At 43.0% G+C, this 144,179-nt stretch overlaps 5 protein-coding genes and 1 long non-coding RNA gene across 6 annotated transcripts; 2 read left to right on the top strand and 4 right to left on the bottom strand.

Annotated features, from left to right (window-relative positions):
- Positions 1-27,379: 27,379 nt before the first annotated feature.
- Positions 27,380-31,808, bottom strand: LOC306920771 (protein Wnt-8-like; the record flags this gene model as incomplete). The annotated part of the gene is made up of 4 exons (XM_079497647.1): positions 27,380-28,000; positions 28,510-28,652; positions 28,766-28,891; positions 31,616-31,808. The coding sequence occupies 4 exons, from the start codon at positions 31,806-31,808 to the stop codon at positions 27,380-27,382; spliced, it is 1,083 nt and encodes a 360-aa protein (XP_079353773.1).
- On the bottom strand, positions 30,270-31,365 carry LOC306927148 (protein Wnt-8a-like; the record flags this gene model as incomplete). Its single annotated transcript, XM_079506824.1, has 3 exons — positions 31,277-31,365; positions 31,014-31,156; positions 30,270-30,887 (listed from the first exon to the last, which is right to left on the bottom strand). Exons 1-3 carry the CDS (start codon positions 31,353-31,355, stop codon positions 30,270-30,272), a joined length of 840 nt encoding a protein of 279 aa, XP_079362950.1. The 5' UTR covers positions 31,356-31,365.
- Positions 31,809-48,268: 16,460 nt separating the features above from the next.
- Positions 48,269-49,381, top strand: LOC306920766 (kelch domain-containing protein 3-like; the record flags this gene model as incomplete). The annotated part of the gene is made up of 1 exon (XM_079497639.1): positions 48,269-49,381. The coding sequence occupies one exon, from the start codon at positions 48,269-48,271 to the stop codon at positions 49,379-49,381; it is 1,113 nt and encodes a 370-aa protein (XP_079353765.1).
- Positions 49,382-61,899: 12,518 nt separating this feature from the next.
- On the top strand, positions 61,900-62,514 carry LOC306928532. The gene is made up of 3 exons (XR_013790704.1): positions 61,900-62,006; positions 62,305-62,399; positions 62,439-62,514. It is a non-coding gene; the product is annotated as an uncharacterized lncRNA (long non-coding RNA).
- A 914-nt stretch (positions 62,515-63,428) lies between these two features.
- LOC306927138 (protein NLRC3-like) lies at positions 63,429-115,459 on the bottom strand (the record flags this gene model as incomplete). Its single annotated transcript, XM_079506810.1, has 9 exons — positions 115,409-115,459; positions 111,102-111,210; positions 83,383-83,455; positions 81,269-83,123; positions 78,399-78,575; positions 77,291-77,419; positions 74,385-74,446; positions 63,752-64,131; positions 63,429-63,515 (listed from the first exon to the last, which is right to left on the bottom strand). The coding sequence occupies exons 2-9, from the start codon at positions 111,162-111,164 to the stop codon at positions 63,429-63,431; spliced, it is 2,826 nt and encodes a 941-aa protein (XP_079362936.1). The 5' UTR covers positions 111,165-111,210; positions 115,409-115,459.
- A 7,125-nt stretch (positions 115,460-122,584) lies between these two features.
- Positions 122,585-134,893, bottom strand: LOC306927130 (uncharacterized protein; the record flags this gene model as incomplete). The annotated part of the gene is made up of 5 exons (XM_079506800.1): positions 134,820-134,893; positions 129,293-129,444; positions 125,229-125,342; positions 124,445-124,549; positions 122,585-122,600 (listed from the first exon to the last, which is right to left on the bottom strand). The coding sequence occupies exons 2-5, from the start codon at positions 129,424-129,426 to the stop codon at positions 122,585-122,587; spliced, it is 369 nt and encodes a 122-aa protein (XP_079362926.1). The 5' UTR covers positions 129,427-129,444; positions 134,820-134,893.
- Between the last annotated feature and the right edge of the window lie 9,286 nt (positions 134,894-144,179).

Raw genomic sequence — 144,179 nt, 5'->3', positions numbered from 1 at the left:
CATATCTATGGGTCTCTCAGGCTTTACGCTACAGAAATTGGAAAAAGGGGCATTCGTGTATTAAGCAACCTGTGATGAAACACATTGCAGGACTTATACTCAGTGAATAATTTTGTTAAATTAATTTAAGTCCAAAATTAGAATTAGTTTCGTATTAAAGGGATAGTTCCGATGTTTTTGAACTCATTTGTATTGTTGACCTATTTCTAAAATATTATTGCAACTTTGACCCCTCTATCACATGGAACTATTTTGCATAGTGATATGGACACAAAAAACATAGTTCCGTGTGATAGAGGGGTAAAAAATGAACGAAAGTTGCACTAATATTTTAGAAATAGGTCAGTAGGAGTGCTTGGCCAACACGGAAGTGCCTCTCATGCTGACTTATTTTTGGCTGATAAAATTATGCGTGGCTTGCGAAGTTAGTTCAGTCAGACATACTCGAGGGGGTTCATGCCGTGCTCAAAGGCGCATACTATACTCAAGGGGTTAACATGCTGCATTACTATGTGGGTGTATTCAGTGTGTGCAAGTCCCACACATCATTTGCTGATGTGGCTGTCAGCTGATCAATTGGGCGGGCTACTTAAGCTCACTAGACTGCATGCTCTTCCTGCCTTCCTCCAAGGACTGTCTAAAGAGGACGAGACGCGAAGACTGTACGGGCGACGCCATGTTGCTCCATGGTGCTCCATGGAAGGAAAGAAACATGCGCAGTTGAGACCAGGAAGTTGTACATGCCCAAATGTGTGCATGTACAACTTCCTGGTATTTCCTCCCATGGAGCACCATGGAGCAAACATGGCGTCGCCCGTACAGTCTTCGCGTCTCGTCCTCTTTAGACAGTCCTTGCCTTCCTCTGCATATGGTTCCTGGTTGTTATCTATAGGACAAATAAAGAGGATAAGGCACGGAGGTGCGGCCCGGTCTCCTGCGGGAGGTTTGCACATGCTCAGTGTAAACAGGAACTGCAATGATGGAGTGTTCCAGCAGAGGTGCTAGATAGAAAGCTCATAACTTGTGATGTAAATAATGAGATCCAGAACAGTTGAGAATTAAACAGCCCTTCACCCTTCCCTTTTCAAATGTTTTATATCATCCACAGCACTTGAATGAACAGTATCCATGTTCCTTTGTCATTTCACAAAAATAAAAGTTTGACACATGTACTAAAGAACATGGAAAATCCACAAAAGAAAATATACAAAAACATTAACATTTAATAAATGTACTTGTCCATCTTTCAGTCTGTTATACACAACATTTTTTCCACAGTTATGAAATTGATATACTTTTTAAAATAAAAACAAAATCAACTTTGTACTATTCTCTTCTTTTGATATCCTTTTTATTATTTCAGTTCAGGGTCAGCAACTCTCATGCACCTCTAGCACCTCTGCTGGAACACTCCATCATCGCAGTTCCTGTTTACACTGAGCATGTGCAAACCTCCCGCAGGAGCCCTGGCCGCACCTCCGTGCACCATCCTCTTTATTTGTCCTAGGTTGTTATGTGATGTTTGCTCCCACCACCACCCCGGCTCTGTTATTTATGTCCCCCATTGTATATCTATCTCCCTGCTCTTAATGTTTTATGATGGTGTTTAATCGTGCCGAGCAGGGAGACACATGACACATGATCTCCCTCTCCCTCACCCGCGGCGCAGTGTGTTTAATCGCCTGGTAGAGACACTCTATAGATATGATCAATTAAACTTAAAGGGATAGTTCAGATTTTTTTAACTTAAGTTGTATGAAATACTTGCCATTAATATAGTGGTTGCAACTGTATTAATTGATTGCCCGAGTCCCATGGTGGGAGTTCTGCTCTGGTTTTGGTGAAATATCAAGTAGTTCCGGTCATTTTGTGGGGGGCACTGGGGGCCACGCAGTAAAAGTAAATGAATCCACAAAACTAACGTCATTTGTATTGTTGACATATTTCTAAAATATTAGTGCAACTTCCGTTCTTTTTTTACCCCTCTATCACACAGAACTATGTTTTTTGTGTCCATATCACTACGCCCAAAAAATAGTTCCATGTGATAGAGGGGTCAAAGTTGAACGAAAGTCACGCTAATATTTTAGAAATAGGTCAACAATACAAATTACGTTCGTTTTGTGGATTAATTTACTTTTACTGCGTGGCCCCAGCGCCCCCCACAAAATGACCGGAACTACTTAATATTGACCAAAACCAGAGCAGAACTCCCACCATGGGACTCGGGCAATCAATTAATACAGTTGCAACCACTATATTAATGGCAAGTATTTCATACAACTTAAGTTCAAAAAATCTGAACTATCCCTTTAACCTAATATCAAAAACCAACAGCCATAAAGTCATCAATAATGTTTATAGAACACATGCATTCTAAGTTTAGAGACAGTTGGAACTTGGCACGGAGCCATTATCGTTTGGCAAAGTGCGGTCGTTCACTGTTTAATATCATGCGGAATTTACACACTGCTTTAGCTCAAATTCATTGCCAAGCCATGCTTTAGTTTAAACTGTATTTTCTGTACTTTTGAAACCGCTATGGTTTCGTTTGGCTTCGTTTGGCTTGTGTATAAACGCATGCATAATAATACCCCACTTCCAAACGAATGGTGTCGGTAGCCTACTTGGAATTCACTATGTTCTATAAACATCATTGATGAATTATTAATGGCTTTTTAAAATATATATTATGATAAGTTTCAGTGATCATATCTATACAAAAGTGTCTCTTACCAGGCGAATATATCAGTCCATTGTGTTGTGTTGGATCATGTCCAGCAGTCAAGGAAAACATTCCAATCGGACTCTAGCTTGTTTCATTTTTTAAAGTAGCATTCCTTAAGTGGCAACAAGGATCTGGGCCTGTGATCTGGCAAGCCATGACGCCTACTATTAAATTAGTAGTATTTTAAAGCATCTTCGTTTGAAAACCCAACACCCCATTGTTTATTCCGGTTGGGAGAACTCTGAACTTTACCCCAGCTCCACCCCCAGCTATATTGACGCCCCTGACGACACAACGCCGTGTGTATGTATAGAAAGGAACTTTGCCTTGCGGGACTTTACAAAATTAACTTTAAACTTAAAAAAAGGGATTGAACATTTTCATATGATTGATGATTGGTGATTAATCAATTCAAGTGAATTATTTTGTTTGATCGAGTTTAAATCATATAAAAATATTGCAATTTAATATCAAAAGCAACAATTTTGTGTTTTCCTTTTGGTCTGCAATACAGTTTGGTTACAGTATAAAGAATTACTTGGCCCAGGCGGTGGCGTAACCGTCTGGGCACCCGACTGGTAATCCAGTCGCAGTGTGCCGCGGGTTCGACTCCCGAGCCCGACACGGCCTTTACTGCATGTCTTCCCCCATCTCTCTCCCGTTTCCTGTCAGCCTACTGTCTGTCCCTTCAAAAACCAATAAAAGGCGTAAGCCGCAAAACAATATCTTAAAAAAAAAAAAAAAGAATTACTGACTCAGTTAGAGGACCTTTATTTCTTTGAGTTATTGTATATAACTCAGACATACAATTGTATGGGTCTGAATTACCCCGTTGCAGGCTGGCTGATGCTGCAGGATTGATGGAGTCTCATGAGATTTGACTTGTCAACTCGCAGGCAACAAAGAAAGCATTGATAGAATATCTGTTCTCACGTGTGCATGGTCACGGCCTGTACGGATGCCCTTCCAAAATCAAAGAAATTAAATCAGATGTTTCAAACGTATTGTTTTTGTTCCATTTACGACAGCTTGTTGCCTTTGTTGTGGACTGTCCAGTTTGATAACGTTGCAATTGCAAACCACAGTTTAGGGAATTGTGTTGCAAGTGATTGCAAGTTTTAACTTGCAGCCTGCCGCAAATCTTTGATCTTATAACAAGACTTTAAATACCACTTAAGCTTTTCTTCCTCTGAGATTCTGTGTCTTCAAACTTGTTAAATCGCCTCCATCTGTAGACAGCTGAGTTGAAATCATCCCCCTCCAAATTGAAAGAGAAGGAAGAAAGAAGCCTTCCAGCTCTTTAAACATTCTGCTTTAGTCATTTTCTGGAAGGAATAAGACTTTTGAGTCTGGAAATGTGTTGAGAGTGAAAGCTGCTAATCCAGAGGATTAATACAATTGAGTTTGCTGGAGTTGGGTAATATTTTGCCCAATAGGCAGCTGTTATCGTCACACGCTGATGACTTCACAGGAAATTGGCTGTTTTGGGAGTGAGAGAATATGGGCACTGAAACATAGAATATCAGTGTGCTTTTGTGTCTGTCTGTCTCTGTGTGTGTGTGTGTGTGTGTGTGTGTGTGTGTGTGTGTGTGTGTGTGTGTGTGTGTGTGTGTGTGTGTGTGTGTGTGTGTGTGTGTGTGTGTGTGTGTGTGTGTGTGTGTGTGTGTGAGACATGTGCGTGCGTGCGTGCGTGCGTGCGTGCGTGCGTGCGTGCGTGCGTGCGTGTCTCCAGGCAGGCCCATCCACGCAGGTTGTGCCACTAAACAGCCGTCCTCTGTCTCAGAGCAGAGCAGATGATTGGCTAACAGCCGTCCTCTGTCTCAGAGCAGAGCAGATGATTGGCTAACAGCCGTCCTCTGTCTCAGAGCAGAGCAGATGATTGGCCGACAGCTCCTCCAGGAAGATCTCAAGGGTTGCTGTGATTCAGAAGAGACAGATGAGAGTGGCCCATCAGCCTGGGATTAGAATACTCGCCTCCACGACACAGAGGGAAACCACAGCCATGGGAGCTCTGAGTGTTGAATTTCTGTCTTGAGAGGAGGGAAAGAATGTATGTTGTATAAATGAATGTTGTACAAATCAAACTTAGAATGTTCAAGGATGTATAGGTTCTGTTCTTTGACTATATAGAAGTGCCTATTTGTACGTCTCTAAATGTTTTGATGAATTGAACAAGGTGGACCCTCTTGTAAACAAGTGTAATGCTTAATTGGGTCTTCCACTCACATGCAGTTAACAGTCTTTGTATTGAGTTTATGCTTGAAATGTACTGTAATTCTGCAAACTGTTATATATACTGTTAAATAAATATTCCAATCAATCAAAAAGGAATAAGTATAGGCTTATAAGTCAAACTAGAGATGCATCATACACGATATAATCAGTAGCGCATATAGGAATCGGCCTTATCGGTCATACAAATACCATATCCGTATCGGATCGGTCTCAAAATAGTTACGATTATTTTCACCAATATTTTAATTTGTGTACTCGTCTCATTCAGTAGTGAACAGACACACATGGAAAAATAACTCAAGTAAGTGCAACTCTGTGGTTAAACAAAGTGATGTTGATCAATTCCAAATTTTATCAAAGTAGCCAATTTGAGGCATGCCTGTCACGGCACTCACTATTTTTTTATCCCACAATTTTTGCAACCCATTTTTTTTCAGTGTCAATTATCTAATGTAATCCTGGGCGATACACTTCCTCTGCCAACCTGGGGGGGGCAGCGGCTCTGCATGAGGAGTCCAAGGCTAAGCTGCTTCTTTTCACCTGACAGGGGAGAGTTTCCCTGGCCGGACGTAGCGCGTGGAAGGAACACGTTATTCCGACCAGTTCCTTTCCCCTCCATCAGGCGCCCTTGGCTGGCCAGGGGGAGGTAGTTTAGAGACCAGGATTACTGCATGTTTGTTGTGAGGGTATATACCTACCATAGTGGGCACGGGGAGAACATGCAAACTCCACACAGAAAGGCCCTTTCGCCAACCCCGCCTCGGGTATGGGGCACTGATGACGCGGAGGAGAGAACACGCCCCCAGCGGCCACAGCGTCCCCAGCGGGAATCGAACCCAGGACCTTCTAGCTGTGAGGCCACAGCACTACCCACGGCACCCACTTTGAGAAACCCTGCTGTATAGTGACTGTAGACACATTTAAACAATGAACCCATGCACACACATGCAGACGTGTGTTGGGTGTAAAGTGAACAGGGTTTAACACTTAAACCCGATTATACTTTGGCGACTGTGGCTCAGGAGGTAGAGCAGGTCGTCCAATGATCCATGGGTCGGCGGTTCGAATCCCGGCTCCTCCTGTCTACATGTCGAAGTGTCCTTGGGCAAGACACTGAACCCCAAATTGCTCCCGATGTGCTGATTGGTACCTTGCATGGCTTCCGCCGCAATCGGTGTATGAATGTGTGTGTGAATGGGTGAATGTAATGCACAATCTATGTAAAGCGCCTTGGATAAAGGCGCTATATAAATGCACCATTTATACTATGTGTGACTGTGTCTCCCACGGCTCCATCCTTCGCCCCTTTCTTTTTTGTTGAATGTTCGCTCCAGAACAGGAATTCTATTCTTCAAGTGGTCCTTTTAGTTTTTTGTCTGATTTGTTTCCCCCGTTATTGTATATGCCTCTCTTGGAGATGCTTCCACTGACCCCATTCTCATTTCCTGCACCCTCTCCCTCTCTCCCTCCATCTCCCTCCGTGCACCCTGAGCCCCCGGAGGACAAAAAGTATTAATTAGTATATGCTTATACATTAGCCAGTACTGTTGCCATGTCTGGTTAAACAACTTTTTCCATGTGCGTGCGTGCGTGCGTGCGTGCGTGCGTGCGTGCGTGCGTGCGTGCGTGCGTGCGTGCGTGCGTGCGTGCGTGTGTGCGTCATACGTAGCGCCACGTGGCATGTATGTAGGGTCACTGACGGAAGATTCTCTTCTGAGGTCTGACTCTCTCTCTTGTCAGCTCTCTGAGCTCTCTCTATCTCTATCTCTCTCTCTCGTGTGCATGTGTGCATGTGTGCGTGTGTGCGTGTGTGTGTGTGTGTGTGTGTGTGTGTGTGTGTGTGTGTGTGTGTGTGCGCGCGCGTGCGTGCGTGTGCGTGCGTGAGCATGCGTGCGCCAAATTGCATGGTTGAAAGAGCTGTATTGGACTGAGCACAGTTGTCTTTCACAGCTGTAGATCAAATAACAGTTTTTATATAGATTGGCATGTTTATGGTCATGCTTGAATCCACCTATAACTCAGTCTCAAGCTCTCAGCCACTGATAATAATATTCAACATAATTCAACCCATCGAGTCAATTTGTTGGTCTACTCTACACCATAGCCGCACACCCCTGACTGTGTTTCATTCCAATGCACTTGTTTCACTGAAGTAGTAATAGTGGGGGAGCTTAGGGATATTTTGTGCTATTTTGTCTAAAAGCGCCAACCTTTGGGGTCACCACAGCGGCCAAATCCATATGGCCACCATTAACAACATATATAAAAGGCAAAATGTTCTAAATTCCATTATGCTTTAAGTAGCATGTGACGTGTCAAACTAGGGGTTTTCATGATTCTGAATCCATTCCATTAGTTTTGCACGAAAAACACTCCTTGGATAAGCACCTTGGATAAAGGCGCTATATAAATGCACCATTTAGTGACTACACTCTGTGCTCAGTGATATTTCCAGCTAGTGCACACACTGGTGCAGCTAGTAGGTCAGTTCTGCAGCTCTATACGTTTAGTTTAAGACCAAGTTCCTTCTTGACCATTAGTAACTCTGTCTCTTCCACCGTCAGCCTGACAGCCTCCCACGCAGCTCCAACCTGGACAGAAGAAAACAGAAGATCTACAAGCTCGTATGCCAACGCTCCTTGCTACCTTGCTAATTGGGATCCATGCTTAAAGGTATATTCAGTGATTTGACTTAATTCAAATATCACTTGTTTTTTCTTTTTTTCTGGATAATCCGCCCTACTATAGAGTGTGCTGACCATATAAGGAGTTCCTCCCTGTCCCCAGTGAGCCCCTGGGGTAAAAAAACCCTAGTTTCAGTTTTGGTGGCGGGTGGCAAAGCCTTCATCCAATCAGGATGAGAGGGGCCTTCCTCCAATCATGATCGAGTGGGGGCGGGCCTTGGTGCACATGCTGTTGGCCTGTTGCACTTCCCCCCACTGTAGAGCGTGCATGTGCACATTTTGTTACCGGGGCGGACTGGGTGGTTTTCCAAATCACCCAAATCACTGAATGCTCCTTTAAGCTCTTGAAATTCAGTTATTATTCAGCTTGGAGCTTGTACCTTAGTTTGAATGAATAAATACACTTTTGTTTGTCAGGAACACCTCAGTATTTGGACCCGTATGCAGAATAACCCAGGCAACAATGACTTGCACTCAAGCACTTTTATTTGAACTCAGAAACCCCTCCCAGGGCATATATAACATAAAGTCCCACTCTTGGGAAACACAGTGTTATAATCGAGCAACCTAACCAATAACACAGAGTCACTATACCTCCATGCTCATTAACCAAAGTCTCTTCAGCTTAGAAGCGCAGGTGGACACAGTCTCGAACCGGGCGGCGGTGAGTCCTCGACGACTGGAAGCAGGCTGCCGAGTGCGGACCCCCCTCAGTCATGACACGGGGGACGAGGCGAGGGCCGCCACTCCCGAACGAAGACCCCAGCAGCCTGTCAGCATCTCGTCATCGCCGACCCCGGGGGGAGGGGGGGAACTAAACAGCAAGCAGCACACAAACCGCCAGCAACACACACTCGGGAACCCATCCAAAATCACACACACTAGGTGAGGTTTTGAACAGCGGCGACAAGCTGAGCGAGGCGATCATTCATCTCACCCAGAATGTTCTCATGTTGTCCCAAAAGCTGTCCTTGTAACGCCACTGCGCCTTGTAACTGAGTGAATTCCGCTGGGTCCATCTTATGGCTCGATTATACTGTCAGGAACACCTCAGTATTTGGACCCGTATGCAGAATAACCCAGGCAACAATGACTTGCACTCAAACACTTTTATTTGAACTCAGAAAACCCTCCCAGGGCATATATAACATAAAGTCCCACTCTTGGGAAACACAGTGTTATAATCGAGCAACCTAACCAATAACACAGAGTCACTAATATACCTCCATGCTCATTAACCAAAGTCTCTTCAGCTTAGAAGCGCAGGTGGACACAGTCTCACAATCAGCCAGGGGAAGGGAGGCAAAGGTAGGGACGGCGGTCCAGGCGTGGTACGTCCTAGGACAGGACGTGACATTGTTCACTTTATAAACGTCTCGTTTGTCCGTGTTCTGCATTTGGCACTGTCTGTCACGTCTGCCTTGACAAAAAAAATTGGATAAAGCTAAACATAAAGAAAAAAATATTATTAAAATAACATTTAAATGTGCCTTTGGAAAATAATTATTTTGTTCTAATTCATGGGGAAAAAATGCTTTTTTTGGGAACTTGAAATGGTATTATTAATTAAAAATTGCACCCTGAGGGGCGCTCTATAATGCTATTTGATATAAAACAAGCAATGTCAAAACTCAAAACAAACTTTAAATTATCTTTATTGTTAATGGGATTTAATGTTTGTGTTAGGGACAAGATGACGTCAATTTTCCCTTCATTGTCGATGGCGTTTTTAAAACAAACATTGAACTAAAAACAAACATTAAACCTGAGGCTAGCGCCCCTCAAAGACTAAGGGCTCTATTTTTGTCCCTAAACTACTTATATAAACTATATATTTTTTTTGAGTGGTGTAAACCACTCCTACAACTGGCTTTGTTAGTTGTCTCCACCAGGCCGAAGGCATGGGGAGAGAGTATGTTTTGCACCGTGTGTGTGTCCGTCCGTCCGTGTGTGTGTGTGTCCGTCCGTCCTTCCTTCCGTCCGTCTGTGTACAGCTAATCTCCGGCACCGTTAACCCGGTCGATGCCAAACTTTGCACACACACTCCCTGGATGCCAACGATGAACCTCTGCCCCACATTTTCCAGAACGGCCTGTTATAGCGCCACCAGGAGGCCGCTTTGTGCAAAACAAGTTTTTGGACAGTACACCTACAGATTTTGTCCAAACATCACACAAATTGGTACACAGTCTCTCTAGAGCCATTCAACGAAACAGGTCTTTCACATTTCTCAGACTCCATCCTGATTGGCTAAGATTGGCTTCCAAAGTTCGCAGGAGTGCTCAGTTTCAAACAAAATGCTGCAAATCATGAACACATCGTGTGATTTCCGTGAAATTGTGCAGGCACATTCCCACTAGGCCGAGGAAGAAATGCCACATGAACATTTTCAACTCAGCCTCATGGTGGCGCTATAACTGGCCGAAAAGTGTTTTTACCTCTAACTGCATGGATCTGTGGATAACTTTGTATGCCAACTCCCTGGAGGCCAAGGAAAAACCTTTGCCTGGAATTTTTCACATCTGCTCTTTATAGCGCCACCAGGAGGCCGACATATGTAAAACACATTTTCTAATATTACTCCTTCAGATTTTATCCAAATTTCACGCAAATCAGTACACATGTTCTCCATAGTCATGTGATCAAGACGGGTTTTGTTTGATTTCTCATAATCCACCCTCATTGGCTACGATTGGCTTCTAAACTTTTCAGGAGTAGCCCGCTTTGTACCCGTTTTGTACAAATCGCCACAACTACTCAACGCAGCGTCCGATTGCGGTGAAACTGTGCATGCATATTCCCACTAGGCTGAGGAAGAAATGCCACTTGACAGTTTTCGAATCAGCCTCATGGTGGCGCTACAACAGGCCAAGCCGCGTCACACACACACACACACACACACACACACACACACACACACACACACACACACACACACACACACACACACACACACACACACACACGTTTATATATTACTCCTACACATTTTGCCAAACATCACACACACTGGTGGAGACCTGTGCCCGGAAGGGCACTTTTTCTAGTTTACGTGTCTGTCCGTACCAAAAAAAATGAGCATGGTTGCTATGGTCACCCAGTTCACACGGGTGTGATTTCATTACGTCAGACATTACGTCAGACCACAGCTGATCAGTCTATATAAGACCTTACACCACTCAGTTCACACGGGTGGGATTTTTTAATCTACAAGCTCACATCATGTCGATGTAGATTGGCTATTGTTTTTCAAATTAGTAGTAGAGCCCTATACATGTTTGGGACACAGTGGTGTAAAAGTGTGTAGACTCTACACACTTTTACAGATTTAAAGTAAAATAGCATTACACTGCCCTCTTCTGTCTACATGTAGACATTGCTTTTTAAATGTATTACATGAGTTGGCCACAACCACCTTTCAAAACAAAGATCACACACAAACACACACACACACACACACGCACACGCACACACACGCACACACACGCACACACATGCACACGCACACACACGCACACACACGCACACACACACACACACACACACACACACACACACACACACACACACACACACACACACACACACACACACACACACACACACGGTTACTAATTAACATTTGTCATCTCCTTTTTCAGTCAGACATAGGCCTGACTCACACCTTTCGATCTAGCATACAACATTGATGCATGCTAGATGTAAAGAAAGGGTTTGTTTACATCTTGCCCCAATGCATTTCCAATGGAAGTCACATGGTTTGACACAACATTTGTGTTGTACAGCTTTCGGCTGTGTTTCGATTGCCGGTTGCCCCCCACCCCCTCATACAACACAAATGTTGTGTCAAACCATGTGACTCCCATTGGAAATGCATTGTGAGCTTGCATCAGTCAATAGGTCTCATGCATCAGCTATACATCAATCTGTTGTGAAGGTGTGAGTCAGGCCATAGGCTTCACTCAGACCTTCACAACAGATTGTTGTATAGCTCTCGTCTTTAGCGTAAATGAACGTTTTTGCTACTCACTAATACAAAGGCGGGTTGTGTCATTAGCAAGCCTCCTTAGTGGGAGCACTCTGAGCCCCCCACCACATGTATAAAAGGTACTTTTTGGCCAAAAAGGGATTTGTTTTCCACCGGAAAAAAATACTTTTAGTTACTCCACTGCACCCTCTACCGATATTGCCAAGAGAAAACCTTCATGGAGAATATTTGGTAACCCTTAATTTTACGGTACGGTAATTACCAGGTAATAATAGGTAAGTACCTGGTATTACCTGGTAACAACCAGGTAGTAGTTATAAGTATTTACCCATTAATTACCTGGTAATTACATAGTAACTTCCAGATACATTACTCAGTAATTGCAATGCAATTACCAAGTATTACCCAGTATGTATAACTATTTACTGTATAATCTCCTGGTAATTATATGGAACTTACCATGGTAAATGACACACTGGTTGCCAGGTAATTACCAAGTATGTTCCTGACAATTACCAGGTATTTATACGTTTTTACTATGTAATTACCAGCTAACTACCTGGTATTTATAAGTATTTACTCTGCAACCAGGCACGATACCCTGGTTGCGGGTACTATAGGTATGTAGGTACTATAGGTATACGAAGTATTTTCAACAACTACCAGGTATTTACTCTGCTACCAGGCAAGTTACCCAGTAGGTACTAGGTCATTACCAAGTATTTTCCTGACAACTACCAGGTAATAACATGGTAACTGTATTCACTGTGTTTACATGGGTACTACCCATGAAACACGTAAGTAGTAGCCTACCAGGAAATTACCAGTTGTTACTAGGTCATTTCCTGACAACTACCATGTAATTACCTGATAGGTACCCAGTAAGGAAGGAGGAACTGTACTGTAAAGGGAAGCGTGCTCTATTTCCATGATATTACCATGTACCTAAATTGTAATTATAATTGTGGCTCACATAAGGCATAACGCTCACATAGGGCAAGATATTTCCTGTGGTTCTGTTTCAGACAAAGATACAGGCGAGAGTGCAGGTAATATAGTTGATGTCTTTGACAGTTATCCTGTTTTTGCGTATTTGTCACCGGGTGGTGGTGTAATAATAATGCATTCTATCCTTAGGTAGTTGATGGCTGGTAATGGTGGGGATGCTGGTGTTTTGGGTCCTGGGAACTCTGTGGTTGTTTCCTCTTATCTCCTCACAGCTAATATACAGATGCAGTGTGTACAGTGTGCTGTCCAGGGGGAGAAGCAGACTTATGGACATGTGTTGGAGCAGAGAGGATGCCCACCAACGACACTGATCATTTTGTGTTAGTCGTTATCATTATCACTCCCTGATATAATTGTACACACCCATGGGTAAACACCAGATTATTGGGTAAATACCTGGTAATTTTACTTATTATGGGGAAAGAACATGGTAATGCCATGGAAACAAACCACGCTTCCTTTCACAGTACAGTTCCACCTTTCTTACACGGTAACTTGCAAGGTTTTACCTAATTTACACAGTAAATACCTGGTAATTAACAGTTATTGCCAGTTCAAAATTCAAAATTCAAAGTTAATACACCCTGATGGGTAATGGGGAGGATTATAATCTACAATTACCAGGTAGGTACATGGTAATATCATGGAAATAGAGCACACTTCCTTTCACAGTACAGTTCCTCCTTTCTTACTGGATACCTATCAGGTAATTACATGGTAGTTGTCAGGAAATTACCTAGTAACAACTGGTAATTTTCCTGACAACTACCAGGTAATTACATGGTAACTGTAATCACTGTGTTTACATGGGTACTACCCATGTAAACGCATGGGTAGCCTACCAGGAAATTACCAGTTGTTACTATAGGTAATTTCCTGACAACTACCATGTAATTACCTGATAGGTATCCAGTAAGAAAGGAGGAACTGTACTGTGAAAGGAAGTGAGCTCTATTTCCATGATATTACCATGTACGTACTTGGTAATTGTAGATTATAATCCTCCCCATTACCCATCAGGGTGTATTTTGAACTTTGAATTTTGAACTGTTAATTACCAGGTATTTACTGTGTAAATTAACAGGTAAAACCTTGCAAGTTACCGTGTAAGAAAGGTGGAACTGTACTGTGAAAGGAAGCATGGTTTGTTTCCATAATATTACCCTGTACTTTCACTGTAATTGTAGATTCTAAACATCCACAATATTGACCATCAGGATGTTTTGAACATGTTACCTGGCAATTACCAGGTATTTACACAGTAATTAGACATTTTCACCACATACATTTCCAAAACCTTAACAGGTAAAACCTTGCAAGTTACCGTGTAAGAAAGGTGGAACTGTACTGGTTTGTTTCCATGGCATTACCATGTTCTTTCCCCATAATTGTAAAATTACCAGGTATTTACACAGTATTTAGTAGATTATTACCCAATAATCTTGTGTTTACCCATGGGTGTGAAATTATATCAGGGAGTGATAACGACTAACACAAAATGATCAGTGTCGTTGGTGGGCATCCTCTCCACTCCAACACGTGTCCATAAGTCTGCTTCTCCCCCTGGATAGCACGTTATTATTACACCACCACCCGGTGACAAATAGCAAAAGAAAGCCTTATGTGATTATAATCTACAATTGCCAGGTAGGTACATGGTAATATTGTAGTGAACCTGAACTTGGAGTGACGTCAGAAATGACAACTGTCAATCACAGACTGATGGCCACCACCTGAGTGTGAGGCGTGCGTCGCGCTGATCACTCACGGCTGGACATGATAGGTTTGAGGAAGGTGAAACTATAAAACTGTCTTGCTCAGTATGATACGGGGTGTCTGGAGAGCGGAGCTCTGTTCATGTTGCTGGCGTTGAGCCAACGATTTGTTTGTGCACTCACTACGGGGGGGGTGGGTGCCGTTCGCACGCTGTTTAGGGCTGCCGGCGGCGAAGATAGTCAGGGGCTTAGGGCCAGGTTCCTGCGTTAGGCAGGGAGAGAGAAATATAGCGGGGATATAGGAGTGCTCTCGTTCCGTTCTCCAGTTTGGGGCGAGCGGTCTCATACAGCCCACGGAGATCACTCACGGCGTTGGACCGGCGGTGTTTCCCACACACCAACACAGACAAACGAACAGCCGAGCCAACGACACAGCTCCGACCCTGTGGGGGGTCGTTTCCTTGTGGAAAGTTAAGTACATAGCGCGTTAAAGACATTCAGTCAGTCAGTACATGGATATTATATATTGTGATCATCATAGACTAATTGTATTGTGTAGAGTATATTGTGTAGGTTTTAATTAGGATGAATTATTAAACTGCTTATGAAATGTATAGATTGAATATTTAATGCTTGGAAAGTCCATCGGCTGATGGCATTCTGTCCATGATTTGTACTGTGCTTTAAAGGGGTTGTAGTGGGTGGGGGAAGGAATCTATATGACTGCATATTTATTATTGTCTATTGGCTAAGAGTGAATTAATAAATGATCCGTGCTGTGAAATAGTACCTGGGTTGTTCTCTTCCATTATTAAATGCTCACAGTTGAAATATTCTGTAGGGCGGGCTCTTTACACTTCTCATACCTGAGACGAGGTTTATTACAATATCATGGAAATACAAGCTATTTGTTAAAGCCCATAGCTCTTGAAGCTTGATATGTTTATAAGTTTGAGATCTGTTGTAACTTGAACATGTTTTGTCATTTGATTTAATGAAATGCAATTAGTATACAGTGACTACAGCATGCTCATTTTGTAATCTTGTGATGCATACAAGAGAGAATGTTTTTGGTGTATATGACACAAATGTTTGTTTTCTGTATTTCAGTTTTACAAGTTAAGTGACCACCAGTAAAGAACTAAACGAAGTCAGTGTCTTAACCCATTTTGGGCGGGAACCCCTTTTGGTGTTAGCATTACGTTATGCTTTAGCTATTGAAAAATAGCAGATCTACAAGCTCGTAGCGCGCCACCGAGTGGCGCACCACGAGCTTGTAGGTCTGCTATTTTTGAAAAATCGAAGAACGACTGACATAGAAACATAGCTTTGTCAGAAAACTGTCAGGATGTAGAAGACATTTTTTAGGGTTAAGTTAAGTAGCTTTATTGGGAGCACTTTTGTTAGCTGTCTGCCAAGCCATACTGTACATACAGTCTACTCTACCTATTTTTTTTTTTGATTGAAATATTTATTAACAGTTTGCAGAATTACAGTACATTTCAAGCGCAAACTCAATACAAAGACTGTTAACTGTGAGTGGACGACCCAATTAAGCATTACACTTGTTTACAAGAGGGTCCACCTTATTCAATTAATCAAAACATTTAGAGACGTACATATTGTAAGGGCAGAACAAGGGCCATGACTATAGATATCATGTGTACCGATTTGCATGAGATTTGGATGAAGGAGAGTAATATAAAAATATGTGTTTTACATAAGTCGGCCTCCTGGTGGCGCAATATAGAGCAGATGTGAAAAATGCAGGACAAAGGGTTTTCCTTGGCCTCACAGATCGGTGCAGTTATAGCCTATAGGTTAAAACACGAATGGGACAGTTATAGCGACACCATTCTGATGTCAATATTTTCTATTGCAATTTCTTCCTCGGCCTATAGTGGGAATGTGCATGCAACATTTCCCTCAAATTGCACTCTGCGTTCATAATTTGTGGCATTTTGTTCAAAACGGAACAAACCTTTGGGAGGCAATCTTAGCTATAGTAAAGGGATCGATATTGGGAAGCGGACGGACAGGTCCGTGTTGAACACATGACTATATGGAGATGGCGTATACCGATTTGCGTGATGTATGTATGAAATGTGTACGACTAAAATAAAGAAATGTGTTTTGCAAAAATCAGCCTGATGGTGGTGGCGCTATAACAGGCCTTTGTGGAAAAATTGGGGCAGAGAGCCAATGGTGCCGGAAATTTGCTATACGCGGACGGACGGACGGACAGACGCAAAACATACTCTCCCCATGCCTTCGGCCTGGTGGAGACAACAATATCATCTAAATGGATAAATGCTTTTTAGGATGTGGTGATGCATCCTTTTTACAGACCAGGGGTTCCCACACTGTGGTGCGACGTGCGTGCGCCCCTTGTGGTGCACGCACGCCCACTAGGGCAGGGGTTCTCAACCTGGGGGTTGCGACCACCTGAGGGGTCGCCAAATTATTTTCAATTATTTTCAAAATGAAAAAAAATGCAACTGAATGGCTGGACAAAGGAAATTCTAAGGGGATTCACACTGAGACGGACTGAGTACGTTTTGATTTGAACCGTTCCCGAATACGGTTGCCTGGTCCCCCGCTGGCCATGATTCACATTGGGCTTAGATTCTAGCGCACCAGAATATACTTGGAGAACACACTTTGATCCTCCAGGTGTTTTTGATGGATGGTGCGCACGGACACTGACGATCAACTATGCGATATTGTCTCCAAATAAATCCAGACACACTGCATTGCAATGCCTCTTTGCCGTTACTTCATGTCAGCCTGCTATTCACTGTGTCAGTGTCAGTTCTGTGCTCCAGGGTCGTGTTTGATTAGTTTGCTATTCTACTTTAGCATTATTATTATTAGTTTTATTTTGGAGACTATGCCAAGCCCAAGAGCCACATGTAGTCTGCAGAATAATATTAGCATGTACGGCGCGTATACGCAGATAGACAGGCGGCGTTGAGAAATGCACTAGTGTCTGTGTGGTTTTTTGAGGGGCAGGTTTAATGTTTGTCGTTTGTTTTGTAAACGCATTGACAATGAAGGGAAAATTTACATCATAATGTGTCATTTACCTCATATTGTCTCTTTATTGTTAATGGCGTTTACTGTCTGTGTTTGCACCGTTTGTTTTATATCGACATTACATCACCTAATCAACATGAGTTAGACTTTAATATATTAGCGCCCCTCACTTCACACGGGTGTGATTATTTTGTTGACGCTTTGTTCGTCGACTAGTGATTATATCACGTTCTAAAAAAAACAGTCCACTTCCTTCCTTTAGGTACGCATGCATTCACATTGGACCGATCTGTATCTTCTGAATACACTTCAATGGTCCAGAGACCCGCCCCCCATGCGGTCCTGGCAGGGACGGTACGCATCATTCACAGTACTACCTACCACAACATCTGCCAAGTGGTCCCGAGTGCATGCGCACCCGGGACCATAGTGTGAATCCCCTATAAGAGTTGACATAGTAGGCTAAACTAGAAAGGTCGCAATTTTAAAAAATTGCAAAGTGTGGTTGCCGCAGTCTCTTACATATGCCCCTCCCACTAACATTGCTAGCCAATTACAATTTCAAGTCACACCTGTGATCATGTGTAAGTAATTGAGGGGATTTATGCCCCCAAAAATCATGTTTTTGCGAGAAATGGTTAAAGTTTTAGCATTTGCGGCGCCCCCTATGGATGAAAATGGAATTGCTTTTGGAACTTGGTTGATTGAACCACATGTGATTAAAATTTGGGAGGATCGGACATTCTGTTCGTGATTTATGGCCTTTTTTGTAAAATAGGCCACTCCTACTATCTTCGGATGACGATTACGACCGAACGATACGCAGTACCAAAATTCTGCAGTTGGTGTTTTAATCGGATGGGTCCGGAGATCATGTGTGCCGATTTCTGTGAGATTTGGACAAAATCTGTAGGAGGAGCCAAAAGTGTGTTTTGGAGAAAATTCAAATTTTGCAGGATTTCTTTCTAGGTTGAAAATGGGCGTGGCCCAAGGAATTCATGGAAAAGGAAATTTTGATTTTACGACTTACGGTTCAAGAGTTATAGGGAAAAACGCAAAATCATGTTTCTGCAAGAAACGGTTACATTTTTCGCATTTGCGGCGCCCCCTATGGATGAAAATGGAATCGCTTTTGGCTTTTGGTTGATTAAACCACCCGCGACATCTGGACATTCCGTTACTTGATTTTAGGCATTTTTTGTAAAATAGGCCCCTCCCACTAACTTCAGACGACGATTAAGGCCGAACGATACGGACAAAAAAAATTCAAAAAATCTGAAAAAAATTGAAACGCAGTCCGATAGGTCCAGAGATCATGTGTACCGATTTCTGTGAGATTCGGACAAAATCTGTAGAATCAGAAAATAAAAGTGTGTTTTGAAGAAAATTCAAAATGGCGGAAAATGTATCCTAACACAAATGGGCGTGGCCTATATGGGGAGATGCGTCATGACCCAAGGAATCCAGGGCAACAATAATTTTGATTGTACAACCTATGGTTCAAGAGTTATACGCCAAAACATAAAGTGGGCTTCCCCATTATAAGTCTATGGAGAACTAATTAATTAATCATCAATTAAACTATACAACGGATCTCTTAGCAAAATACAAGCACACGATTCCCGATGAAGCCGGTCGATTTGACATATGGCTTGAGTGTGTGCGGCAAAAACTGTGGGAGGAGTAGTGCGTCAAAGTATCCAAATGATCAATTACAATAGTCTGGTTGCCCTGTTAGGGCAACCACACTAATAAACTTTCCTTAATGATTATATCTGGTTTCATTATTGTGTTGTGTTTATTTATGATGTATTTTTTTATTGTAGTAGTCACTTTGTATTGGGGGGGGGGGGACTCGCGACTCTCGCGAGACATGGCCAAAGCATTTCCGGGGGTCCCCAGCCAAAAAGGTTGAGAACCCCTGCTCTAGGGGGCGCGTGACATGAAAAGGGTAATGGTGGTTATTTAGCACGAACGGCAAAATCTGATAAAACACTGTTGTAAAGAGATGTATAGAGCAGCTGCGGGAGTATACAGCAGCTGTATGTTTCTCACATTCTGTGATTATTTGCCATAATCATATTAATAAATCACACCCGTGTGAAGTGAAGGGCACTAATATATTGTTAAAGTCTAACTCATGTTGATTAGGTGATGTAATGGATGTGGGGGTGAAATTATGACAGGCAGTTTCTGCTGTCAACATAGCAGTCGGGCCCTGGTCATAAAAAACACTTTGTGTTTTAAATTGATACTCATGCTTTCTAAGGTGTGATCTGGGCCCTAAGGTTGAATAAAAAATGAATATATGGACAATAATTAGAGGAATAAGGCTAGTAAGAGTGCTTTCTAGGCCCGCCTAGACTATACCTTGCGCCTTAGCGCCTCACTGTGGCACAAACATAATATTGCACATCAACAATAAACAGTATAGCACAATATATTACACTTCAACTATCACTGAGGACATAATATACAAGTAAGACGCGTTTTAAACACGGGAAGCGAACGAAGCTGTTGTGGGAGTCTGACACACACACACACACACACACACACACACACACACACACACACACACACACACACACACACACACAAAGAGAGACCTCTGTATCGTTCCAATTTCAGTTGCCCTCTGGTGGCGGGCGGGTGGTGTTACAGCGTGACACACAGACTGACACACAGACAGACAGACAGACAGTTTTGGCAAGTTTCTATAGTTAGTGCTCACTTTGTTTGCAATCACAGTGACTCAACAGGAAACATTAAATGTGGGGGCGGTAAGGGACCTGGATATATGGATAGGGAGCACTGGCCCAAAAAGGGTGAGAAACACTGGTGGTATTTGGTATTCTTCATCGATCAGGTTTTAACCTGAGCAAGCCCTATACAGGTACTTCCTCATACAGAATAGGGATGGCAGGGTTCATGTTGCTAAGTTGATGGAGTACCTGTACATGGAGATAATTTAACGATTATTTAACACAAACCTCAGTCAAAGTTGCAAGGTTACTGCTACAAGATCGTCCTTTATGTGTATGTATCAGTAAAAGCAAAGCAAAGCAAAGTTCTTTGTTTACCCAGGGTGAATGGACTAAGCTCGAGATGCTTGTTTACAGCCAGACCCTGCTCATAGAATATTTCATGGTAGGGGTTCAATGCCTTGCTCAAGGGCACTTCAGCGGTGGTAATTTTAACGTGTCGGTCCAGGGATTCGAACTGGCGACCTTCCGATAACAAGACCGCTCCGCAAACCGTTCGGCCACCGCTGCCGCTAAACAGTACCCTGTTCATGTAGTCAGCCAGAGTACAGGCATTCCATCCCGTCTTGGAAGGAATACTGTCAAAACTCATGATTATCTCTCTTCAGTATCTCACCCGTAACGAGACACAGTTATTACTTTTGATTTTGATCGCCAAATAAAGAAGATGTTGTGCTCGAACCTTACAGTAGGCGAGCTCAGAACTGTCTTCTGTGATCTGGATAATGATAGTTTGACAGGCAATGTGCAATATTCTCAACATCTCACTCGCTGCCCTTCCTGTGTAACATTCCTGTGTACACTCAGGATTTTACACTGCAGGTGGATGCCTATAGCAGATAATTGTCTTGGCATTTGCATGATGTATTAATGACCTATTCATACCTCTATATGCACATAAAACTGCTACTTATTTGACCATATTTCTGCCACCTCGCTGTGAGGCCCTGTTTCAACGTCCTCGTCTTTACAGTTGAAATAATGATGTAATCCTCAGTCAGGACCATGTGTCATTCAAGTAAGTTGAATGATACCATTCTTTATCATATTGTTTGAGTTAACACAGGACTTTGAAAAGTATAAACTGTGTGTGTGTGTGTGTGTGTGTGTGTGTGTGTGTGTGTGTGTGTGTGTGTGTGTGTGTGTGTGTGTGTGTGTGTGTGTGTGTGTGTGTGTGTGTGTGTGTGTGTGTGTGTGTGTGTGTGTGTGTGTGTGTGTGTGTGTGTGTGTGACTGTGTGTCCTATAGCTCAGCCTCGTATCTCACACCCAAGTGACAGAGAAGGGTGCCGGGGGACTCGAGGAGAAGGGGCTGGTCAGGCTGGTCAGGGTGAATACAACACTAACAACAGACACCCTGGGGGGCCCACGTGGGCTCACCCCTCCCCCGTTCTGCCCTCCTAATAAAATGGGAAGCAACGAACTAACCACACGTAAAAGATGTGTTGCTGCTATACTGTGAATTCATATGTTTGTCTTGTCATGTCCTGTATTTGTTGTTGTGTAACATTTATTTGCCTCTTCTCTTGGCCAGTGCGCACTTGTAAAAGAGACTATATGGTCTCAATGTGATTTTACTGGTTAAATTAAGGTTAAATAAATTAGATCACGACATTGCAAAGGAATACGCGTCGAATTTGACTTATTATCGGTATAATGGTGAAACTGGACGTCAAATGTTGTATGAAGGAGAGTGAAACTCTCGAAACATATATTGTTCCAACTAAGTAAATTATATACTGTAGATTTGAGAATGTAGTCATTTAACCACTTAGATCATGTCGTCCAATGTAAGTAAAACCAAATATATACACGCTATGTTGTCCAATATAAAAACATGCTCGTCCAACGTAAAAGAATAAATAAAAAGAATGCCATGCCACACTATATCATCCAATGTAAATACAAATTAAAAAAATACCATGCTACACTGTACTGTACAATTTGCTTTATTGACCAAGTTGCATCATGGGGTCTATCCTTGGCCCCCTCATTTTTCCTCTCTACTCAAATCTACAAGCTCACCATGCATCGCATTGTGATGCGTTGCAAGCTTGCAGATGCATTTTGTTCAGCGAATGCCTTTCTTGACCAGATATAGGGTTACCGGTATTTGGGGATCCTTGGAATGGAAATAAGGTTTGGGAACCCCTGGCATTGTATATGCAATTGTATTGTGTTGAGGAAGTTTAATTTATCTTCATCTGTCATAATAATACTGACTTTTTCCTTCTGGCACAGATAAGCTACATTTAGAATGCCTTCAGGGTGCAAGTGAACAACGTTCATTCAGTTTGGTCAGGCCTCATGGCTTCATAAGTAGTGATTCTCAAAGGAAAGAAATCTTACATTTTATCCATTTATACGTTGGCTATTCAAAAATAGCAGATCTACAAGCTCACAACGTGTCACTTTGTGCACATTGTTTTTTTAATATATATATATCGAAAATGTTTGGGAAACCTTTGAATCATCTTGAATTTGTTTAACATAAATGTTCTCTTCTGGGGTCCCTCATGGCACAAAACAATTCCAGATGGTGGTCCGCGGCCAAATACTATATCAATTTGGGAGAGCTTGCCACAAAACACTATACTGTCGTATGGGACCAGTATGGCACCAGGCAGCAGTGGACCTGGAGACAAGCAGAGTTTAGGGGCGGTCCAGTGAGGCCCAGCCTTCATTAGCACACAGCAGGGTCCTGTGGGAAACACAAGCCCCCCCCCATGGGCAGGCAGGCAGGCAAATGGACAGCAAGGGGAGGGTTGGCGATCTGTCCTTTTACAATGCCACTCTGCCAGCATATAATTGTCTCCACCAGGCCGAAGGCATGGGGAGAGAGTATGTTTTGCACTCCGTCCGTGTGTGTGTGCAGTGTCCGTCCGTCCGTCCGTCCTTCCTTCCGTCCGTCTGTGTACAGCTAATCTCCGGCACCGCTAACCCGGCCGATGCCAAACTTTGCACACACACTCCCTGGATGCTGACGATGAACCTCTGCCCCACATTTTCCAGAACGGCCTGTTATAGCGCCACCATGAGGCAGCTTTTCACAATTTTTACCTAAAACTGCACCGATCTGCGTGAAACGTTGCATGCACACTCCCTAGAGGCCAAGGACAAACCTTTGACCTGCATTTTCCGCATCTGCCTTTTATAGCGCCACCAGGAGGCCGACTTTTGTAAAACACATTTTTTGATATTACTCCTCCAGATTCTGTCCAAAAATCTCACAAATCGTTACACAGTATCTCTATGGTCATGTGCTCAAGTCGGATCTGTCTGATATTTCATATTCCATCCTAATTGGCTATAATTGGCTTTCACAGTTTGCAAGATTGCCCCGTTTTGAACAATAGCCTCAAATCATGAACGCAGCATGCAATTTACGTGAAATCTTTCACACATTTTCTTACTAGGCTGAGGAATATATCCCACCCTTTTCACATTGGCCTGTTATAGCGCCACCAACAGGTTGATTTTTGCAAAACACATTTTTGGAACAAAATGCCTCAAATCATCCAATTTCCATCAAAGGCGTATGAAGAAATGGCAGTCGGTACACATGATCTCTGTAGTCATGTGATCAAGACGAGTCTGTTGGATTTCTCAGATTGTACACTGATTGGCTAAGATTGCCTTCAAAAGTTTTCAGGAGTGGCACGTTTTCTACAAAATGCTGCACATGTCCTGCTCATCCAGAATTCTATCCTCAGAGATGCTATGAGTGATCTGGCTCTGCATTTCCTCAACAAAATGAAACAAATAAAAAAAACATCCTCCTAAACATTTTGCCAAACATCACACACACTCCTATCCTCCTGGTGGAGACCTGTGCCCGGAAGGGCACTTTTTCTAGTTGGTTCTGTTTTAAACCCCACGCATACTTTGTGTTTGGTGTCTCACGCTGAAAATAGGAGACCTATACAAGCTCACAACGCATAGCATCCAACACGTAGGGGAGGTTGTAGATCTGCTATTTTCGGAGGAGTAGGCCTATATATAGTATGACAAAACATAAAAGAGGCATTATTTATTCTGACGTTGAATGAGGTCTGTGGTGGTAATTCCCTCTGTGTGTCATTATTGGTCATATGATTGAAAGATAAACTAGAAAAAGTGCTCCTCGGAGCACATACAGGTTGTGGCCATGTATATTGTTTGGTATTGAGTGATCACAGACGTAGCATTTAAAAGACTTGCAGTAGCTGGAACTTGTAGTGTGTTGCAGAGTGTAGACCTCCTCCGCCTCCTGCATGGTGGCGTTCTAAAGGGCAGATTTGAAAAATGCAGGAAACAGGAATCCGCCAATTATAGCGCCACCATAATGGTGATTTGAACATTTCTGTTGTATTTCTCCTCCGCGTGCCTATAGTGGGCATGTGCATGCAAAATTGTATGGAAATCACGCGCTGTGTTCGTGATTTGAGAAATGTTCAAAGCGGAGCACTCCTGCAAAATTTGGAAGCGAATCTCAGGATGGAGTATGAAAAATCTGAAAGACCTGTTTCCCGGCCATATATAGACTGACCGATTTGTGTGATGTTTGGACAAAATCTGTAGGTGTATTGTAAAAAAAGAAAAGAAAAAAAAAGGGTTTAGCAAAAATCGGCCTCCTAGTGGCGCTATAACAGGCCCATGTGAAAGATTTGGAACAGAGGTTCGGAATTGTCATCCAGGGAGTGTGTTTGCACAGTTTAGGTACTTTCAGACATTGTCGCCTGGATCCAGGACAGGTCTGCTCCAAGTCTGCTCTTGAGGGGCGTTAAAAAAAAAGCTAAACAGAATCCAGGTCCGGTCAGTCGCGGGTGTGTGTGCACGAAACGAGCACGAGCGAAAACAATTTCACGGGACCGCGCCCGCGTAAATACGCTTCGTTGTCGCCCCTCGACTTCTCTGAGCGTACAGAAAGAATGCATTGGGCACGTTAATCGCTGCCCGTTTAAAAGGACCTTTTGGCTGAGATCAAGCCAACGGTGCCAGAGATTAGCTCCTCACAGACGTCAGACGGACACATGGACAGACGGACAGAGTGCAAAACATACTCTCCCCATGCCTTCCGGCCAGTGTTGATTTCGTCGACTAATACTAAGACGAAAAATGTTCGTCAACTACCTTTTTCCACTGAGGAAAACTAAATGAAAAATAAGCTATGATGACTAAAACTAAGACTAAATATATTGACAATTTCGTCAACAAATAAAAACTAGACTAAAATGTTAGGAAGGGACTAGCAGGGACGGATTAACCCCACAAGGGCCCCTGGGCCGGTACATTTGTTGGGGGCCCCCTAGCGCGCGTGCGCGCTGAACTTTCAAGGTTTTTTGTGTTTTTATAAAGATTTTTACCTAAATTTAACAAAATCAATGGCCAATGAAGGTCCCCAGGGCCCCTGGGCCACGGCCCCATTGGCCCAATGGCTAATTTGGCCCTGGGGACTAGTGGACAAGAGATCCAGTATAAGTCATTTTACACTTGCATTCTGAAAGTAGCAGATATACAAGTGCACGTGTTGTAGATCAGCTTTTTTCAGCAAGTGTAAAATCAGTCATTACGACGCCATCAAGGCCCGCCAAAATACATTTTAGTCGACTAAAACAACTGTAGATTTAGTCGACTAAAATTAGACTAAAACAGGTATTTCAGTGGTGCCAGAAAACCACAGTGGCTTTTCAACCAGTGGTCCGTGGACCGTCAGTGGTCCTTGAGGGGGTTCCAGGTGGTCCCATGCAGCTAAATGATGGAGAGTTGGTATAACCAAATGGACCCTTATTAGATAATTTAACGCCCTATCTTTAACCAATTGAGAGTGTAAAATGAAACCAAATGGACCATAGCCTATTTGGTTTCTATTTTACACCCTCAAAAGTTAAATTATTGTTAAACATCTGCATTACTTAATTTACAAGAAGTCTAGTTTAGAGCATTAGAAGAAATAAGCGCAACATCCCTCCAGGCCACGCGGGAGATGCGGGATTCCTCCTCCTCGCTCCTATAGTCAGGGTAAACCCGGCCCACGCTCCTCTCCCTCGGGCACCATGAAATGCATGATGGACCCCCTGCGTAACGTAAAGGTCCACGCATCATCACTCATTCGGCCGAGACACATGTGGCAGATTTATGACATGTCCAGCAGAGAGGGATATTTTTTGGGGAGAATGCGGCCCAGGGGGGGGGCGGGGGGGGTGGACAGAGAGGAGGTGGCCTACATGAGTGATGGGTGTCATCCATGATCCTATAGGCCTTTACTCCCACTTGTTGATGAGCAACACACAATATAATGGAACATTATAGCCATATGTTCAACATGGCGCTGACAGTCATGTTTCAGGGCTAATGTCAAATAAATGAAATAATATATACATAAAAAAGGAAAAGGAACATATTTGCTATGCAAGTCCTGTACGCCAGTGATTCGCAAGGTCCTGCAGCAAAATGAAATATGAATAGTCAATGTAGTATATATAGGCCTAATCAGATATTCGACTGGACTGATATTATTATGACTGTGTCGTTTTGCGTTTTATCTTGAAATACAGCTCGGCAAGCGGCATATATTTATGTGTGTCGCCGCCTCAACACGAAACACTGGTTTGACAGACAGTCATCTTGGTTTCCCCTGCCGCATGTGCTTTGATTTTATTGTAATGCGTGTTTGCGTTGATCTCATGGGCCTGAGCTATGGGGGTGTGGACGATGATGCCCCGGATTAACATGCCAAATGCCTCATTTGCGGACGAAACACACACCCAGTTTATATCCTTCAAAGGCTCGCTTGTCGTGGAACCGACCAACGCATGTCATCTTCAAAGTGCCGCAGATCCACTGCGTGGATCAGCAACTTGTTGAGGTGTGAATTGCGCCATGTTACCCTGCATGTAATCCCTCATTTAAGTGTATTCAGCACCTCATTCGTTATTGTGATGCAACTATAGCTAAGCCACAGCATATACAATAAATTGTGAATTTAGGAAATAATCATTTTGTGTATCCACTCATTCTTGTGATGGACTCTAAACCACAGCATAAAAATAAATTGTGATTTTTGGAAATAATCGTATATCCAGACAAACGACGTTATATTGCATTTTATTGAAAAAAAAGAAATAAAGTGTACAAGAGTACATAAATATAGATTATGGTCATACCTTTTTCTTAAACATCAAGAACCATATAAAAAGTGCAAGTACAGGCCCACATTGGATTGGAATATGCGTGATTTTTCAAATCAGCTTTCATTAATGGAAGAAGCTTTAGCGCGTCTGTGTCCGCGGTGGTGTCTCGGTCTCCTATAGACGTGTCCGGCGTCTCTCTTGGCGCAGAAGTGCTTGACTCGGACCTGGGCGCAGTCCTCGCACTTCACCGTGCAGCACCAGTGGAACTTGCAGTTGCAGCTGCTGACCACCTTCGCGAGCCTCTGCTCCACGCGCAGGCCGCAGTCGTGGCACAGCCGGCGGCAGCTGCGCTTCTCCCGGTGCGTCGCCGCGTCGCCGTCCTCTCCGTCCTCTCCTCCAGTACTCTGGAGACACTCGCGGCCCTCGGTCCCGTGGAGGCCCAGGCTGGCGTTCCGGCTGCAGTAGTCGGGAGAGTCCTCCAGGTAGAGCAGCTCCGCGCTGGCGACGCCGCCGAAGGCGTCCGCGATGGCGCCGCGGCTCATGCTGTCGGCGCTGTTGCCGGAGCGCGTCTGCTTCTTCATGTCCATCTTCAGCCGGCGCGCCTGCTCGTGCTTGAGCTTCAGGTAGTCGCCGATGTCCCTGAAGTCGGACACCTGCATCCAGCAGGTCTTGACGCTGCAGCTCTCCGACATGCCGTGGCAGCGGCAGACGCGCTTCATCGTGGCCTTCACAGCCTATAGGTTGGGAAATCAAGCACAATGTTCATTAGTCACTGGTGGAAGAACAAGTATGGCCTATATGCTATAGGCTAAATGTAGAAAAAACACAAATATTCTGTACGGCTTGTTCCATATTTTGCTGGACTAAATCAACATGGGCGCATATACCATAAATGTGAAGTTGATTTGCCTATATTAATGCAATATATGCCTATTGCATTAATATTCCTCACTTATGTTGCAGCTGATAAAGGTGGGCTGATATTGCATATAAGGTTATACTAAGGCATAACCAACAATATACACAAGGCTAATAATTGATCACTTCAAGTTTTGTATGGGCACAATAAATCAATACAAAGTATAAAGTAGCCTAATATTTAATTTACCTCTGAAATAGTGAGGTAGACTATACTGTAGAAGCATAAAATATTTTAAAAAATATGGTTTATGGCTATATTAATATAGGTGACCATGCACTGTAATTGGACGTGCTGCGTAAAAACGTTCGGTGTAGGACTCACCAGCCGTCCGGCCCCGTTATTGTGCAGGTTGATCGCTGCTCGGGAGTCCTGGCCGGTTTCCAAAGCATCCACGTATTGCTTGGATATCGTCTCCCCGAATTCAGCGTTGTCACTGCAGCCGCCCCACAGCCAACCAGTCCCCCCTGCAGGCAAAGAATCATCTCACTTAACCTCGGAAACGTATACATACCTAAAGAGGCTATACCATAATAAACACGTTCAATAAATATAGGCATATATATATATGTGCGCTCACCGATTTTGCCGTTCTTGGAGACATCACAGCCGCAATTGTCCAGGTCCCCCATGCTGCAGTTCCTGGTCAGTGTGTACATGACACCTGCTGCGCTGATGGCGTGCACGAAAGATGTCTCTCTCGTGGCTGAGGGAAAAGAAGCAAGAATCGTTGTTATTTTGCTGTCTCTATACCGTTTTGATTGTTCAAGCACTTTGTTTAAAAGAAGTGCAATGAAAATATAATTGTATTCTTAGCAATTATCTAGCAATTTTACGCGTGCGTAAAAGGAAAAAACAAAAATAAAACTAAAGGTTGATTTGTCTGTATAGTCATACGTGTATTATAACACTGTGAACAGAAATAATAACTCCCATATTGGTATAAATTACACCAAATAATGTGTCTTGTTATTTTTTGGAAACGTACCACTTCTCAGTCCTTTCAGTTGGATCGCGCTCTCCGGACAGTTCCACCGTTCCCAAGCGAACTGGTGTTTGCACTCTTCCATGCCGGCCTGCGCGCCCACCTGCACGCTGCTCGTATAAGTCAAATAGGCCTTGGGTCCTGTCATAAGAAAGTTGTTTGCAGCCCTGAAATGGTGAAAAGACACACAACAGGCAATTTAAAATTGAGAGAAACAAATTATAAGGACACATGTATATAGGCCACATAACTGCGAATCCAGTGTCCACAGACGAACTATACAATAAATAAATAAAGACTTACCAAGCGTTTGCCAGACAGCCGTTGTGGTGAAAAAGTGCTACGAGCAAAAATATAGAAATAGACATTTTTGAGTCTGCGTTGTTGGCCGCACAGAGGAGCTCTGGTTGATGGTATAGGCCTATGTGGTGTGGTGTGGTTGTATCACAAACCTGCTCCTTTATTTGAACGAGGAACCACGCTTTGTTTCCGTGATCCCATAGCTGATTGGGCGATGGATTTAGGAAACGCCTATTGCGCACTTCAAAGGGTGACACGTTTAAAGACAGTTTATTTTCCACCCGCTGGCTCACATGTGACACCACCACCACACCACGGCCCACGATGAATCACTTCACCCCGGGATTCCCGCAGAGCCTGTGGAACCACAACCACAACCAATATACAAAATGACAGCGTCACATGCAATTTCAAAGAGCTGACGAATCCACATGGCACGTTCACGTTTACAAATGAGACAGGGCGAGCTGCTACTATTAAAATATTTATTAAGGTTTGTTTTATCATGCAAAAATACATCCGACACAAAACGTCGCACACAACATCGAACGAGACGACAACAAACAAGTGACACACAATACAAGGGAGGGTCAATCCGTGGGAAATGAATATACAGGTTGTCATGCAGTTTGGAGATATATATATATATAGTCTATCTCTCCAAGTTATATAAAGTGCATTAAAAGTCTTAATTAATGAAAGGCTGTCAGTTGCTGCGAGTCCAGGATGAGGCAGACTCGTATAATGTATTGATTGCGGAGACATTCACATAATAGTCTTTACAGAGCGCGAGCGTCACTCACTGCTTGCGCTCGGTGCGCGCACGGTGCCTCCGTTTGGTTTTATTGTGCGGCCTTCGTCCGCTCGGCTTCATTTTGCGCGCAGCTCCGCTTTCCCGGCGCGCGCAATAATATTTGGTGACGACCTGCGTGCACCTCTCGCACTTGACCGTACAGCACCAGTGGAATTTACACTTGCAGCTGCTGACCACCTCGACGCGCTTCTCCTCCACCTTGAGGCCGCAGTCGTGGCACAGCCGGCGGCAGCTCTGTCGCTCCCACTGGGAGCCGTTGTTCTTGCCTCCTCCTGCTCCCCCGCGGAGACACTCGCGGCCCTCCGTGCCGTGGTAGCCCAGGCTCTGGTTCTTGGCGCAGTAGTCGGGAGAGTCCTCCAGGTAGATGAGCTCCGTCTTGGGGACGCTGCTGAACGCGTTGGCGATGGCGCCGCGGTTGTCGGCGCTGTTCCCGTCCCTCATTCGCCTCTTGTCCATGTCCAGCGTCCTCGCCTGGTCGTACTTCACCTTGAGGAAGTTCCCCACGTCCCTGAAGTCCCCCAGCTGCATCCAGCAGGTCTGGAGGCTGCAGCTCCCGGATACTCCGTGGCACTTGCAGGCTTTCCTCATGGTAGATTTGATGGCCTGTCGGGAGACAAACGGGAGATATGTGTCAGGCAACTTACACTATCTAGTGCACTGTACATAATACTTGACATGATGAAGTAAACACATGTTTGATTATTCAAAAGATAATGAAGCACCACATACCAATCTGCCAGCTTCGTTGTTGTGCCGGTTGATGGCTGCACGCGAATCATGTCCATTTTCCAGCGCGTCCACAAACTGTTTGGAGATCTTCTCGCCGAACGCAGCATTGTCACTGCATCCGCCCCATATCCACCCTTTGCCACCTGCAGAATCAAAAGGTCTGAGTTATAATATACATAGGCCTGCTTCTCATGTCATGTTAAGATACAGAATTGTCGCCCCCAGACAGTTTTTCTTTCCTTTTGATCTATACGCCAACGTACCATTTTGTCCAATTTTGGAGTCATCGCAGCCACAGTTGTCGAAGTCTCCCATGCTGCAGTTCTTGGTCAGCGTGTACATCACTCCCGCAGCGCTGATAGCGTGGACAAAAGACGTCTCTCTTGTGGCTAAATTGAATTGGAAAGAAAATATGTTATTCATGTGTAATAATATTATTTTGCTATCAAATGTTGTACCATCATTACGCCTTTGTAAAGTCCAATCTATGTGCGTAACCATGCGTAATTGCATATAGGCGCCGCGTTACATATATACAGCATTGGCACAACTAAAAGTATAGGCTATAATGAATGAAACAAGCGAAATGTGCGTTTCCTCACCACTGCGGAGACCGTTGTGTGTTGATAACTGGAGCGCACTTTCCGGACAGTTCCACCTGTCCCATGAGAACTGATGTTTACACTCCTGCATTCCGTTCTGCGCGCCCACCTGCACACTGCTGGCATACGTTAGGAAGGCCTTGGGTCCGGTCATGAGGAAGTTATTTACCGACCTGTAGAAAGGAAGAGACATGGTAAGTAAAGTATAGGCTATAGCTTATCACCAGACATCACATTATTTCTTTTTTTTAAATCACGCAAAAAAAAGAAAGAAAACGGAATACTTTAAAAGTGAGAAGAAGTGTGTCTTACCAAGATGCTGCAACGTGAACTTGACAGAACATGGACATGATCATGATGAAGTGAAGATTTAGTTCCATGGTATAGCTGGCTGTCCTATATAGTCCAAATATCCCCCCAAAAAAGCGATGTCTCTTTGTTAATAATATCCAAGGTGTGTGTCTGTGTGTGTGTGTGTTCCGTGAGATGGAGAGGCTACTGAATGTCTGACTGTGAAGACGGAGGATATTTATACGGTTGTGTTCTCTTTGAGTGACAGGTTGTCTCGTCGCTAACATTTCACTGTGAAAATGCCCCAACGAGGACATTAATGGTCGTCTCCTATTGACGAATAGGAGACGTTGTTGCATAGCTGCACTTCAAAGAGACTGTTAAACAGAGCGACTCATTCACCTGCCGTTCCCATGGCCTGCGTATAGACTTTTCCCACGAATTGGGACATTTACAAGTTTATGTAATAATAATATTGGCTATTATTGTTGTTGTTACAATGCTTATTATTTTATTATAATTTATTATTATTATTATTATTATAATTATAACTATTATTATTCCTATTTTCCCCCTTCAGACTAACGGCTGAAACACATGGATAGTCAGTGCACATGCACCCACAGGACCCACAAAACAATGCAAATAATATATGTTTTTCCTTTCTATATTTTTGTGCCTCTCCTTTACAGATAAAAAAAAAGACCAAATAAAGCACCAGTAAAAAATACAAATCCTAGAGTAACACGTGTCGCAACGCAATACTTTATCAGAAAAATAAAAAATATGTGTTTTATGGTAAATAAAAATGTCAGGCATGAATGTTAATGTGAAGCTTTGGGGCTGCATGGAATGGAAGTGGTTGGAAATTTGTTCTTCAGCAAATTACATCAGTGTTATATGAGATAAGGATCGCTACGAGGTGACTGCGAAGCCATAAAGTGGAGATAATAGTCATGTAAATACCACCTCACACAGCGGCGACATTGACATGGCCGTGATAATAGGTTAATAGATGTTTCCGAAGGGAACAACTTGGTGCGAAAACGGTCTGGAATTTACAAGAAAATGCAAGAATGCTGCCGAGCAAACACGAAACGCATGTGTTGACGCGGTTCGTCTCGGCTATACTGCCTGCTTGAACATCATTCAGTAGGCTATACATTTGTTTTGTTAATTGTTTAATTGTTAAACGTGCAGGACGCTCCCGCATATACAATCAAATCAATAAGTTAACCAACAACACCAGGTCCACATTGTGTTATTCTTTTATGATAATGTGATTACGAACGATGTTCGACGTCTTGTCACTGTCATAATCAACGGCCATTAAACTGCTGGTTTCTATCATTTAATATGTCAATGGATTAAGTGGCTTAAGCCCTCGCCTAATTATTGATTAACACTATGGGATCACCAAATCCCCTGTAATCCACTCAAAATCCTTTAAAACCACTTGTCACCCGTCAATGGGCCATCGGGATGTGACAATAGAGGCGATTAATCCCCAATAATTCAACTTGAGGGTTGAAACCCCAAATCTCTTGACATTGGGGGACTTTTGATTGGGGGGGGGGGGGGGGTTGATTCTATGATATTTCATAACATAGGCCTGGCAATTTATTTCATTTTTTTTTTATGTTTTGCATTGGTTTAAAACCTCCATGTCCCATTTGGGGTATAGCTCTGACAGTTAACAAGAACAGTTAGGACTGGAGTGTATACCACACACATTGACAAGATTGGTTTATTAGTTTTATTGGTTATAAACGTGTTTTCACATTTCGTGAAAATGGGCCATGTGATTTCACACGCACGCATTCACGCATTGCTATAGGATCATCAAATCACCCTGTAGCTAATCCACTCAAAATCCCTTAAAACCACTTAGCCTATTGTCACTCGTCAATGAGCCAAATGGACCTTATTGCTAATCTATCGTCGAAACTGCCGATTATTATGGATATGATGATGATGATGATGATCCGCATGTGATCGATCGTTGTGATTAATAATGTCACCATCATGATCATGCAAGCTCACCTCGAGACTATAGGGGGGGGCGGGGGCGTAGGCTATAACCAATTCTATCTTGTTATCACTGATGGCGCATACAAAGATAGACGATATTAGGCATATAATTATACAGCACTTTATTATGATTCCTTGGTATATTTCCGTATGTTATTAGGCATACCATACGAGTAGGCCTATAAGTACACACGATGACCGATGTGTATTCGTTTCAAATATTCGTCTATTTCCCGAGGTCAGTAGTATTGGTCAAGAGACATTCAGAGCAACAATAGCCTATAGCTTAAAAAACAACACCAAGTCAATTCCGCTATAATTAAAATGTCCTAACGGGCATTTCAGCCACATTAAAGCGCTACACGGTGTATTGATGGGTGATTTACAGCAGTGTAGGGTGAGACAAATCGAGCAATAAAGTCTGTGGAGGTGACGAGGTTGACAGGTCCGAGCCCGGGTGGCAGGATCAGCGTCGCCAGGAAGGGTGGGAGGGAGGGAGGGACGGACGGACGTATAGAACTGTCAGGCTGGCTGGGCCACTGAAAGTATCAGTAGGCCTATATTAGCAAGTGTCGAAGTTGGCTATAATCAAAAAGTGTATATTATTATTATTATTATTATTATTATTATTATTATTATTATTATTACATTTATTATAATTATTATAATAATAACTATTAGTAGTATAGTAGTAGTAGTAGTAGTAGTAGTATTATTAGTATTAGTATTATTATTTAGTTTTTCACTGGACCATTAACATGTGATGTCCCAGGAATGGGTGGGCCAAAGGAGAAGTGCCTTTAAGGAATATTTAAAAAATAATATACCCACGTTTTCACAGATTTGTACCCCCTATGATGGAATATGAATAGGCCCTTAACATATGAATACATTATTGCAGGGGTGTCCAAACTTTTTTCAAAATATTAAAACACGCAAGGGCCAACTACATAATTTACCTTCGGATTTAAACGATTCTATTTGACACCTTAAGAGCCCGGGCCTATTTAATCCATTAATGAAATGTGCCCATCGTTTATAGCGCCCGGACCACTTTTACCGACGGACCGGATGTTGTTGTGAATGTGTGTGTAGCAGCTAACATTAGCCACGCCACTATAGAGTCGATCAACAACAACGGGAGGTATATAAGAATAAATCTATCGGGAATAACGACTGGACCGCGGGGGGCCGTCTAACACAGGATCTTTTTTTATAATTAGGCGGGATGATTTAGATCGCGAGTTATTAACGTTTTAAGATTTTCGTTGTCGTCGGCTAAACAGGCAGGGAACATTTTCGATGACGTGTCACTGTTGTGCAACACCGAGGATTGCACAACAAGCGCATCTAGGCTGTGGAGCGATGTGTTTTCATATCACTAATTTGACGGAGATTAATCAATCTCCGTCTCGGGCACATGACCGTGCACTTGAACTTGACGGTGATTTACGTCATGGGCCTTTAAACTGTGTTAACTATTATCAGCAATATTTCATATCAATGGTCTTTTGTCAGGTGTGTGCTGTGAACAAAAGTGTATCTCAGCCTTTTTTCAGCCTTATGTCACATTACCAAATGTAACCAAGCTAGCAAGGTAAAAAAAACGAAATACAAGGTAAATGGTGCATTTATATAGCGCCTTTATCCAAGGCGCTTTACATAGATTGTGCATTACATTCACCCATTCACACACCAATTGCGGCGGACCAGCACATCGGGAGCAATTTGGGGTTCAGTGTCTTGCCCAAGGACACTTCGACATGTAGACAGGAGGAGCCGGGATTCGAACCGCCGACCCATGGATCATTGGACGACCTGCTCTATACCTCTTGAGCCACAGTCGCAAGGAACAAGGAACACTGACAAACTAGAAAAAGTGCCCTTCTGGGCACAGGTCTCCACCAGGAGGATAGGAGTGTGTGTGATGTTTGGCAAAATGTTTAGGAGTAATATAATTGTGTGTGTGTGTGTGTGTGTGTGTGTGTGTGTGTGTGTGTGTGTGTGTGTGTGTGTGTGTGTGTGTGTGTGTGTGTGTGTGTGTGTGTGTGTGTGTGTGTGCGTTAGAGACACGGCTTGGCCTGTTGTAGCGCCACCAGGCTGATTTGAAAACTGTCAAGTGGCATTTCTTCCTCAGCCTAGTGGGAATATGCATGCACAGTTTCACCGCAATCGGACGCTGCGTTGAGTAGTTGTGGCGATTTGTACAAAACGGGTACAAAGTGGGCTACTCCTGAAAAGTTTAGAAGCCAATCGTAGGCAATGAAGGTGGATTATGAGAAATCAAACAAACCCGTCTTGATCACATGACTATGGAGAGCATGTGTACCGATTTGCGTGAAATTTGGATAACATCTGAAGGAGTAATATTAGAAAATGTGTTTTACATATGTCGGCCTCTTGGTGGCGCTATAAAGAGCAGATGTGAAAAATTCCAGGCAAAGGTTTTTCCCTGGCCTCTAGGGAGTTGGCATACAAAGTTATCCACAAATCCGTGCAGTTGGAGGTAAAAACACTTTTCGGCCAGTTATAGCGCCACCATGAGGCTGAGTTGAAAATGTTCACGTGGCATTTCTTCCTCGGCCTAGTGGGAATGTGCGTGCGCAATTTCACGGAAATCACACGATGTGTTCATGATTTGCAGCATTTTGTTTGAAACGGAGCACTCCTGCGAACTTTGGAAGCCCAAAGCCCCCCCCCCCCCCCCCCCCCCCCCCCCCCCCTACAGAGCCGAACCGACTTTTATTCGGCTCTAAAATAGGAGTATGAATCGGCCCTTACTCTTCCTGCGTTATGTTCTGCTTTAACCTACATTATTTGTTATGTTAATGTATGTTTAGCATAACAAATATAAAACTGCCTATATAACTAACTATAAGTAACTGCAGTTACTGCCAACTAACTGCAGTATACATCTGAAAATGTTCTGTGCCGCCATGCAGGGACCTCCCAGAAGAGAAGGAAAATGTGTCATTTTTTGCGATGCAAAAGAAAATAGATATATAGATTAATCTTGCAGCATGGCACAAAGTGACTTGCTGTGAGCTTGTATATCTGAAAATAGATATAGATTATGCTTGCAGCATGGCACAAAGTGACTTGCTGTGAGCTTGTATATCTGAAAATAGATATATATTATGCTTGCAGCATGGCACAAAGTGACTTGCTGTGAGCTTGTATATCTGAAAATAGATATATATTATGCTTGCAGCATGGCACAAAGTGACTTGCTGTGAGCTTGTATATCTGAAAATAGATATAGATTATGCTTGCAGCATGGCACAAAGTGACTTGCTGTGTGAGCTTGTATATCTGAAAATAGATATATAGATTAAGCTTGCAGCATGGCACAAAGTGACTTGCTATGTGAGCTTGTATATCTGAAAATAGATATATAGATTAAGCTTGCATGGCACAAAGTGACTTGCTGTGAGCTTGTATATCTGAAAATAGATATATAGATTAAGCTTGCAGCATGGCACAAAGTGACTTGCTGTGAGCTTGTATATCTGAAAATAGATATATAGATTAAGCTTGCAGCATGGCACAAAGTGAATTGCTGTGAGCTTGTATATCTGAAAATAGATATAGACTAGGAAAAAGTGCCCTTCTGGGCACAGGTCTCCACCAGGAGGATAGGAGAGTGTGTGATGTTTGGTAAAATGTTTAGGAGTAATATAAACATGTTTGTTTGGGGGCTTTGTGTGTGTGTGTGTGTGTGTGTGTGTGTGTGTGTGTGTGTGTGTGTGTGTGTGTGTGTGTGTGTGTGTGTGTGTGTGTGTGTGTGTGTGTGTGTGTGTGTGTGTGTGTGATGCGACTTGGCCTGTTGTAGCGCCACCATGAGGCTGATTTGAAAACTGTCAAGTGGCATTTCTTCCTTAGCCTAGTGGCATCACCGTAATCGGACGCTGCGTTGAGGAGTTGTGGCGATTTGTACAAAACGGGTACACAACGGGCTATGAGAAATCAATCACATGATCACATGACCATGGAGAGCATGTGTACCGATTTGCGTGAAATTTGGATAAAATAATACATATGTCGGCCTCCTGGTGGCGCTATAAAGAGCAGATGTGAAAAATTCCAGGCAAAGGTTTTTCCTTGGCCTCTAGGGAGTGTGCATACAAGGTTTTACACAGATCGGTGCAGTTATAGGTAAAAACACAAATCGGCCAGTTATAGGGCCACCATGAGGCTGAGTTGAAAATATTTAAGTGGCATTTCTTCCTCTGCCTAGTGGTATTGTGCGTGCAAAATTTCACGGAAATCACAAGATGTGTTCATGATTTGCAGCATTTTGTTTGAAACAGAGCACTCCTGCGAACTTTGGAAGCCAATCTTAGCAGGATGGAGTCTGAAAAATCTGAAAGACATGTTTTGTTGAATGGCTCTAGATAGAGAGACTTTACCAATTTGCGTGATGTTTGGACAAAATCTGTAGGTGTACTGTCAAAACATTTGTTTTGCACAAAGCGGCCTCCTGGTGGCGCTATAACAGGCCAATGTGAAAACTTTGGGGCAGAGGTTCAGCTCTGGCATTCAGGGAGTGTGTGTGCGGAGTATGGCTGCGATCAAGCCAACGGTGCCAGAGATTAGGTGTTCACAGACGGACGGACGGACGGACGGACGGACGGACGGACGGACGGACGGACACACGGACGGACGGACAGAATGCAAAACATACTCTCTCCCCATGCCTTCGGCCTGGTGGAGACAATTAAGCTTGCAGCATGGCACAAAGTGACTTGCTGTGAGCTTGTATATCTGCTATTATTGAATATCCAACATAAAATGATTGTGACACTATATTAACTATACTTTTTCTGCATGCACTTTGAGAACAAATGTTGTTTTCAACCCTTTTTGTATCAAGGCCCATTATTTATTGGGCTTTTGAGCCAAGGACCACCATTTGGTGACATTTAGCCCAGTGGCCAGTGGTTCCCAAACCTTTTCGTGTCAAGGACCCCCAAATCAACATTTATTAGGCCACGGACCGCCCCATTTGCAAACACATGCCAGTGACCTCAATAAGGGAGGATCTTTACGGCTCTAGCAGTGATTCCGAAACATATTAATTTCATGGACCCCCAGTTTCACATGCATTATGCTACGGATCCCCGATTTAATGGCATTTCTATCTCTGGGACCCCCATTTATATTGTAAAACCACTGTGAATTTAACTCTGAGAGTGTACAAATGAAACCAAACCTAATGGGTCCATAGTTAGGAACCAAAGGACCCTAACGGGTCCATTTGGTTCCATTTGTACACTCTCTGAGTTACAGACCCATAAGGGTCCATTTGGTTCCTTACTATCTCTAATTGAACCTGGAACTCCCTCAAGTACCCCTAGGGGTCCCCGGACCCCACTTTGGGAACCACTGATTTTATTTAGCCTCTCAGACCCAAAACAAAATAATGACATTCTTTTTTTGTTCTGTATGTTGGTACCATAGGACAGGGGTACTCAACGTTTTTGGCTGGGGAGAGAACAGGGAAACCAGAGACGTATAGCTGACCATTTCGTTGCCCTACTCGGATATATTTGTGCTCCCTATACGAGAGTGCTGTGTTTCCTCATGCAGATTGGCTACTTTTGCTGTTTGTGGGGATGCACACAAGGCCGCTCGTTATTACGCGGCGGAGCAGCGGAGACAATTGTTATTATGAGGGTCGGCTTTGCACTTTTTGGCACATTTTGTTGCCCACCCTCGGCGTGTTGCCCTACTCGCAATGCGTATTGCGCGTATAGGTATAGCGACGGCACTGAGGCAGACGTTGATCAAAATAACATATTCTACATTCTCTAATTGTGTAGACTTCTTGTACATTAAGAAATGGAGACATTAAACAATAATTTAACTTTTGAGAGCGTAAAATGAAAAGTATTGGCATCAAACTGTAGTACTTAAAGTACCAAAAGAAAAGTATACTCATTGTGCAGAATGTCTCATTACAAGTTTTCAAATGTATAACAATCTTTTGAAAATAGCAGATCTACAAGCTCCTTGTAGATCTGCTGAAATTGGCTGAAATGGCTGAAATGTTTGTCTGTATGTCTTGTAAGTTGTAATAATAGAGCACCGAAGTCTGACGTCACTTTCAGTAGATACACAGGTTCATGTATTTTTTTATTTGCAGTGAAATCTCCATAGGGCGATTTTAGGTCGCTTCATATAAGAACTGTGTTCAACTGACGTCGTTAATGATGTCCATTCATATTTGATACAGCCAGTTTCTGGAGAAAATGGAATTAATGTGGCCGCAAAAGCCTTGAAACTACATATGAAGGCAATGTCGCTGCTAATATAAGTCACGCCCAGCTGTAAACACATTGCGTTCCTGAGATTCCTCGTTGACGTAAGCTCAGCTGGTGGTGACTCGACTCGTACTAACCACGAAACATTAAATATCAAAAAAATAAAAATAAAAATAAACGTAATTAACTGAATTAACATTCAGTTTCTGTTGTGCGACGGGCAGATGCAGCCACCCACCTACCCGGAAATGTAGTCTCTGGGTTGTTTGGCTCGTTTCTAACACTTTTTTGGTTACTCTTTGGGTATATTTGTACATTTCTACCTTCAGTCGATGCTTCATATCCATATGAGTGAAAAGGCCGGGGTGATCGGTTTATTTTTCAAACACAGTTCTTATATGAGGCGATCTAAAATCACCCTATATGGAGATTACAATGCAAATAAAAAGTAGACAAACCTGTGGATTTATGCCCTCTACTGACAGTGACATCAGGACTTCGGTGCTCTATAATGAAAATCTATAGGCCGCCTAACTTTCAAATAATGCAGTGGAGTAAAAGTATAGCCTATACAATATTTGCTTCCGAGGAGTAGAAGTAAAAGTATTGGAAATACTCAAGTACAAATACCTCAAAATTGTATACAGTTTATATACCCATTCAGGACGAGAACCCCTTTTGGAGTTTCATGGAAAATCATTGCTGTGGTTTGGGCCTTAGCGAGTGAGTATGAGCCTTGAGCTCTGGTTTGTGAACGTGCAGGTTGGTTGTATGCCTAGACTAGAGTCCAGGGGAGGATTATCCAACGGGCCTGTTGGGCCCAGGGGCCCCTGAGCTAGGGGAGCCCCTGAGCTTGAGCGTCCGCTTGACCGTGAAGAGGCTCAAGCTCAAGGGTTATAATAGTGAATAACAGTGACACGCACGGTCCTTGTCACTGTTATTATAACAATGGGCTTATTCATTTGTGTCAATAAAATAACCCCAAAAGTCCTAAACCATCATGATACGGTAAGTGTTTAAACGCTCAGTTTGCATTTATTTGGCTTAGTTTTTGTTTGTTTATTATTTTTAAGCAATCCCTTGCTGTAAATTCTGAATATCGCAGGCCTATATCTCATAATTGTTATGCGTACACGTGTGCAGACAGTATATGCGCCACGTCGGGAAGAAGAAAAAAAAGCTCCGGGGTGGTGCCCAGGGACCCATCATTTCTAGATCCGCCTATGGACTAGAGTACAGCTTTGTAGCTAGCCTCCGTTATAGCTCTTGCTCAGTGCTGATCACAGCAGAACCTATAGAGATATACCGTTGACAAGAAACCACTGAGAGCACCAGTGATTTAGATACTTTGAGACATGGAGCGGGACAACCAAACATAGACGAGAAAACACACAATGTTGATTGGTTCCATTATCTTTTCATTTATTTCATAAAGAAAAGTAAAAAGTTGGTTATGAAAGCGTCCCGCGTGATTAATATCTGATTGCCCCCTTTGCTTCTTCGTAGGCCATCCCCAGCTTCTCCGATAGTTTGGATGCCTGCCTGTAATTGTACACCAGATCGTTTCACGACTGCAGTTTGGCAATATAAAAGCCTCAAAAAGGCTATAGCAGTATAGCAGACAGGCAGCCAGGCTAAATGTGTTTACCACCCCAATGACAAAGAGCCACCATGAGGATGCTGTAGTGTAGTGTATAACCTTACAGCACCCCAGGGAGCCCTATAGCACCCTTATCAGAAGACAAAATGAGGGATTTGAATACTGTGAGAATGAAAACAAAGTGCTTTTTGGTCGCGGCATCATGGCCTGCTCTTCTTCTCTCCTTGTGCTCTTGAAGTCAAGGCGTGGCATCACCTTTCCTCTCCTGTTCGATGGCTGCAAAAGAGACCAGAGGGAACAGTATGGTCAGCAGGTGTGTGTGTGTGTGTGTGTGTGTGTGTGTGAGTGTGTGTTTGTGTGTGTGTGTGTGTGCGTGTGCGTGTGCGTGTGTGTGTGTGTGTGTGTGTGTGTGTGTGTGTGCTTGCTTAAGATAAGAGAAAACCTAGAGGCTCTTTCGTTAGCCCTGTATTTAAAATACATAAACATAACAGCAATAAAAGAAAAAAGAGAATAAAACAGAAAACTTGAGAATAAAACAAATGTAAAAGAAAAAATAAAATAAAATCCGTAAACTTATTTGCCTTTTTTTTAATATATATTTTTTTAATATTTTCAAAAACATTTTTGAGGGGCGCTATAGCCCCTCTTATGTTCAGCTTTGAGGGTCTGTGTAAACACAAACATTGAAGACAAAAGTGTGTAAACACAAACATTGAAGACAAGTGAGTATGCAAATTGTGATTGGCCAGAATGAGATGATGTATGATGACGTATGATGTTAGTGAGTCTAGAGGTCAAGTTCTACTTCACACAGGTGTGATTTTTGAATAGTTAAAATAGCCAATCTAAAAGCTCACAATGTGTCGATGTAGATCGGCTACTTGAACAATTTTACAATATTTTTTAAAATAGTAAAAAAGGCAAACAAGTTTAGGGGCAAGGCACTGACAAAAATGGGTGTCAGTGCACAAAAGTCAAGAAATATTTCTCAGTGGAAGAGTAGGGAGACCCGGAGAGTATAGCAGATCCTATACAGTTAAAATTGTATTAACACTCTCTACGGGTCTACTGCTTAAATAATGGCTGTAAAATCTCCAGTAAACAGTGTACTGTTTGCAGTAGACTGTATTGTGAACATAACAAAGTAGCATACATAAATGTATAGTTTGTATGTCATAAATGTATAGTAACTACTCATACGCAGTGTTTTTTGGAGTGGATGTGGAAATGCGGTTTCCATGCAGCTCTGCTGATGATGCAGCGGTGCAGAGGTTGGTTTGAACAAGCTGACAGGAAGAGGAGGATGAATTGGCAGCCCCGCATGTGACACCTGACGGCTGATGATGGGAAAAAAACTGTTGCAGGGAAGACACAATAGGCCTGGGCCGTGGCTCAGCGGTCCAGGCACCTTGGCTGGTAATCCAGTCTGGCAGTGTGCCGCGGGTTCGACTTCCGATCCCGACGGCCTTTACTGCATGTCTTCCCCCCATCTCTCTCCCCATTTCCTGTCAGCCTACTGTCTGTCGCTCCATAAAAAATATAAAATAAAGGCGAAAGCCACAAAAAAAACATTTAGGAAGGGAAGACACAATATAGAAAACATAGAAAGGCTTGGCCTTGCTCTGCTGCAGTAAAAAAAAATATTATTCAAAATCCACTCACTCTCTTTGGTGGGCAGAGGGTTCTTCTCCTTCGTCTCGGTTTTCTTCAGCTTTGCCTTATCAAAGCGGGCGATCTCAGTCAGGTCAGGTTTGTCGGACATGTTGGCTGAGGGATAAGAGAGAGAGAGAAGAAGTAGTAGAGTCATAAACGCAAGGAGCCCAAATGAGTCGACGCCCCCTCACAGCTGTCATGTTCCACACAGTATACGCTGTACTGTACAAGTGTTAAATCCCAGAGTGAATTTGACTCTGAGGGTGTAAGAACCTTTCATAATATATATATATATATGTATGTATATGTATATATATATATATATAATATAACCCACTGATGAAAGGAGTGGCAGTGAGAATGAATTCAGCAGAAACAACCAACCCCTCCCACTCCCCCACTCCCCCCCCCCCCCCCCCCCCCCCCCCTCCACACACACACACACACACACACACACGTTATAACGTGTACACATGTATGTATGTACTCTCATATTCCTTTGCCAGACCGTTGGCTATATAGCTGCATGCAGGGCTCTCTCTTTATCTCTCCTTGTCTTTGTTCCTTCTCTCTGCAGTCTCTTTCGGACGGTCTCTCTCTTGTCTGTCTGTGTCTCCGTCTCTCTCTCTCTCTTTGCAACCATCCATCCCCTCCCTGCAGCCACAGCTCCCCATGCAGGCAGGCTGCAGTCACTGCAGTTTTAAGTATACCAACCCGAGCCTCAGGTCTGCTGCACCTCATACAGACTCAGTGGCGTGCACAGATAGACACTAGGGGGTGCTAGAGCACCCCCTGCCCTTTTGGCAATGTGCCCTTTTGAAAAATAAATAAATAGCAGACCTACAAGCTCGTAGCGCGCCACTCGGTGGCGCGCTATGAGCTTGTAGATCTGCTATTTTTCAATAGCTAAAGCATAACATAATGCTAACACCAAAAGGGGTTCCCGCCCAAAATAGATTAAGGCAACCGGCCGGTTCCACGCGCTGCACAAGGTGCCCTTTTTTAACTTGAGCACCTGCCCCTCTAAATGTCTGTGCACGCCACTGTACAGACTAGCTCACGAGGCTGTCCGTTTCTCATAGCCAGTGCTTCTGTCAGAGACTTCATGGTGTTGCAATTAGAACATCCCATGGACCCGCTAGTCTACAGCAAGTCATTTTCACAGCAAGCTAGCGGAAAATGTATCATGTTCACAAAAAATAAAACGTGAATAGGGTTCAATTGAAACGGTTTGATGTTCACCGGGCATCTATAAGATGTGTTGGGCACGTGCCCAGAATCCTTAATGAAGTTCCAACGCTGGCGCCGGAAGCCATTTTCAGAGCTCATATAGTGATACTGTGACCATCCCATCTCTGCTGTTGTAGACATGTCATTGTCTATAGCATGTCTCGGATGATCCAGACATTAACCCCATTGTCCTTCTAGACATCGGTATCTTCATTGTCATCCTCCCTCCCTCCATCCCATTATCATCATCATAATCATCATCCATGCCTCCGTTGCCAGGAGCAGCACAGCCACACCCCGATCCCTTTGTCTGCAGGATGCCAGAGGAAGGAGACGATGCAGCAGGAAGGCAGGCGAAGAGACACACATACATACATACATACATACATACATACATACATACATACATACATACATACATACATACATACATACATACATACATACATACATACATACATACTGTACATACATACATACACACACACACACACACACACACACACACACACACACGCACACGCACACACACACACACACACACACACGCGCGCACGCACACGCACACGCACACGCACACACACACAAAAGGAGGGAAAAAACATTTTTGTCTTACCGGGGGGGTTCCACACAGCAGTGGGCTGACAAATCCACCAGTGGAGAGATTATAGTGTGCGAGAGAGAGAGGGAGGGGGGAGAGAGAGAGAGACTGGGGAAGGACTGAGAGAGATGGAGAGATGGCAGAAGGGAGAGAGCTGCACAGGAACTGCGTGAATCTGCCGGTGTGAATACGCCTGCTCCTGCATCAGGGTATGAGAGAGAGGGAGAGAGAGGGAGAGAGAGAGAGAGAGAGAGAGAGAGAGAGGTGGGTGGGTGGGCAGCGCAAGAGAAGCTTGTTCAGCCTTCTTTCCTGGTGCCAATGCTCTTTAGGGAATAGATAGAGAAATAGACTGCCCATAGCAAACAGCTGTGCAGCTTAGCTCATCAGAGATGCATTATGATGAATTATTATTGAGTCGGTAATGTACAGTATTTTTGCTGAGTGAGTGTGTCAAGGACACATTGTGTTAATAACACACACCCTATAGTGTCCATATTCTAAGCGTGTCATAATAATAGGTGAACATTTAGCAAAAATATAGGTGAACATGCAGTAAGCTGATCTTTAAGCTTTTTGATCTTGTAGATGAGGGAGAAAAGGAGGGAGCCCCAAGACAAGTATAGAACCCTGGGGGACACCGGGCCAACAGATTATATATAGGGTTTAAGTTAGTTAAAGTCAAATGAAACAGGGTTTTGTGTGCTTCTCCGAGGATTATGTGTTTTATGAAGTTCCACTTCCCTGCACAACGTGCACGGTGCACGTGTTCTTCATTAGGTTGGGGACACAATCAAATATCATAGTTTGTTTGTCAAATAGGCCTATATACCTCAAAGAGTGCCTGGGTAAAGTCAAATAAGACAAACAGAAAACTTAGAATAGAGGGTATGCGTGTGACATCATCATCAAAACCGGAAGTTATGCAGGAATGCCTACTGAGTGGCAAAAAACTATTTTCTGGCCTTGACAGCCCATACATCCAATACATCTGATTGCATTAAACAACGTTAAACAATTTTAAACTCACTTTGCATGTTGCTTTGCCACTCGATTTGCCACTCGATGTGCCATTCACTTTAAGCATGTGCATACCCTCTATAGTCAGCTAAATTCCAAAAAATAAAATAAAACTATAATACAGCCTTTAAAACAAGGATAACATTTCACAATATCTAAAGACGATGGAAAAATCCTAAATCAGACGATATCTAATCACAATATCAACTCAGCTCACTTATCTTTCCAACCATATACAACAGTTCAGAAATTCGTCTTGTGTTTCCATTTAAAACCACAGCACAGATTAACTGGCTCATGTGTCTACATTTATCATAATATTTCACATGGAATCAATGGCCTTATTTGAATAATCACCTTTCATCACACAGTTTTTCGTTTACTTTTGTTTTTGAGGGGTGCTAGCCCCTCCTATATATACAGCTTTTCGTCCCAACATGTGTCACATTTGCCATTGACAATGAAAGGATAATTTCCGTCATATGTGGACGAGCAAATCGACTTTTCTAAACAAAGTGCAACTGTTTTAATTCAGCTCGGGGCTTATATAGGCCTATATATCACATAAATTCAGTTGTCATCTTACGTTTCATATGATTGATAAGAGCGCCCCGATCACTTCACACAGGTGGTGATTTTTAAATATCAAGCCTTAGTAAAGTCACAATAATATGAACCAGATCAGTCATTGTCCCATGCTGACACATCATCACTGGTCTGGTCTAAGCCCCCTCCCAGGGGTCTTGTTACAGACCGCCAATGCCAGCTAGGGCTCTGGGGACATTTGCACACACTCATGCCTATTTTAGAATAGACATGCTCATCTTAAAGCAGCATGCTACACAAGTCTAAAAGACATCAGTGCCAGATATGGTGATAAGGCAAGCTAATGGTTGTAGCAGAGGTTTACTACTCCATCTTTGGTTTACTGACAGAAAGGGAGGTGTCATGATTAGGTCACCTCCTAAATCCTGGGGAGTCTGCTACAGCACCACCTTCTGGTCAGATGGCAACACTATCCTATATGCTCTGGACCTGGTTAAAGTTGGAAAGTTTCAAAGCAGGCGGGTCTTAAGGCCAGTTTTGGAGGTAAAAATCCATTATAATGCTTATAGAGAAGAGACAAAATGCCACAATTGAGGTAATTAGGTCTATGCCTTTTTGGGGGTAAACGGCTTCCTTGACCTTTCATAATTTTTTGCAATTCCTCAAATTAACCTTTCAGTTTAAAATGTTACACAGCTGAAGGTCACTGATGAATGAGGCCTCCACAAAGGTGACGCCATGATTTTTATTGAATAATGCAGAAGATACGGGTGATAGCTCCCACCCGAGGAGAATTGTAACCCCCATGAACCCATGGGGCAAGCACTTTAGATTTGAAATCTGAACATTGATGTAGACGTTGAAGTTCCGCCATGACAGACGGGCGCCATGCGAACCATGGCTAAATCGGCTCGTATTTCTTAATAATGAGTCAACTTTCCGAGAGTGAGTGCACGGCCGCACTCCAGATGTCCTTCTGATGGATTTTTCTTGGCTGTCAATGTTTCCATCGTTCAAACAAATAAAATATATATATCCATTCTGTGCCCATATATGGAGTGATTTGTCTGTGCCAACCAACACACTCCATATTTGGTCGTAGCTGCACTGGGAACTCCTTATGGTTATGGCTGAGTCATGGTGACATGAGAGTCACGGAGATCCACCCACCGGCCCGCCGGCAATTCTACATAGGATATTGTGACATCACAATATACGATATAAGGGGAGGTGTGCTAAATAACACTATCATTCCTTAAAGTGATCCATTGTCAACAAAAGGAGGGAAAATGTGCTACACGCGCCAATTTGAAGAAGGATCATTTGAACGGTCGGGGGAGGAATCTGGACACACATCACTACGATCACGCTCTCCAGAGCAGCACTCAACGGATCCGCTTTGATCCGCAGCGGCGCATGAAATGTCCCACTGGGTGGAGCATCTGGTGGGAGGAGGTCCGCACAGGTCCTTCCACGCGGCCGTGGCGTCGGGCGACAGGGTGTTCTCCTTCGGAGGATGGGAGTTCTCCTGTGGAGAGAAGGTGCTCTCCGGAGGAGCTCTGACCCTGGGTCAGATGGACGTGCACGTCTTAAACACAGTGTCCTTGCGCTGGAGGAAACTGCCCCCGGCCGAGAGAGGAGAGTGTCCCGGCGGCGAGGTTCCGTCCAGGCGCTGCTACCACACGGCCGTGCTCGTGGGGGACGTAGTCGTTTACGTATGGGGCGGGTACACGAACACGTGGAGCTACTCCGACGAGCTTTACGCGTTTAACGTCGAAACCCACCGGTGGCGCAAGCCTACGGTGTCCGGGGCCGTCCCGCGGGCGATGAAGGGTCATTCGGCCTGCGCCGTGGGGAACGTCATGTATGTCTACGGAACGTGGAACCAGTGGAACGCGGCGTACGGAGATTTCGTCGCGCGCGCCGACGTGTACAAGTTGGACACTGTCGCGATGATCTGGTCTTTGGTCGATGCCGGAGGCGGCGGTGCGCCGCCCGTTTCGGAGTTTCACTCCGCCACCGTCATCGGGACGAAGATGTTTGTGTTCGGCGGCTGCCGGAACGAAGAGAGCTATAGCAAGGAAGAAGGCTGCCACGGCGACGTCCGGGTGTTCGACACGGAGACCGACCTCTGGCTGAGCACGCCTCCCGCACGTCTTTGTCCGGAAGGACGCACCGACCACGCCGCCTTCGCCCACAATGGAGAGCTGTACATATTTGGCGGTCGCACCCGGGAGCACGTGGTCTTCGACGACCTGTGGAGGTTCAGCCCGCAGAGCTTCTCCTGGAAGAGGGTCGAGCCCAGGGGGAAACGACGGCCGGCCGGGAGATACGGGATGGGCTGCTGCGTGGCGGGAGACCGTGCTGTCCTCTTTGGAGGCGACTGCGACGCCGCGGCATTCGACGACCTGTACGTCTTAGACCCGAGTCCCAGTCTGAAGACGTTATGCAAGCTGGCGGTTATCAGGTGCGGTCTGGAGCACTCGGCACTCCCGCATGACATCAGGTGGGAGTTTAGATGTGCTCAGAGATGATATAATAGAGGTGGAAGAAACGCTTTCCTACACTATACACGAAACATCTGATACGCCAGACACAATGTGCCTGGATTCTTTTTTTGAGGGGTGCTACTGCTAGCCCCTACTATGCACAGCTTTGTTGTCTCCACCAGGCCGAAGGCATGGGGAGAGAGTATGTTTTGCACTCACTCCGTCCGTGTGTCCGTGTGTGTCCGTCCGTCCGTCCGTCCTTCCGTCTGTGAACAGCTAATCTCCGGCACCGTTAACCCGGTCGATGCCAAATTTTGCACACATACTCCCTGGATGACAACGATGAACCTCTGCCCCAAAATGTCCAGAACGGCCTGTTATAGCGCCACCAGGAGGCTGCTTTGCGCAAAACAAGTTTTTGGACAGTACACCTACAGATTTTTTCCAAACATGTCGCAAATTGGTACACAGTCTCTCTAGAGCTATTCAACGAAACCCGTCTTTCAGATTTCTCAGACTCCATCCTGATTGGCTAAGATTGGCTTCCAAAGTTCGCAGGAGTGCTCAGTTTCAAACAAAATGCTGCAAATCATGAACACATGGTGTGATTTCCGTGAAATTGTGCACGCACATTCCCACTAGGCCGAGGAAGAAATGCCACATGAACATTTTCAACTCAGCCTCATGGTGGCGCTATAACTGGACGAAAAGTGTGTTACCTCTAACTGCACGGATATGTGGATAACTTTGTATGCCAACTCCCTAGAGGCCAAGGAAAAACCTTTGCCTGGAATCTTTCACATCTGCTCTTTATAGCGCCACCAGGAGGCCGACATATGTAAAACACATTTTCTAATACTCCAGATTTTATCCAAATTTCACGCACATCGGTACACATGCTCTTCATAGTCATGTGATCAAGACGGGTTTGTTTGATTTCTCATAATCCACCCTCATTGGCTACGATTGGCTTCTAAACTTTTCAGGCGTAGCCCGCTTTGTACCCGTTTTGTACAAATCGCCACAACTCCTCAACGCAGCGTCCGATTGTGGTGAAACTGTGCATGCATATTCCCACTAGGCTTTGGAAGAAATGCCACTTGACAGTTTTCAAATCAGCCTCATGGTGGCGCTACAACAGGCCAAGCCGCGACACACACACACACACACACACACACACACACACACACACACACACACACACACACACACACACACACACACACACACACACACACACACACACACACACACACAGACACACGTTTATATTGCTCCTAAACATTTTGCCAAACATCACACACACACTCCTATCCTCTTGGTGGAGACCTGTGCCCAGAAGGGCACTTTTTCTAGTTGTTTGTGTTTGTAGCACGGAATGTGATGATTTGATTGGCTGATGTATGATGATGTATGATGATAAGTGCACCCCTCTCTTCACAAAAGTGTGATTTTAAAATTTAAAACAGACAATTTCTTACCCCTTTTTTCATCCATTTTGACCCATCAACCTTGCATGTCATTACAAGTGTTTATAGGTGCTATAAAGCAGTGTTTCCCAACCTGTGTGCCGCGGCACTTTACTGTGCCGTTTGATGTGTCCAGGTGTTCCGCCTGATTTGACCGAAAATAACACTAACCCTCCCCCGAAAGCACTAGCTACTGAGCTGCAGGATTCCTATTGTTGCGTCAACGACGGAACAATAGACTCTAACGACCATCGGCCATAGGAATGTTAATCACTAGTGGTGTCAAATCTGTCAAGTCTGGATCGGTCAAAATAGCGTCTGCATCGGACGTGGGTTCGATCCTAAAGTTGTGAATCGATATAATTCAACTAACTGCGGGAAAAACACAGATGTACAAGCCCAAAGCGCTGTGCATTGCGACGGGTAGATAACGTGTAGATCGGCTACTTCCAGCGCAGTAAGGGCGCATGCTTATGACGCTCATTAACTATGCATCAGCAGCCAGGGACAGTCACACGAGCAGCAGACGGGATGCACAGGCAGATCCGACACAACTTTATTGCACACATCTGTGCTTTCATCCACGCTGTATGGCATGCCAATTTTTGTTTTACATCTCTGTTGCTTAGCGGACGGTGTTCTGTTGTAGAGGAGGTCTCCCCGGACATGTGCATATGTCACACTAGTCGATACATAGCAGGGATTTTTGTCCAGCGTCCACTTTAGTTCACTTTAGTCAGCTAAGCAGCAGAGGTGTAAAACAAAAATTGGCACACCATACAGCGAGGTGAAAGGTAAAAAAATATCCCATTTCCAGACTAAAGTGAACTAAAGTGGACGCTGGACAAAAATCCCTGCTATGTATCGACTAGTGTGACATACGCACATGTCCGTGGAGACCTCCTCTACAACACCACACTGTCCGCTAAGCAACAGAGGTGTAAAACACCTCATGTGCATATGTCACACTAGTCGATACATAGCAGGGATTTTTGTCCAGTGTCCACTTTAGTTCACTTTAGTCTGGAAATGGGATGGTTTTTGACCTTTCACCTCGCTGTATGGTGTGCCAATTTCATTTTTACACCTCTGCTGCTTAGCGGACAGTGTGGTGTTGTAGAGGAGGTCTCCCCGGACATGTGCGTATGTCACACTAGTCGATACATAGCAGGGATTTTTGTCCAGTGTCCACTTTAGTTCACTTTAGTCTGGAAATGGGATGATTTTTTTTATCTTTCACCTCGCTGTATGGTGTGCCAATTTAATTTTTACACCTCTGCTGCTTAGTGGACAGTGTGGTGTTGTAGAGGAGGTCTCCCCGGACATGTGCGTATGTCACACTAGTCGATACATAGCAGGGATTTTTGTCCAGTGTCCACTTTAGTTCACTTTAGTCTGGTTTTTGACCTTTCACCTCGCTGTATGGTGTGCCAATTTCCTATAGCATCGTTTAAATGCTTAATTTATAGTTTTAATGCTTAATTTATAGTTTTAATGTGCAAATTAATCTTTTTTTCAATACTCTAGAGGGTACTCTTATTTTGAAGAGATCGTCCACCAGAAGTCTTATATTTGCAACGGCTCCGTCTTTTTGGCAAATCTAGAACTTCCTGTTTGAGAGCTAGCAAATGTAAGACATCCGGTTGCTTTCAGAATAAAAGCGTAATTAATTAAATAATTATTACATTACATTATTAGTATTATTATTACATTACAGTTATTGTGAAGACACACATTATGTTTCTGTGTAAAAATAAGTAATGAAATAACGTAAAAAAGTTATCTAAATGGATAAATGCCCAAGTCTATGCACTGGAGTGCCCAAGTCCATTCACTGGAGTGCATGGACTTTATAAAGTGGATGCTGGATAAAAATCCCTTCTATGTATCGACTAGTGTGACATATGCACATGTCCGGGGAGACCTCCTCTACAACACCACACCGTCCGCTAAGCAGCAGAGGTGTAAAAAAAAAAATGCACGCCATACAGCGAGGTGAAAGGACACTGTTTTTTTGGCAAATCTAAGCTAGCAAATATAAGACTAAAGTGGAAGCTGGACAAAAATCCCTGCTATGTATCGACTAGTGTGACATACGCACATGTCCGGGGAGACCTCCTCTACAACACCACACTGTCCGCTAAGCAGCAGAGGTGTAAAACAAAAATTGGCACACCATACAGCGAGGTGAAAGGTAAAAAATATCCCATTTCCAGACTAAAGTGAACTAAAGTGGACGCTGGACAAAAATCCCTGCTATGTATCGACTAGTGTGACATATGCACATGTCCGGGGAGACCTCCTCTACAACACCACACCGTCCGCTAAGCAACAGAGATGTAAAACAAAAATTGGCAAAAAACAGTATTTTCCGGCAGAAAATCTGCTACTTTCAGAGCGCAACACCCGAGCCCAACCAAACTTACTTATGTTTTAGTTCTACTGGATCTCTTCTCCACTAGTTCCTCCCTAACATTTTAGTCTAGTCTTTATTTATTGACGAAATTGTCAAAATACTTAAGTCTTAGTTTTTATTGCCTTTTTCTAAAACGGTTAGTCCCAAATGTGGGTATAGGTTATGCTGAGGCTTGGCACATGGTACGCTGATGAACTCTGCTTTCTACCATTAGCCATCCCACTGTCCTGTGACTCCTCTGGGTGAAGAGGGGGATGAGGAAATCCCCGGCCCTTCAACGAAAAAGGTAACTTGGTTGTTCTTGTAATATTACAATAACTTCAAAATGATGAAAATGAAGTTAGTTTTAACACTTTATTTTTCCTTTTAATGAAATCCCGTCTGTCTGTCTGTCTGTCTGTCTGTCCGTCTATCTATCTGAGAAGAATCAGAAAAGGTCAGCTGATCTGGACATGGAGTCAGGTGAAGGGCTTTCAAAGAAAAAGGTATTATGTGTGTTGGATAGCCTTCTACACTACTATAAGTTCAAGATGAACTTTTTGATGTTATATTTACTTAACCCATTCAGAACGGGAACCCCTTGGTGTTTTAAGCATTATGTTATACTTTAGCTATTGAAAAATGGCAGATCTACAAACTCATAGCGCGGCATCGAGTGCCGCGCTACGAGCTTGTAGATCTGCTATTTTTTTTAAATCGTGAACATGTGGCGCAAATCTTTGAATATATATTTTTTCAGAGTGAAAGTTTTTAACTCAATTCTTTGCTTCTGGTGGGGTCTGCGGCAAATACAGAAAATTCTGATGGGTCCTTGACATGGAAACGTTGAGAACCACTGACATAAAAACTGTTTTTTCAGAAAACTGTTAGGATTTAGAAGATATTTTTTTAGAATCGACCACAGGTCTAAATGGGTTAACTGCATTAAGTCAGAGAGAAAATAGTCCAACATGAACAGAAATAATAAATATAGAGGCCTATACCACGGCTACTACACATCCACACTGGACCTCACATGTGCGGATGTTTGAATGTACATCGGAAATTATCCCCTTGAAACTTCTCAAAGAAAACTCTCGAGGCAAATTTTAGTCTGGACTGCAGGTCGTTCCATGACCAAGGGGCAAAGAAAGAGAGACATTTCTTTCAGATTTGAATGCTGGTACTACACACCGTATAGGTTGAAAAATTACAACAAAATATAATTTGGAGGAAATGTAAGGAGGTAGATCACCAAGAATGGCTTTATAGATGAAAATGATGCAGTCTCTCTCTCTCTCTCTCTCTCTATCTGCTCTCTCACTGCCTCTCTCTGTCTCATGTGTGTGTGTGTGTGCGTGCGTGCGTGCGTGCGTGCGTGCCACTGCCTGCCTGCCTGCCTGCCTGCCTGCCTCTCTCTCTCTCTCTCTCTCTCTGTTGTGTGTGCTGCAAGACAAGACACAGTGCTGACAGTGAGTCTAGGACATGTATCATTAAGCCCAACCAGGTGAGTGTGTTCCCCCTAACTCAGCTATACCTGCCTGTACAGGTTCAAAGAAAACAAAGAGCAAACCATGCAATATAAACAGACAGTAGAAAACATAAATATAAGCACGCATTAGAAAACAATCGGTGCAATATAAATGGACATATAGGCCTACAAATATGCATGTTCAAATTAATAATTTATAGACAGTAAAATGATTAAAACATTTAAATAAATAATTTCACTTAAAAGACAATATATGGGTAATGTTATGTTATCCATATCTGGGCTTTTGAACCCCCAGATGTTCAGTTGCTCCATTCAGTATTTAGATGTTTGACTCGTTTTATCAGACATACACACGCACACGCACACACACACACACAAACACACACACCCCTTCCAATACAAATCCATTGTAACTCCAAACGTTTTTATTTAATTTTTGTAAAGTGAGGGGCATCATCATCATCGTCTCATTCCGGCCAATCACAATTTGCGTCCTCACTTTTCCCTCCCCGCTTTTCTGCCCTCACTTTTAGCTTCAAATTTCAATATATATGAATTCAGCCAATCAATTCATCGCTGTGGGGTGATCAGCCAATCAAAACAAGCCAATATTTGTGTTCACACAAACCCTATATGAGCTCCTATATTCAGCTATTAGTGTAGACTTTCGTCTTACACAAACATTAAATTCCCATTGACAATGAATGGAGAATTTACGTCATTATGTGTCTGAGCAAATGGTTACGTCATGATGATGTACAATGAGAAGACGTCCCTCACATTTTGGACTGAGGTCGATAAAAAAATCCTAACATTTTTCTGAAAAACCCATGTTTCTATGTCAGTGGTGCTCAACCTTTTTCATGTCAAGGACCACCAGAATTATCTCTATTGTGCCACGGACCCCCATCTCAAAATATGTAGTTCCAGGGACCCCCCAGAAGCCAATATTGTAATTAAATGTTTTCGCTCTGAAATATATATTCAAAGATTTGTGCCACATTGTCACTATTTAAAAAAAATAGCAGACATACAAGCTCGTAGCGCGCCACTCGGTGGCACGCTATGAGCTTGTAGATAAGTATAACAGAATGCTTAAAACACCAAATGGGGTTCCCGCCCAAAATGGGTTAACACGGGTATGTTTTTTTCTTTTTACATCTCACGTCGTCATTAGTGCCCTAAACAAACTGCCTTATGACGTCATTTCAAAAGCCATACATAGTCTATAGTAGCCAGAATGTGAACCCGGACATGTTGAGTACACCAACGTTTATGTTAGAAATGTTTACTATGGGCCCCAGCATGTAGAAACTGCTGGATGCTAAGTTTAGTAAATCGGCATAATTAGCTTTAATGACTATCATCACATAGGCTATATGGACACTATTTCAGATGATATAGTCCGAGACTTTAGTCATATTTTTGCGGTAATCAGTCTTAGAAGCACCAAATTTGGCACAGATGTAGCCCAGGGCATGCTCTAATGATTTAGCTAGGGTGCCCGAGCCGGCAACCTCCGGGTTTGCCATAGCGGCCAAATCCAGACACCATCAAACCATCCAAACACTGTCGTCACATGTCTAAATTAGACATGTGAGGCTTCCACACGACAGTGGAAGCTCACAACAAGCTCACAACTCGACGCAACGTGACAGAAGTTTTGAGCTTGTAGATCTGTGTTTTTTCCACACACCTGACACTGACTGTACGATGAAGTATTATAATATTATAATTATACAATCAATATATTTGAAAAGTCTTTTTTTCGTAAAGCGTACATCTTTAAACATGCACGGTTGGTCGGCCTACAACATCATTATCTGACCTAAATGAACCCTTCTTGTTTATGTCAAAATGACTGGCTATGAGGCTTTTGTTTTGTAGCAATTTGTTATAGTATAATATTGCCACTCGGACCAGCCTTTCAGACCCAAAACTTATATTCTGTTGCCGTCGGATAAGATTTTGTCCACAATTCCATGTTGAATTGATAATTGGTACCATAGGAGAGATAACAGGCAAACGTTGATCAAAATAACAATTCTACATTCTATTATTGTGCACTTCTCGTAAATTAAGTAATGCAGATGTTTAACACTAATTTGATGTCATCAAATTAAACCAAATGGAGCCATAAGGGTCCATTTGGTTTCATTGTACACTCTCAAGAGTTAAAGATCTACAAGGGTCCATTTGTTTACCAACTCTCCATCATTGGGGGCCAGTGTGTCAGTGTAAAATCCAGATAAATGGATGTCCACTGACTGCATTGAGTCTTCTGTTGTGTCAGTGTAAAATCCAGATAAATGGATGTCCACTGACTGCATTGAGTCTTCTGCTCACTTTGAATGAACTGTTCTTCTTGTCTAGTCTCTCAAGACAGACTGTTGACTAACGTCACATTCACAGGAAATAATAAATTTTTCCTTTATTTTTTAGCGATGGGTTCTCAGATTGCTCCTTGTCTGAATGGGGTCGAGGAATATGTGACACCAAATGTGTGAGTCTGTCGCCCTCTGCTGGACAAACATCGGACATGACATTAAAATAATAAACATCCACGGTTGAGAGAGGCAGACACAACATTTGTCACACCATAAACACAACGTTTGCAACTACCTCTAATCCCAGGTATATCATTTTAGGTATATAATTTTACCCAATATAATACATATAATACATAAAGGCCCTATATTAAAGTACAGCAATGGCAATTTGAGGTACCGGTACTCTTCTTTTTATTAACTGTGGTCATTCTGTGTGCACAGTCTGTGTTTTGCTGGTGAATAATTAGATGGCTTTTATTTTATTTAAGGCAGTGATTACTGTTATCGGTGTGATTGGCAATTCATGAATTGTGTGTATTTAAATGTTCTAAACACAGATTTAAAACATGTCATCCGCTCTTCAAACAGTTCCACATGGATTCAGATTACAGACACTCAGTGAAGCTATTGAAATAACTTTGAGGACTTTAAGGACCAATAGAATCCATTGATTATTTGTAATGGTTTAATTCCAGAAGGTCATAGTTCAGTTACAGTTTTGTGTAAGGGTCCATTTGGTTCCATGTGTATTGTGTTACACTCAGAGTTACAGACCTGTAAGGTTATATTATAATAAGGTTTTTTTCTTTTTTTAAAGCGAGAAAATAATTAGCCTACATGTATTCCAAGTTCCAACATATTCCAAAAACATAATTTCATGCATTACAATACATAAATACATAAATGTAGGAAGTTTAAGAAGCTTAGGCTAAACGAACGCAAGAGAACGTTTGAGAAGAAAGAAGGAAATGAAAATAGCAGATCTACAAGCCACTCAGTAGGTGACGTTCCCGCATAACTTCTGGGTATGATGATGATGTAATTCGCATACCCTCTATTCTGGGGGGAACCTTCAGCCAAAAATAGCAGATCTACAAGCTGTAGGACGACTATGTTTGGCAACATTTGGTGTAGACAGAAAAGAAAAGAAGTACAGAGACAACTCAGGTCCAGTTTAGTAAGTCTAGAGGGTTTAAGAGGATAAATAACAATCTGTATTATAGTGTGTATATGAATTAATTTTAACAAACTGTATTCTACTATATGTTTGTATATGAATGTATTTTAACAAGCTGTATTCTATGTTTATATATATGATATTGATATATTGAACTGATTTTGAAGGATGTGTCATTGATTGATTCCATCAATTGGTTCAATAATGGACATGTCTTTTAGTTTACAAATAAGGAAGTGGAACAAAGTGTGTCTCCTATCAGTTAAATAACGGACATGTCTTTTAGTTTACAAATAAGGAACAAAGTGTGTCTCCTATCAGTTCAATAACGGACATGTCTTTTAGTTTACAAATAACAAAGTGTGTCTTATTGTTGTTTCCAAACAAGGGACGATTCCTTATTCCTTATTCAGTTGGCGACCCAATATATGGCTATTTACGTACACAATAAATTACCAGATTGATCCAAAAGTACAAATGAAACAAAGTATTTCATTGCTTACGGTAATGAAAGTAGTCCATTAGGCCATTGGTTCCCAACCTTTTTATACTGAAGTACCACCTCAGAAAATATTTGTCTCTCCAAGTCCCACCATAATAACTGATGTTAGATGTTATTAATGGGAATTGACCCATGAGTAAAAACTAAATGAAGGTGGATTTCATTGCATACAGGAATTAAAGAATTCCATTAGTTTATACCAGGTGAGTCCAGTGCAACGCGCCTCAGAAATCAACGGGAAGTGTTGGAGAAATAGAATCAATATCCGGTCAGTGCGTTCAGTGTCTGTTTCTCGCTTCAAATGTATTCAGAAACATTCTTGAGAGAAATGTTTAGCTGTAAATGACATTGTTTGTTTATACATGAAATAATAACGTGTGTTCCGATTGGATCCAACGTAGTTCTTATTGTGGACATGTTGTCACACTATGAATATTAATACACAGGAACAACGACAGACTGTCAACAAATAGCGGTGCACGATTATGAAATTATGACCGATATCCGATTATTTGCAGAGTCATATCTGCCGATACCGATTGTGACCGATTCCGATATCATACAGAGAACCACAATGGAAACAAGCCTATAGGCCCTATAGGTGCTTGGCCCAAAGCCTGTTAATAAAGTATTAAAGCAATCAATAAATAGCCTAGATACTCTTTTCCAAGTGTCTGTTTTCACAACTGAATGACTGAATGAGATGAGTACACAAATTAAATGTAGAAAAATGTAAAGTTTATTTTTTACTTAAGATTTTACATCATATTTGATGTGGCTTTTGTTCTAGACTAGAGGTACTAGACACTTTGGATTTATATTGAACTCATGATTTTTTAAATTTTTCATTTAAAACCGATTAAATAATCTGTATTATTTTGAGACTGTTCCGATACCAATATGGCATTTTTATGGCCGATATGGCCGATTCCGATTTATGCTACCGATTAATCGTGCATCCCTATCAACAATCAATTTATTAAACAATTATGACTTCTACACATGATCATACAATAACATGTGAAGAATGAGAATATCAAATGAATGAATGAATGAATGAATGAATGCAATATTTATTTTCGTGTCATGCCACTTTGGCCCATCCCATATGGGATTATATGCGACATTTCACAAAGTACATTGAATACAACTGACAGTCCTTCCTGTTCATACATATTTGTACATTATTCGAACAAAAAAAGAAAACAAAACGAAAATAAACATAACGAGGCCATTTTACATGTAAATGGCCCTCCTCCTCATTGACCAGGCCTTTAGTCAACCATTTCTCATGATTCTGAAATCATTGCAAACATTTGTTGTACACGTTTGTTTGTTACTAGACACCTTTACAAACACATTGAAATCATTGCAAGCATTTGTTTTAGTCAACTTTCTTGTACCGCACTCTGACTTATGGTGCGTCACCGGCTTAAATCAACATCATAAAAAGTAGAGAGGTTGCACACACCAAGAAACAAATTCAAGCAGGTTTATTTCTCTATTTCATCGGGACAAACGTTTGGGCTAACAGCCTTCTTCAGTGTGAGGAGTTGTGGGAGTCAAGTCTCTTTTGAAGGAGTGGTGATGTTGTGCAGGTGCACACCATCACTAATCATCACCTCACAGTCACACCCAAGGTGTGATTACAGACTGGATAGATAAAAGCTATCAGTATCTATTAACAATGTCAATACATTTGCCCAATATATAGAAATATCAAATATACAAATATACAAATATTATAAAAAGATTGAACACTAATGAAAGTGGCTGAGGACATCGGGCATTACTGCCGTTCATAAATCAGTTACAGTCATTAGAGGAAAACGATTACTGTTTGTTTGGGACCTCCTTGGACTCCCATTCCTTTGTCCAAGCTGATTGGACGGTGAAGTCAGCTGGTGGAGGGTTGGTCTAGATGGAAGTGGAGCAGTGGGGGGGTGTAGATGTCTGCATGGTAGATGAATGAAGACAGGGACTGTGTTCCTCCACCTCACAGCTGCCTTTGATACCGTCTGGCACAAACACCTCACAGTGAAACTCACAAAGACCTCACAGGGAAACTCACAAAGACCTCACAGGGAAACTCACAAAGACCTCACAGTGAAACTCACAAAGACCTCACAGTGAAACTCACAAACACCTCACAGTGAAACTCACAAAGACCTCACAGTGAAACTCACAAAGGACACTCCCTGCTTGGACAACGGCAATAATTCAAACTCTGCTGACCAACCAGAGGTTCAGAGTTCACCTAGGTCAGAACACAGGCACACGGAGAACACAGATAAATGGAGTCCCGCAGGGCTCAGTTCTAGTGGTCCAACCCTGTTCAACCTCTACACAAAACAACCCACCATCCACCAAATCCTGAAAATTCATCTGTGCAGACGACATCTGTCTGGCATTCCAAACCACCAGAATTTGACCCACTGGAACAGGTGCTGAGTGAAGACCTTTCCAAACTGGACCAGTTCTGAAAAAAGCCCAGCTTCCAGCGTATTCCATCTCCACAATGCTAAAGCTGCCAGAGAACTGAACATCCATCTGAGTGGACTCAAGCTAAAGCTGCCTCTAATCCAACCCACCTCGGTGTGACCCTCGACAGAACCCTGTCCTTCAAGGAACACGTAAGAGGGAACGACAGCGAAGGTGAAGTCCAGAAACAACCTGCTCTGCTGCAGCCTCCACACTGAGCTCTGCTGCAGCCTCCACACTGAGCTCTGCTGCAGCCTCCACACTGAGCTCTGCTGCAGCCTCCATACTGAGCTCTGCTGCAGCCTCCACACTGAGCTCTGCTGCAGCCTCCATACTGAGCTCTGCTGCAGCCTCCACACTGAGCTCTGCTGCAGCCTCCATACTGAGCTCAGCCTCCACACTGAGCTCTGCTGCAGCCTCCATACTGAGCTCTGCTGCAGCCTCCATACTGAGCTCTGCTGCAGCCTCCACACTGAGCTCTGCTGCAGCCTCCATACTGAGCTCTGCTGCAGCCTCCATACTGAGCTCTGCTGCAGCCTCCACACTGAGCTCTGCTGCAGCCTCCATACTGAGCTCTGCTGCAGCCTCCACACTGAGCTCTGCTGCAGCCTCCATACTGAGCTCTGCTGCAGCCTCCACACTGAGCTCTGCTGCAGCCTCCATACTGAGCTCTGCTGCAGCCTCCATACAGAGCTCTGCTGCAGCCTCCATACAGAGCTCTGCTGCAGCCTCCATACTGAGCTCTGCTGCAGCCTCCATACTGAGCTCTGCTGCAGCCTCCATACTGAGCACCAGCAGTTACTCAAAGGATGCCTCAGAAGGTCACTCCTCAGTCTCTCCCCGTCTACCAGGTCAAAGGTCAAAGACTCTCCCGTCTACCAGGTCAAAGGTCAAAGACTCTCCTGTCTACCAGGTCAAAGACTCTCCCGTCTACCAGGTCAAAGGTCAAAGACTCTCCCGTCTACCAGGTCAAAGGTCAAAGACTCTCCCGTCTACCAGGTCAAAGACTCTCCCCGTCTACCAGGTCAAAGATTATTCCGTCTACCAGGTCAAAGGTCAAAGACTCTCCCCGTCTACCAGGTCAAAGGTCAAAGACTATCCCCGTCTACCAGGTCAAAGGTCAAATACTCTCCCCGTATACCAGGTCAAAGGTCAAATACTCTCCCCGTATACCAGGTCAAAGGTCAAAGACTCTCCCATATACCAGGTCAAAGGTCAAAGACTCTCCCCGTATACCAGGTCAAAGGTCAAAGACTCTCCCCGTCTACCAACCCATGCAGACATCTAGTCTAATGTAAGATCTAAAGCTCCCTGTGGTGATGACTCATTTATACCATAGAGTTTGACATTAATATGGATTTGACCACGGACCCCCATTTGAACATATTTGTACCAGGGACCCCCATTTGAACATATCTGTGTGTGTGTGTGTGTGTGTGTGTGTGTGTGTGTGTGTGTGTGTGTGTGTGTGTGTGTCATATTTCATATTTTAGTCATCTGAAAAGTTTTAGTGTTAGTCTAGTTTTAGTCGACTAAATATAAGATGTTAGTTGACAAAATCTACAGTTAATTTAGTTGACTAAAATGTATTTTGGTGGGCCTTGGTGGCGTCGTAATGGCTGAGTTTACATGCTGAAAATAGCAGATCTACAAGCTCACAACGTGTCGCAATGTGACACGTTGTGGGCTCTGAAAATAGCAGATCTACAAGCTCACAACGTGTCGCAATGCGACGCGTTGTGGGCTTGTAGATCTGCTATTTTCAGCAACCAAGCATAACATGACTTGTCTTTTAGTTCTACTGGATCTCTTCTCCACCTTAACATTTTAGTCTAGTTTGTATTTGTTGATGAAATTGTCAGTATATTTAGTCTTAGTTTTAGTCATCACAGCTTAGTTTTTATTTTGTTATTTAGTCTTCCTCAGTGAAAAAAGGTAGTCGGCGAACATTTTCCGTCAGTTTTAGTCGACGAAATCAACACTAAATGGTTCTCAAAGTGTGGTCCAGGGTCCCCCGGGGGTCCTTGAGGGGGTTCCAGGGGGTCCTAGAAGCTAAATGACCAAATATTAACCATATATTACTTTGCTATTTGAAAATAGCAGATCTATAAACTCACAATGCATTGGGTCAAAGGTCAAATACATGGGGGGAGTTGACAGGACAACGTCCAGGAGCTGTAATGTGTGATGTCACTAGTGATGCTTATTACATCATCACGATGATGTCACCGTGATGTCATGAGTCACTCATGCCCAAATATGGAGTCCATGATGTCAGACTCGGCTATAGTGTCAAAGTACCCCGTGGCGACGGTGGTAACCATGACAACCTGCAATCACTCAAACATGTTGAGTAACCATGGCGACCTGATGATGTCACCCTCACATAGAGCCTCTATCTCTGCTCACACAGACACACTGAGGGGGAGGAGTAGGACCATAACATGAACCCGGCATAGAGAGATTGAGTGGGCGTGGTCTGGAAGGTGTACAGGTGTCTCAGTGAGTCAGAGCACACTGTGTAGAAGGACAGAGTCCCAGCGGGACGGTCCACATACACTGATACTCTGTTGGAGCCTTTAGAGGCTCTGACAGGGAGGACAGTCTGCTGTCCGTTGTGTCTGACAGAGTAACTGATACCATTAAGACCATCACAGTCCAGACTCCAGGACTTGTCATTCCCTCCAAGCCTACAGTCCCAACCATCTCCTTTCCTGCCGATTGTTCCGTCAGCCACTCCTATCTCAACCACTCCACTGCTCTCTACCTCCCAGGAACAGCGTCCAGTCACACTCTGTGTACTCAGAACCTGAGACCAGTCACTAAACCTGTCGGGGTGATCAGGAGGACGCTGACCCCTTGACCTCACTGTGACCTTCCTGTTGTCCTCAGACAGAGAGAGGTCTCTGTATGCTGTGTTTGTGTCCAGTGTGAGACGCTGGAAATCTGATGAGAAAACAACACAAGGAACATTAAATACATCATCCACTGACTGACACACACGCACAAATGCACATGCACGGTCGCACCCATGCGCACACACACACACATGCACGGTCGCACACATACACACACATGCACGGTCGCACACACACATGCACGGTCGCACACACACGCGCGCGGTCACACACACACGCGCGCGCGGTCACACACACGCGCGCGCGGTCACACACACATGCGCGGTCACACACACGCGGTCACACACACACATACACACGGTCACACACACACGCGCGCGGTCACACACACACACACACGCGCGGTCACACACACACGCTCGCGGTCACACACACACGCACAGTCGCGGTCACACACACATGCGCGGTCACACACACACGCGGTCACACACACGCGCGGTCACACACACGCGCGCGGTGACACACACACGCGCGCGGTCACACACACACATGCACGGTCACACACACACATGCACACACACACGTGCGCGGACACACACACGCGCCGACACACACACACACACACACACACACACACACACACACACACACACACACACACACACACACACACACACACACACACACACACACACACACACACACACACACACACACACACACACACACACACACACACACACACACACCCACAGTTGGGTGAAGGGTTAGAGTCCAACCACCAGGGGGCAGAATGTTTAAAAGTCTCCACACAGTGTGATTTTATTTGAACTGGAGACCCCCCAAAATAATCATTTGAACTGCATGGGGACCAGTGTTGTTTTCGTCGACTAAAACTATGACGAAAAATGTTTGTCGACTGCCTTTTTCCACTGATGAAAACTAAATGGAAACAAAATGAAAACTAAGCTATGATGACTAAAACTAAGATTAAATATACTGACAATTTGATCAACAAATAAAAACTAGACTAAAATGTTAGGAAGGGACTAGTGGACAAGAGATCCAGTAGAAGTGATTTTACACTTGGTTGCATGCTGAAAATAGTAGATCTACAAGCTCACAAGCTTGTAAGCTTGTAGATCTGCTAGTTTTAGCAAGTGTAAAAACAGTCATTACGACGGCATCAAGGCCCGCCAAAATACATTTTAGTCGACTAAATCAACTGTAGATTTAATATCCTATGATATTAGTCGACTAAAACTAGACTAACACTAAGACATTCCAGGTGACTAAAATGTGACTAAAACTAAATGGAAACTATTCAAGAGACAATGACTAAAACTAAAATCAAAATTTGCTGCCAAAAACAACACTGCTGGGGACCCCCACAAAATAATCATATTTTAACTGAGGACCCCCCAAAATTATAATAAATGAAGTGGGGACCCCCCAAAATTATAATAAATGAAGTGGGGACCCCCACATTTATAATAAATGAAGTGGGGACCCCCAAATGTATAATAAATGAAGTGGGGACCCCCCAACATTATAATAAATGAAGTGGGGACCCCCAAATGTATAATAAATGAAGTGGGGACCCCCCAACATTATAATAAATGAAGTGGGGACCCCCAAAATTATAATAAATGGAGTGGGGACCCCCAAATTCATAATAAATTAAGTGGGGACCCCCCAAAATTATAATAAATGAAGTGGGGACCCCCAAAATTATAATAAATGAAGTGGGGACCCCCAACATTATAATAAATTAAGTGGGGACACCCCAGAATTATAATAAATGAAGTGGGGACCCCCCAGAATTATAATAAATGAAGTGGGGACCCCCCAAAATTAGAATAAATGAAGTGGGGACCCCCCAAAATTAGAATAAATGAAGTGGGGACCCCCCAAAATTATAATAAATGAAGTGGGGACCCCCCAAAAGTATAATAAATTAAGTGGGGACCCCCAAAAATTATAATAAATGAAGTGGGGACCCCCCACACTGACAAGCACATGGAATTGTAGGCGTTACATTTAGTTTGATGCATTGTGAGCTTGTAGATCTGCTATTTTCACAAATTATGTTCCACTTTACACCTTATTTGACATTTTTGGCCATCATCTGGGGATCCCCACAACCATCTGGGGACCCCCACAATCATCTGGGGACCCCCCACAATCATATGGGGACTCCCCACAACCATCTGGGGACCTCCACACACACGCGGTCACACACACGCGCGCGGTGACACACACACGCGCGCGGTCACACACACACATGCACGGTCACACACACACATGCACACACACACGTGCGCGGACACACACCCGCGCCGACACACACACACACACGCGTGGACACACACACACACACACACACACACACACACACACACACACACACACACACACACACACACACACACACACACACACACACACACACACACACACACACACACACACACACACACACACACACACACACACAGTTGGGTGAAGGGTTAGAGTCCAACCACCAGGGGGCAGAATGTTTAAAAGTCTCCACACAGTGTGATTTTATTTGAACTGGAGACCCCCCAAAATAATCATTTGAACTGCATGGGGACCAGTGTTGTTTTCGTCGACTAAAACTATGACGAAAAATGTTTGTCGACTGCCTTTTTCCACTGATGAAAACTAAATGGAAACAAAATGAAAACTAAGCTATGATGACTAAAACTAAGACTAAATATACTGACAATTTGATCAACAAATAAAAACTAGACTAAAATGTTAGGAAGGGACTAGTGGACAACAGATCCAGTAGAAGTAATTTTACACTTGGTTGCATGCTGAAAATAGCAGATCTACAAGCTCACAAGCTTGTGAGCTTGTAGATCTGCTAGTTTTAGCAAGTGTAAAAACAGTCATTACGACGGCATCAAGGCCCGCCAAAATACATTTTAGTCGACTAAATCAACTGTAGATTTAATATCCTATGATATTAGTCGACTAAAACTAGACTAACACTAAGACATTCCAGGTGACTAAAATGTGACTAAAACTAAATGGAAACTATTCAAGAGACAATGACTAAAACTAAAATCAAAATTTGCTGCCAAAAACAACACTGCTGGGGACCCCCCCAAAATAATCATATTTTAACTGGGGACCCCCCAAAATTATAATAAATGAAGTGGGGACCCCCCAAATTTATAATAAATGAAGTGGGGACCCCACAAAATTATAATAAATGAAGTGGGGACCCCCACATTTATAATAAATGAAGTGGGGACCCCCAAATGTATAATAAATGAAGTGGGGACCCCCCAACATTATAATAAATGAAGTGGGGACCCCCAAAATTATAATAAATGAAGTGGGGACCCCCAAATTCATAATAAATTAAGTGGGGACCCCCCCAAAATTATAATAAATGAAGTGGGGACCCCCAAAATTATAATAAATTAAGTGGGGACCCCCAAAATTATAATAAATTAAGTGGGGACCCCCCAGAATTATAATAAATGAAGTGGGGACCGCCCAAAATTAGAATAAATGAAGTGGGGACCCCCCAAAATTAGAATAAATGAAGTGGGGACCCCCCAAAATTATAATAAATGAAGTAGGGACCCCCCAAAAGTATAATAAATTAAGTGGGGACCCCCAAAAATTATAATAAATGAAGTGGGGACCCCCCACACTGACAAGCACATGGAATTGTAGGCGTTACATTTAGTTTGATGCATTGTGAGCTTGTAGATCTGCTATTTTCACAAATTATGTTCCACTTTACACCTTATTTGACATTTTTGGCCATCATCTGGGGATCCCCACAACCATCTGGGGACCCCCACAATCATCTGGGGACCCCCCACAATCATATGGGGACTCCCCACAACCATCTGGGGACCTCCACAATCATCTGGGGACCCCCCACAATCATCTGGGGACCCCCCACAACCATCTGGGGACCCCCAGGGGGTTCATGGGGGGAGGAGTTGCCTAGTTCAGGTATGCAGTGATAGGTCAGGCTAGAGGGGATTAAAGCAATGGGCGAAGGTGGTTGGTGAAGAGGAGAGCCTGAAGAAAAAGGAAGTGACACACTGACAGTGGGCAGAGAGAGACTAGCCTAGACAGAGACAGACAGAGAGACTCTTTGTTATTTTATAATTATAAAGGAAGTGACACACTGACAGTGGGCAGAGACAGACTAGCCTAGACAGAGACAGACAGAGAGACTCTTTAGCCATATTCCAATACCCAAAATCTCGGCCACTCGATCACTCCCACTCGGTCACTCGGGGTCATTCCAGCTTGACCCGGAAATGGTTAACGTTCCAATTGTTAATGTGCTCCATCGAGGAGGCGAGTGGAGTCGAGTGGAGGAGCCGAGTGGGCTCTCCGAGAGCGCATAGAGCGAGTGTACATCAGGTGCAGGCTCGGTGGGGTATGTTGTCTCCTCGCGCCGGATTTCCGCATCACATGTACATGTTTTTTTCTTTCTCCAGTGACATAAATCCGCCTCCTCCACATGTGGCACACTGCTTGAAACCCGATACTACGCACCCCCCCCCCACCCCCATCCACCAGCGCTGAATTAATAGAGCTACTGAATGATAAAGTAGCCTATCTATAGCCTACATATGTGAAAGTGAAAGGACCACAACAAGCCACTGGCTTTATTGCGTTGTGTGATATAAGCATAATGAAAGTAGGTATATAAATATAGGCTATATTGTGCGCGACTCAAAAGCTATAGTTAATTTCTCTCTGTGCATGCCTGAATGCGCAGACTGCTATGAATGACGGTGACAAAAATGTATTTAGCCTATTTATGTGGACTGAACTGAATATGTAAGTCAGAAAGACTACCTAATTCCTGTTATAGTGTCCGTTATTTGCAAAGAGCGTCGGAGGAGGGACTGTCGGAGGAGGGGGGGGGGGGGTGATTTATAAGCAAAAAGGAACGTGGGCTGTGGGCAGGTCAGGAATTCCCTTCACAATCATATAATATAAAAGTGTGCGCACTGCGCATCCTGGCGCTTATTCACTATTTCAGGAATAAATAGCCTTGCACATGTTACCATGCACATTGGCCTCGGGCTCGGTTACATGCACAAAATGATGAATTGTCTATTCTGTAGACTGTACGGCTCTGGGTTCGGAGTTCCAGTGATCCAGCTGTGTGACACTGTATTGTTCCACCACTTTTGCTTTGGCAATGTAAACGTATGTTTCCCCATGCCAATAAAGCCATTTGAATTGAATTGAATTGATACACGTCATAAGTGATCGCGGAATGTACCGTCGCTTTGAAATGACAGCGTAGTACATTCCGATTCTAGAGGCAAATCCACTCCACCACTCTGTCCTCGCATCGAAACACACTGACAGACACAGTGGGCAGAGAGAGACTAGCCTAGACAGAGACAGACAGAGGCCCAATCCCAATCGCCTCCCTCAAGCCCTGAGCCCTGAACCCTCATTGACTTTAGTGACGTCAGCTGTAAGTGCTTGAGGGTGAGAGGCTGCAAGGGCTCCAAATTGTTGTGAAGGAAATGGGACAGCACTTTGAAGATGTGCCATTCATGACAATTTGCATCACTTTATAAAAAAAACTGTCCTTATTCACAGCAAGTGCTTTAACCCACTCAGGGCGGGAATCCCTTTTGGTGTTTTAAGCATTATGTTATACTTTAGCTATTGAAAAATAGCAGATCTACAAGCTCGGCACTCAGTGCCGCGCTACGAGCTTGTAGATCTGCTATTTTAGAAAAAACAATAATAACGATAATGTGGCGCAAATCTTTGAATATATATATATTCTTTCAGAGCGAATGTTTTTAACTCATATCTTTGCTTCTGAGGGGTCCCTGGGACCAGTGACGGATCAACCCCTCTCAAGGCCCTGGCACTTCACCAAATCAAAAGGCCCTACAGATTCAGCCAATTAATTAATTAATTAACATGCATGCATGCGTTTCGCCGTTTAGCGCATATCCACTACTGCCTGCTGCCCGCTGACACACAAGACACAGCCGCACTGGGCACAGCCTTTCCAACTTCAGTGAGCTGCTAAACTATTATGTAAGGACTAGGAGATTACTTTATGGTTATTAATACAGTCATTAACAAGAAACATGCAGCAGCATGTTTTGTCTAAATTGGCCAACAAATGCAGCTACATTTGCAAACAGTGCTGTTGACCATGTTGTTACATGGTCCATATAACATGTGTGCACCAACAGACAATGCCAATATGCTATATTAATATTAGAACGTTTTAAAGAGATTAATTATTGACGACAATGCAACCAAGTTGTGGGTGCAACGTCACTGAAAACTTTCATAATAGCAAATTAGCAATTACATTAATTTACTCACGAGTGCTGAAATCGTGAAATGGAGGATGTAAGAACACACTTTTGTTGCATTAGAGCAGGGTAAATATGAAGTTTTGCGCCATGGTCTTGTGTTTATATTCCTCTTACATAGGCTGTAGGCTATGTTATTGTCGCACGTTGGTCGGTCTGACTGGGACAACATATTTTCAGATGGGGGTCGACGGCCAATTACATACATTTTTGGGTGTCCTTGATGTAAAAATGTTTGAGAACAACTGACATTAAAATATGGGGTTTTCAGAAAACTGTATAAATTTAGAAGGCATTTGTAGAATCATCCTCAGGTCTAATCCTACTATAAATGTGCCACATCTGTGTACGTGCGTGTGTGCGTGCGAGGTTGTAATGCACGTAACTCGATAACCGTTTGCCCCACCGGTTATCGACACACACGTCCCACGCCCCCGCAGGGAGTGCAGTGCCCGGTATCGAGACGGTCGGACCCACGGTTCTCCAAAACCACCACAAAAAGCTCTGGTCAGGCTCTGCCAGTGGGCCTAACGAGGCCAAGTACCCTCACCTGTGCAATTTCCAGCCTCTGCCTCAGCCAATTGATTGTCATGTCTATCATGTCTATTTTAGTATTTAGGCTGATATATTAGTTTTATAAAAACACTTTCCTGTGTGATAGGGGTTGTAATATCCATAGATAATAATATTCATAATATGCATTATAAATTGCATTTCCACATTATTTTACTTTGCTCAATAGTCATTTCTCATCATGTTTCCCTTATTATTATTGTTATTAAATATATATATCCTATCCTTCCATTCCGTCTCCTTTTGAGAACAGTGAGAAAGCACTATTGTTTGTTGACATTCTAACCGCGATACATAACTTATTTGCATACTTAAATGATTGACGTTCAGAGGATCCCCCTCATTCCCCTGGTAACGCTATGAACTGTGGGTAATTTATTTTCCAAAGTCAGCCTATGGCCCAATCCCAATCCGCTCCCTTGCTGACTCAATGAGCCCTCACTGACTTAGGTGCGCGTTCATGTGAAGTCTGTGAGGGCTTGAGGGATGTCCCATTTGAAATCGTTAAGTCAGTGAGGGCTCAGCCCCGCCCCTTTATGCACCCTTTGCCAAAGTCAGCATCGATGCTGACTTTGGCTGACTTTGACAAAGAAATTACCCACAGTTCATAGCGTTACCAGGGGAATGAGGGGGATCGTCCGAACGTCAATCATTTAAGTATGCAAATTAGTTATGTATCGCGGTTAGAATGTCAACAAACAATAGTGCTTTCTCACTGTTCTCAAAGGGAAACGGAATGGAAGAATAGGATATATATATATATATATATATATATATATATATATATATATATATATATATATAATAACAATAATAATAAGGGAAACATGATGAGAAATGACTAATGAGCAAAATAAAATAATATGGAAATGCAATTTATAATGAATATTATTATATATGAATATTACAACCCCTATCACACAGGAAAGTGTATTTATGAAACTAATAATAAAACGATCAGCTTAAATACTAAAATAGACATGATATAAATAGGCCAAGCATGTAGGCACTGGCTGTGAATAAGGACTTTTTATATTTATATTTAGTTTTTATAAAGTGATGCAAAGTGTCATGAATGGTGGACTCATCTTCAAAGTGCTGTCCCATTCCTTTCACAACAATTTGGAGCCCTTGCAGCCTCACTGACTTACCGATTTCAAATGGGACATCCCTCAAGCCCTCGTGGACTTCACATGGACGCGCAGCTAAATCAGTGAGGGCTCATTGAGTCAGCAAGGGAGCGGATTGGGATTGGGCCAGAGAGACTCTTTGTTATTTTCGGCACCCTCCCAACCCAGTTTTAGCCTGTATTAAAACCTCCCAACCCAGTTTTAGCCTGTATTAAAACCTCCCAACCCAGTTTTAGCCTGTATTAAAACCTCCCAACCCAGTTTTAGCCTTATTAAAACCTCCCAACCCAGTTTTAGCCTGTATTAAAACCTCCCAACCCAGTTTTAGCCTGTAATAAAACCTCCCAACCCAGTTTTAGCCTGTATTAAAACCTCCCAACCCAGTTTTAGCCTGTATTAAAACATCCCAACCCAGTTTTAGCCTGTATTAAAACCTCCCAACCCAGTTTTAGCCTGTATTAAAACCTCCCAACCCAGTTTTAGCCTGTATTAAAACCTCCCAACCCAGTTTTAGCCTGTATTAAAACCTCCCAACCCAGTTATAGCCTGTATTAAAAGGGCAATAAAACCCAGTTCTCTGGTTAAAACGTCAATCCTGTTTCCTCCCTTTATTTTCTAAGTTAGTGAGACAGCTTGAGGGACCGTAAACGCTACAGTACTTTACTTGAGTATTTCCAATATCCAACACTTTTATTTCTATACTCCACTACATCTCAGATTCCAAATATTGTACTTTTACTCCATTACATTTAGTTACTAGTTATTTGTAGATTTGGATTATTATTACAAAACATACATTTCCCACTTAAGCCCATATACATTTTGGCCATTTGAAAATAGCAGATCTACAAGCTCACAATGCGTCGCATCACGGTGCATATTAGTGAATGAGGCCCATTGTTTCTGTTAAAAGATTTTTATACATTTGAAAACTTGAAATGGGACATTCTGCATAAAGAGTACTTTCTACGTTTGGTACTTTAAGTACATATTGATACCAATACTTTTGTACTTTTAGTACATTTTGTATTCCAGACTTGTACTTGTAACAGAGTATTTCTATATTGCAGTACAAGTTCTCAACGTCGTGCGACTCAACGCGTTGTAATCTCAGATCTGTAGTTTCTATGAGCGGTGCCTCCTCTCCATTACGCAGCTGTATGTGTACGTGTCTGTCTCTATGTGTACGTGTCTGTCTCTCTGTGTACGTGTCTGTCTCTATGTGTACGTGTCTGTCTCTATGTGTACGTGTCTGTCTCTCTGTGTACGTGTCTGTCTCTATGTGTACGTGTCTGTCTCTATGTGTACGTGTCTGTCTCTCTGTGTACGTGTCTGTCTCTATGTGTACGTGTCTGTCTCTATGTGTACGTGTCTGTCTCTATGTGTACGTGTCTGTCTCTCTGTGTACGTGTCTGTCTCTCTGTGTACGTGTCTGTCTCTCTGTGTACGTGTCTGTCTCTCTGTGTACGTGTCTGTCTCTCTGTGTACGTGTCTGTCTCTATGTGTACGTGCCTGTCTATGTGTACGTGTTTGTCTCTATGTGTACGTGTCTGTCTCTCTGTGTACGTGTCTGTCTCTCTGTGTACGTGTCTGTCTCTCTGTGTACGTGTCTGTCTCTCTGTGTACGTGTCTGTCTCTATGTGTACGTGTCTGTCTCTATGTGTACGTGTTTGTCTCTATGTGTACGTGTCTGTCTCTCTGTGTACGTGTCTGTCTCTATGTGTACGTGTCTGTCTCTCTGTCCGAGCACGGAAAGCTGCAACAAGGTAACTCTGTCATTTACCAAAAATAATCAAAGTACAGCATAGAGCACAGTACACTACAATACAGTACAGATCAGTAACTATACCAATACATTTATAGTTGCACCGCCCAGTTCACACAAGTGTGATTTTTATTTCCAGTTGTCTTGTATGTTGTTAAATGGAGTGTAGAACAATGCAATGATCAACACGGAGATCACTTGTGACTTTCTAACAAAAACGAGACACACCTGTGATCTGCACACATCACGGCTCTGCACCACCTTTCATGCATCGCATGTCAGAATTGAACTTATGCCAATATAGACTAAATACATTATTTACGACCAGGTTAGTGAATGGGGCCCATTGTTTCTGTCAAACCACATGACCTTATCTTGATGGTGTTAAGGACCAGGCCAAGAGCACAGAGTAGAGAGCATAAGAGTTTTCAGGACATCAACCAAGTATACAACAGTGTATAAAATGTTAATGTGTGATATTGACACAGAGAGACAGACAGATACTCACGTTTTGTAATGAGTTGACTCAGTTGAGGGTTAGTAAGCCAATCTTCTCCTCCATGTTTCACTCTGTAGGAAGTAGAACAACAATGCATCATGGCCACGTTTACATGAGGACTTTTAACCCCCTTTAATTCCGAATAAAAGAAGAAGCAGTGATGATGATCCCCCTGGTCTGTGAGTGTTCAAAGATCCAACCGTCCCGAGTTGATCATGATCACTCTGATAATTTACAAACATGTTTGATATAGGCTAGCCTTATGTATCTGGATTGATTAATGTTAGGCTACTGTAGGCTACAGTGCATCAGGACCTCGTGGGACTCACAGAAAGACAGTGGAGGAGAGAGGACGCAATGCCGTCAGCCTGCCCCCACACACACACACACACACACACACACACACACACACACACACACACACACACACACACACACACACACACACACACACACACACACACACACACACACACACACAAGAATACGCTATACGTCCATCCTATCCCCTTCAACTTTTATAGGCTATATCCTAACTTGTCTATTCCAATAAGTTGCAACCAAAACGTCATGAAACATAATGGCTTTGCAGTTTAATTGCATTGATGAGCAGCTGCAGTATTAAACACACAATTTATTCTCTGGTAGCCTACAGTACTTTGGCCGGAATATATGCCATGCCATGATGATGCGGCGATGGTGTATCGTGCAGATAAGCTTATGCTTTATGCGATGTACAAGACCACAGATGGGACACGTTGTCAGCCTGTAGATCAGCTCTTACTTTCACAATGTACGTGCATTGTGCAAAGACGAAGCACAAATAAATCCAATAGCCTTGTGAGGCGTGCAGCGAAAAATGGATAAATGCGATGCCCCCCCCCCCCTCTGTTTTGTGTGTGTGTGTGTGTGTGTGTGTGTGTGTGTGTGTGTGTGTGTGTGTGTGTGTGTGTGTGTGTGTGTGTGTGTGTGTGTGTGTGTGTGTGTGTGTTCAACAGTCTCTCTCTCTCTCTCTCTCTCTCTCTCTGGTCCAGTGCTTGCAGCGAAAGAGAGAAGCACTGGACCAGGGCTACGTCGATATATATCACATGACGACACCGTCCATGTAAACACTCATTCGGAATGTCCATTTCCCATGGAAACTCGCAGCAAAAAACATTACTTCCGAAGTATTTTATTCTGAAGTATTTATTCGGAATGATCAGCCTGCATGTAACTGCGGCCAATGTCTAACACAACGTCTCCACTAGCTGACACTACAGTGTTTCACTCTGTAGGAAGTAGAACAACAATGCATCAATGTATAACTGTCTAACACAACGTCTCCACTAGCTGACACTACAGTGTTTCACTCTGTAGGAAGTAGAACAACAATGCATCAATGTCTAACTGTCTAACACAACGTCTCCACTAGCTGACACTACAGTGTTTCACTCTGTAGGAAGTAGAACAACAATGCATCAATGTCTAACCTTCTAACACAATGTCTCCACTAGCTGACACTACAGTGTTTCACTCTGTAGGAAGTAGAACAACAAAGCATCAATGTCTAACTGTCTAACACAACGTCTCCACTAGCTGACACTACAGTGTTTCACTCTGTAGGAAGTAGAACAACAATGCATCAATGTCTTAACTGTCTAACACAACGTCTCCACTAGCTGACACTACAGTGTTTCTCCTATCATTATCTTGGCCCTGCAGCTCATCCAGACATACTCACTGCTGCCCAGTTTGGATCTCATCACCTCCTCAGACTCCACCTTAACCCCTATAGCACTCCACTCTACTTTTATACCTTATTGATGCAACTTTACTATGCACATATATTGGATATCCTTGCTGTCGTGAGGAAATGTCCTAACTTAATTTTTGAGGTTTTTGATTGATTTTTTTAGTAGTAGTAAAAAAGCGCTTCTGACAAAGCAACTAACTCCACCGCCTCTCTCCTTCTCAAACTGTCTGCTAAAGCAACTAACTCCACCGCCTCTCTCCTTCTCAAACTGTCTGCTAAAGCAACTAACTCCACCGCCTCTCTCCTTCTCAAACTGTCTGCTAAAGCAACCAACTCCACCGCCTCTCTCCTTCTCAAACTGTCTGCTAAAGCAACTAACTCCACCGCCTCTCTCCTTCTCAAACTGTCTGCTAAAGCAACTAACTCCACCGCCTCTCTCCTTCTCAAACTGTCTGCTAAAGCAACTAACTCCACCGCCTCTCTCCTTCTCAAACTGTCTGCTAAAGCAACTAACTCCACCGCCTCTCTCCTTCTCAAACTGTCTGCTAAAGCAACTAACTCCACCGCCTCTCTCCTTCTCAAACTGTCTGCTAAAGCAACTAACTCCACCGCCTCTCTCCTTCTCAAACTGTCTGCTAAAGCAACTAACTCCACCGCCTCTCTCCTTCTCAAACTGTCTGCTAAAGCAACTAACTCCACCGCCTCTCTCCTTCTCAAACTGTCTGCTAAAGCAACTAACTCCACCGCCTCTCTCCTTCTCAAACTGTCTGCTAAAGCAACTAACTTCACCATCTCTCCCTCTCTCTCTCATGCAGGTAATTGACAATATACATGTATAAAGTCACAATACCAAATTTGAGGCAGTATTCTTTGTTTTCAAAATATAAGGTTTTCTTAATTCCCTTAAAAAATATGTTTCATTTTCTGAAAAATGAACATTTTGGAGTTGGTTTCTTCCCGACAGCAACACTATGTCTTTGTACATCAACCGCAAATGTACAGAATGTTATTTAGATGTTAATTGTTTAGACAGATGTTCATTGTTGACCTGCTATCCTATAGTTTATTTGAGGCACTGCATTGTTCTCTCTGCATGCTTTGTGACGTCGTGTCAGAGTGAATACACTGTAAAGGGAAACACTGCACTGTCCAACATGGACACAGCCCCAAGTCTACTCACTTGCAGTTCTCCAGGACTGAATCATTCACCACGTTGAGGCTCAGGTCCAACTCTCTTAGGGAGGGATTAGAGCTTACAGCTGAGGCCAGAGCTTCACAGCATCTCTCTGACAAGAAGCAGTGAGCCAGTCTGAAACACCAGATGAAAACATATACATAAATGAATGAATTAATTAATAAATAACACATTTATAATATGCATTATTAGAACCTGCTTACAGCCATCTATTAAAGGACTTTCTTGTCCCCCACCTGGATGCTTTAGTAACTATAAAGTTTAGTTCCATTAAAACAAACCCTGACCCCCAAAATAATAATATTTGAACTGGGGACCCTGACAAGCACATGGAATTGTAACCATTACATGAATGTGAAAAATATTAACAAACTACAAGCTCACAACACCTCACAGTGAGCTTGCAGATCGGCTATATTCACGATGTTTGCTTCTTTCTTCCAGCATATTAGTATTATTATTATAATAAGCTTGATAACTGTGGCGTAGCTACAATGGGTCGCAATACCAAAATAGACGATCTACAAGCTCCTCAACGCGTTGTGAGAAATTCCGTCATATGATGAATTAGCCGATACACTGGCCTTAAAGTGATATTACACTTTGAAACATGGTTGGGGTCATTTTAACGTCTACTCAGGCACATAGGCTTGTGTTATCATGATTTTTTTTTCATCCTTTATTCACCCAGGGTAGTAGCTGAGCACAAGTGCTCATTTTCAGCAACGCCCTGCACACATAGAGACACACAGACAGACACACACACATTAAAACCTGGGAGCTGACCAGTACAACCACAGTCTTATACTGTGGGCCACTAAGCAGCTCCACTGGAGCAGGTGGGGGTGCAGTGCCTTGCTCAAGGGCACTTCAGCGGTGTTGGGTGAGTGATGACCAATCACTTCCTGACCCAGATCTTTCCTGCCCGTCTGTGGAATCGAACCGGCAACCTATCGGCAACAAGGGCGCTCCTCTAAACCTTAGGCCACCGCTGCCCCAAGCTTATTAATATCAATATCAAGCTTATTAATACATTCTCAACACAGCATTCATATATCAAGTGATGAAAATAAATATGGTAAATGTATCTTACTTTAGAACTTCCAGTCTACAGTGTTGGCTCTTCAGTGAAGCACAGAGCAGCTCCACTAGTCCTGAGTCCTGCAGGTCGTTTTCACTGAGGTCCAATTCTCTCAAATGGGAAGGATTAGAGCTGAGAGCTGAAGCCACAACTTCAACGTCTGTCTTTCTGAGGTTACAGCCAACAAGTCTGTAAATGCAGATTAAATAAGAGATTATAAAAACAAATTGTACCTAGTTCACTGCCATGGAAGTTAACTGAAAACAAATCGATGTAGTTATCTAGATATGAAGAGTATTTAGAGGAGCAGAGTGTGGAATAGACCAGGGGTTCTCAACATGGGGGTCACGACCCCTCAGGGGGTTGCAAAATTAATTTGGGGGGTCCCCAAATTATTAAAAAAAACTTTTTTTCTTTTGCAACTAAATAGCTGGACAATGGAAATTTAGAGTTTACATACACAGTGCATGCATACACTTTCCTTAATGATTATATCTGGGTTTCAGTATTTATTTATGATGTATTTTCTCTATTATTAAGGTTATTGTAGCGGTCAATTTGTATTGGTGGTGGAGAGGGGGCTGGGGGCGGGGCCAAATGGCCAAATAATTTCCGGGGCTCCCCAGACAAAGACGTTGAGAACCCCTGGAATAGACAACACCACTTGACAGCACAGAATAACAGAGGAAGAAAACAATATAGATATCAAAGCAGTAGAAGGTGTGAAATGAAGACTGAACGTTAGTTTGTTTTCCCCCAATATTGTCAAAAAAATGTCATAACCTACAGTATGCTCTCAGATGGTTTTTTTTTTGTTGTCAAGAACATCTAAGTAACAGGTTGAAACCAGTGTTTAAATCACTTATGAAGTTACTGTATACTGTGCCATGTTTTCACAATGTCAATCTTACGGAAGCAGTACCGTGCATGCAGACCAGTGTTGATTTAGTCGACTAAAACTAAGACGGAAAATGCTCGTCGACTACCTTTTTCCACTGACGAAAACTAAATGTAAACTAAATAAAAACTATAAGCTATGATGACTAAAACTAAGACTAAATATACTGACAATTCCGTCAACAAATAAAAACTAGACTAAAATGTTAGGAAGGGACTAATTAATTTTAAGTCATTTTACAATTAGTTGCATGCTGAAAATAGCCGACACGTTGTGAGCTTGTAGATCTGCTATTTTCAGCAAGTGTAAAATCAGTCATTACGACGACATCAAGGCCCGCCAAAATACATTTCGTTCGACTAATTCAACTGTAGATTTAGTCGACTAAAATCTTAAATTGTCTTAAAGTAAGCCCCTTACTAGAGGCTTATTAACTACTAGTTAGTTTGTAACTAGTGGCTTACTAAATTGTGTTGCACCACGACTGTTTAAAATAATGTGTAGTCGCAAAAGATTACGTCATAGCTCCCGGATCCAATGAAATCGAGCGGTTTCTACACTAGGAAGTAAACGTTATCTTGTCAATGTATGTATTTATCAGATGTTGATATTTTTTTATTATCAGATATTGTTTACTGCAAAGATTGTTTGATATATATTCAGGTATGATAGTACATGCATCGTATTTAAATATATGTACAATATATTGATTATTAAATGATCTATACATTTGTAAATTGTTGACATCCATATGAATATATTTTACTGACTAAATGTTCTTTAAATGTATATCAATTAACAGTTCATTTGGAACAAACGGAATCTGGCAAATATGTCAACATCATCATAAATATCAAGCGGGTGTAGTCGGTCTGGCAAAACGCGTTGGCGAGGACGGGGTCTTTCGTTATATTGAATTAATGCGTCGATGAAATCAACCCGGTCAGCCATGATAACAAAGTTAGTAGACTGCTCCTAGGACTTAGTGCTGCCACATGGTTTGCGTAAATATTTAGTTGTTACTTAGAGATACGTTATAACTAATTTGTGTGGTGCAACAGCTTAAATTTTAGTAATGCATAAGTCTTGACGTAAAGGCCATTTACGCAATTACTAGGCTACGTTTGAACTTAGTGCGAGGTTGTGCAACCTCCTACTGGTGACTAAAATGTGACTAAAACTACATAATTCAAGAGACTATGACTAAAACTAAAATCTAAATTTGCTGCCAAAAACAACACTGATGCAGACAGGGTTGACATTGAAGCAGTACTGTGCACGCAGACAGGGTTGACATTGAAGCAGGACTGTGCATGCAGACAGGGCTGACATTGAAGCAGTACTGTGCATGCAGACAGGGTTGACATTGAAGCAGTACTGTGCATGCAGACAGGGCTGACATTGAAGCAGTACTGTGCATGCAGACAGGGTTGACATTGAAGCAGTACTGTGCATGCAGACAGGGTTGACATTGAAGCAGAACTGTGCATGCAGACAGGGTTGACATTGAAGCAGTACTGCGCATGCAGACAGGGTTGACATTGAAGCAGTACTGTGCATGCAGACAGGGTTGACATTGAAGCAGAACTGTGCATGCAGACAGGGTTGACATTGGGAAAACATGGCACAGGCTGACTTCAGAAGCAATTTAAACGCTTGTTTCAACCTGTAACTTAAATGTTTTTGGCCGCTAAAAAATAAAACATCTGAGAGCAGGAGAGCCTGCTCTCAGAAAAACATAAATGCATTTTCAAAATCTGTTTACATTGAGGCGGACGGGAGGCAGACTTTTCACTTCCGGTTAATTTCCGGTATTATCTGTTGCCTAGCAACCTAGCATCATTCATACTGGTTTTATCTGTTGCCTAGCAACCTAGCATCATTCATACGTTGGTGAAAGAGCGCCATCTATCATAAACCACTGAAAGGATCATAGGACACAGTATTGCGTGCTTGGCAGTCAATCCATGTGTTAACTACTAACCGAGCCTTTCTGCAGTTCCTCACTGCTGGGACCAGTCTCCTTCGCCCCTCCTCTGATGTGTTGTATTTGTCCAGGTCCAACTCTTCCAGAACCTCCTCTGACATCTGCAGCATGACGGCCAGAGCTGAACACTGGGTCTCAGACAGTTTCTCTGTTCTGTTCTCTGACTTCAGGAAATGTTGGATCTCCTGATGTAGTGAGTGGTCGTTCATCTCCATCAGACAGTGGAAGATGTTGATACATCTGTCAGGAGAGACATCACGACGAGTTAACATCTTCTTCAGGTTCTGGATGGCTTTCTGGATCTCCTCTGGACTGTTCTCTGTCTGACCCAGCAGACCTCCTAACACACTTTTCTTTGTCTGACCCAGCAGGCCTCCTAACAGACTTTGGTTGGACTCCAGTGAGAGGCCATGAAGGAACCGAACAAGTAGGTCCAGGTGGCCATTCTTACTCTTCAGGGATTTTTCCATAGCAGCTTTCAGGAAGTCGGAGAGGGAGCTCCTACCGCTGTATTCATCATCTTCCAGGAATGTCTTCAGTACCTCCATGTTCTTCTGTGTGAAACAGTGGAACAGGTAGACTGCAGCCAGAAACTCCTGGATGCTCAGATGAACAAAGCTGTAGACGGTTTTCTGGAACAGCACACTCTCTCTTTTGAAGATCTGCGTGCACACGCCTGAGTACAGCGATGCGTCTTTCACATCAAGACCACACTCTTCCAGGTCTTCTTGGTAGAACATGAGGCTACTTTTCTTCAGGTGTTGAAATGCCAGCTTGCCCAGATTCAGAAGAACTTCCCAGTCAGTCTCTGTGAGCTGCTGTTGTGTCCCCTTTTCTTTTTCTTTCTTGTTCACATCATGAGTCTCATCATACTTCTGCTTCTTCCTGTTTGTCAGAACCAACAGGAATTGGCAGCACATCTCAGTCAGGGTCTTGGGCAGCTGTCCTATCGTGGTGTGTGTCCTCAACATGTCCAGCAGAACGGTAGCAATGATCCAACAGAAGAGTGGGATGTAACACATGATGTGGAGGCTCCTCGATGTCTTCAAGTGTGAGAGGACTCTGTCGGCCAGCTTCTCTTCACTGAATCTCTTCCTGAAGTACTTCTCCTTCTGGGGGTCTGTGAACCCTCGCACTTCTGTCACCATGTCAACACATGCAGGAGGGATCTGATGGGCTGCTGCTGGTCTGGTGGTTATCCAGAGGAGGGCTGAGGGGAGCAGATTCCTCTTGATGAGGTTTGTCAACAGATAATCCACCGATGATGTCACTGTGACATCAGAGATGATTTCATTTTTGTCGAAGTGCAATGGAAACCTGCTTTCATCGAGGCCATCAAAGATGAAGCAAACTTTCCAGGCAGCGAGCTGCTCTGCTGTGACCTTCTTTAATGTTGGGTGGAAATCATGGATCAGTTTGAGAAGGCTGTACTGCTTATCTCTGACCAAGTTCAGCTCCCGGAATGAAAAGAGAACCAGGAGATCTATATCTTGATTCTCCAAACCTCTTGCCCAGTCCAGAGCAAACTTGCGCGCAGAGAATGTTTTTCCAATGCCAGCGATGCCTTCGGTCAGAACACTTGTGCTGGGTGTCTCTCTGCCAGGGAGGAGGATCTTAAAGATTTTACAGCAGTTGATTGGTTCGTCATGGAAGGTCTTCATGTTGGAAACTGTCTCAAGCTGTATCACCTCATGTTGGCAATTAACCCCTTCACTCTCTCCCGCTGAGATGTAGAGCTCTGAGTAGGTGCTGGTGACGGAGGTTCCAGACTCTTCCGTCATGTCGTCTTTCACTTCATCAAGACTGTCCAAACTGACCTTATAATCGTTCAAATCATCCTGCAGACTGACATCTGAAATGAGAAGAAAATGTTTTAAACATTGAGGTTAATTTATAGCTTTACATGTTTACAGCACACATTACTAATTAATTACCCCCAGAAAATATGCTTTTTGATAAGCAACATTGCCAAAGGTAAGGTAAGATCAGCTGTTTTTGTCCAGGATTGATAATTGTTTAGCTTCATTATTTGCACTTAGATATAATTGATACACACCGATAATTTGAACATTTAGTCTGACTATGAATTTTCAATGAGTGCACATTCTTACTTTGTCCAGGTGTGGTTTGACTGGGTGTCTTCAGTCCAGGTGTGGTTTGACTGGGTGTCTTCAGTCCAGGTGTCTGATCAGCCTCAGTCACAACGCACCCCTCTCTGTGGACACGAATACATATAATAGTTATTCTAATATGTACATACACTGTGTGTGTGTGTGTGTGTGTGTGTGTGTGTGTGTGTGTGTGTGTGTGTGTGTGTGTGTGTGTGTGTGTGTGTGTGAGACCATATAGCTCCTTGTAAAACAATGTGATAAGAATGAAGGATAAGATATCAGCAGTTTACTGTAAACCATGTGACCACAGCAGAGGAAGATGGCAATTTGCTGCTTTCTGCTCTCTAGTTCTAGGCGATGCTTTCTGTACCCGTGATCTGTATCCTGAAGCACTTGTTGTAGAGTTTTCCAAGTTTGTGCATCCACTATTGTTTGTGTTCAAGAATTTCTTGTTAAATGTGAATGCAAATAAAGATGTTAAGATGTGTGTGAGTGTGTGTGTGTGTGTGTGTGTGTGTGTGTGTGTGTGTGTGTGTGTGTGTGTGTGTGTGTGTGTGTGTGTGTGTGTGTGTGTGTGCGTGCTCATATTTATGTATTCATGTCTGATATAAGTATATGTTCACATTGCATTGTGTTGGTACTTGGTATACAATAATAATAATATGTTGTTGTGTTGTGTATATTGTACATATCAGATTTTGTATTGACCTGTACTTTCTTTGAAATGTCCATTCTACAAACTGATAATAAAATTTTCAATCAATAATGGTTAGAGAAGTGCCCTTGTTGCCGAAAGGTTGCCGGTTCGATTCCCTGGACGGGCAGGAAAAATATGGGTTGTGAATAGGCATGTAACGCTACACTCAACTCACGATACGATACGTATCACGATATGAGGTTCACGATACCATTTTTTTTTTATGATTTATCTTCCCCCCAAGCTTTTTTCACAATTTTTATTTAACTACATTGCAAAAGTAGCATTACTTTTCATGTAAAATTACTTAATTTCTGTGCAACAACTGTAAACATGCTTTCATGTTTAAACCTAGCTCGAGTTAACATTTCTTCTTTTCTTTGATGGCATCTTAGGATAGATTTAGACCTATTTGACAGTGCAGAAACATAATTGCCTTCCTTGATGTATTATTGAGCATCAATAACGACCATCACCTGTGTCACAGACACATACAGCTCCCTTATGCAGGCCTCTACTACTGAAAGTGACTGCATGGAGTCTGTCTCATTTCTCTCCAAAATATGATGGAATATGATTACAGCTCACATTTCATATCACACACTAGCCCCCCTAAGAAAGATCGATATTAATTTTTAATAAATCGATACATATCGTTGGGATATAATATATCAATATATAATATATCGTTACATGCCTAGTCGTGAAGTGATTGTCATCACTCACCCATCACCGCTGAAGTGCCCTTGAGCAAGGCACTGAACCCCCAACTGCTCCAGTGGAGCTGCTTAGTGGTTAACAGTATAAGACTGTGGTTGTACTGGTCAGTACAACAGTATAAGACTGTGGTTGTACTGGTCAGTACAACAGTATAAGGTGACATTCACACCAGAAAGCTTTGCTGCGATTAAAACGAATCCTGCTGCCCATTGTCAGAAAGTGCACTTTGTTTGGCAGGTGTGAAGGCTCATTCGAATCCTAATGCGTATCAAAGAACCGCATTCTACTCCGAGCAAAAACGGGGGTTTCGCTTCGCTTCCAATCGCACTTGATTACATTCGGTGCAGGTGTGAATGCAATCCACAGTAAATAAAGGAAATTAAGCAAACAATGTGGCGGGTGAGGAGCTGAACACAGTTGGAGACGGAGAAGGCATATTTTACGCAAAGATGTCCCGTTACCGTGGATAGACGTGGTCGAATGAGGAGACTGAAGCCCTGATCGAAATGAGGATGAGTACATTAATCAATTGCTTAAGGAAACACATAAAAACACTGCAGTGTAGCCTACAGAATATTCTGTCTGTCTGTCTGTCTGTCTGTCTGTGCGTTCCGTAAACATGGAGTGCTGTCACTGTGTGTGTGGGGACTGGGTAGTAGGGACTTTCATCTCGATAAACTTGTAAACATTTTGCGCTGCTGTCTGTTATATCAGTGCGCTCAGCGCTGTGCCTCCATGCCCAAAAGAACAGTGCGTGGCTGCGTGCGTAGAGAGAGAGAGAGAGGGGGGGGGGGTGATAATTTTATCACCATGGATTTCACTGTGTAGGCTAGTTTATGAATGGAACACATTGATAAAGGTCCCCCCTGCTGCGTTTCCAATTGCTGTGTGAAGCATTGACAGTGTGAAGGAAAACCGCAGCAAATTAAATATGCAAGAATCCCAATTTCTCCGAAGTATTAGGTGAGAATGTGACCTAAGAATGTGGTTGTACTGGTCAGCTCCCAGGTTTTAATGTGTGTGTCTCTATGTGCAGGGCGTTGCTGAAAATGAGCACTTGTGCTCAGATACTATCCTGGGTAAATAAAGGATAAAGAAAACAGTTTATTACATAGACAGGACATCATGCACACAAGCAGTCAGTCTGTATAGTGCAGCTTCACCTCTGAACTCCACATTGTCTGGAGTCTGACTTCCTGTCTGAAAAGACCTTTATGGTTCAGATAAATGTGGTTCTATGTGATTGGTTTAACACCAGTTCAGATAAATGTGGTTCTATCTGATTGGTTTAACACCAGTTCAGATAAATGTGGTTCTATCTGATTGGTTTAACACCAGTTCAGATAAATGTGGTTCTATCTGATTGGTTTAACACCAGTTCAGATAAATGTGGTTCTATCGTATCTGATTGGTTTAACCCATTCTGGGCGGGAATCCCTTTTGGTGTTTAAAGCATTATGTTATACTTTAGCTATTGAAAAATAGCGGTGCCGCGCTACGAGCTCATAGGTCTGCTATTTTAGAAAAATCGTGAAAATGTGGCGCAAATTTGGAATATATAGTTCATCGAGGCCTTTCGAGAACATTTAAGGGTGTGTTATTTAAATGACGGTCTGTTTCAGCTGCGACATTTATCAAAGATCCGAGCAAATGAACGCTAGGATCAGCTGTATAGGATCACTTGATAAATCTCACATGGACAATGGTGTACGCCACGGTTAAGAAAAAAAATGAAGGCAGGATATACACTCCACTGACAAATGGAGTTAGTGAGTTGTGTCATAGTCAGTGTTGGGAAAGTTATTTTTTTTATACTAGTTCAGTTCACAGTTCAAAAATTAAAAAATGAACTAGTTCCGTTCATAGTTCATCATTCAAAATTTGGAACTAAAGTTCATCGTTCCAAAAAAGTAACTATTATAGTTATTTTTTGTTCTTTTCTTTTTTTTCTTTTATTATTGCCACAGCCCATAGCCATATAAAACCACAGACTTTATTCCAAATGAAGTCCAAATCCCAATTAAACTTTGGGATTAATAAAGTGACAACTTTTACAATATCTCCATTACCATTATCCAAATTAATTCCTTATCTTTTTTTTTTTTTTTTAACATTTTACAAAAAATGCTCTTTTGCCACCGAATTCTTAATTATTGTCCTTGTCTTTATGGGCACACTTGTGAAAGCTGCATGCTTTTATTGTGAAGGCAAAAGTTTCTGAATGTTCTCAGAGCCTGCATATCTCTGCATGCTGAAAATAGCTGATCTACAAGCTCACAACACGTTGTGAGCTTGTAGATCAGCTACTTTCGGAACACAGAACACAAGTACGACGAAGAATAAATCAGGCATCACTGCGCTTCACTCACTGTGGGAGAGAGATGTCTTTTGTTGTCTGTTTGTGGCGATATTATGGACACCAGGACACGTACCTCCTCGACGCAAAATTAACCAACTAAGCTATAGGAAGCTATTTTTCGTGGCACATTATGTTTAATTAAACATGAGTGGGCGATGCGCGCTCCAGCGACGGCTGAGAAAGATTAGTTAATTTGTGTCGGATAAGGACTTATTGGTTGGTTTTCCGCAAGATATTAAGGCATGTTTAGGGTGTTTTTTATCGCGGGGATTTTGCCTGGAAGGCTCTATGGAAACACTCACTCTTGAACGAAGTTGAACGTGAGAAAGTGACGTTCACACACGCCAGAAATGCGTGTCTGAACGTATTCACACTGACGCGTTCACAATGACGTTCATCAAGCAGAAATACAGTACGTTCAGTCCACGTTCACCCGAAATATGAACGAGTTTGTGAACGATCGTTCTTTGAACGCGGGTACAACACTGGTCATAGACCAATTATTTGTTTACAAACATAAGTAGTGTGTATATTGTATAGTGTTATAGTGTGTATATTGTATAGTGTTGTAGTGTGTATATTGTATAGTGTTATAGTGTGTATATTGTATAGTGTTATAGGTCCTCATTCACAACGGCGTTTACGCTCATAAAGTGACGTTACGTGAGCGGAGCGTGAGCGGACAGGCATTTACGTGGATTCCCACATTACGTGGGAATTCATGAACATGAACGTGAACGTGACGGTGACGTTGTTTGGTCGGAAACTCCGCTAAAAGCTGCGCCAGCTCAGAGGGTAGTGTACGGCTTTCGTAGATTTATTCAGAAGGCTTTAGTCTTCATGCTGAATCAATTAAAAGTCCCCAAATCTCATTTAAAATATGTAGGCATGTGTCCAAAACATTGGTCAGCACATAAAAAAAAGGTAGCTTATATAAAAGCCAAGTATCACTTGTATGCCTATATGCATGCATTCTAGAGGCAAGTTAGCCTAGAGTCCCATACAGAAACTGCCCCCGAGCCCGACACCTTTTTATTTATTTATTAGGATATTTCTAGCATGCGCGATTGCGCTGCTCACTTGACAGCTTTCTACTCGCAGTGCAACGCGTTGTGAGCTTGTAGATCGGCTCGCGCTGCATGTTAAAAAACAGCTCCTTTGAGTCAGTCTGACTGTCGGTGTGTGTGTGTGTGTGTGTGTGGGGGGGGGGGGGTTAGCCCTATATAAAAAAATAGAAGACCACATTAGCCTATTTGAATGAATGTCATCAGCGTGTTTGAAAGTCGGCCAGTCATATCATAGTAGCCAGCTCACCTCCACTCGCGCTTGTTCACAAACATGACGGACAGAGAAAGGCTGTTGATGATGATTATTATTGCCACTGTAACTCGCTGATCAGCATGTTGACAAAGACTCAGCCAATTCAAGTTTCACGTAGGCCTAAATGCCTTTGCTGCAAGCACCTATCTGCCTCCATTTGCGTCGTGGTATTAATTTATAATAATGTATATTGATCACATGCGGACGCCACACAGAATAGCCAACTCTAACCTGCAGCTGAGGAAACATACAACGTAGTTGGATCGGATGAAATAGCCTATAGCCTTTAGTCCAAAAAAAAGAAAGAAAATATGTCCTGTGTCCATGCATGTCCATATATTTGCTTTCCAAATCCGACGGGATTGCAGGGAATCAATCACCGCAGTAGACTAATCAATAGGGCCTTTTATCATTGCCGAGTTTTAATATAGCATTTGGTCGTGTGCATGGTGAACAGTACAAATTAACTTCTCTCATTATGTGAAAGTAACTGTAACATCAGTTAACTTATTAACGTTCTGACATTTAACAAGGAGTGAAGTAATGCGTGCCAAGGTTGGCAAGTTTCGTTTATAATTATATACATATAACTCGTGCTGTTTGCTTGAAGATCTGTCCGTGCAGAGACCCGCCTGTCAAAATGAACTGCTCTACAAGCTCATCGCGGCTGTTGCAGACTATGATGACGTATTTCGATATTTCCTGTTGCCTTATATGGTGTGGGATGGGCGTTCTAACCAGGCGACACCAGACGAATCGCTTGGGAAAAATGCGGAAAGGCTACACTCTGCGATCCGCACAAATGAAGTGATTACACCAGCTTCCCTGAATAAGACGGGAGCAAATCGCAGCGTGATCGGACAGAGAAATACGATGATATTTAGTATCTGTTTACGCATACGTTACACTGCGGTGTATTTCTCCTTTGTGAATGAGGACCATAGTGTGTATATTGTATAGTGTTATAGGTCCTCATTCACAAAGGAGAAATACACCGCAGTGTAACGTATGCGTAAACAGATACTAAATATCATCGTATTTCTCTGTCCGATCACGCTGCGATTTGCTCCCGTCGTATTCAGGGAAGCTGGTGTAATCACTTCATTTGTGCGGATCGCAGAGTGTAGCCTTTCCGCATTTTTCCCAAGCGATTCGCCTGGTGTCGCCTGGTTAGAACGCCCATCCCACACCATATAAGGCAACAGGAAATATCGAAATACGTCATCATAGCCTGCACCGGGCTTTAAATTATATACAACAGCCGCGATGAGCTTGTAGAGCAGTTAATTTTGACAGGCGGGTCTCTGCATGGACAGATCTTCAAGCAAACAGCGCAAGTTTTGTATATAATTATAAACGAAACTTGCCAACTTGGCACGCATTGCTTCACTCCTTGTTAAATGTCAGAACGTTAATAAGTTAACTGATGTTACAGTTACTTTCACATAATGAGAAAGAAGTTAATTTGTATTGTTCACCACACAACCAAATGCTATATTAAAACTCGGCAATGATAAAAGGCCCTATTGATTAGTCTACTGCGGTGATTGATTCCCTGCCCTGCACTGTCGGATTTGGAAAGCAAATATATCCAGGACATGCATGGACACAGGACATATTTTCTTTCTTTTTTTTCTTGTGGGATTTGGACTTAAGGCTATATTTCATCCGACCCAACTACGTTGTATGTTTCCTCAGCTGCAGGTAAGAGTTGGCTATTCTGTGTGGCGTCCGCATGTGATCAATATACATATTATAAATTAATACCACGACGCAAATGGAGGCAGATAGGTGCTTGCAGCAAATGCATTTAGGCCTACGTGAAACTTTAATTGGCTGAGTCTCTGTCAACATGCTGATCAGCGAGTTACAGTGGTAATAATAATCATCATCAACAGCCTTTCTTGTCTGTCTGTCCGTCATGTTTGTGAACAAGCGCGAGTGGAGGTGAGCTGGCTTAAAACTATGATATGACTGGCCGACTTTCAAACACGCTGATGCCATTCATTCAAATAGGCTAATGTGGTCTTCTATTTTTTTTATATAGGGCTAATCCCCCCCCACACACACACACACACGACAGTCAGACTGACTCAAAGGAGCTCCATAACGAAACAATTTAAATAGGCCTATACTGCAGACATTACTACACTAAACAACGTTGGATTCGTACAGTGCAGAATGCAGATAAGTGTATGTTCTTATTATAATTGTGAGTTTGTTTTTTAACATGCAGCGCGAGTCCGCGAGACTGCGAGAGCCGATCTACAAGCTCACAGCGCGTTGCACTGCGAGTAGAAAGCTGTCAAGTGAGCAGCGCAATCACGCATGCTAGAAATATCCTAATAAATAAATAAAAAAGGTGTCGGGCTTGCAGGGGCAGTTTCTGTATGGCACTCTAGGCTAACCTGCCTCTAGAATGCATGCATTTAGGCATACAAGTGATACTTGGCTTTTATATAGGCTATATTTTTTTTATGTGCGACCAATGTTGGGGACACATGCCTACATATTTTATCTGAGATTTGGGGACTTTTAATTGATTCAGCATGAAGACTAAAGCCTTCTTAATAAATCTACGCAAGCCGTACACGACCATGAGAGGTGGCGCAGCTTTCAGCGGAATTTCCGACCAACCCACGTCACCGTCAAGTTCACGTTCAAGTTCATGAATTCCCACGTAATGTGGGAATCCACGTAAATGCCTGTCCGCTCACGCTCCGCTCACGTAACGTCACTTTATGAGCGTAAACGCCGTTGTGAATGAGGACCATAGTGTGTATATTGTATAGTGTCAAAGATGGTTTATGTATGAAGATGGGCCATCTTCATTGGATCCACTAGAAGCTAAATGGTACACAAAGCCTACAAATGGTCTCCTAAATATAGTAGGCGTGGTTTGCTTCTCCCCGACCTCCCCCCTCCCTAGCCTGGTTAATAAACCAGACCGAATCAGCCGTTGGCAAAAAAAAGTTGCCTACCAGCGGATTACGGTCTGGCGAGGCTCAGTAGCACGCCTCTTTCCTACAGCAGAGAACAGGTCGGACCAATCGGGACACGGTATGCAATATAGGCGGGCTTTGGTACAGTGACGTTCAATGCTTGAGACTTTTGACTGACAGTAGCTCTGACCAATTGCGTCAAAGAGAAAATGTTCCCCGGGAAATGAAATCCAAGTGGAGCCAGCCCAGACTGATATACCGCGACAGTGTTGTGTGATATTAGTCTGGCTTATTAGCCAGGCTACCCCCTCCCCCCCCTGACAACAACACTGTTTCCACACTCAGTCTAGTAGGTGGCGGTAATGCACCATTTAGGTTTGCCAACCGCCATGAAACCCGATAGAAGAAGAAGACAACAACACTGACAAGTCATTAACAAAGTACATTGAAAACAACTGACAAGTAGTTTCTCGAAGTCCTCCAACCATATAAATTCATGATTTGGATCTATCTCATTAAAAAGTCTCTCCCTAATAGAGTTGTAGAATGGACAATAAAAAACGAAATACTTTTCAATTTCAATTTCCTTTAGATCACACAGACTACACAATCTATCCTCCTCAACCGTGCCTACATATCTGCCTGTCTCAATATGCAGACCAAGTATGCCAGCTCTAATTTGGGCACATAAGGATAATTTCTAATCGTTTTAAATATGTCCATTCATTTCACATTATAATATTCACATATTCTCATCTTAAATATGGGGTCAGAGCCCCCTATGTGTTGTCCGTGAAATTGCAGATGGACAGAGAGAGGCTTCCGGACTCATCTCAAATCTCGCGAGAGTTTGTTGCTGGGATAAAGAAATGTCATTAAGAAAGTAGATTTTCTCCTGATTTGTCTCGCTAAAAGAAGCCATTTTACTATGAATATCTTGTAAATATTGTGTGCCTTGTGATGATTTGGTCCAGTATTTAGTGCAGTGACCATGGAGTTAAGGAATGGTTCAGATGCTGTGTTCACGTTCATTCTCCCATTGGAAATGAATAGACTCCAACATTCTTCCCGTCTCCTAATAATGTTACCGCCCACCTCACGCAGATACGGGAAGTAAGCAAAGTTGGCCTCTCTTGCTAATTCTCCTCTTGGATAGTGTTATAGGTCCTCATTCACAACGGCGTTTACGCTCATAAAGTGACGTTACGTGAGCGGAGCGTGAGCGGACAGGCATTTACGTGGATTCCCACATTACGTGGGAATTCATGAACATGAACGTGAACTTGACGGTGACGTTGTTTGGTCGGAAACTCCGCTAAAAGCTGCGCCAGCTCAGAGGGTAGTGTACGGCTTTCGTAGATTTATTCAGAAGGCTTTAGTCTTCATGCTGAATCAATTAAAAGTCCCCAAATCTCATTTAAAATATGTAGGCATGTGTCCAAAACATTGGTCAGCACATAAAAAAAAGATAGCTTATATAAAAGCCAAGTATCACTTGTATGCCTATATGCATGCATTCTAGAGGCAAGTTAGCCTAGAGTTGTTATGGTCTGGCTCCCTGCCTGTCCATCTTTCCACTTCGGCCACTCCCCCCTCCCATTGCTTCTACAGCCCCCTACACACACCTGTCTCCAACTGCCTCATCAGCCCAACTGTTCCCTTCTCACTACTCACCTGTGCCCACTTCCCCTATCAAGCCTCCACCTATAAGACTGGACTCTTTCTGCTCATTCCTTGCTAGAGTATAACCTAACGTTGGTGTGTTTTCCGGACTCCTGCTTTTCAATAGATCTTGCCCCAGTGTTCCTCAGGTTTGATCTTCTGCTTGTTTTTTGGACTTTGTTACGACTTTGGACGGATATTATGGATATTATGGTTTTTGATCTGCATATGGATATTATACTATATATATATATATTACCTGCCTGCTTCCGTTTATGTAAGCCTTCCCCTTAAGTTGTCACTATTAAACTCTTGCAAAGAACTCTGCCTGTGTTGCCTGCATTTGGGTTCTACTTTAACACACACCGTAACATAGGATATTATATAATTGTAGAATTCAACAAAACAGAAGAAAAAGGATATTTTCTTCAGTTTTAACATATAGCTTAGCATGAGATCACTTTGTCATGTCATAGTGTTGTGAATATTGTACAGGAGGATTGACATACGGTGTGTGTGGAGGTCCAGTTTCATTACTGAGTCTGAAGTCAATGGTCCTCATTCACAACGGCGTTTACGCCAGAGTGTAACGGAAGCATATACAGATACTAAATATCATCGTATTTCTCTGTCCGATCACGCTGCGATTTGCTCCCGTCTTATTCAGGGAAGCTGGTGTAATCACTTCATTTGTGCGGATCGCAGAGTGTAGCCTTTCCGCATTTTTCCCAAGCGATTCGCCTGGTGTCGCCTGGTTAGAACGCCCATCCCACACCATATAAGGCAACAGGAAATATCGAAATACGTCATCATAGCCTGCACCGGGCTTTAAATTATATACAACAGCCGCGATGAGCTTGTAGAGCAGTTAATTTTTACAGGCGGGTCTCTGCACGGACAGATCTTCAAGCAAACAGCGCGAGTTTTGTATATAATTATAAACAAAACTTGCCAACTTGGCACGCATTGCTTCACTCCTTGTTAAATGTCAGAACGTTAATAAGTTAACTGATGTTACAGTTACTTTCACATAATGAGAAAGAAGTTAATTTGTACTGTTCACCACACAACCAAATGCTATATTAAAACTCGGCAATGATAAAAGGCCCTATTGATTGCGGTGATTGATTCCCTGCCCTGCACTGTCGGATTTGGAAAGCAAATATATGGACATGCATGGACACAGGACATATTTTCTTTCTTTTTTTTCTTGTGGGATTTGGACATAATGCTATATTTCATCCGATCCAACTACGTTGTATGTTTCCTCAGCTGCAGGTAAGAGTTGGCTATTCTGTGTGGCGTCCGCATGTGATCAATATACATATTATAAATTAATACCACCACGCAAATGGAGGCAGATAGGTGCTTGCAGCAAATGCATTTAGGCCTACGTGAAACTTTAATTGGCTGAGTCTCTGTCAACATGCTGATCAGCGAGTTACAGTGGTAATAATAATCATCATCAACAGCCTTTCTTGTCTGTCTGTCCGTCATGTTTGTGAACAAGCGCGAGTGGAGGTGAGCTGGCTTAAAACTATGATATGACTGGCCGACTTTCAAACACGCTGATGCCATTCATTCAAATAGGCTAATGTGGTCTTCTATTTTTTTTATATAGGGCTAATCCCCCCCCACACACACACACACACGACAGTCAGACTGACTCAAAGGAGCTCCATAACGAAACAATTTAAATAGGCCTATACTGCAGACATTACTACACTAAACAACGTTGGATTCGTACAGTGCAGAATGCAGATAAGTGTATGTTCTTATTATAATTGTGAGTTTGTTTTTTAACATGCAGCGCGAGTCCGCGAGACTGCGAGAGCCGATCTACAAGCTCACAGCGCGTTGCACTGCGAGTAGAAAGCTGTCAAGTGAGCAGCGCAATCACGCATGCTAGAAATATCCTAATAAATAAATAAAAAAGGTGTCGGGCTTGCAGGGGCAGTTTCTGTATGGCACTCTAGGCTAACCTGCCTCTAGAATGCATGCATTTAGGCATACAAGTGATACTTGGCTTTTATATAGGCTATATTTTTTTTATGTGCGACCAATGTTGGGGACACATGCCTACATATTTTATCTGAGATTTGGGGACTTTTAATTGATTCAGCATGAAGACTAAAGCCTTCTTAATAAATCTACGCAAGCCGTACACGACCATGAGAGGTGGCGCAGCTTTCAGCGGAATTTCCGACCAACCCACGTCACCGTCAAGTTCACGTTCAAGTTCATGAATTCCCACGTAATGTGGGAATCCACGTAAATGCCTGTCCGCTCACGCTCCGCTCACGTAACGTCACTTTATGAGCGTAAACGCCGTTGTGAATGAGGACCATAGTGTGTATATTGTATAGTGTCAAAGATGGTTTATGTATGAAGATGGGCCATCTTCATTGGATCCACTAGAAGCTAAATGGTACACAAAGCCTACAAATGGTCTCCTAAATATAGTAGGTGTGGAATCTATCCTTAAACAGGTCTGTGGATTATAACCTTATTTTCCTTAATATAGCATGAAGTGAGTCGCGATATCCAGGCAAAGTCCTTCTTTATTCAATCAAGGCAGCTCCCATAGTTACATCAAGTTACAAGCAGCAAGTCATCTTTCCATCAGTTCCATACAGCATTCTCAGGCCAGGCCAAGCCTGTCCTCCGTTCTCCCACTCCAACCAACCAACCAACCTTCCCCTCCCAACTCTTCTGTGTCCCATCTTATACAATTCTAACATGTGGGTGTCACTGTGTGTGTGTGTGTGTGTGTGTGTGTGTGTGTGTGTGTGTGTGTGTGTGTGTGTGTGTGTGTGTGTGTGTGTGTGTGTGTGTCAGTTAAGTCAAAGACCCCCATCTGTGACAGGCACTATAATAATAGAATGCCTAATAAAGATTGGCCCAGGTCAACCAGGAAGCCCCAGGTGGTCTTCCTGAACAGCCTAGGTATTTCTACAGCTGCCGTAAGGCAAGGCTGTGGTCGCTGACCCTACCCACAGATAGCCTTTAGACCGTTTTAGTCAGTTACTTTGGTGAGACACTGGATCATGGATCAGGCTTGCAGAAGTTTAGAGTTATATGTACAATTGTGACTAACCATGTAGTTATGCCTATGTTATGATTCATAATACACCACATATTCCCCCCTACTAATAGTCCTTAATACTATTAGTATAAAATATGAATCATAACTTCTGCCCAAAATATTAATTTTCCAAAAAATGTCCACTTTTTTCCTTTTCCCCCAAAAATCCCCAAATGTTCAAATTAAACTGAATCCCCTTTTGTAGGTACCTCTTCCCCCCTGGACACTATTCAGAAACTGAAACAGTTAACACAAAAACTCAAAAACAAAACTAGTATGATCAAACCTAAAACAAAATGAACAAAATCAAAAGCTATGTTATTTGACATCTGTTAGACAGTGAGAGAGGCTGATCCCTGTAATAAGAATAACATTCCCTTCTCCCCCCCTTCTTAGTTAGTGAGCAACTTTCATGGAATAATGGATGAATGGTCCTGCAGAAACCATCCCTCCGACCCCGGAAAGTTGCACACAAACTAAGAGCTAACATGTAATACTCATGGTGAGGTTTTAGTCCGTATTAATATTATCCCCATCAGTTCAACATTGTCTGCAATATATTACCGGTACCTAGTAATAGCAGAATAATGGACAGGAGACAAAGTAATATTGGACATACTATCCTATTTCAGGCCTATTTTAACTAACAATTAAACAACATTTGTATTACTAATTAGAATATAATTCTCATTTTTGGATTGGATTTCACTGTAATATTCAATGAAGTTATCTAAAATACTCATATTATTACCATTAACTATTATTTTTAAACAAATCAACCAAAATCTTTTCATTCCTAAACTGAAGTACCCCCTTTCTTTCCCTAAACTAAACCTCAAAGTGTCAAAAGCCCAAATGGGGCGACAATACATTGGGTCAGTGTCAGATGACAGCTAGGTGACAGATCAAAAGCCATGTGCTTTCAACAACACAGAGAGGGGCGTCTTAGCGTGCAGCCTCTCAGAGTCTCTCGCTGTGGTCCCTGGTCACACTGTCCAGAAAAATGACCAAATGTACCACAGTTATGGCAAACTCCTTTCAGTCTCGAAATATATCCTTGCTTTGAAGAATACGGCTGTACTCCCCATGGTGCAGCCCATTGATAGGATGACACCTGTTGTTGACTTGGTGATGCCCTCATTCTCCATGGCAGCACTTCTGACTGCTGCTGCTGAAAAGGTGCAACTTCTGGCTGAATCAGTCTCTCTCCTTGAATCTTTTTCAGCTTTTCTGCTTGTAGTGACACCGTGTTCTCATTCATTTGTCGAACAAGGTCCAAAGCTTTGAGTATTTCGGACTCCTGTTTTTTCCGGAACAGGTCGACGCAGTGAACAATATGGTCTGTGTAGGTCTCCAAAGGCAGGGTTGAAAGGGAGACCACCTCCTCTAATTTAGTCTGCACGGACCAGGGCAAACCTTTCAGAATCTTGTCCCTAACCAGGGCCCGCTCGTGACCTGGACGGCTGGCATCGTTCCCCGTTACATCCATCCACGTCTGGTGCACACGGGCTACATATGAGCGTGGATTCTCGTTGTCAGCCAAAGAGTCAATCAAAATCCTGTCAGGATTGAGGTCTGTGGGGTAAAGTTCCCTTAGTGCACGATCCAGGAACCCCTTGTGTCCCACATACAAATCTGCGTCTCCTACAGTGGTGTTGACATAAGCCTGCATTCCCACACGGATCAGGAGGCTATTCAACTTCTGCATTCCCACAAGGTGTGCTAATAATTGTTTCATATCCCCTACGGTTAGCTGAGAACCCACCATAAGTACGTCGAGTTTGGCCATCCATGCGTAAGCCCCCTCCTGCAGTGGCGGCAACTTTGTCACCAAGTCCGTCATGTCCATATTAGACCATGGTCTGTAGTCAAGATTCTGTCCTCGGACAACCACAGGCAGTATTTTAATGGGCGCAATCATCACCTCCTCTTGTTCGCTTTCGTTGAAGTCCTCTTTCCTCGTCCTCTTACTCCCACTTGTCCTCTCATGACTTTGAATCCTTTTCCTCCGGTCGGTCTGTGTAGGCCTAACCTCCTCGTCAGGGTCAGAATCAGAAAGAGAGTCAGAATCAGAGTCAATGTTCATGTCCGCGCCAGGGCGGGCTGCCCTTCTGTAGATTTCATCACCTCCACGTGAACTGTCTCTGTGGCTGTGCGCAGCCTTGTCACTGAGATCACCGATCAACTGTTTCTCCCTCACTGAAAGTTCATTCAACTGCGTCTCAATCATACGCAGAAAATGTCTGTGTGCCCTCGTCGACACAGTCAATTCACTGATCAAGTCCATTTTCAGGCGCCGGACCGATCCCAGCTCCTCTTTAATACAGTCTGCTTGTAGCCCAGGTTTTGACTGCTCAGATGTTCTCACGTCCCTGTTGTCCACCTCAGTCTGTGCTGAGTTGTTGCTGTGATCCTCAGTGTCAATGCACTGGTTGTCTGTGCTGCAATCAGCGGAAATCTTCTCATCGGGCAGTACTGACACAGGAGACAATGGTACGAACAATTTCCTGCTCATGTCCTCACTGTCAATATGACTCGTTCTCAGCTGTCGACCTATTTTTACTTGAATCTTCAATCTTCGTCTTCGACCTTCTTTACAAAACAAGTCTAAAACTGATAGTTCTTCTTGCCTTTTCCTTACTCTCTCTTTTGTCGTCTGATCTGTTCTGTACGCACACACAATAGTCTTCATAATTCTAAGGACTTCTACATCGAAAGAGCCCCCTTTTGGCCATGGCCTGTCAGGCCAACGCTGATGCCATTTTTCTGAAATTCTGGAAATATTCTTAGATGAGTATTTGTTTTGCACAATGTGCACTGGAGTACCCTCTGCGGCCATAACTACTAAATTGTAGATAATCTCACTCACTGTCATAAATTCTGGGTGATACACTCTGTACTCTGACTGCAGTCTCCTCTCACCTCACACAGTCACAGACACGCATACTCATTTGCATACTAGCCCCAAAGAATGAGTAGATAGTCTACAAACTCATGTAAAAACATGTAATACTTTCTCTCTCACACCATCCACACAGGACAGTGTAACATAAAGAAATGAGAGACAAACTACACATAAAAATAAACATAGAAATGCCTCTACATATATTTTTTTAGACTAGCAGCTCACTGACTTAGGGAAGAGACCCCCCTTGATCATCTCAGTGACTTGACACCAGCACGTCAAATGCACTCAATCACCCATTTACATCTAATATCCTAACTGTGATGATTTACAATGAGAAATGTATTCTCATACTAAACTCTAAATTAAGCTTGAACCCCAAATTAAACCCAATTTAACCTGAATTAAATCCCCAATTTAATATCTATATTCCTCCCCCCTCTGAAACATGTTTCACACGTTTCAGAAATACCCAAAAGAAAAAAATATATACCAGAAGCCAGCCCAAATTAAACCACCCAAATAAAAAGTAAAATTCTCCCCACTACCATGCCCTGAGACAAAGGAAGACCCCCCAGCGTGTGTGTCCCCAGAAGAGAAACACACAGACACTGTCCCTCTTTACCGTAAACCAGGAGAGCACCGGTGAACCAAGAATAAATGCCAAATCACCCCCAAAAAAACTATTTATACAGCCATGATAACCAAAATTACCAGTGACCGCACAATTAAAATAGCAACAAATGGACTAAAGTGAGAACTATTTGGCATTCAATCACAGCTCAATGATGACCGACCAGCCCTAACACATAATATGAACATAGACCCACAGACACAAACAGACAGACAAAGCACATACGCCCACAATCTATCGCTCAACTCAAACTCCTAAACTCCCTAACAGAAGCTCACTCCTCAGTCCTCACGTAACACCAGGCCTCAACAACAGACTCGTCTCAGCATCATTGTCAGTCTTGGGGTCGCAGAACTCACTCCAAAAAAAAGAAAAATTTAGGGAAATCCACAGATCCTTCGCAGGTTCGGTTTCCGTGCCGTAGAATATCCCTCCACGTCATCAAGACCACGCCGGGCGCCACTTGTGGAATCTATCCTTAAACAGGTCTGTGGATTATAACCTTATTTTCCTTAATATAGCATGAAGTGAGTCGCGATATCCAGGCAAAGTCCTTCTTTATTCAATCAAGGCAGCTCCCATAGTTACATCAAGTTACAAGCAGCAAGTCATCTTTCCATCAGTTCCATACAGCATTCTCAGGCCAGGCCAAGCCTGTCCTCCGTTCTCCCACTCCAACCAAACAACCAACCTTCCCCTCCCAACTCTTCTGTGTCCCATCTTATACAATTCTAACATGTGGGTGTCACTGTGTGTGTGTGTGTGTGTGTGTGTGTGTGTGTGTGTGTGTGTGTGTGTGTGTGTGTGTGTGTGTGTGTGTGTGTGTGTGTGTCAGTTAAGTCAAAGACCCCCATCTGTGACAGGCACTATAATAATAGAATGCCTAATAAAGATTGGCCCAGGTCAACCAGGAAGCCCCAGGTGGTCTTCCTGAACAGCCTAGGTATTTCTACAGCTGCCGTAAGGCAAGGCTGTGGTCGCTGACCCTACCCACAGATAGCCTTTAGACCGTTTTAGTCAGTTACTTTGGTGAGACACTGGATCATGGATCAGGCTTGCAGAAGTTTAGAGTTATATGTACAATTGTGACTAACCATGTAGTTATGCCTATGTTATGATTCATAATACACCACATATTAATGTGGTGAATTATGAATCAATAATTCTTACAATATCTCATGTTCTTGGGCATAGCATATGGTGATCTGTTGTTTAGTTGGTCAGACTAGCTGGCTGGCTTAATTGGGGTCTGTCTTTGATATTCAAGGACCACCTGGGGACAGGGGTTGTTTTACTGTGCCTTTTGTTTGAGTCCTGAGATCCTGGTTCACACCTAGGGCCATCAAATGCTAAACATGGGTTCAAAGTGGTCACTGTTGGAATGGTTGATCAATGCGTAAGCTGGGGTTGACTTCAGGGGAACAGTGAACACGCCTCTATTCTCACCTCTTGTAAACTGTACTTAATGTCATGCAATTGAATGTAACCAGTTCAGTCAGTTGGCCAGTCACTACCTGGTGGCTGGTCAAGGCCAGCCAGGCCTATGCTATGCTATGCTTTGCTGTGTACTCCGAAATAAACCAACATCATCAAGGAACTTCACTCTGTCTGCGTCTCACAATTATCTCAATGCTCTCCCAGTGTTTTGGTTAAGTTTGTAGGGTCTCGTGTCATAAGATACGACAGATGGTGCGCGATCCCGACCTTCATGGTGTTTACGCCAGTTAGGAGAAGAACCAGTTGGCTTTTTTATTCAGTCTAATCAGCGAGTTTTTGTGTGAGACGGCGGCGACGGGTTCCAGCGGAACGAGGACGAGGATGTCGACGGACCACCGCGATGAGGAGTGTTGCGCAGCGGCGACATGCGTCTCTTTCCAACCGGCCGGTGGACGGGGGAGCGGTCGACGAGGGGCGGACAGCCACACGGAGGCCTTCGATCATCAACTCTACGCTGGGGACGGCGAGCAGTGGAGGGGAGCGATGCAGCGGGGCACGGCACGGGGACACCAGCGTTCCAGGGGGGAGAGGGGTCCGCTCATCCCGACGGGGAGAGGCGGCCACTCGACGCTTGGCACGGCGGCGGTTTCCACTTTCCATGGCCGACTGGCGACGCAAGCTGAGGGCCTTCACGGGCCTGAGCAGGGGTCTGTGGTGAAGTTACGTTGCGGCCTTTTTCTCTTCGTATTCCCATCTCTGTTGTTTCAGAGCTGGGAGGGGGGGGAGATGATGAGATGATGAGAGTTTGCTTCGAGAACTTTCAGCGAAAACAGAGCGGTGAACATTTTCTCAACTTGGTCCATGCAGCTGAGCGAACTTTGAGGTAACGGAATGCAGCAAACAGAAGAATTTCCTTTGTTCATATGAGGGAGACGGACATTCCTTCTTTCTGATTACAATTGTGCGTCACGTTCGTTTGTACTAATCATTTATGTTTATGTTACAGGGCAATTGGCAGCCGTTGAGTGCCGACAGTGTTTAAAGTCAGGATAGTGATTAAATTACAGGGTAATTAATTGGTAGTCGTGTAGTACCGACAGTGTTGAAAGGAGGGTTTAATTTGACTCTTTTGTGGTTTTCTAGGGCTTAAAATGTGATTTAAATTACGGGATGGGAGTTATTAGTGAGGGGTTAAATTTCTGTTGGCTTCTGTTCTGGGATATAACGTGTTCTTCCTTTTTCTTATTTTTCATGTGAATTCCAAAGAGAGTTCATGTGATTTGGTGTGTTATTGGTCCTGTGAATCTCCAAGAGAGGTTTATGTGATTTGGTGTGTTATGGTCAGGATAAGTCTAAGACTTATTTTGATTTCGGTCCTGTGAAAACTCCAAAGAGAGAGTTTCATGTGATCTGGTGCTTATAAACATGTTATCCTAGATTTGAGTAACAACAGGGAAATTATCCTCCTAATGTTCTGTGACATTTTTAGCCATAAGAGTTTGAAATAACGCAAAGAGAATTCTGATCCGATCCATCCACTGATACGAAATTGTGTTTGAACTTACTGTAATGGAAACCATTTATGAATTATCCACTGATACGAAATTGTATTTGTACTTACTGTAAATGAAATCATTTATGTCGAGTTGTGTAATCTTGAATGTCTGTCTGAAAACTATGTTGGGGAAAGCTGTTATTCTGGTGTCTTGAGTATTGTTAAGCTGAGGATCAAGGGGGGTGGTAACTGGTAAGATAATTATGGTTTCATATTTCATAGTGACAGACTGTGTCTGTCAAAGGGGGAATGTGGTGAATTATGAATCAATAATTCTTACAATATCTCATGTTCTTGGGCATAGCATATGGTGATCTGTTGTTTAGTTGGTCAGACTAGCTGGCTGGCTTAATTGGGGTCTGTCTTTGATATTCAAGGACCACCTGGGGACAGGGGTTGTTTTACTGTGCCTTTTGTTTGAGTCCTGAGATCCTGGTTCACACCTAGGGCCATCAAATGCTAAACATGGGTTCAAAGTGGTCACTGTTGGAATGGTTGATCAATGCGTAAGCTGGGGTTGACTTCAGGGGAACAGTGAACACGCCTCTATTCTCACCTCTTGTAAACTGTACTTAATGTCATGCAATTGAATGTAACCAGTTCAGTCAGTTGGCCAGTCACTACCTGGTGGCTGGTCAAGGCCAGCCAGGCCTATGCTATGCTATGCTTTGCTGTGTACTCCGAAATAAACCAACATCATCAAGGAACTTCACTCTGTCTGCGTCTCACAATTATCTCAATGCTCTCCCAGTGTTTTGGTTAAGTTTGTAGGGTCTCGTGTCATAAGATACGACAGAGGCGTGGTTTGCTTCTCCCCGACCTCCCCCCTCCCTAGCCTGGTTAATAAACCAGACCGAATCAGCCGTTGGCAAAAAAAAGTTGCCTACCAGCGGATTACGGTCTGGCGAGGCTCAGTAGCACGCCTCTTTCCTACAGCAGAGAACAGGTCGGACCAATCGGGACACGGTATGCAATATAGGCGGGCTTTGGTACAGTGACGTTCAATGCTTGAGACTTTTGACTGACAGTAGCTCTGACCAATTGCGTCAAAGAGAAAATGTTCCCCGGGAAATGAAATCCAAGTGGAGCCAGCCCAGACTGATATACCGCGACAGTGTTGTGTGATATTAGTCTGGCTTATTAGCCAGGCTACCCCCTCCCCCCCCTGACAACAACACTGTTTCCACACTCAGTCTAGTAGGTGGCGGTAATGCACCATTTAGGTTTGCCAACCGCCATGAAACCCGATAGAAGAAGAAGACAACAACACTGACAAGTCATTAACAAAGTACATTGAAAACAACTGACAAGTAGTTTCTCGAAGTCCTCCAACCATATAAATTCATGATTTGGATCTATCTCATTAAAAAGTCTCTCCCTAATAGAGTTGTAGAATGGACAATAAAAAACGAAATACTTTTCAATTTCAATTTCCTTTAGATCACACAGACTACACAATCTATCCTCCTCAACCGTGCCTACATATCTGCCTGTCTCAATATGCAGACCAAGTATGCCAGCTCTAATTTGGGCACATAAGGATAATTTCTAATCGTTTTAAATATGTCCATTCATTTCACATTATAATATTCACATATTCTCATCTTAAATATGGGGTCAGAGCCCCCTATGTGTTGTCCGTGAAATTGCAGATGGACAGAGAGAGGCTTCCGGACTCATCTCAAATCTCGCGAGAGTTTGTTGCTGGGATAAAGAAATGTCATTAAGAAAGTAGATTTTCTCCTGATTTGTCTCGCTAAAAGAAGCCATTTTACTATGAATATCTTGTAAATATTGTGTGCCTTGTGATGATTTGGTCCAGTATTTAGTGCAGTGACCATGGAGTTAAGGAATGGTTCAGATGCTGTGTTCACGTTCATTCTCCCATTGGAAATGAATAGACTCCAACATTCTTCCCGTCTCCTAATAATGTTACCGCCCACCTCACGCAGATACGGGAAGTAAGCAAAGTTGGCCTCTCTTGCTAATTCTCCTCTTGGATAGTGTTATAGGTCCTCATTCACAACGGCGTTTACGCTCATAAAGTGACGTTACGTGAGCGGAGCGTGAGCGGACAGGCATTTACGTGGATTCCCACATTACGTGGGAATTCATGAACATGAACGTGAACTTGACGGTGACGTTGTTTGGTCGGAAACTCCGCTAAAAGCTGCGCCAGCTCAGAGGGTAGTGTACGGCTTTCGTAGATTTATTCAGAAGGCTTTAGTCTTCATGCTGAATCAATTAAAAGTCCCCAAATCTCATTTAAAATATGTAGGCATGTGTCCAAAACATTGGTCAGCACATAAAAAAAAGATAGCTTATATAAAAGCCAAGTATCACTTGTATGCCTATATGCATGCATTCTAGAGGCAAGTTAGCCTAGAGTTGTTATGGTCTGGCTCCCTGCCTGTCCATCTTTCCACTTCGGCCACTCCCCCCTCCCATTGCTTCTACAGCCCCCTACACACACCTGTCTCCAACTGCCTCATCAGCCCAACTGTTCCCTTCTCACTACTCACCTGTGCCCACTTCCCCTATCAAGCCTCCACCTATAAGACTGGACTCTTTCTGCTCATTCCTTGCTAGAGTATAACCTAACGTTGGTGTGTTTTCCGGACTCCTGCTTTTCAGTAGATCTTGCCCCAGTGTTCCTCAGGTTTGATCTTCTGCTTGTTTTTTGGACTTTGTTACGACTTTGGACGGATATTATGGATATTATGGTTTTTGATCTGCATATGGATATTATACTATATATATATATATTACCTGCCTGCTTCCGTTTATGTAAGCCTTCCCCTTAAGTTGTCACTATTAAACTCTTGCAAAGAACTCTGCCTGTGTTGCCTGCATTTGGGTTCTACTTTAACACACACCGTAACATAGGATATTATATAATTGTAGAATTCAACAAAACAGAAGAAAAAGGATATTTTCTTCAGTTTTAACATATAGCTTAGCATGAGATCACTTTGTCATGTCATAGTGTTGTGAATATTGTACAGGAGGATTGACATACGGTGTGTGTGGAGGTCCAGTTTCATTACTGAGTCTGAAGTCAATGGTCCTCATTCACAACGGCGTTTACGCCAGAGTGTAACGGAAGCATATACAGATACTAAATATCATCGTATTTCTCTGTCCGATCACGCTGCGATTTGCTCCCGTCTTATTCAGGGAAGCTGGTGTAATCACTTCATTTGTGCGGATCGCAGAGTGTAGCCTTTCCGCATTTTTCCCAAGCGATTCGCCTGGTGTCGCCTGGTTAGAACGCCCATCCCACACCATATAAGGCAACAGGAAATATCGAAATACGTCATCATAGCCTGCACCGGGCTTTAAATTATATACAACAGCCGCGATGAGCTTGTAGAGCAGTTAATTTTTACAGGCGGGTCTCTGCACGGACAGATCTTCAAGCAAACAGCGCGAGTTTTGTATATAATTATAAACAAAACTTGCCAACTTGGCACGCATTGCTTCACTCCTTGTTAAATGTCAGAACGTTAATAAGTTAACTGATGTTACAGTTACTTTCACATAATGAGAAAGAAGTTAATTTGTACTGTTCACCACACAACCAAATGCTATATTAAAACTCGGCAATGATAAAAGGCCCTATTGATTGCGGTGATTGATTCCCTGCCCTGCACTGTCGGATTTGGAAAGCAAATATATGGACATGCATGGACACAGGACATATTTTCTTTCTTTTTTTTCTTGTGGGATTTGGACATAATGCTATATTTCATCCGATCCAACTACGTTGTATGTTTCCTCAGCTGCAGGTAAGAGTTGGCTATTCTGTGTGGCGTCCGCATGTGATCAATATACATATTATAAATTAATACCACCACGCAAATGGAGGCAGATAGGTGCTTGCAGCAAATGCATTTAGGCCTACGTGAAACTTTAATTGGCTGAGTCTCTGTCAACATGCTGATCAGCGAGTTACAGTGGTAATAATAATCATCATCAACAGCCTTTCTTGTCTGTCTGTCCGTCATGTTTGTGAACAAGCGCGAGTGGAGGTGAGCTGGCTTAAAACTATGATATGACTGGCCGACTTTCAAACACGCTGATGCCATTCATTCAAATAGGCTAATGTGGTCTTCTATTTTTTATATAGGGCTAATCCCCCCCCCCCCCCCCCCCACACACACACACACGCACCGACAGTCAGACTGACTCAAAGGAGCTCCATAACGAAACAATTTAAATAGGCCTATACTGCAGACATTACTACACTAAACAACGTTGGATTCGTACAGTGCAGAATGCAGATAAGTGTATGTTCTTATTATAATTGTGAGTTTGTTTTTTAACATGCAGCGTGAGTCCGCGAGACTGCGAGAGCCGATCTACAAGCTCACAGCGCGTTGCACTGCGAGTAGAAAGCTGTCAAGTGAGCAGCGCAATCGCGCATGCTAGAAATATCCTAATAAATAAAAAAGGTGTCGGGCTTGCAGGGGCAGTTTCTGTATGGCACTCTAGCCTAACCTGCCTCTAGAATGCATGCATTTAGGCATACAAGTGATACTTGGCTTTTATATAGGCTATCATTTTTTTATGTGCGACCAATGTTGGGGACACATGCCTTGCCTACATATTTTATCTGAGGTTTGGGGACTTTTAATTGATTCAGCATGAAGACTAAAGCCTTCTTAATACATCTACGCAAGCCGTACACGACCATGAGAGGTGGCGCAGCTTTCAGCGGAATTTCCGACCAACCCACGTCACCGTCAAGTTCACGTTCAAGTTCATGAATTCCCACGTAATGTGGGAATCCACGTAAATGCCTGTCCGCTCACGCTCCGCTCACGTAACGTCACTTTATGAGCGTAAACGCCGTTGTGAATGAGGACCAATTTGTCCATCTTTACTCTTCATAGACACACAGCTGGGTGTTGGAGACTCTGGTCTGTGACGAACACTTTTGGAATCATAAAAAAAAATATCCACATTTTGGTAAGATGTTTTCAATAGTTATTCAACATTGATAAGGAAGTAATTATGTAGAAAACGGTCTCAACATTGAATTGCATTGCATGGTGAAACAGCTTTAGATGGGCCTCGTTCCCTGATAAGGGCATGACTGCAGTCACAGCTGTGTGTGATTTCCGCACACAGACATCACAGGAAATCACACACAGAAATGAAGTAGAGAGAATGAAGTCAACAGTCAGAAATGAACGGGTCCCTGTGCTGTGTACATTGTAGGGCTGACCTCGATTAGTCTAATAGTCGTCTAATCGATCGGAACGGGTCTCAGTCGACTGACAACCTCTCAGTCGATGTTCACCAAAAAAAAAAAAAAAAAACAGTCTGGACGAATTTTTTATTTTGGGCCGGGTGGAAAACCCCTCCGTTATAATGGTATGCTCCCAGTCCCCGCACCGCAGCATCGGGGAACGCAGCCAGAGTAAAGGCTGGGAGGGACCAGCCGAGGGAGGCTACTGTACTGTAGCCTACATGTTGTTTATGCTCCGGAGTCCAGACCCATGCAGTTTAATAATATACAGTCACAACAGAATGCACACTGCTGTCTCGTGTCTCATCACAATCCCAATGCGCCACCCGTGAAGTCGGGGGGGAAAATAAAAAACAGGCTGTTAGTGTAGGGTCGGGGATCATTAGCTTAGCGCGTAGCTACTGTTTCAACCCACTGATTGAACTTCATCTCCGCCTGTAATCTAGGTTATTTTTTTTATTGACAACGTGAACGAACCCCGACACCAGCGCTGCAAAAATAGACAGATCTACAAGCTTTCAACGCGTAGCGAACGGCGCTGCAAAAACAGGCAGGACGCGATGCCTTGAGAGCTTGTGGATCAGCCTCCCCGACGGTGCGGGGAGGCAAGAGTTCTCCGGGGAGGAGGAGAAGTTACCAGGGCAGGCTACATGTTGCTGCGGCTAACAACACTGTCACCAGCCAGTGGTTGTGATGTTAGCTTGTGCAGCTGCTTGTCCGTTCCAACTTCACTTCATCTCCACCTGTAACTTATTTTTTTATTTTGTTACCCTGGCTGCGCAGCTGCGCTGCAAAAATAGACGGATCTACAAGCTCTCAACGCGTAGCGAACGGCGCTGCAAAAACAGGCAGGACGCGGCGCCTTGAGAGCTTATCGCCCAACCTTAATGCAAATGTGTTGTTTTTTTTTGGGGGGGGTGCAGGGGGGTGTTCAGTCGACTATCAGTCGACTAACAGCAAATTTATTCATATTAATTTCGACTATACAAATCCTTAGTCGGGGACAGCCCTAGTACATTGTACATCTGTTGTGTATAATATTGTACTTGAGGAGTCCCATAGTGTGTGGAGGTGAGGAAACAGTCGCCTCAACATCATGACATAAAAGCATCAATATTGATTAGTCAACCAATAAACAGCAGCCCTCTTAGTGTCCGGGTAGCTCAGTCGGTAGAGCTCTCGGCTTTGGACCACAAGGTCATGGGTTCGATCCCGCGCACCGCCAGCTCAGCGTATGAGTAGCACGGCTTGGGTGTGGCAAGTCATGCGGCAACTGAGAGCTGATGGTAGGTGGTGTTCTAAGTACTGAGAGCTGATGGTAGGTGGTGTTCTAAGTACTGAGAGCTGATGGTAGGTGGTGTTCTAAGTACTGGGAGCTGATGGTAGGTGGTGTTCTAAGTACTGAGAGCTGATGGTAGGTGGTGTTCTAAGTACTGGGAGCTGATGGTAGGTGGTGTTCTAAGTACTGAGAGCTGATGGTAGGTGGTGTTCTAAGTACTGGGAGCTGATGGTAGGTGGTGTTCTAAGTACTGGGAGCTTATGGTAGGTGGTGTTCTAAGTACAGGGAGCTGATGTTAGGTGGTGTTCTAAGTACAGGGAGCTGATGGTAGGTGGTGTTCTAAGTACAGGGAGCTGATGGTAGGTGGTGTTCTAAGTACTGGGAGCTGATGGTAGGTGGTGTTCTAAGTACAGGGAGCTGATGGTAGGTGGTGTTCTAAGTACAGGGAGCTGATGGTAGGTGGTGTTCTAAGTACTGGGAGCTGATGGTAGGTGGTGTTCTAAGTACTGGGAGCTGATGGTAGGTGGTGTTCTAAGTACTGAGAGCTGATGGTAGGTGGTGTTCTAAGTACAGGGAGCTGATGGTAGGTGGTGTTCTAAGTACTGGGAGCTGATGGTAGGTGGTGTTCTAAGTACTGAGAGCTGATGGTAGGTGGTGTTCTAAGTACTGGGAGCTGATGGTAGGTGGTGTTCTAAGTACAGGGAGCTGATGGTAGGTGGTGTTCTAAGTACTGAGAGCTGATGTTAGGTGGTGTTCTAAGTACAGGGAGCTGATGGTAGGTGGTGTTCTAAGTACTGAGAGCTGATGTTAGGTGGTGTTCTAAGTACAGGGAGCTGATGTTAGGTGGTGTTCTAAGTACAGGGAGCTGATGGTAGGTGGTGTTCTAAGTACAGGGAGCTGATGGTAGGTGGTGTTCTAAGTACTGAGAGCTGATGTTAGGTGGTGTTCTAAGTATACAGGGAGCTGATGGTAGGTGGTGTTCTAAGTACTGGGAGCTGATGTTAGGTGGTGTTCTAAGTACTGGGAGCTGATGGTAGGTGGTGTTCTAAGTACAGGGAGCTGATGTTAGGTGGTGTTCTAAGTACAGGGAGCTGATGTTAGGTGGTGTTCTAAGTACTGGGAGCTGATGGTAGGTGGTGTTCTAAGTACAGGGAGCTGATGTTAGGTGGTGTTCTAAGTACAGGGAGCTGATGTTAGGTGGTGTTCTAAGTACTGAGAGCTGATGGTAGGTGGTGTTCTAAGTACAGGGAGCTGATGGTAGGTGGTGTTCTAAGTACAGGGAGCTGATGGTAGGTGGTGTTCTAAGTACAGGGAGCTGATGGTAGGTGGTGTTCTAAGTACAGGGAGCTGATGGTAGGTGGTGTTCTAAGTACTGGGAGCTGATGGTAGGTGGTGTTCTAAGTACTGGGAGCTGATGTTAGGTGGTGTTCTAAGTACAGGGAGCTGATGGTAGGTGGTGGTCTAAGTACAGGGAGCTGATGGTAGGTGTAGCACTCCACCTCAGCATCCATCTCCCAGAGGTCTATAGTGCATTGTAATGGGGGTAGACTCCTATGTTATCAGCTGATAGCGACAATAAGCCGTCTCCAGTCCTGACCTACTACAGGGTCTTTGTTGTACACAACCCTAAGTAGATTTAGATCAAATAACTGCCTATTCCATGTTGTATTTGTTTGCATTATGTTTCTTAATTAAAAGGTGAATCCATTTCACATATTGCATTATTTCTATGTGGATTCATTCTTTGTGTCTTTCTACTTAAAGTTTACAGTATTTAAAGGTCCAGGTTTATTACTGAAGCGTATGTCTGTCCCTAGACATTAAAACCTAGCATGATCGCTTTGTTTATATATTGAACAGGAGTATTGACATACTGTGGGTGTGGAGGTCCAGGTTCATTACTGAAGTCAATTTGTCCATCTTTACTCTTCATAGACACACAGCTGGGTGTTGGAGACTCTGGTCTGTGATGAACACTTCTAGAATCATAAAGAATTATCCTCATTTTGGTAAGATTTATTCAATAGTTCTTCAACATTGATAAGAAAGTAATTATGTAGGAAACGGTCTCAACATTGAATTGCATTGCATGGTGAAACAGCTTTAGATGGGCCTCGTTCCCTGATAAGGGCACAAGTGCAATCACGTGTGTGATTTATGCACAGACATCACAGGAATGAAGGGGTCCCTACTCCCTGTGGGGTCCCTGTGTAGCGCTCCACCTCAGCATTCGTCTCCCAGAGGTCTATAGTGCATTGTAACAGGGGTAGACTCCTACGTTATCGGCTGATAAGCCTCTCCAGTCCTGACCTACTACAGGGTAACCTCGCCTCACCAGGCTTTCCACCACCTCGGAGGAAAGCCTGGTCTCTGTTTCAAAAGTCTGTATGATCCTGTCGGGAGCGGATGATATCGTTACGTCATGTTGTAGTATTGTTTTGTAGTCGATCAGGCAGGAACAACAGGCGGTAACTTTATATATATCTATGGCAACTTCCTTTTCATTTTCTCAATAAAAGCTCTCGTAGCCTGTAGCTTTTATTGAGAAAAATCGGTTTGAGGGAAAAGGAAGTTGCCGCCTGTTGTTCCTGCCTGTCGACTATCATCCGCTACCGACAGGATCATATACCCAAATTAAATGGTGCCCAGGCTAACTACAGGGTCTTTGTTGTACATAACCCTGATTAGCTTTAGATCAAATAACTGCCTATTCCAAGTTGTAGGCTATAGTTTTGTCATTTGTTTGTATTATGTTTCTTAATTAAAAGGTGAATCCATTTCACATTTTTGTGGATTCATTCTTTGTGTCTTTCTACTTAAAGTTTACAGTATTTAAAGGTCCAGGTTTATTACTGAAGTGTATTTGTACGTATGTCCCTAGACATTAAAACCTAGCATGATCGCTTTGATGTAGTGAAAAATAGCAAAAATATATTTGAATGACCCAAATCCACCCTAAACTGCGGTTAACCACAGCTAAATCCACCATCCACAGGTCTCTAGTCTGTACCCCAGCCTAGATCCAGAGCAAACATTTGGAGTGATGTTACTCTAGTCTAGTGTGAGCCGTTCAAAGATCCAATCTAAAGCATAGGAGGATTGACATACTGTGTGTTCCTGCCTGTCGACTATCATCCGCTCCCGACAGGATCATATACCCAAATTAAATGGTGCCCAGGCTAACTACAGGGCCTTTGTTGTACATAACCCTGTATGCTTTAGATCAAATAACTGCCTATTCCATGTTGTAGGCTATAGTTTTGTAATTTGTTTGTATTATGTTTCTTAATTAAAAGGTGAATCCATTTCACATTTTTGTGGATTCATTCTTTGTGTCTTTCTACTTAATGTTTACAGTATTTAAAGGTCCAGGTTTATTATTGAAGCGTTACATTAAAACCTAGCATGATCGCTTTGATGTAGTGAAAAATAGCAAAAATATGGTTAATTTATGTAAAAAACAACAATCGCTTTGTTTATATTGAACAGGAGTATTGACATACTGTGGAGGTGCAGGTTCATTACTGAAGTCAATTAGTCCATCTCTACTCTTCATAGACACACAGCTGGGTGTTGGAGACTCTGGTCTGTGGTGAACACTTCTGGAATCATAGAAATGTTTATAGAATTATCATGTGAATTCACTTGTAAAGTCCCATTTTACATCTACATGGATTAACGTGTTCAGTCGCCACAACTGATTTAAGTTATTTGGAAGCACATTGCACACTGAAAATAGCTGATCTACAAGCTTACTGCCCACTGTACCATGATGTAAGAAATTCTGAAAATGTAAGGAAAAAAATCCAGGATAAGAATCCATATATTTTTTGGGATGTTTTTGTTTTTAGGAAAATGCATACATTTTCTCATTTCTTTTCAAATATTTATAACATTCTCGCAGTCCACAACGGATTGCGATATTTTGCCAAGATTTTGTGCGTTTTAAAAGCTATAATAAGCCTATAGAATGGATAGATGCCATTAATTTATTTCCCGCATTATTTCACCCGCGGTTTATCCAATTTTAATTTATAATATATTTGAATGACCCAAATCCACCCTAAACTGCGGTTAACCACAGCTAAATCCACCATCCACAGGTCTCTAGTCTGTACCCCAGCCTAGATCCAGAGCAAACATTTGGAGTGATGTTACTCTAGTCTAGTGTGAGCCGTTCAAAGATCCAATCTAAAGCATAGGAGGATTGACATACTGTGTGTGGAGGTCCTTAGTTGTATTATGGTGTTGTTTATATTGTACAGGAGGATTAACATACTGTGTGTTTGAAGGTCCAGGTTCATTACTGAAGTCAATTAGTCCATCTCTACTCTTCATAGACACACAGCTGGGTGTTGGAGACTCTGGTCTGTGGTGAACACTTCTGGAATCATAGAAATGTTTATAGAATTATCATGTAAATTCACTTGTAAAGTCCCATTTTACATCTACATGGATTAACGTGTTCAGTCGCCACAACTGATTTAAGTTATTTGGAAGCACATTGCACACTGAAAATAGCTGATCTACAAGCTTACTGCCCACTGTACCATGATGTAAGAAATTCTGAAAATGTAAGGAAATAAATCCAGGATAAGAATCCATATATTTTTTGGGATGTTTTTGTTTTTAGGAAAATGCATACATTTTCTCATTTCTTTTCAAATATTTATAACATTCTCGCAGTCCACAACGGATTGCGATATTTTGCCAAGATTTTGTGCGTTTTAAAAGCTATAATAAGCCTATAGAATGGATAGATGCCATTAATTTATTTCCCGCATTATTTCACCCGCGGTTTATCCAATTTTAATTTATAATATATTTGAATGACCCAAATCCACCCTAAACTGCGGTTAACCACAGCTAAATCCACCATCCACAGGTCTCTAGTCTGTACCCCAGCCTAGATCCAGAGCAAACATTTGGAGTGATGTTACTCTAGTCTAGTGTGAGCCGTTCAAAGATCCAAAAACTTAAGCATAGGAGGATTGACATACTGTGTGTGGAGGTCCTTAGTTGTATTATGGTGTTGTTTATATTGTACAGGAGGATTAACATACTGTGTGTTTGAAGGTCCAGGTTCATTACTGAAGTCAATTAGTCCATCTCTACTCTTCATAGACACACAGCTGGGTGTTGGAGACTCTGGTCTGTGGTGAACACTTCTGGAATCATAGAAATGTTTATAGAATTATCATGTAAATTCACTTGTAAAGTCCCATTTTACATCTACATGGATTAACGTGTTCAGTCGCCACAACTGATTTAAGTTATTTGGAAGCACATTGCACACTGAAAATAGCTGATCTACAAGCTTACTGCCCACTGTACCATGATGTAAGAAATTCTGAAAATGTAAGGAAATAAATCCAGGATAAGAATCCATATATTTTTTGGGATGTTTTTGTTTTTAGGAAAATGCATACATTTTCTCATTTCTTTTCAAATATTTATAACATTCTCGCAGTCCACAACGGATTGCGATATTTTGCCAAGATTTTGTGCGTTTTAAAAGCTATAATAAGCCTATAGAATGGATAGATGCCATTAATTTATTTCCCGCATTATTTCACCCGCGGTTTATCCAATTTTAATTTATAATATATTTGAATGACCCAAATCCACCCTAAACTGCGGTTAACCACAGCTAAATCCACCATCCACAGGTCTCTAGTCTGTACCCCAGCCTAGATCCAGAGCAAACATTTGGAGTGATGTTACTCTAGTCTAGTGTGAGCCGTTCAAAGATCCAATCTAAAGCATAGGAGGATTGACATACTGTGTGTTCCTGCCTGTCGACTATCATCCGCTCCCGACAGGATCATATACCCAAATTAAATGGTGCCCAGGCTAACTACAGGGCCTTTGTTGTACATAACCCTGTATGCTTTAGATCAAATAACTGCCTATTCCATGTTGTAGGCTATAGTTTTGTCATTTGTTTGTATTATGTTTCTTAATTAAAAGGTGAATCCATTTCACATTTTTGTGGATTCATTCTTTGTGTCTTTCTACTTAAAGTTTACAGTATTTAAAGGTCCAGGTTTATTATTGAAGCGTTACATTAAAACCTAGCATGATCGCTTTGATGTAGTGAAAAATAGCAAAAATATGGTTAATTTATGTAAAAAACAACAATCGCTTTGTTTATATTGAACAGGAGTATTGACATACTGTGGGTGTGGAGGTGCAGGTTCATTACTGAAGTCAATTAGTCCATCTCTACTCTTCATAGACACACAGCTGGGTGTTGGAGACTCTGGTCTGTGGTGAACACTTCTGGAATCATAGAAATGTTTATAGAATTATCATGTGAATTCACTTGTAAAGTCCCATTTTACATCTACATGGATTAACGTGTTCAGTCGCCACAACTGATTTAAGTTATTTGGAAGCACATTGCACACTGAAAATAGCTGATCTACAAGCTTACTGCCCACTGTACCATGATGTAAGAAATTCTGAAAATGTAAGGAAAAAAATCCAGGATAAGAATCCATATATTTTTTGGGATGTTTTTGTTTTTAGGAAAATGCATACATTTTCTCATTTATTTTCAAATATTTATAACATTCTCGCAGTCCACAACGGATTGCGATATTTTGCCAAGATTTTGTGCGTTTTAAAAGCTATAATAAGCCTATAGAATGGATAGATGCCATTAATTTATTTCCCGCATTATTTCACCCGCGGTTTATCCAATTTTAATTTATAATATATTTGAATGACCCAAATCCACCCTAAACTGCGGTTAACCACAGCTAAATCCACCATCCACAGGTCTCTAGTCTGTACCCCAGCCTAGATCCAGAGCAAACATTTGGAGTGATGTTACTCTAGTCTAGTGTGAGCCGTTCAAAGATCCAATCTAAAGCATAGGAGGATTGACATACTGTGTGTTCCTGCCTGTCGACTATCATCCGCTCCCGACAGGATCATATACCCAAATTAAATGGTGCCCAGGCTAACTACAGGGCCTTTGTTGTACATAACCCTGTATGCTTTAGATCAAATAACTGCCTATTCCATGTTGTAGGCTATAGTTTTGTCATTTGTTTGTATTATGTTTCTTAATTAAAAGGTGAATCCATTTCACATTTTTGTGGATTCATTCTTTGTGTCTTTCTACTTAAAGTTTACAGTATTTAAAGGTCCAGGTTTATTATTGAAGCGTTACATTAAAACCTAGCATGATCGCTTTGATGTAGTGAAAAATAGCAAAAATATGGTTAATTTATGTAAAAAACAACAATCGCTTTGTTTATATTGAACAGGAGTATTGACATACTGTGGGTGTGGAGGTGCAGGTTCATTACTGAAGTCAATTAGTCCATCTCTACTCTTCATAGACACACAGCTGGGTGTTGGAGACTCTGGTCTGTGGTGAACACTTCTGGAATCATAGAAATGTTTATAGAATTATCATGTGAATTCACTTGTAAAGTCCCATTTTACATCTATATGGATTAACGTGTTCAGTCGCCACAACTGATTTAAGTTATTTGGAAGCACATTGCACACTGCAAATAGCTGATCTACAAGCTTACTGCCCACTGTACCATGATGTAAGAAATTCTGAAAATGTAAGGAAAAAAATCCAGGATAAGAATCCATATATTTTTTGGGATGTTTTTGTTTTTAGGAAAATGCATACATTTTCTCATTTCTTTTCAAATATTTATAACATTCTCGCAGTCCACAACGGATTGCGATATTTTGCCAAGATTTTGTGCGTTTTAAAAGCTATAATAAGCCTATAGAATGGATAGATGCCATTAATTTATTTCCCGCATTATTTCACCCGCGGTTTATCCAATTTAAATTTATAATATATTTGAATGACCCAAATCCACCCTAAACTGTGGTTAACCACAGCTAAATCCACCATCCACAGGTCTCTAGTCTGTACCCCAGCCTAGATCCAGAGCGAACATTTGGAGTGATGTTACTCTAGTCTAGTGTGAGCCGTTCAAAGATCCAAAAACTTAAGCATAGGAGGATTGACATACTGTGTGTGGTGGTCCCTAGTTGTATTATGGTGTTGTGTATATTGTACAGGAGGATTCACATACTGTGTGTTTGAAGGTCCAGGTTCATTACTGAAGTCAATTAGTCCATCTCTACTCTTCATAGACACACAGCTGGGTGTTGGAGACTCTGGTCTGTGGTGAACACTTCTGGAATCATAGAAATGTTTATAGAATTATCATGTAAATTCACTTGTAAAGTCCCATTTTACATCTACATGGATTAACGTGTTCAGTCGCCACAACTGATTTAAGTTATTTGGAAGCACATTGCACACTGCAAATAGCTGATCTACAAGCTTACTGCCCACTGTACCATGATGTAAGAAATTCTGAAAATGTAAGGAAAAAAATCCAGGATAAGAATCCATATATTTTTTTAGATGTTTTTGTTTTTAGGAAAATGCATACATTTTCTCATTTCTTTTCAAATATTTATAACATTCTCGCAGTCCACAACGGATTGCGATATTTTGCCAAGATTTTGTGCGTTTTAAAAGCTATAATAAGCCTATAGAATGGATAGATGCCATTAATTTATTTCCCGCATTATTTCACCCGCGGTTTATCCAATTTTAATTTATAATATATTTGAATGACCCAAATCCACCCTAAACTGCGGTTAACCACAGCTAAATCCACCATCCACAGGTCTCTAGTCTGTACCCCAGCCTAGATCCAGAGCAAACATTTGGAGTGATGTTACTCTAGTCTAGTGTGAGCCGTTCAAAGATCCAATCTAAAACATAGGAGGATTGACATACTGTGTGTTCCTGCCTGTCGACTATCATCCGCTCCCGACAGGATCATATACCCAAATTAAATGGTGCCCAGGCTAACTACAGGGCCTTTGTTGTACATAACCCTGTATGCTTTAGATCAAATAACTGCCTATTCCATGTTGTAGGCTATAGTTTTGTCATTTGTTTGTATTATGTTTCTTAATTAAAAGGTGAATCCATTTCACATTTTTGTGGATTCATTCTTTGTGTCTTTCTACTTAAAGTTTACAGAATTTAAAGGTCCAGGTTTATTATTGAAGCGTTACATTAAAACCTAGCATGATCGCTTTGATGTAGTGAAAAATAGCAAAAATATGGTTAATTTATGTAAAAAACAACAATCGCTTTGTTTATATTGAACAGGAGTATTGACATACTGTGGGTGTGGAGGTGCAGGTTCATTACTGAAGTCAATTAGTCCATCTCTACTCTTCATAGACACACAGCTGGGTGTTGGAGACTCTGGTCTGTGGTGAACACTTCTGGAATCATAGAAATGTTTATAGAATTATCATGTGAATTCACTTGTAAAGTCCCATTTTACATCTACATGGATTAACGTGTTCAGTCGCCACAACTGATTTAAGTTATTTGGAAGCACATTGCACACTGCAAATAGCTGATCTACAAGCTTACTGCCCACTGTACCATGATGTAAGAAATTCTGAAAATGTAAGGAAAGAAATCCAGGATAAGAATCCATATATTTTTTGGGATGTTTTTGTTTTTTAGGAAAATGCATACATTTTCTCATTTCTTTTCAAATATTTATAACATTCTCGCAGTCCACAACGGATTGCGATATTTTGCCAAGATTTTGTGCGTTTTAAAAGCTATAATAAGCCTATAGAATGGATAGATGCCATTAATTTATTTCCCGCATTATTTCACCCGCGGTTTATCCAATTTTAATTTATAATATATTTGAATGACCCAAATCCACCCTAAACTGTGGTTAACCACAGCTAAATCCACCATCCACAGGTCTCTAGTCTGTACCCCAGCCTAGATCCAGAGCAAACATTTGGAGTGATGTTACTCTAGTCTAGTGTGAGCCGTTCAAAGATCCAAAAACTTAAGCATAGGAGGATTGACATACTGTGTGTGGAGGTCCTTAGTTGTATTATGGTGTTGTTTATATTGTACAGGAGGATTCACATACTGTGTGTTTGAAGGTCCAGGTTCATTACTGAAGTCAATTAGTCCATCTCTACTCTTCATAGACACACAGCTGGGTGTTGGAGACTCTGGTCTGTGGTGAACACTTCTGGAATCATAGAAATGTTTATAGAATTATCATGTAAATTCACTTGTAAAGTCCCATTTTACATCTACATGGATTAACGTGTTCAGTCGCCACAACTGATTTAAGTTATTTGGAAGCACATTGCACACTGAAAATAGCTGATCTACAAGCTTACTGCCCACTGTACCATGATGTAAGAAATTCTGAAAATGTAAGGAAATAAATCCAGGATAAGAATCCATATATTTTTTGGGATGTTTTTGTTTTTAGGAAAATGCATACATTTTCTCATTTCTTTTCAAATATTTATAACATTCTCGCAGTCCACAACGGATTGCGATATTTTGCCAAGATTTTGTGCGTTTTAAAAGCTATAATAAGCCTATAGAATGGATAGATGCCATTAATTTATTTCCCGCATTATTTCACCCGCGGTTTATCCAATTTTAATTTATAATATATTTGAATGACCCAAATCCACCCTAAACTGCGGTTAACCACAGCTAAATCCACCATCCACAGGTCTCTAGTCTGTACCCCAGCCTAGATCCAGAGCAAACATTTGGAGTGATGTTACTCTAGTCTAGTGTGAGCCGTTCAAAGATCCAATCTAAAGCATAGGAGGATTGACATACTGTGTGTTCCTGCCTGTCGACTATCATCCGCTCCCGACAGGATCATATACCCAAATTAAATGGTGCCCAGGCTAACTACAGGGCCTTTGTTGTACATAACCCTGTATGCTTTAGATCAAATAACTGCCTATTCCATGTTGTAGGCTATAGTTTTGTCATTTGTTTGTATTATGTTTCTTAATTAAAAGGTGAATCCATTTCACATTTTTGTGGATTCATTCTTTGTGTCTTTCTACTTAAAGTTTACAGTATTTAAAGGTCCAGGTTTATTATTGAAGCGTTACATTAAAACCTAGCATGATCGCTTTGATGTAGTGAAAAATAGCAAAAATATGGTTAATTTATGTAAAAAACAACAATCGCTTTGTTTATATTGAACAGGAGTATTGACATACTGTGGGTGTGGAGGTGCAGGTTCATTACTGAAGTCAATTAGTCCATCTCTACTCTTCATAGACACACAGCTGGGTGTTGGAGACTCTGGTCTGTGGTGAACACTTCTGGAATCATAGAAATGTTTATAGAATTATCATGTGAATTCACTTGTAAAGTCCCATTTTACATCTATATGGATTAACGTGTTCAGTCGCCACAACTGATTTAAGTTATTTGGAAGCACATTGCACACTGCAAATAGCTGATCTACAAGCTTACTGCCCACTGTACCATGATGTAAGAAATTCTGAAAATGTAAGGAAAAAAATCCAGGATAAGAATCCATATATTTTTTGGGATGTTTTTGTTTTTAGGAAAATGCATACATTTTCTCATTTCTTTTCAAATATTTATAACATTCTCGCAGTCCACAACGGATTGCGATATTTTGCCAAGATTTTGTGCGTTTTAAAAGCTATAATAAGCCTATAGAATGGATAGATGCCATTAATTTATTTCCCGCATTATTTCACCCGCGGTTTATCCAATTTTAATTTATAATATATTTGAATGACCCAAATCCACCCTAAACTGCGGTTAACCACAGCTAAATCCACCATCCACAGGTCTCTAGTCTGTACCCCAGCCTAGATCCAGAGCAAACATTTGGAGTGATGTTACTCTAGTCTAGTGTGAGCCGTTCAAAGATCCAATCTAAAGCATAGGAGGATTGACATACTGTGTGTTCCTGCCTGTCGACTATCATCCGCTCCCGACAGGATCATATACCCAAATTAAATGGTGCCCAGGCTAACTACAGGGCCTTTGTTGTACATAACCCTGTATGCTTTAGATCAAATAACTGCCTATTCCATGTTGTAGGCTATAGTTTTGTCATTTGTTTGTATTATGTTTCTTAATTAAAAGGTGAATCCATTTCACATTTTTGTGGATTCATTCTTTGTGTCTTTCTACTTAAAGTTTACAGAATTTAAAGGTCCAGGTTTATTATTGAAGCGTTACATTAAAACCTAGCATGATCGCTTTGATGTAGTGAAAAATAGCAAAAATATGGTTAATTTATGTAAAAAACAACAATCGCTTTGTTTATATTGAACAGGAGTATTGACATACTGTGGGTGTGGAGGTGCAGGTTCATTACTGAAGTCAATTAGTCCATCTCTACTCTTCATAGACACACAGCTGGGTGTTGGAGACTCTGGTCTGTGGTGAACACTTCTGGAATCATAGAAATGTTTATAGAATTATCATGTGAATTCACTTGTAAAGTCCCATTTTACATCTATATGGATTAACGTGTTCAGTCGCCACAACTGATTTAAGTTATTTGGAAGCACATTGCACACTGCAAATAGCTGATCTACAAGCTTACTGCCCACTGTACCATGATGTAAGAAATTCTGAAAATGTAAGGAAAAAAATCCAGGATAAGAATCCATATATTTTTTGGGATGTTTTTGTTTTTAGGAAAATGCATACATTTTCTCATTTCTTTTCAAATATTTATAACATTCTCGCAGTCCACAACGGATTGCGATACTTTGCCAAGATTTTGTGCGTTTTAAAAGCTATAATAAGCCTATAGAATGGATAGATGCCATTAATTTATTTCCCGCATTATTTCACCCGCGGTTTATCCAATTTTAATTTATAATATATTTGAATGACCCAAATCCACCCTAAACTGCGGTTAACCACAGCTAAATCCACCATCCACAGGTCTCTAGTCTGTACCCCAGCCTAGATCCAGAGCAAACATTTGGAGTGATGTTACTCTAGTCTAGTGTGAGCCGTTCAAAGATCCAATCTAAAGCATAGGAGGATTGACATACTGTGTGTTCCTGCCTGTCGACTATCATCCGCTCCCGACAGGATCATATACCCAAATTAAATGGTGCCCAGGCTAACTACAGGGCCTTTGTTGTACATAACCCTGTATGCTTTAGATCAAATAACTGCCTATTCCATGTTGTAGGCTATAGTTTTGTCATTTGTTTGTATTATGTTTCTTAATTAAAAGGTGAATCCATTTCACATTTTTGTGGATTCATTCTTTGTGTCTTTCTACTTAAAGTTTACAGAATTTAAAGGTCCAGGTTTATTATTGAAGCGTTACATTAAAACCTAGCATGATCGCTTTGATGTAGTGAAAAATAGCAAAAATATGGTTAATTTATGTAAAAAACAACAATCGCTTTGTTTATATTGAACAGGAGTATTGACATACTGTGGGTGTGGAGGTGCAGGTTCATTACTGAAGTCAATTAGTCCATCTCTACTCTTCATAGACACACAGATGGGTGTTGGAGACTCTGGTCTGTGGTGAACACTTCTGGAATCATAGAAATGTTTATAGAATTATCATGTGAATTCACTTGTAAAGTCCCATTTTACATCTACATGGATTAACGTGTTCAGTCGCCACAACTGATTTAAGTTATTTGGAAGCACATTGCACACTGCAAATAGCTGATCTACAAGCTTACTGCCCACTGTACCATGATGTAAGAAATTCTGAAAATGTAAGGAAAAAAATCCAGGATAAGAATCCATATATTTTTTGGGATGTTTTTGTTTTTAGGAAAATGCATACATTTTCTCATTTCTTTTCAAATATTTATAACATTCTCGCAGTCCACAACGGATTGCGATATTTTGCCAAGATTTTGTGCGTTTTAAAAGCTATAATAAGCCTATAGAATGGATAGATGCCATTAATTTATTTCCCGCATTATTTCACCCGCGGTTTATCCAATTTTAATTTATAATATATTTGAATGACCCAAATCCACCCTAAACTGTGGTTAACCACAGCTAAATCCACCACCCACAGGTCTCTAGTCTGTACCCCAGCCTAGATCCAGAGCAAACATTTGGAGTGATGTTACTCTAGTCTAGTGTGAGCCGTTCAAAGATCCAAAAACTTAAGCATAGGAGGATTGACATACTGTGTGTGGAGGTCCTTAGTTGTATTATGGTGTTGTGTATATTGTACAGGAGGATTCACATACTGTGTGTTTGAAGGTCCAGGTTCATTACTGAAGTCAATTAGTCCATCTCTACTCTTCATAGACACACAGCTGGGTGTTGGAGACTCTGGTCTGTGGTGAACACTTCTGGAATCATAGAAATGTTTATAGAATTATCATGTAAATTCACTTGTAAAGTCCCATTTTACATCTACATGGATTAACGTGTTCAGTCGCCACAACTGATTTAAGTTATTTGGAAGCACATTGCACACTGAAAATAGCTGATCTACAAGCTTACTGCCCACTGTACCATGATGTAAGAAATTCTGAAAATGTAAGGAAATAAATCCAGGATAAGAATCCATATATTTTTTGGGATGTTTTTTTTTTAGGAAAATGCATACATTTTCTCATTTCTTTTCAAATATTTATAACATTCTCGCAGTCCACAACGGATTGCGATATTTTGCCAAGATTTTGTGCGTTTTAAAAGCTATAATAAGCCTATAGAATGGATAGATGCCATTAATTTATTTCCCGCATTATTTCACCCGCGGTTTATCCAATTTTAATTTATAATATATTTGAATGACCCAAATCCACCCTAAACTGCGGTTAACCACAGCTAAATCCACCATCCACAGGTCTCTAGTCTGTACCCCAGCCTAGATCCAGAGCAAACATTTGGAGTGATGTTACTCTAGTCTAGTGTGAGCCGTTCAAAGATCCAATCTAAAGCATAGGAGGATTGACATACTGTGTGTTCCTGCCTGTCGACTATCATCCGCTCCCGACAGGATCATATACCCAAATTAAATGGTGCCCAGGCTAACTACAGGGCCTTTGTTGTACATAACCCTGTATGCTTTAGATCAAATAACTGCCTATTCCATGTTGTAGGCTATAGTTTTGTCATTTGTTTGTATTATGTTTCTTAATTAAAAGGTGAATCCATTTCACATTTTTGTGGATTCATTCTTTGTGTCTTTCTACTTAAAGTTTACAGTATTTAAAGGTCCAGGTTTATTATTGAAGCGTTACATTAAAACCTAGCATGATCGCTTTGATGTAGTGAAAAATAGCAAAAATATGGTTAATTTATGTAAAAAACAACAATCGCTTTGTTTATATTGAACAGGAGTATTGACATACTGTGGGTGTGGAGGTGCAGGTTCATTACTGAAGTCAATTAGTCCATCTCTACTCTTCATAGACACACAGCTGGGTGTTGGAGACTCTGGTCTGTGGTGAACACTTCTGGAATCATAGAAATGTTTATAGAATTATCATGTGAATTCACTTGTAAAGTCCCATTTTACATCTACATGGATTAACGTGTTCAGTCGCCACAACTGATTTAAGTTATTTGGAAGCACATTGCACACTGCAAATAGCTGATCTACAAGCTTACTGCCCACTGTACCATGATGTAAGAAATTCTGAAAATGTAAGGAAAAAAATCCAGGATAAGAATCCATATATTTTTTTAGATGTTTTTGTTTTTAGGAAAATGCATACATTTTCTCATTTATTTTCAAATATTTATAACATTCTCGCAGTCCACAACGGATTGCGATATTTTGCCAAGATTTTGTGCGTTTTAAAAGCTATAATAAGCCTATAGAATGGATAGATGCCATTAATTTATTTCCCGCATTATTTCACCCGCGGTTTATCCAATTTTAATTTATAATATATTTGAATGACCCAAATCCACCCTAAACTGTGGTTAACCACAGCTAAATCCGCCATCCACAGGTCTCTAGTCTGTACCCCAGCCTAGATCCAGAGCAAACATTTGGAGTGATGTTACTCTAGTCTAGTGTGAGCCGTTCAAAGATCCAAAAACTTAAGCATAGGAGGATTGACATACTGTGTGTGGAGGTCCTTAGTTGTATTATGGTGTTGTGTATATTGTACAGGAGGATTCACATACTGTGTGTTTGAAGGTCCAGGTTCATTACTGAAGTCAGAAGGCATTCCCATAGACTTGTCACTCTTCATAGACAGAAGGCTGGGTGTTGGAGACTCTGCTCTGTGGCACAGACGTCTGGAATCATAAACATGTTTGTGTGAATCACATGGTCAATTTGTTTTTTTATTGTTACATTTCATTTGAATTCTATAAGGGCAACATATTTTAGTTTCCTCTCACAATATTGCAGCAACAAGAAAACTGAAATTGTTAAATTGCGATTTTACTAGGCATGTAAAAGACTAGTTACAGGGCCTGGCCAAGAGGGGGCACAAGTACACCAGACTAGGACTAGGCAGTCAGTAGGAGGAAGTGACTTTATTATGTGGCGAGCTTCCAGTCAGTGTTTCTCACTTGGGAAATAAACAACAAGCATATTGTACTGTAACCTTGTGTGGCTTCTACAGTATTCAAGTTACCACAGAAATATAAAATCTTACTAATATACAGTACAATAACGGGTGATAGTTTAAACATAGCTTGTTGCATACTGTACACATACTGTACATATTACTGCACACATACTGTACACATACTGTACATGCACACAAGCAGCCAGCCTGTCTACTGAACACCACACTGTGATTTGTACCACTTCATTCACAAACTGCACATTACAATCTGTAGATAAACATTAAACAGAGTTGATACAACATTATTAGATGTTATGTCTTGTAATTCACATGACTTAGAATGAGATCACATTGTTGTGCTATAGACAGTGATGTGTATATGATGCCAAACCAGAATAAGGTTTACTCTTATCTGTACCTGTACACAAGATGTGACAGTACAACCTTGAACCTTGAATTGTAGGCTATAGGAGGATTGACATACTGTGTATCTGGAGGTCCAGGTTCGTTACTGAAGTCAGGAGGATCATCTTTAGACCAGTCACTCTTCATAGACACACAGCTGGGTGTTGGAGACTCTGGTCTGTGGTGAACACTTCTGGAATCATAGACATGTTTATATAATTATCAGGTGAATTCACTTGGTTCAATATTTGTTGTTGTAAAGTCCCATTTTACATCTAAATGGATTAACGTGCTCAGTCGCCACGGTCAGGAAACAAAGAATGACTATACGGAAAGTGAACAGTGAATTTACATTTACATTTTTAAAGAGCTTATTTCAATTGCATAGGCTCTAAGGAAGGTTACATTAATTTTTCTGCTATTAAGGTTTGCAAATGCAAAGGTTAAGTGTTTGTTTTGTTCATTTGCAATACACTTATTTATGGAAATATGTGTTTACTGTGCTACATTTATCCTTTTAAGGTATATTTAAGGTATATTTAATAGTTTTCAAAATGTCAGACCTTATAGACTCAAGGGTTGAGAACAAAGTGGAGCTTCTCTGCCTATATGAAAGATGGAAGGTTCTGGCACGAGCAGCAAAGAAACTGTTAAAGTCCAAGACTGTGGAGAGTAACCCATGACTTATCCTTGACACATTGGAGAAGAGTAGGGATGTTTTGAAAATGTATTCTAAGCTCCAAAATCGTATCGCATTAGATGATGACGTAAAAAGAAAAGTGGATGCATGTGAATTTATTTCAAGGGATATTTTTGAAGTAGTTACTCAAAGTAAGGTAGAAAAGAAGACATGGACGGAGCAGTTTGAGGAGGAACGGGAGCAGCAAAGGAAGCTCCAGGCTGCCGCACAGGAGCGGGAGCCGCAGAGGAGGCTCCAGGCTGTCAGAGGAGCAACAAAAGGAGATCCACCACTGCCAGACACAACAGCCAGGTCGGGTGCTCCGGATCGCAAGGAAGAAAAGGGCATCGAGGAACAGCTGGAGGTGAATGAGGGAGTGGCAGTAGTAAAGCCCAAAGACTCAGCCCAGCAGGGTGCAGCGGCCGTAGCCTCAGATCCCAAGAGGCCAGGGGATTCAGTTGGAGCTGGTGTTCTGCAGGTCGGAGGGGCCGAGCCTCATGCCATCCCTCCGAATCAAGTTCAAGCTGAGGGCCAGGCCCCCAAAGCAGTGGCTGCCAAGGAAGACACCCTGACTGCTTTAGTAGCGACACAAGCAGCTAGAGGAGCACCACTGCAACGAGGACGACAACCAGATGGAGTACAGGCATCCGTACCCAAGGTGGGAGGAGGAATCGTGGTGGGAGAAGGGTGGTTCAGATTATTGCTACCTATTGTGAAAATCTTAAATGCGTCTGGGGTCACATGATTTTTATGTCAAAATAATTTGTAATTTTTAACTTGATCTAAAGGGTTTTAAAAATCACTTTTTTTTGGTGGGAGTCTCACAGACCTTTATTTCACTTGTTCCCTTCTAAACTTCAGAAGCACATCAATGGGCACTGATTAGGCAGATCAAGTTCACCTGTGGTGCTGCTAACGCCCATCATGGTGCTGCAGATGGCAACAGTTAAAACAGCCTCAGTGGTAGAGGAGCGAAAACGGCATCACTATGGGACCAGTACACAAATTGTGTTTAAAGAAAGTTTGGTCAAGGCTTGGGGAAAGGAAGGCCTAAGGAAAGGACTCACGGTCAAAGGACAACGTTATGGAACAAATGGACGCCATGCAATGAAGCACACGCCACTTTAGCACCCAGCTGGAAAGGGGACAAGGTGAATCTTTTTAATGGTTATTTGGTCTGAGCTTCTTATTCTTGTGATTTATTGTTGTAGTTTTCATATTGCATTTTGATATGGTAGTTTAAGCTATGTAATGTAGGCCCATGTGGGTTATGATGTAATGATGGTTTATTGGAACTTGTTATGCTGATATTGGATGATGGATAGATGTTATATTTGTCTGATTTATGATGCATTTTTTGCCCTTGTTTTTGGCAGTTCTACGTTGATTACAAATAAAGCAACTTCAAAATCATCAGTTCAGTCTTCAACCTTTCATGGCCAGCTGGGTCCGCTACACTGACCATCACATTTGTGATGACGGCTATGGCCATGTTTAGCCCAAGCAGTGTTTTTCGTGCAAAAGTAATGCTTGGAATGGATTCAGAATCATGAAAACACCCTAGTTTGACACGTCACTTGCTACTTAAAGCATAATGAAATTGAGAAAATGTTGCCTTATAATGGTTGTATGGAACCCCAACTTTCAGGAGTTGTCAAAAATTCCCCTAGGGTGGTTGAATAGAAACCAATGTGGGATATGTTAGTAGAAACCTTTACAAACACATTGGTGAAGAAGATTCTTGGTAAGAAATGTATTCACGTACGCCGCATACACACACACACACACACACACACACACACACACACACACACACACACACACACACACACACACACACACACACACACACACACACACACACACACACACACACAGGGGCTGTAAGTCAGACATTCCATTTTACTTCTAAAAGGCTGACATATTTTACTTTTCTCTCACAATATTGCAGCAACAAGAAAACAGATTGAAATAGCAATAAAATAACAAACTACAACATACAGTGAAGAAGATAGTCCTTGCACCCCTACGGAGGGACAGGTGCATCGCAGCAATGTACTGGAGGAGTAGGAGAAAGTGGAGTCCTGCACACTGTCTTCACTTACAAATCATTTATCGATGCAACGTTTCGGTCGGACAGACCATCATCACGACAAGACTCCGCTTTGTCCTACTAAATATACAGTACTATGTACTAACAGATGATAGACAGATCAACTCACATAGCTTGTTGCATACTGTACACTTACTGTACATGCACACTAGCAGCCAGCCTGTCTACTGAACACCACACTGATTTCTACCAGTTAATTCACAAACTGCACACACAGTAACTTACAATCTGTAGATGAACTTTGAACAGGGTTGATACAACATTATTAGATGTTATGTCTTGTTTTTGTCATTCATGTAACTTAGCATGAGATCACATAGTTGTGTTATAGTGTTGTGTATATAATGTTGCTGCATTGTCTGAAGGAAGAACCAAATAAGTTGTACGCTTAGTATGTACCTGTAGTGTACACAAGATGGAACAATAAAGTACAACATTGAACCTTGAATTGTAGGCTATTGGAGGATTGACATACTGTGTATCTGGAGGTCCAGGTTCATTACTGAAGTCAGGAGGTTCATGACTCTTCATAGACACAGATGGAGGCTCTGCTCTGTGGATGTGATGTTTGTCAGCTCCCTCCTCCTCTCTCTCCTCACACTGACTCATCTTTGGTCTTCAGGAAACCTGTCAAGATTACAGTCACAATACACCAGGAAACAGTCAATGCTGGCCTAGTCCAGGCGCATGCCACATAATGCCACATAATAGGCTCTTATTGTCGCGTCAGCTTGTCGCTTGTTCGAGTCCCGTTCAGACGACCTTTGCTGCATGTATCTCCCCTTCTCTCTCTCCCTCTTTCCTGTCTGTCTTCACTGTAACTATCAACAAAGGCACAAAAGCCAAAAACAAATCTTAAAAAAAGGGTCAATGTTTGCTGTATACATTATGCGCGTGCACACACACACACACACACACACACACACACACACACACACACACACACACACACACACACACACACACACACACACACACACACACACACACACACACACACAGGTGCACCAAGCAAGAGCTGGGAGCCAGAGGGAGGATGGAGTGCTCGGTGCATGTCACACTATAGCCTCAAGCCCTACTGTACAAACTGTACGTCACATACAGTATTCACCCAGCAACTAGAAACAAACACGACATAGAGGTCTATCATGGCCTGATAACATCATTTACATTCCTGGAATGAATCTGATTCTGTCATTCACAGCGACTCACAGTTACTCAACAGGTTCTTTCTGGAGGGTATGAGTGTGACATCGCATACGTTATGCGGTAAGGCCTAGTCGCCTGAGTGACACAATACTCCTTTCTGGCCTTGACAGCCCATACATGCAAACAGAAAAGTCCTGTCTGATTACAGTAGACGCCATTAAACTCACTTTGACTCTCCATTTGTCACTTGATTTATGCGTGCGCACACCCTCTATAACAGTGCTTATTCTTCATTCATCCAAATCCCCATTAGCTGCCAAGAAAGTAGCAGCTACTGTCCCTGTGGTCCACAACCTCACCAATGTCATCTATACATGATACAGTAGTTGGTAATGTGTTCCATAGTAAATGCTCTATACGTGATACAGTAGTTGGTAATGTGTTCCATAGTAAATGCTCTATACGTGATACAGTAGTTGGTAATGTGTTCCATAGTAAATGCTCTATACGTGATACAGTAGTTGGTAATGTGTTCCATAGTAAATGCTCTATACGTGATACAGTAGTTGGTAATGTGTTCCATAGTAAATGCTCTATACGTGATACAGTAGTTGGTAATGTGTTCCATAGTAAATGCTCTATACGTGATACAGTAGTTGGTAATGTGTTCCATAGTAAATGCTCTATACGTGATACAGTAGTTGGTAATGTGTTCCATAGTAAATGCTCTATACGTGATACAGTAGTTGGTAATGTGTTCCATAGTAAATGCTCTATACATGATAGATCTGCACACTGCATTTGTTCTGGGGTTGTAGTTAACATGTGACCCCTAGTAGCCTGCCTGGTAGCCTGACTATGACTATCTCTACTGTATTTGTGAGTGCAGACAAACTGGTCGTACTATATGACAAATATTCCAGAAACTCACTAAATTGCATGGCGACCTCTCCTCTACTCTGAACCATGAGAGACTGGTAATGAAAACTCTCAGTACGTACGCACACACACGCACGCACGCACGCACGCACGCACGCACGCACGCACGCACGCACGCACGCACGCACGCACGCACGCACGCACGCACACACACACACACACACACACACACAGACAATGCAGGAACAGACAGAGCAGGTGTGGTGTTACGTTACAACCGGTATCCAAGTTCAATGTAGTCACATCATCTGTGTTCACCTTTAGGGTGACCAGATCCAAACTGTTCATTTGAGGGACAGAAGTATCACTTGTGTGGGACAGGAGGGGCAGGACGGGGTTAACAACTAATTACTATAGTATCACTCTGTGGGACAGGAGGGGCAGGACGGGGTTAACAACTTATTACTTACTACTTACTTAATTGTCTTGATGTCATATTCCACCATATAAAGGCCCAATAGTGATGTCATAGTGATGTCATATTCCACCATATAAAGGCCCAATAGTGATGTCATAGTGATGTCATATTCCACCATATAAAGGCCCATTAGTGATGTCATAGTGATGTCATATTCCACCATATAAAGGCCCAATAGTGATGTCATAGTGATGTCATATTCCACCATATAAAGGCCCAATAGTGATGTCATAGTGATGTCATATTCCACCATATAAAGGCCCAATAGTGATGTCATAGTGATGTCATATTCCACCATATAAAGGCCCAATAGTGATGTCATAGTGATGTCATATTCCACCATAAGGGCCCAATAGTACCTATCATTGTGTTATTAAACTGCTCTGATGTCTCACATTTTGTTTTAAATGCAAATGTTGGTCATGGGTGATATACTGTAGGCTGACTTGGTACTGTAGCCTAGGGGATATTTATCATGTTATTTTAACAGGCTTAAACACTCATATTGCAGGAAAAGAGACAATGAGAGCTTTACAAGAGAAAGCCAACTATGAGGGGACTAACTATTAGGGCATTTGAACACTGATGCCTGTCAGTCACAATGTGGGACAGGGTCTCAATTTGAACACTGATGCCTGTCAGTCACAATGTGGGACAGGGTCTCAATTTGAACACTGATGCCTGCCAGTATGTCACAATGTGGGACAGGGTCTCAATTTGAACACTGATGCCTGCCAGTATGTCACAATGTGGGACAGGGTCTCAATTTGAACACTGATGCCTGTCAGTCACAATGTGGGACAGGGTCTCAATTTGAACACTGATGCCTGTCAGTCACAATGTGGGACAGGGTCTCAATTTGAACACTGATGCCTGTCAGTCACAATGTGGGACAGGGTCTCAATTTGAACACTGATGCCTGTCAGTCACAATGTGGGACAGGGTCTCAATTTGAACACTGATGCCTGTCAGTCACAATGTGGGACAGGGTCTCAATTTGAACACTGATGCCTGTCAGTCACAATGTGGGACGGGTCTCAATTTGAACACTGATGCCTGTCAGTCACAATGTGGGACAGGGTCTCAATTTGAACACTGATGCCTGTCAGTCACAATGTGGGACAGGGTCTCAATTTGAACACTGATGCTTGCCAGTATGTCACAATGTGGGACAGGGTCTCAATTTGAACACTGATGCCTGTCAGTCACAATGTGGGACAGGGTCTCAATTTGAACACTGATGCCTGTCAGTCACAATGTGGGACAGGGTCTCAATTTGAACACTGATGCCTGTCAGTATGTCACAATGTGGGACAGGGTCTCAATTTGAACACTGATGCCTGTCAGTATGTCACAATGTGGGACAGGGTCTCAATTTGAACACTGATGCCTGTCAGTCACAATGTGGGACAGGGTCTCAATTTGAACACTGATGCCTGTCAGTATGTCACAATGTGGGACAGGGTCTCAATTTGAACACTGATGCTTGCCAGTATGTCACAATGTGGGACAGGGTCTCAATTTGAACACTGATGCCTGTCAGTCACAATGTGGGACAGGGTCTCAATTTGAACACTGATGCCTGTCAGTATGTCACAATGTGGGACAGGGTCTCAATTTGAACACTGATGCCTGTCAGTATGTCACAATGTGGGACAGGGTCTCAATTTGAACACTGATGCCTGTCAGTCACAATGTGGGACAGGGTCTCAATTTGAACACTGATGCCTGTCAGTATGTCACAATGTGGGACAGGGTCTCAATTTGAACACTGATGCCTGTCAGTCACAATGTGGGACAGGGTCTCAATTTGAACACTGATGCCTGTCAGTCACAATGTGGGACAGGGTCTCAATTTGAACACTGATGCCTGTCAGTATGTCACAATGTGGGACAGGGTCTCAATTTGAACACTGATGCTTGCCAGTATGTCACAATGTGGGACAGGGTCTCAATTTGAACACTGATGCCTGTCAGTCACAATGTGGGACAGGGTCTCAATTTGAACACTGATGCCTGTCAGTCACAATGTGGGACAGGGTCTCAATTTGAACACTGATGCTTGCCAGTATGTCACAATGTGGGACAGGGTCTCAATTTGAACACTGATGCCTGTCAGTCACAATGTGGGACAGGGTCTCAATTTGAACACTGATGCCTGCCAGTATGTCACAATGTGGGACAGGGTCTCAATTTGAACACTGATGCCTGCCAGTCACAATGTGGGACAGGGTCTCAATTTGAACACTGATGCCTGTCAGTCACAATGTGGGACGGGGTCTCAATTTGTGGGACGCCTGAAAAGTCTTGTAAATGAGGGACCGTCCCACACAAAGACAACTATAGTGAATACAGGTCTCAGAGACAAACAGCAGCATAACAAGCTTAGCGTCACTCCCAAACTCTTCTCCCTTCTGGCTCCAAAACTATGGAATGAACTTCCCATTACAGACGCACTCCCAATCTAAACTATGGAATGAACTTCCCATTACAATCAGAGCTACAGACGCACTCCCAATCTAAACTATAGAATGAACTTCCCATTACAATCAGAGCTACAGACGCACTCCCAATCTAAACTATGGAATGAACTTCCCATTACAATCAGAGCTACAGACGCACTCCCAATCTAAACTATAGAATGAACTTCCCATTACAATCAGAACTACACACTCACTCCCAATCTAAACTATGGAATGAACTTCCCATTACAATCAGAACTACACACTCACTCCCAATCTAAACTATGGAATGAACTTCCCATTACAATCAGAACTACAGACTCACTCCCAACATACACTATGGAATGAACTTCCCATTACAATCAGAACTACAGACTCACTCCCAATCTAAACTATGGAATGAACTTCCCATTACAATCAGAACTACACACTCACTCCCAATCTAAACTATGGAATGAACTTCCCATTACAATCAGAACTACAGACTCACTCCCAATCTAAACTATAGAATGAACTTCCCATTACAATCAGAACTACAGACTCACTCCCAATCTAAACTATGGAATGAACTTCCCATTACAATCAGAACTACAGACTCACTCCCAATCTAAACTATAGAATGAACTTCCCATTACAATCAGAACTACAGACGCACTCCCAATCTTCCGCCGTAGTCTGAAAACCCACCTTCAGACTCCATCTTAGTCCGTAGCACTTCCCCTAGCCTCGACGACCTTACAGGTGTATGCAAAGGCTCAACTTATGCAATAGCATTTTATGTAGACATAGCAGTCTATAGAATATACGCAGAGTTTCATTATATATATTAGACGTATAGGTTCTTAGCTTATGTATGATTCTTAATGACTATTTTTTATGTTGTATTTGATGTATTCCCATGTTTTGTTCTTGCTTAGGCCTACTGTAAATCACTCTGGATTAAGAGCGTCTGCTAAATGCCTAAATTGAAAAGTGTGTGAGTGTGTGAGTGTGTGTGTGTGTGTGTGTAATGCAAATTGATTAAAAACACTTACCTGATATTAATCTTTAGACTTTAATCCAACGTGTCAAAATGTAGTCCATGGTGTTCAGTTCTCTGTGGTGTTGTCGTGTCAAAATGGTCGACTGTGTTTTAACACACATACAGTAGGGAGTGTAAGAGAGGAAACAGGTTTTTCCAGTGTATTCATTCACACGCACACGCTCGTACACACACACACACACACACACACACACACACACACACACACACACACACACACACACACACACACACACACACACACACACACACACACACACACACACACACACATTTGTTGTGCCTTATTCCATATGGTAAAGTAAATCGGAGGGAAAAACTGAAAAGAAAATCAACCGGCCACAATTCACAAATGTGAGCGATTATGATGATGATGTGAGAGACCAGCAGACACACTGAGGAGAGAGAGGGCGAGAGACCATGCAGACACACTGAGGAGAGAGAGAGGGCGAGAGACCAGCAGACACACTGTGGGGAGAGAGAGGGCGAGAGACCAGCAGACACACTGAGGAGAGAGAGAGGGCGAGAGACCATGCAGACACACTGAGGAGAGACAGAGGGCGAGAGACCATGCAGACACACTGAGGAGAGAGAGAGGGCGAGAGACCATGCAGACACACTGAGGAGAGACAGAGGGCGAGAGACCAGCAGACACACTGAGGAGAGAGAGAGGGCGAGAGACCAGCAGACACACTGTGGGGAGAGAGAGAGGGCGAGAGACCATGCAGACACACTGAGGAGAGACAGAGGGCGAGAGACCAGCAGACACACTGAGGAGAGAGAGAGGGCGAGAGACCAGCAGACACACTGTGGGGAGAGAGAGAGGGCGAGAGACCATGCAGACACACTGAGGAGAGACAGAGGGCGAGAGACCAGCAGACACACTGAGGAGAGAGAGAGGGCGAGAGACCAGCAGACACACTGTGGGGAGAGAGAGACGGCGAGAGACCATGCAGACACACTGAGGAGAGAGAGAGGGCGAGAGACCATGCAGACACACTGAGGAGAGAGAGAGGGCGAGAGACCATGCAGACACACTGAGGAGAGACAGAGGGCGAGAGACCATGCAGACACACTGAGGAGAGAGAGAGGGCGAGAGACCATGCAGACACACTGAGGAGAGAGAGAGGGCGAGAGACCATGCAGACACACTGAGGAGAGAGAGAGGGCGAGAGACCAGCAGACACACTGTGGGGAGAGAGAGAGAGAGGGCGAGAGACCAGCAGACACACTGAGGAGAGAGAGAGGGCGAGAGACCAGCAGACACACTGTGGGGAGAGAGAGACGGCGAGAGACCATGCAGACACACTGAGGAGAGAGAGAGGGCGAGAGACCATGCAGACACACTGAGGAGAGACAGAGGGCGAGAGACCATGCAGACACACTGAGGAGAGAGAGAGGGCGAGAGAGCATGCAGACACACTGAGGAGAGAGAGAGGGCGAGAGACCATGCAGACACACTGAGGAGAGAGAGAGGGCGAGAGACCAGCAGACACACTGAGGAGAGAGAGAGGGCGAGAGACCATGCAGACACACTGAGGAGAGAGAGAGGGCGAGAGACCATGCAGACACACTGAGGAGAGAGAGAGGGCGAGAGACCATGCAGACACACTGAGGAGAGAGAGAGGGCGAGAGACCAGCAGACACACTGAGGAGAGAGAGAGGGCGAGAGACCATGCAGACACACTGAGGAGAGACAGAGGGCGAGAGACCATGCAGACACACTGAGGAGAGAGAGAGGGCGAGAGACCAGCAGACACACTGAGGAGAGAGAGAGGGCGAGAGACCATGCAGACACACTGAGGAGAGAGAGAGGGCGAGAGACCATGCAGACACACTGAGGAGAGAGAGAGGGCGAGAGACCAGCAGACACACTGAGGAGAGAGAGAGGGCGAGAGACCAGCAGACACACTGTGGGGAGAGAGAGGGCGAGAGACCATGCAGACACACTGAGGAGAGACAGAGGGCGAGAGACCAGCAGACACACTGAGGAGAGAGAGAGGGCGAGAGACCAGCAGACACACTGTGGGGAGAGAGAGAGGGCGAGAGACCAGCAGACACACTGTGGGGGGAGAGAGAGAGGGCGAGAGACCATGCAGACACACTGAGGAGAGAGACGGCGAGAGACCAGCAGACACACTGTGGGGAGAGAGAGAGAGGGCGAGATACCTGCATGCAGACACACGAGAGAGAGAGGGGGCGAGAGACCATGCAGACACACTGAGGAGAGAGAGAGGGCGAGAGACCATGCAGACACACTGAGGAGAGAGAGAGGGCGAGAGACCAGCAGACACACTGAGGAGAGACAGAGGGCGAGAGACCATGCAGACACACTGAGGAGAGACAGAGGGCGAGAGACCAGCAGACACACTGAGGAGAGAGAGAGGGCGAGAGACCAGCAGACACACTGTGGGGAGAGAGAGACGGCGAGAGACCATGCAGACACACTGAGGAGAGAGAGAGGGCGAGAGACCATGCAGACACACTGAGGAGAGAGAGAGGGCGAGAGACCATGCAGACACACTGAGGAGAGAGAGAGGGCGAGAGACCAGCAGACACACTGAGGAGAGAGAGAGGGCGAGAGACCATGCAGACACACTGAGGAGAGAGAGAGGGCGAGAGACCATGCAGACACACTGAGGAGAGACAGAGGGCGAGAGACCATGCAGACACACTGAGGAGAGAGAGAGGGCGAGAGACCATGCAGACACACTGAGGAGAGAGAGAGGGCGAGAGACCATGCAGACACACTGAGGAGAGAGAGAGGGCGAGAGACCAGCAGACACACTGTGGGGAGAGAGAGAGAGAGGGCGAGAGACCAGCAGACACACTGAGGAGAGAGAGAGGGCGAGAGACCAGCAGACACACTGTGGGGAGAGAGAGACGGCGAGAGACCATGCAGACACACTGAGGAGAGAGAGAGGGCGAGAGACCATGCAGACACACTGAGGAGAGACAGAGGGCGAGAGACCATGCAGACACACTGAGGAGAGAGAGAGGGCGAGAGAGCATGCAGACACACTGAGGAGAGAGAGAGGGCGAGAGACCATGCAGACACACTGAGGAGAGAGAGAGGGCGAGAGACCAGCAGACACACTGAGGAGAGAGAGAGGGCGAGAGACCATGCAGACACACTGAGGAGAGAGAGAGGGCGAGAGACCATGCAGACACACTGAGGAGAGACAGAGGGCGAGAGACCATGCAGACACACTGAGGAGAGAGAGAGGGCGAGAGACCAGCAGACACACTGTGGGGAGAGAGAGAGAGAGGGCGAGAGACCAGCAGACACACTGAGGAGAGAGAGAGAGAGGGCGAGAGACCAGCAGACACACTGTGGGGAGAGAGAGAGAGGGCGAGAGACCAGCAGACACACTGTGGGGAGAGAGAGAGAGAGGGCGAGAGACCAGCAGACACACTGAGGAGAGAGAGAGAGAGGGCGAGAGACCAGCAGACACACTGAGGAGAGAGAGAGGGCGAGAGACCAGCAGACACACTGAGGAGAGAGAGAGGGCGAGAGACCAGCAGACACACTGTGAGGAGAGAGAGAGAGGGGGCGAGAGACCTGCATGCAGACACACTGTGAGGAGAGAGAGAGGGCGAGAGACCAGCAGACACACTGTGAGGAGAGAGAGAGAGAGGGCGAGAGACCTGCATGCAGACACACTGTGAGGAGAGAGAGAGAGAGGGCGAGAGACCTGCATGCAGACACACTGTGAGGAGAGAGAGAGAGGGGGCGAGAGACCTGCATGCAGACACACTGTGAGGAGAGAGAGAGAGAGGGCGAGAGACCTGCATGCAGACACACTGTGAGGAGAGAGAGAGAGAGAGGGCGAGAGACCTGCATGCAGACACACTGTGAGGAGAGAGAGAGAGAGAGGGCGAGAGACCTGCATGCAGACACACTGTGAGGAGAGAGAGAGAGAGAGGGCGAGGGACCTGCATGCAGACACACTGTGAGGAGAGAGAGAGAGAGGGCGAGAGACATGCATGCAGACACACTGTGAGGAGAGAGAGAGAGAGAGGGCGAGAGACCTGCATGCAGACACACTGTGAGGAGAGAGAGAGAGAGGGCGAGAGACCTGCATGCAGACACACTGTGAGGAGAGAGAGAGGGTGAGAGACAGTCAACACTTGAGAGCGTAAAATTAAACCAAAGAGAGCAAAGCAAAGTTACTATATTTACCCAGGGTAACTGGCCTAAGCATCAGATACTTGTTTACAGCCAGGCCCTGCTCATAGAACATTTCATGGTAGTGGTTCAATGCCTTGCTCAAGGGCACTTCAGCGGTGGTAATTTTAACGTGCCGGTCCGGGGGTACGAACTGGCGACCTTCCGGTATTAAGACCGCTCCGCAAACCGTTCGGCCACCGCTGACCGTAAGGGTCAGTTTGGTTTCATTGTACACTCTCAAGAGTTAAAGATCTACAAGGGTCCATTTGGTTACCAACTCTCCATCATTGGGGGCCACCTGTATCCACCTGAAACCCCCTCAAGGACCACTTGTGGTCCCCGGGCCACTGGTTGAAAACCACTGGTAATATATGAATTGATTGAATACTTTATTGTATTAGTTTGCAAATAGTAGCTTACAGTGGTACGATTACAATGATTGTTAAAGAGATTTAAGACAAAAACCCCTATAGTGTAAAAAAAAACAAAAAACAGACTGCATTGAATCTTCTGTTGTGTCAGTGTAAAAAACAGATAAATGGATGTCCACTGACTGCATTGTCTTCTGTTGTGTCAGTGTAAAAAACAGATAAATGGATGTCCACTGACTGCATTGAGTCTTCTGTTGTGTCAGTGTAAACAAAACAGATACATGGATGTCCACTGACTGCATTGAGTCTTCTGTTGTGTCAGTGTAAAAAACAGATAAATGGATGTCCACTGACTGCATTGAGTCTTCTGTTGTGTCAGTGTAAACAAAACAGATACATGGATGTCCACTGACTGCATTGAGTATTCTGTTGTGTCAGTGTAAAAAACAGATAAATGGATGTCCACTGACTGCATTGAGTCTTCTGTTGTGTCAGTGTAAAATCCAGATAAATGGATGTCCACTGACTGCATTGAGTCTTCTGTTGTGTCAGTGTAAAAACAGATAAATGGATGTTCACTGACTGCATTGAGTCTTCTGCTCACTTTGAACTGTTGCTTCTTGTCTAGTCTCTCGAGACACTGTTGACTAACATCACATTCACAGGAAAAGAGGGAGCTGTTTTTCCTTTATTTTTTGACGATGGGTTCTCAGATTGCTTCTTGTCTGAATGGGATCGAGGAATGTCACACCAAATGTGTGAGTCTGTCGCCCTCTGCTGGACAAACATCGGACACAACATTAAAATAATAAACATCCACGGTAGAGAGAGACAGACACAACATTTGTCACACCATAAACACAACATTTACCACCACCTCCAATCCCAGGTATATCATTTTAGGTATATAATTTTACCCAATATAATACATTCCATAAAGGCCCTATATTAAAGTACAGCAATGGCAATTTGAGGTACCGGTACTCTTCTTTTATATTAACTGTGGTCATTCTGTGTGCACAGTCTGTGTTTTGCTGGTGAATAATTAGATGGCTTTTATTTTATTTAAGGCAGTGATTACCGTTATCGGTGTGATTGGCAATTAATGAATTGTGTGTATTTAAATGTTCTAAACACAGATTTGTGAAGAAAAGGTCCCGCACACTGTCTTTCACTTATAGAGCAGTAGTTTTATTAGATGACAACGTTTCGGTCTAAACGACCTTCATCAGGTATCTGGTTTACAACAAGAAACCGGTAATGGCTATATAGAGGAACTCAGAGAGGCGAGGACCAATCAAAGGCACACGCCAATCCGTTTTACTCAACAGCCTAAATTATTTCCATTGACCGCTCTCAAAGGGCACCTACGGACGGCTGCAATTCGAAACTGGCCCCTGTAAAATCGGAATCCCTCAAACACGGACGCAAGGACAACACAAGAGACGGTCGCGGCCACACAGCCAACTCAAGGTATGGCTACTGAGCCGACTTGGGGACCCAACGCAAGGGCAACACAAGAGACGGTCACGGCCACACAGCCAACTCAAGGTACAGCCACGGAGCCGACTTGGGGACCCAACACAAGGACAACACAAGAAACGGTCACGGCCACACAGCCAACTCAAGGTACGGCCACGGAGCCGACTTGGGGACCCAACGCAGCTCCTCCAAGGAAATCAAACAAATTAACGGAGCTGAACGTGAATCCCCCCCACCGCCCACCCCTTTTTTCCCTCACTGTATATGTTTCTTTTCCCTTTTTACCTCCTTTATGATGAATTCCTGTTCTGTCCTTTGTCTATATAGAAGTGTCTATTTGTACGTCTCTAAATGTTTTTGATGATTTGAACATGGTGGACCCTATTGGAAACAAATGCTTAATTGGGTCGTCCACTCACAGTTAACAGCCTTTGTATTGAGTTTGTGCTTGAAATGTACTGTAATTCTGCAAACTGTTAATACATTTTTCAATCAATCAATCAAAATCCTGATGTCCCCCTATGGGCCAGACCATATACCCACTTGGTCTATAGGCCTATAGACAACTAGAAAAAGTGCCCTTCTGGGCACAGGTCTCCACCAGGAGTGTGTGATGTTTGGAAAAATGTTTAGGAGTAATATAAACATGTTGTTTTGTTTGTTTGTTTGTTTGTTGCAACAATTTTCTTGAGGATTTTCCTTTTGTTGAGGAAATGCAGAGCCAGATCACTCATAGCATCTCTGAGGATAGAATTCTGGATGAGCAGGACATGTGCAGCATTTTGTACAAAACGGGCTACTCCTGAAAACTTTGGAAGGCAATCTTAGATAATCAGTGTAGAATCTGAGAAATCCAACAGGCTCGTCTTGATCTCATGACTACAGAGATCATGTGTACCGATTTGCGTGAGATTTGGATGAAATCTGTGCGACTAACATAAACAATGTGTTTTGCAGAAATCGGCCTCATGGTGGCGCTATAACCGGCAGATGTGGAGGGAGTGCGCATACATAAGTTGTATACAGATCGATGCAGTTATAGGTAAAACAGGAATTGGCCTGTTATAGCGCCACCTTGAAGCTGATTTGGGGGAAAAAATAGTGGCATGTCATCCTCGGCCTAGTGGAAATGTGTGTGTATAATTTCATGGAAATTGGACACCGTGTTTGTGATTTGTGGCATTTTGTTCGAAACGGACCAATCATGTGAGCTTTGGAAGCAAATCTTAGCCAATCAGGATGGAAGATGGGAAATGGTGCAGATCCGTGTTGATCACATGACTATGGAGATAGTGTATACCGAATTGTGTGATGTATGGATAAAATGTGTACGAGTTATCTACAGAAATGTGTTTTGCCTAAATCGGCCTCATGGTGGCGCTATAACAGGCCGTTGAGGAATATGTGGGGCAGAGGTTCGTCATTGGCATCCAGGGAGTGTGTGTGCACAGTTTGGCATAGATCGGGCCAACGGTGCCGGAGATTAGCTGATAACGGACAGACGGAAGGACGGACGGAAGGAAGGACACACGGACGGACGGAGTGCAAAACATACCCTCTCCCCATGCCTTCGGCCTGGTGGAGACAACCAGTAGTGTCTGTAATGAACTGTGAATTGTTCTTACTGTTCTTACAGTCCCTTTATATTTACATACTTATTTATAATTAACATTTTTTTCAATGTATTTTCTATATTCTGTTATTGACTGCTGTAAATGTATTTATGTGTCATACTTTTGTCTCCACCAGGCCGAAGGCATGGGGAGAGAGTATGTTTTGCACTCCGTCCGTGTGTGTGTGTGTGTCCGTCCGTCCGTCCTTCCTTCCTTCCGTCCGTCCGTTACCAGCTAATCTCCGGCACCGTTAACCCGGTCGATGCCAAACTTTGCACACACACTCCCTGGATGCCAACGATGAACCTCTGCCCCACATTTTCCAGAACGGCCTGTTATAGCGCCACCATGAGGCAGCTTTTCACATTTGTTACCTAAAACTGCACCGATCTGCATGAAACGTTGCATGCACACTCCCTAGAGGCCAAGGACAAACCTTTGACCTGCATTTTCCGCATCTGCCTTTTATAGCGCCACCAGGAGGCCGACTTTTGTAAAACACATTTTTTTACATTACTCCTCCAGATTCTGTCCAAAAATCTCACAAATCGTTACACAGTATCTCTATGGTTATGTGCTCAAGTCGGATCTGTCCGATATATCATATTCCATCATAATTGGCTATAATTGGCTTTCAGTTTGCAAGATTGCCCCGTTTTGAACAAAAGTCTCAAATCATGAACGCAGCATGCAATTTACGTGAAATCTTTCACACATTTTCTTACTAGGCTGAGGAATATATCCCACCCTTTTCACATTGGCCTGTTATAGCGCCACCAACAGGTTGATTTGTGTTCCTCAACAAAATGAAGAAACCTGTTGCAAAAAACAAACATGTTTATATTACTCCTAAACATTTTGCCAAACATCTCACACAGTCCTATCCTCCTGGTGGAGACCTGTGCCCAGAAGGGCACTTTTTCTAGTTTACTATGGATTTATAAGATACTATGCCTTTGCCTACCTGTAGGGCTTTATGGGTTGTTCCCTCTCCATGGTAACGGATTGGCGTTTGCCTTTGATTGGTCCTCGCCTCTCTGAGTTCCTCTATATAGCCTTTACCGGTTTCTTGTTGTAAACCAGATACCTGATGAAGGTCGTTTAGACCGAAACGTTGTCATCTAATAAAACTACTGCTCTATAAGTGAAAGACAGTGTGCGGGACCCTTTTCTTCACATGATTCGCATTTGGTTGCCGGCTCCGACGCACCTGTCCTTGTAGGAGTGCACAAGGACTCTTCGTTACTAAACACAGATTTAAAACATGTCATCCGCTCTTCAAACAGTTCCACATGGATTCAGATTACAGCCACTCAGTGAAGCTGTTGAAATAACTTTGAGGACTTTAAGGACCAATAGAATCCATTGATTATTTGTAATGGTTTAATTCCAGAAGGTCATAGTTCAGTTACAGTTTTGTGGAAGGGTCCATTTGGTTCCATGTGTATTGTGTTACACTCAGAGTTACAGACCTGTAAGGTTATATTATAATAAGGTCTAAAATAATAATAATAATAATAATAAGGTATTAAAATAATTAGTCTACATGTATTCCAAGTTCCAACATATTCCAAAAACATAATTTCATGCATTACACAATACATAAATGTAGGAAGTTTAAGACGCTTAGGCTAAAACGAACACAAGATAACGTTTGAGAAGAAAGAAGGAAATGAAAATAGCAGATCTACAAGCCACTCAGTAGGCGTTCCCGC

The sequence above is a fragment of the Electrona antarctica genome, assembly GCF_951216825.1.
Source record: "Electrona antarctica genome assembly, chromosome: 1".
Classification (NCBI taxonomy): domain Eukaryota; kingdom Metazoa; phylum Chordata; class Actinopteri; order Myctophiformes; family Myctophidae; genus Electrona; species Electrona antarctica.
Note: the sequence above shows the minus strand (reverse complement) of the source record. Positions and strands in the feature narration are given on the sequence as shown.